This window comes from Megalobrama amblycephala, linkage group LG4 (assembly GCF_018812025.1).
Source record: "Megalobrama amblycephala isolate DHTTF-2021 linkage group LG4, ASM1881202v1, whole genome shotgun sequence".
Taxonomy (NCBI): Eukaryota; Metazoa; Chordata; class Actinopteri; order Cypriniformes; family Xenocyprididae; genus Megalobrama; species Megalobrama amblycephala.
The window spans coordinates 1,254,697-1,398,875 of NC_063047.1; the positions used below are offsets into that span (position 1 = coordinate 1,254,697).

Sequence of the window (144,179 nt, forward strand, 5' to 3'; positions counted from 1 at the left end):
GCAAATTTGGCCCTCAGAAGGTGTGCAGAAGATAAAGCAAGGCAAGGCAAGGCAATTTTATTTGTATAGCACATTTCATACACAATGGTAATTCAAAGCGCTTTACATAAAGAAGAAGAATAAAAATAGAACATAAGGAATAGAAATAACAGTAGAAACAGAATTTTGCTATCTGGATGGAAGAGCAAGGAAGTCTTAAGGAGTTTTTGTTGTTGTTGTTGTTGTTGTTGTTGTTGTTGTTGTTGTTGTTGTCCATCAGAGTGGATCTAAATGGATCTTCCTCACACGACAGGACAACTGTCTAGCTCTACCTGTTAATGCACTTTAAACTGATAAACAAAATTTCAATCTCCCCTTTTGCCAAGACACCTCAAACTGCGCCACACAGCCCTAATCCCCCTTCCGGAGATATCTTATCTATGCAACGCAGTTCAAATTTCCCCTTTGGAAATTTCCCCCTTGAAAATGTCCCCCTTTGGAAAGTGTCCTGACTGTAATCCAGAGATATCTTAAAGGGCACCTATTATGCCCCTTTTTACAAGATGTAATATTGGTCTTGGGTGTCCCCAGAATGTATTTGTGAAGTTTCAGCACAAAATACCCCACAGTTAATTTATTATAACCATTTGAAAATGTCATTTTTGGGGCCTGTTTTAAAAAGAGCTGTTTTGGTGTATACCACCTTAAATATAAATGAGCTGCATATCCCCGCCCTGCCTTTGGATGAGGGCGTAACTTGCATACCTATGGCAATAAACAGTCGATAGAAGCAGAATGGCTGAGAGTGAGAGACCCGCTGTTTTGTATGGCATTCAGCCGTACATGTTTGAACCGGAATCAGACCCAGATGATGAAGAGACTCCGGCAGAAGAAACACAATTGAGAATGGAGCAGGACGTCTCTGAATGGTTATTTGATACATTTATGTACTTATAGAGTTTTAATCGCGTCCCCTTTGCAATTATGGATGTGCAACACACACACACACACACTGTGATAACGTTCGCGCAATTTTTTGAAACTACAAACACAAATACTGTGATAACGTTTGCTAAGTACAAACGAAATTATATTTATGCGAGGGAACGGTTGCGTCATGTTGACATTACTTGTCGTACAGGTGCTTATGTGGCAAATGTGAGAACATGGCTACAGAACCAGAAAATATATGCTGCAGGGAGATAGAACAGGTATTAATTTATTTACATTTGTAATTGTTGCAAAAAATAATACGTGACATAAAACTGTCAGACGCTATTTGTTGTATCAAAGGTTACAAGACGGATGAAACAACTTCAAGTCACTCCATCATGTATGGTAGACCATCCCGGAAAACATACACAGTTTTTAATACAATATCTTTAAAAAATATATATATACGTGTGGATACACACTATACAAACAAGGTTTAAATTATATACACAGACATTCTACGACGACAACAACAACTTTAGACACATTTGTTATTGAACTGGCTGACATCGACTGAAATGACTATTTGCTCAAAAAACATTAAATACACTTACTTCTTCTGGAGGTGACGTTGGATCGCGAACAGTAGGCAACGATCCACACTTGAGGATTAACTTTGAAGCAAGACCTGCTTTGAATTGACCCTCGTTCTCAAAACAGTCAGTCAAAAAATGATTCGCGCAAACATAAACGTATTTTGGAATTTTGAGTGGCGCCTTTCCTTCGTAAATAAAATCCATCCACTGCGTTTTCAGTGGCTCTGATGTCGGAAGTAAGTGAAAACTACTATGTTCATTATTACATCCCACAACAGAACACTTATGTTTCTTAGGAGACATTACCGGCTGTCGTTGAAACAATGGAGGATGGTTGACCGATCACCGAGGGCGGGGTCTATGCCAAACCAGATTGTCAATCAAACCACGTGGGTGGGGCTTAGTGCAATTCTACGTCACAGTGAGAGCAATCTTAGAACAGGGCGTTCTGAGACAGTGCTTATGAATTATTGAGATTGTAAAAAAACCACTGGGTGGATTTTTCTCATTCTAGGGTGGTTTTGCTCACACACTGCCAACACACATTTATGGTCAAACACCATGTAAAAGTGAATTTTGCATAATAGGTGCCCTTTAACCATGCACCACAGCTCAAATTTTCCCATGGTTTGTCCCCTTATCCAAATTTACCAAATTTTAACCTAATCACAAATGCTTTCTTCCTAATTCTCTCAGCTCTTTCAACCAGACAGCAATATTTAAAATGCAATATTTAAATGCAAGTCAGAAATAACAAGATGATACATAAAAGATATAAAATACATTAAAATTGAAATAATTATTATGAATAAAATGAATTAAATAAAAACAGGGAAAGGAATTAAAAGAATAAAAAGATAATACGTATAAAATAAAGTGCAAACAGTTCGGACATAGCACAGTGCTCAATCAGCAAATGCATAGGTAAAAAGATGTGTTTTGAGTCTGGATTGGAATGTGGCTACTGTTGGAGCACACCTGATCTCTTCTGGAAGCTGGTTGCAGCTGCGGCTGGCGTAACAGCTAAAAGCAGACTCTCCTTGCTTTGAGTGAACCCTTGGTATTTCTAAAGTGGACTTGATCCTGATGATCTGAGTGATCTGTTAGGTTTATATTCTATGAGCATATCTGCAATGTATTGAGGTCCTAGGCCATTGAGTGATTTATAAACAAGTAACAGTACTTTAAAATAAATTCTAAATGCAACTGGAAGCCAGTGCAAGGACCTGAGGACTGGTGTGATGTGTTCATGTTTTCTGGTTCTGCTCAGAATCCTGGCAGCAGCGTTCTGTACGAGCTGCAGCTGTCTTATGGTCTTTTTGGGAAGACCAGTGAGGAGTCCATTACAGTAATCCACCCTGCTGGTGATAAAAGCATGAACAAGTTTCTCTAAGTCTTGACTGGAGACAAAGCATCTAATTCTTGCAATATTTCTGAGATGATAATACGCTGATTTAGTTACTGTCTTTACATGGCTACTGAAACTCAGGTCTGACTCCAAAATCACACCAAGATTCCTGACTTGATTTTTAGTTGTTTGATCCCTAGAGTGAAGGCACATGTTCACTTTGAGAACTTCATCTTTGTTTCCAAACGCAATGACTTCAGTTTTGTCTTTGTTTAACTGAAGGAAGTTTAGGCACATCCAATTTTTAATTTCATCAATGCATTGGCACAGGGAGTCAATGGGGCTGTAGTCGTTAGGTGATAGGGCTAGGTAAATCTGGGTGTCATCAGCATAGCTGTGATATGCAATTTGTTTTTTTCTCATTATTTGGCTCAGGGGCAGCATATATAGGTTGAACAGGAGGGGTGCAAGTATTGAAACTTGAGGGACTAGATAACAAAGACTTTGTGCAAAGGGGGGTTTTGCATTGACAAAATGAATAAGTAACAGGCAAGATGTGCTGGTAAAAATCCCAGAGAAACTCAGAGCAAGAAATGTGAAGGATTTGGATTTGGGCCAAGACTTACTTCCCGTAGAGAGAGTGCTAGGTGTACAATGGTGTATACAATCGTATGACTTCAAGTTCAAAATCATGTTGCAGCAGAGGCCTTTAACCAGAAGGGGGATCCTTGCTACTGTGAGTTCTGTTTATGATCCCTTAGGAATTCTGTCTCCAGTGACCTTGTGTGCAAAAAAAATCTAACAAGATTTGTGTAGGAAGAAACTTGGCTGGGACAATATGATTCCTGCTTCAAATGTTCAGGAGTGGATCAACTGGTTGGATGGATTACGTGAGTTGGAAAGCTTTAAGAATGGTAGATGCTTTAAACCTGTGTGCTTCAGAGAGGTCAAAACAGCACAGTTGCACCACTTTTCTGATGCAAGCAAAGATGGTTATGGAGTAGTTACTTATCTGCTTTTGCATGATATTAACTCACAAGTGCATGTTGCTTTTGTAAAGCAAGAGTAGCCCCTTTAAAGCCAGAGTCTATCCCTCGAATGGAACTTAATGCTGCAACATTAGCCAGTCAAATGGATTCGTTGTTGAGAACAGAACTGTGTATGTGCCTCCAAGACTGTCTTCTGGACGGACAATACTTCTGTACTGAACTATATCAGAAACTAAGTTTCTAGGTATCAAACTTTTGTGGCTAACAGAGTTTCCGAAAATCTCAAGGTGTCTCAATCATTACAATGAAGGTATGTGGAGCACTGCAGCAAATCCAGCAGATATAGCTTCCGGAGGTTTGAGAGTGGAATCATTTCTGGAGAAGAGAAGTTGGGTGTTCGGACCACAGTTTCTTCTTTTGCCTGAAAAGGAATGGCCTGTTGATCCTATGGACCTGGGAGAATGTTCACCAGAGGATCCAGAGGTGAAAAGAAGTGTCACTGTCAATATTGTACAATCAGAGAAGGATGTTATGTCGAGCGCACATTTTGGCCACCTGAGCAAAAACATTCTTAATATCAGACCTGTACAATGAATGTAAACACGGAAGAAGAAAAAAAAAAAAAGGTTTTATCATGCAACTGTAACTTTTAACTTTAATGTGCCATTTTATTTTATTTGACCCTTGATGTAACTTAGTGATTTAATAAATCATATTTTTGAAAACAAGCAGTTCAGTCACTAAATTAAGCACATTTTAGGTTACTTGAGATTTTTTCACATTGCTGCGTTAACTGTACCAGTCTTTACCAAGAAATTCTATTAAAAAATAATTAAAAAAAACTCAAGCAGGACAGTTATTCTTTATAATAATATGAGCAGTTACACTGATGGTTTAGGACAACCATAATGTGTTTTTGTACAGTAAATTATTAGCAACGGACAGTGTTGAACCATCAAAATTACATGTTTATTGGTTATGAATTTCCCAGATTTTCTATACCAGGAGGTTTCAAGATTTTTAGTGGCAAGGAGCCATAAACAATCCCCTTGAGATCAATTTTTTTATTAGGCTTACATATAATATAATATAATATAATATAATATAATATAATATAATATAATATAATCCTGAAGAATTTAAACTGATATACAGTATTTTATCAGTTTAAATGCTTCAATTTGTTTTAATATATTATAATATGAAAACAAACTGAAGCATTTAAACAGATCTGACAGCTAAATATTAAAAGAAAAGTGAACATGTTAACTCTTTTATAGTTATCTAAATATCCCTGAAACCCACACCACCACACACACAAATCTATTTAAACTGAGGTATATCACTGATGTATTTGGAGTTTGCAAGCTACACCTGTGGTGGGTGTAGTTGTAAATGTCTCAGAGTTTTGTAAGCATTCTGTGCCCATCATCTGTTATTTCCACCACTTTTGATTAAAACATGACGTTTTATTTCACATTTCTTTTACTTTTGCGTTGCCTCTTGTATTGAGCCATTTAGTCTGCAAACATGACGACAGTATTCTTACCGCGACTGAATTGGCTGCTCAGGCCCGCGCCCACTCACACGCGCTCACATCTTTCTCTTTCTAAGAAACCTGTAAACCGCATTCACCGGTTCTAACTCTATAGCGACAATAACTCTATAGCGGTTGACCAGAGCACTGCAATTATTTCTCATTTAAACTAAAATCAAATGGATTTCTATGATTTCCCACAATGATTTCATGTCTGATATCCTCTGCACGACAATTATTTAGAGGGAACATTGGTTATGACACACTTTATCCAATACTTCTCCTCTTGGAGCCGGTTAAAGAGGTCAGTAGCTTGGATTTCAGATTTAAGCAGTTACACTTAAATCTAAGTCAGAAGAGGCAATCCTTGAAAATGGCTTTAACACAATCTGGAATGGATGAAAACCAACAAAGACAACAACTGAAAGATGAAATGGAGAAGACAAAAGTTCAGTGTGATAAAAGGGAACTTTCTGTGGAGGAGCTGAAAAAAGCTGAATTGGATATTATTCATCACTGCCAAAGCGGAGATACCCATATGAATTCTACCCTGAAGAGGCAAAACATCCCACTATACTTGCTAAAGACTTTCACATCTACATATCGTTCTTAAACATATATATGAAGAAGTAGGTCATGGTGGCTGAAACTATATGCTATCAAGTTTGCATCAAAAGTATTGGATACCTGGTGCTAGCATTCCATAAGGAAGATATTATCCAAGTGTGTGATCTGCAAACGTTTCCAGGCAGCATCAGGGCATCAACAGATGGCAGACCTACCCCTAGAAGAGTTTCTCCAGATAAACCTCCCTTTACCTATGTTGGAGTACTGTTTGGACCCTTCGAAATTAAGAGCAGTTTTTAAAATCTATATGACGTTCGTTTCACGAAGATCGTGAAGAGATACGAGTTATCTTTACATGTTTAGCCATTCGTGCTATTTATATAGAAGAGGTACCATCACTGGAAACAGATTCCTTTATAAATGCATTGCGACGATTCATTGCAAGATACGGACAAGTCGTAGAAATACGATCTGATAATGGTAAAAATTTTCTTGAAGCAGAATGTGAGTTGAGACAAGCTATTGAAGACTGGAACCAATCTCAGATTAATAGCATGCTTCTACAGAAAGGAATGGATTTTTAATCCTTCAAGTGGTTCACAACATGGAGACACATGGGAAAGATTGATAAGGTCTGTAAGAAAGGTTCTCAGTGCCACTTGAGAACACAAACCCTTGATGAAGATTGTCTTTATAAGTTCTATGAAGCAGAAGCAATCATTAATGGACGTCCCATTACTAAGGAATCTACTGATCCCAGCGATTTGGAAGCACGGACACCTAATTTTTTTGCTTTTAAAAACTGCACCATCATTACCACCAGGAATCTTTTAAAAAAGAGGATATATATGCTCGTTGATGATAGAAACAAGTGCAGTATATATCGGATCGATGGACAAAGGAGTATCTACCTCAACTGCAAGAGCGACAGAAGTGGTCCACTGCAACCCACAATTTCATTCCAGGAGACATTGTGCTTTTGGTGGATAATTCAGCACCCTGTTATTCATGGATGATGGGGAAAGTGATCCAAACCTTTCCAGACAGAAAAGGTTTTGTTCGTCAGGTGTGACTAAAGACTAAGATCAATTTTTTGAAAAGACCAATCACGAAAATCTGCCTTCTTATTTGACACTTCCCTTGGAAAAGTTTTTTTTTTTTTTTTTTTTTTTTTTAACTGGTCAATATAGACATTGACTTTACACATTGATATGACTGAGTTGAAATCACTCATTGACACTAACGTATTAAGGACTTTAAATGGACACACACACATTGATTGGTATATGAAAAAAAGGAAAAAAAATTTTTTTTTGAGTGAGTCAAATGTCTATGTCACCTATGTGTATTTATTGAATGTAATTATTATTAAGATTATATAATTAGGGGCTGGAATATAGGAGCCATGTAAACATTCATGTGTGATGTCATGTGACCATGGGTAAGTGACATGTGACATTTGGGAGTGTCACTAATTATGTGAGTGTAACACAGTTCGTAAATACGGGAAGGAGGAGGCGGGAACCGGCGAACATTCAACAAAACTTTAATTCAAAATAAATAAACAAACAAAACGAAAGTAATGCCGGCAGACCCTCGCGGACGTCTGCCGGCCACACAAACATAATAAAACATAAAATAAAGTCCAGGCCTGGTCCTCTCTCGTCCTTCACGGTCGTCGCTCCTCCTTTTATGCTCCGGAGCTCCTCCGTGAGAGACTCAAGGCCGGTGCGCCTCCCAGGTGATGCTCGTTATCACTTGCGTCACCGGCCTCACGCCATTCCTCACGGCTTTCGCCCTCCTGGTCGCCACATACCCCCATCGCCCCTTGCAGGCCGGGGGGTACTCCCGAGACTGTGCTCTTTCCCCCCCGGGGCCTGTCTCGGCGGCCGCAGCACCTGGGGGTAAGGACAGACGAGACGAGAGAAAGGAGACGGAAGCAAGGGGAGCGACAGGAGAGAGAGGGGAGAGAGGAAAAAAAAAAATTCTGGGTCAGGTCCCAGACACACTGCCGCTCGGTCCTCAGCCAGCCGGGAGGCTCTTCCTCGCGGTGCCATGTGGTGGCACTGGACGCTCGGTGGACGGCCCGATCCTCGACCGCCTCCTGGCGGCCAGCGATGGCTCCTCCGGCTGAGGGCAGCCGGCAGCGAGTCCCCCATCCCCTGCTCCTCCCCTTCAAGGCAGACGGCGGCGACGACTCCACTCCCTCCAGGACGGCAGCCACCCCACCTCGTCCCAGGAGCACGGCATCCGGGTCTCCGTCCCACCTTTCACACGGCTCCAGCACCACCGCCTCGGGCAACCTCGCACGGTCTTCACTCCCACGCTACCCGAACTCCTCAGCAGCGAGGGCTTTTCGACAGCATGTCCCTCCTTCCTCCCGGGTTTCGGCACCAATGTAACACAGTTTGTAAATACGGGAAGAAGGAGGCGGGAACTGGCGAACATTCAACAAAACTTTAATTCAAAATAAATAAACAAACAAAACGAAAGTAATGCCGGCAGACCCTCGCGGACGTCTGCCGGCCACACAAACATAATAAAACATAAAATAAAGTCCAGGCCTGGTCCTCTCTCGTCCTTCACGGTCGTCGCTCCTCCTTTTATGCTCCCGGAGCTCCTCCGTGAGAGACTCAAGGCCAGTGCGCCTCCCAGGTGATGCTCGTTATTCCACACTCAGCTCCTGCGGCTTTGGTTGACTTTTAGGCCGCTATAGTCTTCGTTGACAGTTAGGAACCTGGGTGTGCTCTTTGATACCAATCTTTCATTTGAAGGCCATGTTTCTAGTATCTGTAAAACCACATTCTTCCATCTTAAAAATATATCTAAACTACAACAATGAAAAATGCAAGAACAGTTCATGCGTTCATGACCGTCAAGGCTAGATTACTGTAACGCTCTACTGGGTGGTTGTTCTGTTACTGCTCGCCTGTTAAACAAACTCCAAGCTAGTCCAAAACGCAGCAGCTAGAGTTCTTACTAGAACTAGGAAGTATGACCATATTAGCCCAGTTCTGTCAACAATGCATTGGCTCCCTGTTAAACGTCATATGGATTTTCATATAGATAAATCTTGCTACTTACTTACAAAGCACTACATGGTTTAGGTCCCCAGTACCTGAGTGAGCTCTTAATGCATTATAGTCCTTCACGTCTATTGCAATCTCAGAATTCAGGCCAGTTGATAATACCTAGAATATCAAAATCAACTGCAGGCGGTAGATCATTTTCCTATTTAGCACCTAAACTTTGGAACAGTCTTCCTATTCCCACTGTTCATTCCTTCCCACAAGAGTTGCAGTTTTGGAGATGCTCTGACCCATTCATCAAACCACCACAATGCCACCACAAGGCCCTTGTCAAACTCACTCAAATCCTTACACTTGCCCATTTTTCCTGCTTTCTAATGCATCAACTTTGAGGACTAAATGTTCACTTGTAGCCTAATATATTCACCAACTAACAGGTGCCGTGATGAAGAGATGATCAGTGTTATTCACTTCACCTGTCAGTGGTCAAAATGTCGAGCCTGATTGGTATATACACTATATTGCCAAAAGTATTGTGAAACCCCTCCAAATCATTGAATTCAGGTGTTCCAATCACTTCCAAGGCCTGTAGGTCAAAATCAAGCACCTAGGCATGCAGACTGCTTCTACAAACATTTGTGAAAGAATGGGTCGCTCTCAGGAGCTCAGTGAATTCAAGCCTGGTGCCGTGATAGGTTGCTACTGTTACATGTCTAATCTGTGTTTCCCTCCTTCATTGTGTTTTTGGTTCAGTCCTGTGACCTAGTTTTCCCCAGTCTGTCTAATTAGTTATCTCATTCACATGTGCCTTTGTAATTATTTCATTACCTCATTAAGTTCCCTTTGTTTGCCTTGTATACCCTGTGTTCTCCCTCAGTGTTTGTCTGTCTTCGTCTATGTATAACGTGTAGAATATGTATTCTGGTATTCACTCCTGAGTTTTGTTATTAAATTCCTGTTTCCTGTTCTATCTCTTTGTTGTGCTTTTTGATACACACCATTCCATGACAGAATAGACGGACCCTTATAACGAGTAACTACGGACTTACCAGTCTGTCCAGCTTCTCTGTTTGGAACTTTCTCTCAAGGCCACACCAGTGTGTTCATCGGCCTGGCGTGCCGTACCTCCTTCTTGGACCTTTCGCTTTGCACATTCTACTTTGCCAGCTTGAATGTGGAAACCAAGGCATGCCTACCCAGTGTGGGACCTCTGGGAAATTTCGCCAAGTATGTGGAGTGGGTGCTGGTGCACAACGATTCATCATTTACCATCGCAGAGGATGACATCACCAGCCCCACTTCAACACCACCAGAGACCAGCCATCCACCACCTACGAATGAACCTATGGAGATGTTGCCCGTGCCCACCGCAGACTGTGGAGACCGGCCTGCCACATTTGACGAGCCTGAACTGAGGAAGAGGTTGAAGGAAGTCATCACCCTGGAGCCCGTACCACAGCAAAATATCTGACCAGGTGCTTGAGTGTTAGTGGAGATTGATGTCTTGGAGGATAGCCCCACCCACACTCCCACCGCTGTGAGTGAGTTGAGCCTGGCCACTGGAGGATATATGGAGGAACTTGGAGACCTTTTTGAGGAGGATTTGATAGACTGGTTTTGATTGGTGATGTCCTATTCTATGCCCCTGAAACTCCAGCACCCCCTGAAGCTCCTGTGTTCCCTGCATCTCCAGCACTTCCTGTGTCTACTGAATTCCCACTCAACCTCCCTTTCCCACCTCCTCATTCAACCAGTTCCTTCAGCCCCTGCCTTCTGCTGCTGTCCTTCAGCCCCTCTGCCTCTTCAACATTCTGTAAGCATCTGCAAAGTGACTTCAGGCCACCAGCTCCTCCTAGCCCAGAGGATCCCGTCTGCCTCCTGCCTCTGGACTCTTGACATCGTCCTGCCTGCACCTTTGGCTCCGCCTGACTCTTACTTCTTACACCGTTCCATGACAGCCACCTGTGCAATAAGTCCATTTGTGAAATTTCCTCACTACTAAACATTCCACGGTCAACTGTTCATGGTATTATAACAAAGTTGAAGCAGTTGGGAACAACTGCAACTCAAGTAAGAATAAAAGTGGTAGTCCACAAAAAAAATTCCAGAGCTGGGTCAATGCATGCTGAGGCGCCCAGTGTGCAGAAGTCTCCAACTTTCTGCAGAGTCAATAGCAAAAGACCTCCAAACTTCATGTGGCCTTCAGATTAACTCAAGAACAGTGCGTAGAGAGCTTCACGGAATGGGTTTCCATGGCCGAGCAGCTGCATCCAAGCCTTACATCACCAGTTGCAATGTAAAGCGTCAGATGCAGTGATGTAAAGCACGCCGCCACTGGACTCTAGAGCAGTGGAGACGTGTTCTCTAGTGTGACGAATCATGCTTCTCTGTCTGGCAATTCGATGGACGAGTCTGGGTTTGGCGGTTGCCAGGAAAACGGTACTTGCCTGACTGCAATGTCCCAAGTGTAAAGTTTGGTGGAGGGGTGATTATGGTGTGGGGTTGTTTTTCAGGGGTTGGGTTTGGCCCCTTAGTTCCAGTGAAGTTATCTCTTAAAGCTTCAAAACATTTGACAATTTCATGCTCCCAACTTTGTGGAAACAGTGGAACAGTGGAAACTTTTAAAGCTACAAATATATTACTTTTAGTTAAAAGTTTAGTAATTAAAAAAAAAAAAAAAAAAGTATCATTTTAAATATTTAAATATAAATATAGATAAAAATGTATTCAATTTCAAGTAAAAAATGTTTTTTTTTTTTTTTTTGTTCTTAATGATTGTAACCCTGATGGACGTCTTGTTGCTCTTCACAGAACTGCCGCCGCAATTGCTTATGGTCTGGACAAGAAGGACGGCAAGAAGAACATCCTGGTGATCGATCTGGGCGGCGGCACCTTCGACGTGTCACTGCTGACCATCGACAACGGCGTGTTCGAGGTAGTGGCCACCAACGGAGACACTCACCTGGGTGGGGAAGATTTCAACCAGCGCATCGTGGAGCACTTCATCGAGCTGTACAAGAAGAAAACTGGGAAGGACGTGCGCAAGAACAACCGTGCCGTGCAGAAGCTGCGCCGTGAGGTGGAGAGGGCTAAGAGTGCCTTGTCCACCCAGCACCTAGCACACATTCGAGATAGAGTCTTTTTTTGAGGGTAAAGACTTCTCTGAAACTCTGACCCGTGCCAAGTTTGAGGACCTCAACATGGTGAGAGCAGACACATCTGTAGCATTAACAGAAACTAAAACTGTTTTTAAAAAAATACATATTCATTAATAGAAATAAAACTGAAATAAGTCTAAGCTTTCTCATCTAATATTTATTTTATTTCATTTAATGTTTCCATTTAAGATTTCAGTACAATAAATATTCAGATTTTAGTTTTTCTAAGAAAATGTTTGTTTGTTTATTTATCCATGTCTTTTTAGATAACTGATATCAATCTCAGAACAAAATAATTTGGTAGGTCTATGGAAACCCTACTTAGAAGTTGTTCCACATTATTAAGCAAGTCACAGTTCTCATGCAATATGGGAGGAAGAAAGATCTTTCTGAAGATGAAAAGCATGAAATGGTGCAATGTTGTGCAAAAGGCATGAAAACAACTAATATTGTGTGAAAACTGAATGGAGATTGTCGAATTATAATAAGATTTGTGAGTGATTTAGAGCACAGCAGAACTCAGTCAGATAAAGGCTTATTAATGAAAGTTCCTGTCAAAAAAAATGATTATATTAAAAGGGCAGCTATAAAAAAAGCCAGTGTTGAGCAGCAAAGCTGCTGGTATCTCTGGAGTCTCAAGAAGCTTTCCATGCAGGCTGGCAGTTGTGCGTAAAGATGCATTTTAGCCACCACTAACCAAACCTCACAAAGAGAAACACTTACAGTGGGTTTAGAAACTCACCTCTCTCACTCACCTACTCACCTCTTACATCTGTGTTTCCTGATGGAAGACCAGACAAAACGGACACAACAACCATGATTTCACCAGGTGAAGATCCCATCAAAGAGCCTTGATGATTTTTTTTTTTTTTATATATTTTTATTTATTTATTTTTAGGCTGAGTTCTCACATATTCGAAGTGTGTGCACAACCTAGTGGATTTTGTTTTCAAGCAAATTCGCATATGCGCTGTTCTTCTTCTGCTCTTTTTCATGTTGTGACTGATTGTATTCATTGTCTAACTGCATGAATCGAACCGCAACGTATGTATCGTATGGTTCAGGATGAATAAATGTATAGTTACATCCCTAATAAATACATAATATTTTATTAACAATTCTAAAATAACTCATGTTTTTTTTGTGTTTCCCCTCGCAGGATTTGTTCAACTCCACCATGAAACAAGTGCAGAAGGTTCTGGAAGATTCTGACCTGAAGAAGTCTGACATTGATGAGATCGTCTTGGTTGGCGGCTCCACTCGAATCCCCAAGATCCAAGCAGCTGGTAAAAAAGTTCTTCAACGGCAAAGAACTTTCTAAAGAAATCAACCCCAAAGAGGCCGTGGCATATGGAGCCGCCGTTCAGGCCGGAGTTCTGTCAAGACAAGAGGACACCGGTGAGTCTGTCTCCACATCAAGAAGCTGCCCTAAACACATCTTTGTACTCTTTCAAACATGAATTGTACAAATGTAGGTACTTTCTAACCTCTTCGCACAAACGCTGGTCAAGTTCGCCGTCCATTGTCGTGTTTTTCTCTTTTTCAAGCGTGTTGTTTTTAAACCGGTCTTTTCACAATCTTCTTCGACGGCTGAACACTGTGCTCAATACTGTGCATATTGCCACCTAGTGGACTGCTTGTGCATGTGCTGTTGCACGTGGACTGTCCGCGCGGTCTTGAAATTTGGGCTGCACGCGAACAGGGTATGCGGCCGGCCGCGAGCCCTCCGCATGATGAAAATTACGTCATGTGGACGGTGCACGAACGCTGACGGCCAAAGTATACCCAGGGCTTTAGGCTTACAGCGATTATGACAACAAAATAATGAGTGGGTTAAAACGATTATTGTGCTGTATTCCATTTTCTCATTTAGTTTTTGCGTTATAAATCCATTGCACCACTTCTCAATTTACAGTAGTGACGATCACCCTCCCTAAATGTTTAATAGCCTTCAGTAGGGTATATAGAAGTGCATGATTTTTTTTTTTTTTTTTAAAGTTCAAAAATTCATTGTTTCCAAAGTTAACGATTAATTGTGTTAAATAATGATCTCTTAAATAGTGATCTCAATACTGACCAAAATCATCTTGATTATGATTTTGCCTTAATCAACCTTTTTTGTGAGATGATTTAATGACTGAATCCTGTTGATCAGAGGACCTGGTGCTTCTGGACGTGTGCCCTTTTACCCTCGGTGTTGAGACCGTTGGAGGAAATATGACCAAGCTTATTTCCAGGAACACCGCTGTGCCCATAAAGACATCCAAGCCCTTCACTACCGCTTCTGACTACCAGTCAACCGTGACCATCAATGTTTATGAAGGTAAGCCAATGATTTTAGCATCAAAACTGACTGTATCTTACGGAATTACACTTGGAAATGGCCATGGTAGCTGACATTGTGGAAAGTCACAAAAATGCATATGTTTTGCCACACCTTAGGCTGTTTCATAAGCTGTCTTTAATCTTTAGAATAGATTCAGTTCTAGTTCTCATGGTCTTTCTGCCTGTTTCCAGGTGAGCATCCCCTAACAAAGGATAACTATCTTCTGGGAACCTTTGACCTGACCGGCATTCATCCTGAACCAAGCGGAGTCCCTCGGATCGAGGTCACCTTTCAGATCGATGCGAACGGCATCCTCCACGTCATGGCAGAGGACAAAGGCACAGGAAACAAGAACAAGATCACCATCACCAACGCCCATAACCGCCTGACACCCAAAGACCTAGAGCGCATGGTGAACGATGCAGAAAAGTTTGCAGAAGACGACAAGAAGCTGAAGGAGTGCATTGACGCCCACAACGAGCTGGAGAACTACGCCTACTCTCTGAAGAACCAGATCAGCGACAAGAAGAAGCTCGCCAGCAAGCTGTCGTCCGAAGATAAAGAAGCCATTGAGAAGGCGGTCGAGGAGAAGATTGAGTGGTTGGAGTCTCATCAGGAAGCAGAACTCGAAGACTTCCAGGCCAAGAAGATGGAGCTGGAGGAGGTCGTGCAGCCCATCGTGAGCAAGCTGTACGGCAGTACAGGCGGCCCGCCACCAGAAGAGGGTGATGAGCAGGGCGAAAAGGATGAGTTGTAGATCGTCCAGTGACTCTGTTCAGTTGCATCGATTCCCTTGCCTCTCTAGAAGTGGCACTGGTGTACATATTGAACATTTTAGTATTAACTGGGTGACCGTGAAGCCATGAATGTCTTCGGGAAAAACTTGTGGGGTGCATTTGTTTTCTTGCATTTGTTTTCTTATTTACACTCTTGTGGATATTTAGTCAGCCTGGTTTGAGGCTTGATGCTGCTATTCTCAGGCAGTTCTGGGAGGGAGTTTGGGGGTTCTAGGTAAATTTCTATGTGACATGCAAAAAGTTATTTATTAAAGAAACGTTTAATACAAAATTACCATGTGAGTGTATGTGTGGGAGTCAAGTCAGCTTTATTTATATAGAACTTTATAGTGCAGTTTGTTTCAAAGCAGCTTTACAGTGATACTGTAACAGGATCATAATTTTGGCTGTACAGCAGCTCTGGAGAAAACAGTGAGGTCATCGTCCAGCTCATTTCAGTTCACATGCAATGGTGTCAATGCAGGCAGATCAATAATATTGTTGAATATTAAGTCTAACCCTTACTAAGCAAGCTAGAGGCAACAGCGGCAAAAAAAAAAAAAAAAACCTTGGCAGAAACCAGACTCAGTCGGGGGGCCAGTTTCCCTCTGGCCAACAAATCGAACAATGCATGATTATGGTTCAAACAGCATTACAGGTCAGAAGTCAGATTGGGATCGGAACAGTCAAATATATTTAATCCAGTTCCACCTGGTTGAAGATCGGATTCATCACAATCATGACTACGGTAAACTTTGTGATAAACAGAGATACTATTATTAGCATAGATACCATTCTTCTCATGATGTAACAAGTACATCAGGCATTATAGGAAGTGTTCTCAGTTGCCGGCTGACCTAATTTATGCAGCCTAACAATCCTTTAATGGATGTGAGAATATGTTATGTGTATGCCAGGTTAAAGAGATGTTTGTTGTCTAGATCAGTTGGTTCCCAACCTTGGGGGGCACGAGAGTTTATATGCTTTGAGGTCAAACATGAATATGAAAAATCTTTTTGTATAGTTTCTAGGACTGCACCAAATGATCGGCCACTTATCCTTTAAAGGATTCTTTACATGGATCTCTCAGCTTGTCGATAAACCAATAAACATAAACCAATCACATTTTTATGACACAAAAGATGCAAGCTTGTTCACACCAGCTGTGAGAGCCACTGCAAAAATGAAAAGTCAGCAGCGGCTGGTGTGTATACAATAATGCAGTGAAAAAGTGTGTACCGGCCAGTTCCGATTTTTGTCCCAGGCTTGAACACAAAATGCATTGCAATAATTTCCCAAAATGTAATTTGTGTGGCCGTTAACATAGGCCAGAGATGGGACACGCTGAAGACTGACGCAAAGAGAAGAGCAGAGAAATACCGATCAGAGCAACCTCACTGTTGCGATGCTCAGAATATTGGAAGACAGTTCTACACAATAAATTCGAGTGGGGGCTTATTTGAATGCATTTCTGAAGGATTGTTTGTTTGTTTATTAAGTTTTTACGCCATGTTAGCATCATGGCTATTTACATGGCAAAAAAGGTCAATATCATCCATAAAATTTACATTATATAAAGCATTTCAACTTAACATAAGATAGAAAATCTAAAATACATTCAGGTGGTACATTTTCAAATATTCCATGCAAACATGTTTCTGAATAAAAGGGTTTTCTAGCAGCATCATAAAAATTACAATTCAACAGAATATGCTTAATAGTCAAAGGAACTTTACATGAAAGACATAAAGGAGGAACTTCTCCAATTAATAAAAACCCATGGGTAAGTCTTGAGTGCCCCAGTCTACACCTAGTGAAGACAACTTGATCATGTCTTGATTTGAAATTATAAAAGGTACTTCTTTTTATACTAGGGTTTATTTCATACAGCTTATTATTTTTATTTTCATCCCATTCTTTCTGCCACTTAATAGTTATATATAAATTAATTACTGGTTTAAAATCAGAAGGTGGTATCTGACAGTCAGATATTTCCAGGTCAAGCGCAGCCGTGTCCGCTCTCTCATTACCAGTAAGTCCAATGTGACTTGGAACCCAGCAAAAAATAATATTACATTTATTCTTCTTTAAAAGATCGAATTTGATTAAGATTTCAACAATTACGGGATGATCCATCTTTAGAGATTCAAGTGCTTGAAGACATGATCTTGAGTCAGAGGCAATTAAAAAGTCCCGTTCTTGACCCTTCTTGATCACCTATTACTGCTGCTGCTGATACACTGTTATTGGTCTTTGATCCATCCGTGAATGCAGTTTTATATATCAATCAATCAATCATTTATTTATAAAGCACTTTAAAAACCGCAAAGTATACCAAACTGCTGTACAAGAAACATTTAAATACATACACATCAAATGCCTGTGAGTACAAATAGGTCTTAAGACGTGATTTAAACATCTGCAGTGAGGTTGAAGAACGCACAGAGAAAGGAAAATCATTCCATAGCCTAGGAGCCACAACTGAGAAAGCGCGATCACCTCTACACTTAAGACGTGTACGTGGTACCGTTAGCATAATCTGCGAGTTAGATCTTAGCGATCTTGAGGAAGATTGCATTTTCAATAAATCCTTGATGTACTCTGGGGCCATGCCATTTAAGGCTTTAAAAACGAATAACAAAATTTTAAAAACAATCCCTTGTTTAACTGGTAGCCAGTGTAGAGAGGCCAAAATTGGAGTTATATGGTCTCTCTTTCTTGTATTTGTTAGCAGTCTGGCCGCTGCATTTTGGACCAATTGTAACCTTGACAGGGACGACTGACAAACCCCTGTATATAACACATTACAATAATCCAAGCGTGAAGTTATAAAAATATGTATAACTTTTTCAAGATCATTCTTTGATAACACTGACTTTAATTTTGCAATCCTCCTCAATTGGAAAAAACAATTTTTTACTACTGTGTTTATCTGACAATCAAATTTAAGGTCAGAGTCAAAGATTATGCCCAAATTAGTGGCCTGATTTTTAACACATGATGAAAACTGTCTCAGACTTGTTGTTGAAGTAAACACTGTGCTTTTTTTTCCCAAATAGAACGATTTCAGTCTTTTTATCATTTAACATTAAAAAATTTGAATTCATCTAACATTTCACCTCCTCAAGGCAATTAAACAAGTTATCTTGAGCAGCATTATTTCCTGTTTTGAAAGGCAGGTATAACTGCGTATCATCTGCATAACTATGATACGAAATGCCAAATTTGTTAAAAATGGAACCCAGAGGAATCATATATAAAGAAAACGTAAAGCCACCCCACTTACCCCAACACACCGCTCAAGACGCTAGTAAAATATTATGATCCAGCGTGTCAAAGGCCGCGCTCAAGTCTAACAAAACAAGACTTCCATTGTCAACTTCCAATAAAATATCATTTAATACCCTAATAAGGGCAGATTCAGTATTATGATGAGTTCTAAATCCCGACTGAAACTTATCCATTATATTAATCTCTGCTAAAAAAGAAGAAAGCTGACAAAATACAACCTTTTCTAGAATTTTTGCAATAAAAGGAAGTTTAGAAATCGGACGAAAATTTTCAAGTATAAACGGGTCTAGGCCAGGTTTCTTTAACAAGGGCTCCACTACCGCATGTTTCAAACTCGATGGCACGCAACCCTCGGCTAGACTTTTATTTACAATTAATAAAATGTATGGACCAATAATATTGAAAGCTTCTTTTAGGAGGTTTGTTGGGATCACATCATTTATAGATGAAGTGACTTTTAACATACCTATGATCTCAGTGATTTCCCACAATGACATCATCTTGAAATCTCTAAAGGAACCTAAGGATGCAGCAACAACTTCAGACTCTAACGTCATTGGTGCAATTGCAGAGCGAATAGCTTTGAATTTTACAGTAAAATGGGGGGGGGTTTCTTATATTTATGGAGGGGGACTTCATGGACAAAAGGGTGGGGACCACTGGTCTAGATTTAAACTGATAGAGTGTATCTGCTTCCTGAACAATGCTAGAAAGACTGTTCCAAAGTTTAGGTGCTAAATAGGAAGATGATCTACCGCCTGTGGTTGATTTTGATGTTTTAAGTTTTATCAACTGTCCAGAATTCTGAGATCGCAATACACATGTAGGACTATAATACATTAAAGGGTTAGTTTACCCAAAAATGAGATTTCTCTCATTAAGTACTCATCCTAATGTCATCCCAAATCCATAAGACCTTCATTTATCTTCAGAACACAAATTAAGATATTTTTGATGAAATCAGAGGGTTTCTTAACCACTAGTACAAAGTACTATACATAGTATACCTTCTCTTTTCAACAGGTCAGGTCAGCCCCAAAATCTTTTCCAACTGTCTATGAACCCTATAATATTCTGCGGATACTACTTGGAGAGTAAGCCATTGACTGATGATGTTAATCTGCCAAGTACCTCATCACTCTGGCAAACAAAGAGGAGTCCAGAGCAAATTACAGTGTCTGACATCGTACTTGCAAGTTCACACACCTCTTTTAATGTTAACTTTTAAATTTGCTTTGATGTCAGGCGCTCTGGCTCCCGGCAAACGTGAATATGGTGGCTGGTGTCTCTATTTTAATGTTCTGTGTAATAGAATCACCAATAACTAGGGCACATTTAACAGGCTTCTCAGTGGGTGCGTCACTTCTCTGCCAGCCTGAATATTTCCCTGCATTTATGACATGTAAATCCCTCATCGACAATTTTTTATTTTTTTATTATACCTTTATTTAACCAGGGAAGAAAATCACATTGAGATAGATATCTCATTTACAAGTGAGCCCTGGCCAAGGTAGCAGCACACAATAAACAAAATAAAAACAAAAATAAAATTAAATACATAAAACAATAATCACAACACACACATTTCCAACAATAAAACAAGATTAAGAACAAGTGCAGACAGTTTGGACTGTTCGATTAAGATATAGCTTAAACTCATTAATTGAAATAAATATACTAAGTTTCAATGATCTTTGAATCTCATTCCAAGCAGTTGATGCACTATGAATAAAAGCAGTTTTTCCAAACTCTGTCTTCATTAAGGGAACATTTAAAAGAATATATCTACTTAAACGCATATTATGCCCTTGACTCTTGACAGACAATAAACTATTCATATACAGAGGAAGCTGGCCAACTATGGCCTTGTACACAAATATAAGCCAGTGCTTGTACCTTCTTAAATGAAGTGAAGGCCAACCCACCATTTCATACAATGCACAGTGATGAGTATAATGATTTGTACGAGTTATGAATCTTAAAGCAGAGCGATAAACAGAGTCCAATGATTGTAAAAGAGCCTTAGTGGAATTTCTGTAAAAAACATCTCCATAATCTAGGACAGGTAAGAAGGTAGCTTCCACCAGCTTTCTCTTAGCTGACTGTGAAAAACAAGCACTATTCCGAAAATAAAACCCCAGCTGTAACCTTAACTTAGACAACAAATGTTTAATATGTAACTTAAATGATAAGTCCAACACAAAGCCTAGGTATCTATAAGAGGAGATTAATTCTATAGAATTACCCTGCAGAGTGTAAAGAGATGGTAGAGAGGATTCACACATGCGTTTCCTAGAGAAAACCATATATTTTGTTTTCTTATCATTCAGAACTAGTTTTAAAGAGATGAGGTTACGCTGAAGTATTACAAATGCTTCCTGTAACTTTAAGATACAGCTATCAATGCAGGATGCAAAACAGTAAATTATAGTGTCATCGGCTTATAAATGAATACTTGCATCTGATAAATTATCACCAAGATTGTTTATATATAATGTAAATAACAGGGGACCCAAAATGGACCCCTGTGGCACACCAGATTCAATACTGAGCTTATCAGAAAGAAACCCCTTAATTTGCACCCTTTGACACCTGTTCTTTAAGAAATTCCTAATCCAGCCTAATGCAGTTTCAGAAAGACCAATACTATGTAAACGCGATAAAAGAATATCATGATTGACAGTGTCAAAAGTAATGTCATTTAAACTTTAATTGTGGCAGTTACCGTACTATGATTCTTTCTGAAACCGGACTGATACCTGAACAAGATGCTGTTTCTAGACAAAAATTCCTTTAGCTGTTCACTGACAATAGATTCTAAAATTTTAACTATCACTGATAACTTTGAAATCGGTGTATAATTATTTAAATTGGTTGGATCTCCACCTTTCAGCAGGGGTACAACCAAGGCAGATTTCCAGACATCAGGAACAACATTCTGTTCTAATGATAAATTGAAAATATATGCTAATGGGCCAGCAATAATCTAGGCAGCTAATTTCAAAAATTTGGCTCAACTTCATCAGACCCGGCAGACTTCTTAATGTCCAGATTTTTTAAAGCCTTTAAAACTTCACTTCGTGAAATAGGAGAAAATCTAAAAGTAGAACTATCTTCTCTCAAAAGAGGAGATAGATTTTGTACATCACTCATAGGAATTTCATTAAAAATTGAACCTGAAGAAATAAAATGCTTATTAAAAACATTTACCATGTCCGTCCTATTAGTAATAAGGCTATCTTTTACCAAAATTTGATCAGGAAAATAATTATATGACGTGGAGGGAGAAAGTGATTTAACGGTTTTCCAAAATTTAATAGGATTATTTAGATTTTGTGAGGTTTCATTTAGATAACATTCAGATTTTGATCTACGTATAAGAGCTGTACATTTATTTCTCAATTTTCTAAATGCTACCCAATCTCTATCTATATCCGATTTCCTCGCTATGGCCAAAGCCAAATTTCTTTCATGAAGGAGTTCAGATAATTCATTTGAGAACCATGGATTATCACGACCTTTTACTCTGAATGTCCTAACAGGTGCATGTCTATTCACAATCTTCAAGAAAAAAAATGTGTGAAATTACTGCCATGCAGTGGACACATCAGGTATTAAAAACTATTTATCCCAATCAGATGAAAACAAATCATGCAGAAACCCTTGTATATCAAACAGTTTAAAGCTCCTTTTTGTAATAAACCTAGGTTTTACTTTAGGAATTTTACAATCCCTTATAACAGCAACAGTACAGTGATCACTCACATCATCAGGAAAAAACCCTGTATAGGTGTATTTATGGGGTTTATTTGTCAATATAACATCTAATAAAGTGGACTTGCTTGGGTTCTTATGATTTGGTCGTGTAGGTGATTCAATAAGTTGAGTAAATCACAATATGCTTTAAACTGCTCTGAATTTGATGTTTACCAATTCCAATTCAAATCACCCAATAATACAAGATCTTTAGAAAGCAGGTCGGTTAAAACAGCTGACAATGAGGTGAGAGCATCACTGATAGCTGCTGGTGGTCTATAACAACCAACTATACATAAATGACAATCCTTTCCATATTCCAGATCAATAGCCAAGAACTCAAACTGTTTAGGGAGAGAAACTGACTTAAGAACAGTAACATGATAATTTGATTTAATATACATTGCAACCCCACCCCCTTTACTTTTACAATCAGTACGAAACACTTTATACCCCTCTAATGCAATATCGTGGCTTGAGATTGATTTTTTAAGCCACGTCTCAGAAATAACCAAAATATCTGCTTTGGTCGTCTTGGCCCATATTTGTAATTGATCTAATTTAAGTGTACAATGCCAAGGCCTGATCTATTTGAAAAATCCAATGGAGTTGAAACAATTCCAACTTGGACCAGGATTTGGATTAATACCGGCCAGTAAAAGTAACAACATTATCAGATATCACTGCCTTAGATTTTTTAGTGAAGAATTACATTGTTCTTTACGAGAGTATGATGAAAAGATCTTAGGAATAAAAGTAAAGGTAAGTGAATTCTTTGTCCTTGTGTCCATTGGCACAGAATTACTAGCAGCCCGAAATATGAAAATATTATACGTACATTTTGTTGGTCGTGCATAAAAATTACGGCACAAAAAAGTAGCATCTTCATAATACCAGCGTTGAAGTGAAAATCGTGCAGACAAGCTCCAAAACAAGCTAGCTCAAACAGCTCCACAACCCCAACAAAGAGCAGACAGCCGAGGCGATATTGCAAGAAACACAGGCCCCGTCCACGGTCAAACAGCAGCCGGAGAGCTCAGGCAGGGCAAGAAAACACCACCAACCTCAACTTATATCCTCGCCGCCGCGATGATCTATGAGCTCCAGTTAGTTCAATATCCGTGAGTTCTCCAAGAAACAGCCGGGAGCTCTTCAAGGTTCAAGGCAACCGTGCCTAGTGTGAGTACACCCTAACAGTGAACATCTAAACATGAAGATGACATGACTCACCGTGTTTATTGATGGATTTCATGATGGAGGTAATCATGGCCACTCGACATGAAACATAAATAATTTTAATAGCACAGCCATTCAAAACGCGAGGGTCTACCATGTGATCTCATTTTGGGGCAGGAATTAATGTAAACGCAGGTATCGGATACCAGTTGCGTTTAAAGTAAATGTAAACACACTGGCCAAAAAAAAAATCGGATATGGTCAAAAGATCGGATCTGTGCATTAAGACTTGCAGTGTAAATGCAGCCTATATCAGATATATGGTGATGAGTAAGTTATATTTAGCAATATAAGCAAGGAATGATAGTAAATAGAGATTTAAAACAAAGTTATACAGAGTAACAGATGTAAACCACTCTGCAGCGAGGCAGACAGGAGCAATCGATCAGACCAGAGTGTGTGTGAGAGTGTGAGCAATTTAATCTATCCAAATGTCAAAAACTAAGAATACAGAAGAGATAGACAAAGCAGAACAAAGCAATCATATACAAAGCAGAACTAGATAAACACTGTCTTTTATTGACTTGCAGATGTGCAACAATACAGTCATTTACAAAATCATTTCACCAGAACACCACAAAAACACTTCAGTGCTGTGGTTTAGTATGAAGCATAAATGTCAGCCATAGGTAGAGTAAGACCTGGTTGTTTATACATGCAGAGAGTTCAATCAGTCTGTTATTTGGAGTCCGTACTGCTGAATATCTTGCAGTGCAGATAGGCGAGTTTCTCGGCATGGGAGCGTCGCAGCAAGGGAAACCATTCCCAGTGCGGCAGCTCTACGACTCTGTATCCGGCCAGCGTGAGTTGCCTCCGCTTTAGTGCATGGAAACCAAGAAGCTGCTGAGTCCTGTAGCAATACTGATTCCTATTAGTCACTTGAACAGCAAGTCTCTGAATAGATGGTTTGGAATCATCCAAGCGAGATGAGCGCTTCCCAGATTTGGTCAACGCCATCAGAAGATTGTCCGTCAAATCGACACCAACACTGAAAATGCTTTCTCTCACATGAACCGGTTCAACTTTGTGAAACGCTGGCTTTTGGACAAACTTGTTGGACGGCTTCTGGGAATTAGTTAGTTGAGCTAATAGGTCATCAGTTATGGATACTCCAGAGAGTGTTTGTTCCCAGTTTTGAGAGGGGAGATTTTGGAGACAAGCTCCGGAGGACACAGGAACAGGTCGGTCGTTTTGGTCTAAGTGCACTTCTAGGTCAATAGAGCGCAAATGCGGAAGTATCATGTGTTTGCGTACAAACATCTCTCCACCTAGAAGTTTCCGCAACACAGCTTCAGCCTCAATCACCTCAGGCTTCTGACAGATATCTGATTGAGCGAAATCCCAGAGTTGCTTAGTCACCTCTTCCCTCATTGCGTGACTAAGTCGTGGGACCGTCGACTCGGGTAACTCCAGGCCAACAGTTCCATCTAAGGTGAATAAGTCTTTCTTCAATTCGAGCTCCTGGGAATTACACGCCTTGTTGACGAACTCTGCACTTAAAGCCAAACTGAGCAAGTCTTGGGGAAACAGACCAGCAAAAGCAAGACCGAGCAGACCTGTCAGCAGATGCTCAGGGAATCGCTGAAACTCAAGTTGACGTTCTCGTAACATCTCAATGAGACAGGGATAAAGTTTGGGACATTGGTTGGGAAGAACTCTTAAATTTCCAAAGGCCCAAACCATCTTTGCAGCATCTTTACTCCTGCACCGACTGACCACATTGGGAAGTTGTTTGGCTACAGCCAGGAGAATGTGCTCATCCCGGTAGTGCAGAGCGGAGCAAGCCAAGACGACGTGCATGAGGCCTTGAACCTCCATCCGCGGAGCCCGTCGAGGCACCTCCGATCCCATGGCCTCCAACCACGGAAGATGGTCTAGATAGCTAAATCGCATAAGCTTCATCACATTGGCGATCCCGAAATCACTCATATCCTTGACTACAGCAAGCGACCTGTCCACAAGCCGGCGCGTTGCTCTTTCGGACAGGGTGATCTGTGATTTGAAGAGGCCTAAGCAAATGGCGCCCAGTTCTTCAGGCTTCAACTGCTCTAAATGACGCATAAGTAACGACTCAACGGGTTGAACGAGGGTATCCGGACATCTCCTTCCTTCTCCAATGATGTACAAGAGCTGAACCAGCTCTGGAAGACCCAGCTGGTTGAAGTTTCGAATCACGTTGTCAAAGAGTCTCTCGAGGTATCGAGGAACAGATCGACCGAGGCGTCGCCACAAGTCGGCGGTGAGCAGCAACTGGTGAAGCTCCATTTCACTTGCTCTCTGGCAGAACTCAGTTTCAAACAATCCCAGTATGCTATGGGATTGAGGCAATCCCAAATTCACAAAGGTCCTCATCGCGTCTAATAACTGTGGCAGCGTGAAGTTTGGCAGGATCTCAGCGCTGTACCGCAGGAGCGCGTTGAACCGTGCGTCTCTCTTTACAACCGCGATGTGTTCATGGGGAATCTGGCTGAGTTTGCACAAGAAACTAGTTGCATCTGAAGGTTCCATGTTGCTTTTTAGGACCGTGACTTTTTCAAGGACTAGCAAGGCTTCGTTGAGGTCTAAAGTGGACGAGCGTTGAGAGATGTCATGCGCCATGTTGCGGTATTCAGGTCGACATCTCTGAAAGGCTCGTGGGTCACCACTGACACGTGGCTTTTTGGTGGCTCTTTTGACTGATTCAGCTCTGTTTATCAGCATATTCTTGGTGCTGGAGAGCCGTCGCGAGGAGCTAATATGGAATGGGTTGCACTGGTGGAAAGTTGTGTTTAAGGGCACACTATAGGACAATCCTTTAGTTTCTAAGTGGCCAGTGGTAGAGGATTGTGCCGTCGGTGTCTGGTAGTAAGCCGTGGGCTTGTACACCAGTGTGATTTCCGTTTCTTCTTCTTCTTTCTTTTTCTCTCCATTTTCTAATTTTGATGACAAATGTTGGGCTCTAAAGATGGAGACGCACTTTACGTGGGCATAAAGACGACGCTTTGCCACATGATGTAACAGCACCGTTGCAGACATCAACAGCAGACACTGGAAAAGATCGTAAAAAAGAGATTTATGTTTTAAATTTGAAGTTTTGAAAGTTATATAAAAGTTTGAAATTCAAGGTAAGAATGACTGTGTTAAATCATTAAGGTCGGCATGAAATGGAAATGGATCATTCCCTATTTTCTACCTGATGTGATGTTAAGTCACCATGAAATCAAAACTGACGATTCTTATTTTTTATATGGAATATTGTAGTGTTTATTATAAATGATTTATTGGTGCACATCATTGTTTTAAATTCATGTGGCTTGTAATCTTGAATCAGAAAATAAAACAAAAATAGCATAACCAGAAATAAACAGAAATAGCAAACCACAATCATCCGATCAATTCCCCATGGACAAAATAAAGCTCCGCCCTACATTTATTCTTGTTCCAGAAGCGGATGTGTCACAATAGGGAAGAAAAGTCAACTAGAGCATCTTTCATTTCATGTCAACTTTAAAGTAATAATAAAGAAAAGTGTCCAAAAGTGAAAAGTTAACATCTTTACCCGTTATTCTAATACTATTACAATTTTAAAAGCATATACTGTATTTGTTCATCTTTGTTAATGATAGTTAATAAAAATACAGCTGTTCATACTGTTCATGTTAGGTTACAGTGCATTAAATAATGTTAACAAATACAACTTTGGATTTTAATAATGTGTTGAAATTAACAAAATTATTGAATGCTGTAGAAATGCATTCATTATTAGTTAACGTAGTTAACTAATGTTAACTATTGAACCTTATTTGTAATGTTAGCGAATTTGTTTAGATTAGCAGTCTGATAAACTCATTTTACAAGTATAATAAACAAAAATGACTGAGATGAGTATTTACATTTTTTTCTCCTTATTTTTTATTGGTTGTTTAATATTTTTTTCTTATGAAAACACTGCACTGGAAGTACCTATTTTAAACTGACAAAGTCTTGATTTGTCTATATATATATATATATATATATATATAGAGAGAGAGAGAGAGAGAGAGAGAGAGAGAGAGAGAGAGATGGTTTAATCAAACTTGTATGGTCATTAAAAACTTTTGGCTGCAGATTATGAAGGCGTATTAATTAAAAAAAAAATAATGAGCACGGATACATAATTTATAATAAACACTGCAATATTCCATTAAAAATAAGAATCAGTCGTTGTTCATTTTGTGGCGATTTTACATTTGGGTCTGTGAATACTTTTACAAGACTTAAAATATAAGGAAAAAATGCTATTTTTTGTCACTTTTGAGATTAGCATTTACTATCAATAGCATTCACGATCATTTAAAGGAAAAGATCAAAATTTCCATTTTGGAACAAAGCTTTATCCATTAATATTAGTTATAATGTAACGTTAGTGTAAAAACTGAAGTATAAACAGAGCAAAAAACCGTGACAAACAAATTTATTTCGTTTCGTCAAACAAGAATTGATCCCCAGTTGTTACAACTAAAATTCACATGAAATTTCGCGAAAATAAAGGCTTTTTGTGATTGCTGTTTTTAAAAACGCAAATCAAATGTGAGATAACTAAAGATTTATATGTCCGTGTGGCGAAACGTCTTTACTCAATCATAAATTACTGCACGTCCTTGACAGCAGCGAAACTCATTCAGTCACATTCATCTGTTAAATAACACACTGAACACAACACATACTGAGCGCAAATGACTGTAAAAATGATAAACGTACCTTCAGTCTTCAAGTAGAGTAGTTATCTCATGAGAATACATCGCAGAAACACTCACTTTTGTGCTCAATTCACATTCACAGCATGTGTTTGTGTGGTAAAGGCAGATGTCATGCACGGTACGGAGGCTCGTAGGAGACAAAAATGAAACGCAAAATCGCATAATAAAAGTATGTCCGAATACACAGTACTCATAAAGAGTAGGCAAAAGTGTTTGGATAATAAGCAGTATTTAAGAAACATTCTTATTATATATATATATATATATATATATATATATATATATATATATATATATATATATATATATATATATATATATATATATATATATAAAATCTGTAATTATATAAATGTACATATATATAAACTTTTGTTATGTGTTTAATCGATTTGACAGCACTTATAAATAAATAATATATATATATATATATATATATATATATATATATATATATTACACACTGCCCTTCAAAAGTTTGGAAACACCCCTGGCAAAAATCCTTATTTTTTGGTGCAAATACATTACAGTAACTTGACATTATCATTGAAGACCAGCCATAATAAGTTTCATTTTGATTACATAATAATGGCAATATATACATGTCAAAGTCAGACATGCCCCTTTGGCAGCTGTGATGCTCGTTACTGGTTTAAACTTGGCCCAGGTTTGTAAAAGATTTTTGGGTCAGCACACCTTAATAGCGTCAACAATTGATTGCTGGATATTTTGATGAATCGAAATTTAAGTTTTTTAAACTGTTTATGTAATAAAATATGTTTTCGTAGTTTGTGTTGTCCCTTATCAGTGCAAAATTATCACAAATTAAAAAGGATTCATGCCAATATTGTCCAAAACCCCACTTTTCTAGGGCGTTTCCAAACTTTTCAAGGGCAGTGTATATACATACATATATACATGTACATATATGTGTGTGTGTGTGTATACATTTATTGATTTATGGCAGAAACCATTGTAAATATTTAGTCAAAAAGAAGAAAAGAAGTCTCGAAGAGACACTGTTATCTTTTTCTTATTCACATCTTTATTATTTAAATTAATATTTGCTAAGATATGCTTTTCCGAGCAAATTCTGGAGGAAAAAAGGAAAAAAAAAAGAAAAAAAGAAAGAAAGAAATGAAATGTTTACAAAAAAACTTCGCACTCATACATCTCAAGAACTGATAGAGAAAGGGAAAAGACATCGGACTCTTGAATGTATGACTGTACTGTAATATAGTCGATCAAAGGTTTTAAGATTCATATATGTATATTATATTCCTATATTAATAGTTTGAAAAATAAAAGCTGACATGTCAGTCTCATTACTTCACAAAAGTATTCACACGCATTAGCTCGGTATATTTGGATAGAATAGTTCTGTACACATAAGGAACAGTGATATTTACATGCAGTCGACTGTCTTTGTCTCTACCAAGAACACAGCAGGACACAACAGAAGCACATAGCAGCAAATGTGGCCAAAGACAGCAGAGGTGTGGCGTCCATCTAAAGCTTTGTCCGGTACGTTTCTCCTAACACCTAGTGTCATAAAGCTGCGTGGATCTGGGATGATTATCTCAAACATGGCGTCACTTTACTAGTGATGATAGAAAAAAAGAGGCACGAGCATTGGGAAAAGCACTGGGAGAGACACTTCACTTCCGTCTTTCTATTGCATTTCTATAGCGATACGTTGAGGGAAATATATAACTTTAGGAAATTGTTTGTGCTTGTTTCTGCTCCGATTCGCTTCATTCCAGCACACACACACCAGATGAGTTTCATAGAGGGAATTTGGCGTGTTACTGCTGCGATATGATGTCAAAAATGTGGATATATTTAATAAATATCTGAGAACCAGCATGGCGTAAGTCAACGGTTTGGTTCAATGGGATCACTGTGACATTTACAGTTTTTTTTTAAATCGTTAGGACACATTTCTCAATAATGCTTAGGTCACTTTTTCAAAACTCTGAGTCTATGTGGGCTAAACTTGATCATTTATCATTGCTTTGGCACAAAATACATTCAATACCAGCTTCTTTCAAATTACATAAATTCTTTTCTTAAAGGATTAAATCACTTTCAAATAAATTTTCCTGATCATTTACTCACCCCCATGTCATCCAAGGTGTTCATGTCTTTCTTTCTTCAGTCGAAAAGAAATGAAGGTTTTTGATGAAAACATTCCAGGATTTTTCTCCATATAGTGGACTTCAATGGGCTCCAAACGGTCAAAGGTCAAAATTACAGTTTCAGTGCAGCTTCAAAGGGCTTTAAACGATACCAGACGAGGAATAAGAGTCTTATCTAGAGAAACCATCACTCATTTTCGAAAAAAAATACAACTGTATATGCTTTATAAACACAAATTATCGCCTTGCACATGCTTCCGCTTTCCGTACTCTTCAAAAAGCTTACGCTGTATGTCCTACGCCTTTCCTATTCTGCTTACGGAACGAACGCAGTGCCAGTTTCGTTTTTTCCGTAAGTAGAATAGGGAAGGCGTAGGACATACAGCGTAAGCTTTTTGAAGAATACGAAAGTGCGGTTTTGGCGGAAGCACTTGGAAGTCGATCATTTGTTTATATATAAAGCATATACATTTACATTTTCTTCGAAAATGACCGATCATTTCACTAGATAAAACCCTTATTCCTCGTCTGGTATCATTTAAAGCCCTTTGAAGCTGCACTGAAACTGACATTTGGACCTTCAACCGTTTGGAGTCCATTGAAGTCCACTATATGGAGAATAATCCTGGAATGTTTTCATCAAAAACCTTCATTTCTTTTCGACTGAAGAAAGAAAGACATGAACATCTTGGATGACATGGGGGTGAGTAAATTATCAGGAAAATTTAATTTTAAAGTGAACTAATCCTTTAAACAAAACCACCACCAAAACCCTACCTACAGGCCCAATCTGCACGTTTACATACTAAAAACGTAAGTTCAAAATTGAACGTAATACAAAATTGAATAAGACAGCAAAATGTGCTATATTTCTACAATAATACCATATTAAATAAATTCCGAATCTAAAAAACATCTAGCTGAACATCTACAGGCAGGGCATAAGATTAACACTCGCCAAGTGCCAATGCGAGTATATTAAACAGTGTCAATCACCAGTTGGCTCAGGGTTGCCAGGTTTTCACAACCAAACCCACCCAATTGCTACTCAAAACTAGCCTAATCACATTTTAGGGGAGTTCCTTTGGCATTCAGGGGGGTAAAATCAAATTTTTGGGTAAAATTTGCATTCCAGGGGCTAAATATCACCTTATTTGGGGTCGCTTCAACCTGTGGACATGAAAAACAACCCGTGGCAACTGTGTTAAAGTAGCCCAATTCCATGGGAAAACTGCAGACTTGGCAACACTGAGTTGGCCAGTAGCATTTTTATGAATTATAAGGGCTTTTTCACACAGGACGCATCTTTGCGTCTAAAATCGCGCTAGTAGGGGGTGCTCAGAAATGATTTTTAAAAAAAAGCTAGGGTCTCGAGACGCGCTTTTGAGACGTGATGCAATAACGGTAATAACGAACAAATAAAACAGTTGCCACGCTAACTTGCGACTGTAAAGAGAAGCTCGCAACGCTTGTCCCGCCTCCGAGTTCTTTTGATTGGTCCACTGTTTTGGAACTGACATTGATGAGCGGCGCTGCATGTAAAAGTTGAAATTCTTTTAACTTGACACAACATCTTTAAAACGCGGTGCTCATATGTGAGGCGCTGCAAAAGAAGCGAGCATAACAGTCATACACGTCCGTCTAGCGCGTTTACATAGAAAAACAATGGAAAAGTAGCGCATTGGAATAGAAAAACGCATTCTGTGTGAACGGCCCCTAACAATGCAATGTTGCGAGAACATGAACGTGAACGACGCTCTGGGCCAGCACCGCATCATCACGAAAGATTAAGCCTTGCCATTTTAAATATTAAAGTGCAAGAAGACGCGAAAGGGAACTCAATTTGTTACTCACATGCTGTGTGGGAAGTTTGTGCATAAGCTGAAGCACACACCCAGAACGCTGCGTCTCAGACAGCGTGCGAATACTGAATTAAGTTCTTTTTCACGTCGTCCTGCGCACGAACGGACAAATTCACACATAAACAATGTCTGTCTCGGCAAGTGTCCTAGTAAACAGTCAGTTACGGCTTAAGTGAACATAAACAGTAGAGAAAGACAATATGTGTAACAGTATATTGGATCCGTGCATTAGTCTTAAAGTGACAGCAGCCTAATATTTCTGCTGTCTGTGTTTTTAATGTTAATCAAACAAAGGATGAAGAAAAAATCAGTGACTGAATGACTTTTGTAACTTTAATAAGGATTAATCTGTTTAATTTATACAGTGAAGACTATCCAGTGTTATTTGATTACTTTATTCAATGTCTCTGACTAACTAACTACTGTTACTTGTCTTTAATAATGTTTTAAATTTATATTCGTTAGACTAGGTATGGCAAAAACGTTTTATGCCCTGCGTGCAGGTGTTCAGGCCTGTTCACACCAAGGACGATAACTATATAGTTCTAAAAATCCTTTTAAATATTAAAGAATAGCAAAGTCCACACCACAACTATAATAATAATGAGAAACGATATCGTTGGAATCACGATTTCTTCCAGCTGATGAACGATAAAAACATTCACAGCCAATCAGAATCCATCCATTTAAAGATGACAAAACTGAGACAAAACAGAATGATATCGTTCGCTGGTGTGATGCTAATATATATCGTTATAGTTATCGTTCTTGATGTGAACAGGCATTAAGTCTTTCAGTTTCATTAATGTTTATACAAAAGAGGAATAATTTTGTACTGTAATGTAAACATGGACCATGTCACATAAACTGCAGTGAATTCTAAACAGAAAAGTGTCAAAAAGAAAATGTACAAAAGAAAAAGTGTGTTCAGGTTATTATTTTATGAGTGACAAAGTGTGTTGGGTGAAACCTTTGCTAGTGTTATTTTGAGACGTGTATGAAGTGTTTTGGTAGTTTTAGTGCATTGTGGATGTGAAATGAACTGCTGTGCCGAGCTGAAAGCTGGTTAGGAGAACTGTGTGAAGAGTTTTGAAAACATAACCAAACTAAGTACTGATAAATGTGTCCTAGTGATTGTAAAAAGACTTTGTGACAAAAGGTGTTCTGTAAAATGCTACCACTACAAAAGCAAAACAACTTTCTCCCTCGTTAGAGCCTGTCGTCCATTAGTTATCTGGCCATGTTGGGAAAAGCATACAAACATACGACTTGTGCAATTTGTATACAAGAGAGCGCACTGCACTTTTGACTTGACTATCTATTTCTAGTGTGATAACAGAAGTAACTTCTCTTTCTTGATTTGGCGCCATTTTGGCACAAAATTGCTTTAAAGGTACACTATGTAAGTGGTTAAAAAACAAAACTGCATGCACTTTTTGCAGAAGAACATTGTTTTGGTTGTGCTTCATTTTATTACGTTTTATTATTTTGCCAGCAGACTCTCCTCTGTTCCTCTAGGAATATCGGGTCTCCTTTAGGACCCCGAGTGATCCCATGGGTTACCAATTAAATGCTTGTCAAATTTTTGATCACATTTCCAGTTCGTTCATCACACTGTAAATGCAAAGTCAAGTCAAGCACTTTGCATTGTGGGAAACAACACTGTGCAGTGTGCTCTGTTGCACAGAATACATTCTGCAGAAATAGTATGCGTAGTATGCTCTATCCAAGCTTCGCTCCTCAACTACCACACGACCGACACTTCAGTCTTGACAACCCATTCAAATATTCCACATGATTTCTGTGCACTGTGCACTTACTTCAAAACATTTAAATGATCACTTCAATCTACTGCATATTACATTTTTAAAGTCAAATATTCTAAATGATACTTTCAGCAAGTATACATTGACACATATTATATATGCTCTTTTTGGAAGAATGTAAAGTCAAATATAATCTGTTTTGATTGACCCACAGTTTTTGGCTCAGCCGCTGTCCGTCTGTCTAGCAGCTTCATAAACCAAACCTCATTCAGTAGCTGTTGCTCACAACACCCGAGTCCTCAGTTCAAAGCAGGACGGTCTGAGACCGAAGCGTCAAGTGCACTAACATATTGACTTGTTTTTTAATCTCAATCTCTCGTTCTATTTTACTCTACATTGCTCAAAACATAGAAAAGGGCAAAAACAACATTCAGGTGATACAGTACGTTCTGAGTTGAAATGAATACACGTCCTCCGCCACTGCTTTGGGCAATAGAGCAGGAGGGTTGAGCTCTCCTCTGTCCCGCACTCCAAACATACTGCATACAAGTACGCCATCGCGAATGCAAACAAGCTCGTCGCTTTCTGAAATGTGCCAAAATGCAATTCAAAACACATTGTTCAATGCATTGTGAGCATGTTAGCTATTTATATCTAGCTACACTACCATTCAAAAGTTTGGGGTCGGTACAATTTTTTAAAGACATTTTATTCTTTTATAAGGCTTTTTTTCAGCAAGGACGCATTAAATTGGTCAAAAGTGACCGTGGAGACATTTATAATGTTCTTGTTTCTAATAAATGCTGTTCTTTTGCAACTCTGCAACAAAGTATCATGGTTTCTACAAAAATAAACTTTAAAATATGTTTTCAACACAGCTAATAATCATAAATGTTTCTTGAGCAGCAAATCAGCATATTAGAATGATTTCTGAAAGATCATATGACACTGAAGGTGCTGAAAAATCAACTTTGATCACAAGAATAAATTACTTTTTAACATTTTACAAAAGAGAACAGTTATTTAAAATTAATGTCCTCCCCCATCATCAGTGGACACGCCCCCTACTGCTGATTGGCTCACTCTCTCCTCGCTCACTCTCTCCTCCCCATCATGAGTGGACACGCCCCCTACTGCTGATTGACTCACTCTCTCACCTCCCCCATCATGAGTGGACACGCCCCCTACTGCTGATTGGCTCACTCTCTCCTCACCCATCATGAGTGGACATGCCCCCTGCTGCTGATTGACTCACTCTCTCACCTCCCTCATCATGAGTGGACACGCCCCCTACTGCTGATTGGCTACTCTCTCCTGCCCATCATGAGTGACGCCCCCTGCTGCTGATTGGCTCACTCTCTCACCTCCCTCATCATGAGTGGACACGCCCCCTACTGCTGATTGACTCACTCTCTCACCTCCCTCATCATGAGTGGACACGCCCCCTACTGCTGATTGACTCACTCTCTCACCTCCCTCATCATGAGTGGACACGCCCCCTACTGCTGATTGGCTCACTCTCTCCTCGCCCATCATGAGTGGACACGCCCCCTGCTGCTGATTGACTCACTCTCTCACCTCCCTCATCATGACGCCCCCTGCTGTGGACTCACTCTCTCATACGCCCCCTACTGCTGATTGGCTCACTCTCTCCTCTCATGAGTGGACACGCCCCATACTCTGATTGACTCACTCTCTCACCTCCCCATCATGAGTGGACACCCCCTGCTGCTGATTGACTCACTCTCTCACCTCCCCCATGAGTGGACACGCCCCATACTGCTGATTGACTCACTCTCTCACCTCCCCCATCATGAGTGGACACACCCCCTGCTGCTGATTGACTCACTCTCTCACCTCCCTCATCATGAGTGGATACGCCCCCTACTGCTGATTGGCTCACTCTCTCCTCACCCATCATGAGTGGACACGCCCCATACTGCTGATTGACTCACTCTCTCACCTCCCCCATCATGAGTGGACACGCCCCCTACTGCTGATTGACTCCCTCTCTCACCTCCCCCATTATGAGTGGACACGCCCCCTACTGCTGATTGGCTCACTCTCTCCTCGCCCATCATGAGTGGACACGCCCCCTGCTGCTAATTGGCTTACTCTCTCCTCCCCAAAAATGAGTGGACACGCCCCCTACTGATTATTGGCTCACTCTCTCTCCTCCTCCATCATGAGTGGACACGCCCCCATATTGCTGATTGGCTCACTCTCTCTCCTCCCTCATCATGAGTGAATAAATTTACATTTTAACATATTTTACAAAAGAGAACAGCTATTTTACATTGTAATAATATTCCACAATTTTTACTGTATTTTTAATCAAATAAATGCAGCCTTGGTGAGATAAGAGACAATGCAAAATCTTACCAACCCCAAATTTTTTGAACGCTAGCATATCTGACTCATTAGTTATGCACATCTTTGTACTTGTGTAGAGTATGTTTCTGGCCTTCCAGTCCAATAAACAAACGGCATAAACACTCTCGAGACTGGCCCTAGGATTTGGTCCTAAAACGTGACGGTGTGTTGCATCTAAGCACCATGCGAGATCTCGTCTCGTAACTCTTGTTTTGATTGTTTGAATGCCGCAGAGCACAGAAGATGCTGATAACAAGGATATTCTTCGATATAAGATGGTGATTTATTAATAGCCTGAACCCTCACGCCAGTAAAAAGAGAGTCTGAATTGTTTACGCCTGTTCCCCCTTAAACCCCTGAGTGCTAAGTTTCCTCTCGGCTACTGACTTGCGGCCAGCTCATCTGCACTAACCAGCCCTCGACCAGCTGATAAGGCTCATAACTACCTGCCCTCAACCCAAACACCCGCCCTAGACAAGCAGGGCATCCTTGGACAGTCCTCGGAAGCGGTTTAGTTTTTGGATTGTACTGAATGCTATTGTAATCGGGGCTTTACGGGTTTTAGTCAGATCTCGGTCGACTCGATCCTCTCCAGCCGGGTCGGAACCGGCCACGGCGGGGCGAGTTGGTGCAGCTCCGGCAGCTTCTTCTCCTCCACCGGCGGGGTCGGAGAGGTGAGCGATATGGACACGGAAACGGGCGCTTCCGGCAAGGCCAGAGCCGGCGTGGACATCTGGGCTCCCATCTTGTCCACACGCTCCTCCAGCGCCTGGTTCTTCTGCAGCATCTCCACGTAGCTGAGCTGCAGCTGCGCCTGGTACTTCAGCACACGCTCTTTTTCGTCCTGCCAGGTTTGGCGCTCCTGGGCGAAAGTGAGCGCTTGTCGCTCACGCTGCTGCCGCTCCAGACGCAGCTCGCCCTGCAGACGTTCCAACTGCCGCCGCAGGTCACCCGACTCCTGCCACTGGACCTTGGAGTCGTCGCTCTGCAGCGTGAGCAGGCGATCGGGCGCCGGGAGGGCCGGGAGGGACGTGGGCGTCTCCGGAGGGGACAGAAGATGCTCTCGGCTCCGGGACGCCACCAGTTGCCCCATATCAGACAGGCTGGGCTCGCTGGCACGACTGGAGCTGCTGCTGAGTTCACTGAGGGCCTTTTTCAGACGTGTGACCTCCGTCTCAAATGCGCTTAGCTTGTCCCGCAGCACTGTGACCTGTAGAAAAGGTCAAATATACAGACAACATATCAAGTAGGGCTGCATGATTTGGAGAAAATATCTATTTGTGATGTTTCTGATAAAAATAGCAATTCTGAGAATTTGAAATCAACCCAAACGCACCCCTCCCTTGATTGCTCCGCCCTCAAATGCACGAACACGCAAAGCAAGAGTAAAATGAACGACAAGGAAGAACAAAAAATGAACATACAGTACACAAGAGTATAGACAACCGACTTCAACCTCTGCGTCTGTCTCTCCGGCACTGGAAAGCTTTTCTAATATTAATGCAGGTCCTAAAGCTCTGGCCTGATCATAACCCTTCTGATTTTCCTCTGAGCTCTTCTCTTTTGTAATGTCTCTCGGCCATCTCTCTTTCTACAGTCTTTCTTCAAATCTCCCTCTTGCTCACTCTCTCTCCTTCCTTATCACGAATGGACACACCCCCTACTGCTGATTGGCTCACTGTCTCTCCTCCCCTATCACGAATGGACACACCCCCTACTGCTGACTGTCTCTCTCTCTCTCTCCTCCCCAATCATGAGTGGACACACTCTCTACTGCTGATTGGTCACTCTCTCTCCTCCCCTATCACGAATGGACACACCCCCTACTGCTGATTGGCTCACTCCCCCCCCAATGAGTGGACACACCCCCTACTGATGATTAGCTCACTCTCTCCTCCCCCATCACAAATGGACACACCCCTACTGATGATTAGCTCACTCTCTCTCCTCCCCCATCATGAGTGGACACACCCCCCTGCTGCTGATTGGCTCACTCCCCCCCCATGAGTGGACACACCCCCTACTGATGATTGGCTCACTCTCACCTCCCCATTCACGAATGGACACACCCCCTACTGCTGACTGTCTGTCTCTCTCTCTCCTCCCCATCATGAGTGGACACGCCCCCCCTGCTGCTGATTGGCTCACCCCCATGCCCCCCCAATGAGTGGACACACCCCCTACTGATGATTGGCTCACTCTCTCCTCCCCCATCACAAATGGACACACCCCCTACTGCTGATTGGCTCACTCTCTCCCCCAATAAATTGACACACCCCCTACTGCTGATTGGCTCACTCTCTCTCCTCCCCCATCATGAGAGGACACGCCCCATACTGCTGATTGGCTCACTCTAATTTTTTTAATATATTTTTTATTTTATTTTATTACTATTTTATAAATCAAAATTTTACACAAAATAAGAAATGTTACTATAGTAATATTTCACTGCAAAATAAAAAATCAAATATTTAAGAAAAATAATAATATAATAATATTCATAATAATTTGATTAACTGTAAAATTGCAATACTAATATTTAGTGTTAATAAAATTATTATATAATTTGTCTTAATTTTTAATTTTACAGTAAAATATTACAATAGTAATAGTTTCTATTTTGTTTCATTATTATTTAGTAATAATAATTATAGACATATTGACATATATTCACACAATTTTTGTCAGAATTTATAAATTCTTTTATCAACAAAAAAAAAAAAATTCCCCCCAAATCATGCAGCCCTACTAAAAACTGTAAAAACTGAGAAAACAGATTTATTATTTACTCATTTTCCCATCCTGACATTATTTAATTGTCTTTTCATGATCATGCTATAAAGAAGATCTGAATGATGTCACTTCCTGTGTCTCAATTTTATGGAACATTCCATTTAAAAAAATTAAAAAATTAATCAGCAACATTCAAGATGTGGTGCGCAGCTAAATATAATGATTTTGATCATTAAAAAAAGTAATAATTTTTGTCATACAATGAATTCAATCCAGCATTTAAATGTGTTAAATTTATGACATTGTATCGTGTTAATTGTCAGATACAGTCGAGAAGGTCATTCATTTTAAAGAATCATTCAATACTGAATCAGACTGAACTAGTCACAATGTTGCATCTGTTGCCTTTGCTGTCCAGTCTTTTTCTCACATCACATTCAGACTGCAGACTCGCATAAAACCATATCCTTCTCTATTCTCAAACCACATCTCAACCACTGACAGAGAAACACGGAGCCGCCGCGTCTGTACCTCTGCCAGCATGGTCTGCAGTTCGGCCTCGCAGCGCTCCAGCTCCAGGGTCTTGGTGCAGAAGGACTCTTTGAGGCTGATCTCGGCCTCCTCTCTCTCTCTCAGCTGACCGTTGAGATCTTTCAGCTGGCCTCGCAGTGCCACCATCTCTCCGGCGCGCTGCGTCACCTCGCCCTGACTCTCCCGCAGCTGCTGCTTCAGCAGAGAGATCTCGCCCGCCTTCTGACACACCTGCAGACAGACAAGTATATACTTCTGTGCTGTGTGAGCCGGGGCCGTTTCTGGGGGTTAGCGGCTAAAGACGCCCTGACCTGTGCTCTCCTGTTATTTACATCAAATGACTCAAAATAATTGTTTTTGCAAGCAAGCTAATGAAATTATACTCTAAACAAGAAACTAAAACTGCCAGTAGGTGGCGGTAAACATCTAAATGAGTAAGTCATCGAGTCATTGGTTTGAATATTTTACCTGACAATGACAAGAGACTGACTGACTGACTGACCTCCCACTTGGTCTCCTCCAGTCTGGGCAGGATATCGGCCTGCTCCTTCCTGAAGTCCAAGCACTTCTTCTCCAGCTCTTCTCTCTGGGCGAGCAGCAGCGTCATCTCGTCCTGCAGCCGGCGTTTGTCCTGCTGCAGGCGGCTGATCTGGGCCTGCAGGGCCTGCTGGGAGCGCTGGGCCCGTCGGGTCACCTGCTGCAGCCGCCCGGCATAGTTCTGCCTTAGATCCTCCATTTCGCGCTCCCACACGCGCTGCTTCTCCTCGAACACCTGCACGATGGCGGCCTCGCTCTGGTCCAGGTTACGTCGCATGTGAATCACCTGTGAGGAGGGCGGGACGGCCGAAACACACCAAAACACAGTCTTCACACGTGATTTCAGGCATTGCTGCATTCTCAAGTGTCGTGTCAGATATTGCAATTCATAATAATAACCATAAAAATAGCTGTTTTATTAATAATCAAACAATATTTCCCTGCTAAACAAAAGGACATTTCCAGGTGAAAATGTTCCATTCATGATTAGTAGGGGTGTGACGAGACCAGTATCTCACGAGACGAGACGAGACTCGAGATTGAGTTCACGAGACGAGACAAGATGGCGAAATACATGACTAGAAAAAATATTCTGCAGGTGTATTTGAAATGTTTTAACTAATCATTTTGTAATGAATGTCATTTCAGTTCTACTTTCTGAGACTGAATTATCATATGCAGTAAAAGACAACAATACTCAAGCACTGTAAAAGGTTTTGCCACTAACTCAACTGACTGACTTCTCTTCTATATGATTTCAGTCTCTTCAGACCTTACTGTACATGATTTATGAGCTTCTACAACCTTTGACCTCCTAACTGAACTCCTCTCCACAAACTGATCACAGAAATAAAAACAGTATAAATAAAAATGGTAACACTTTACAATAAGGTCTCATTTATTAACATTAATGTATTAACCAACATCAACTAACAACAAGCAATATATTTGCTACAGTATTTATTAATCTTTGTTTGTTAGTTGATAAAAATAGTCATTCATTGTTAGTTCATGATAGTTCACAGTGCATTAACTAATGTTAACAAATGAAACCTTATTGTTTGTACTAGTAAATAATAAGAGAAAACTGTTATTCATTTTTATGGTAACACTTTACAATAAGTGCAACCATAATCGCACTCTCTCAATATTCAAAGATCTAATAAGACCAAATTTTTCTTTGATACAGAGCTAGGAGATGGTTACAACTACACTGCCCAGCCTAAAATAGGTTTCATATTGAGAGATATCTGCATTCATCGGGGAGCCGCTTTCAAATGCGGGGTATTGAAATCACGTTTGAATGCGCGCGCGCGTTTACTTTCACTTTCAACGGTCGCGCGTACTCTGTAAATATGGTTATCCAACTGAATTAAATGTTTTTTTTATTTTATTTAAATACAAAGCAAAACGACAGTGGAGGCATAATGTAAACGTAGCGGTGGCATATTCTTTCCTAATCATCCTAACACTCTGTCATGGCAACATCACGAGACAACTTTTCGCCTCGACGAGAAATCTCGTCACAGTTTAGTCTCGCGAGATCTCGTGCCACGAGATCTCGTCACACCCCTAATGATTAGTGAAACTTACTTTGACTTACTTTTACACTTTTTGTTTTGGAGCAGGTCTGGTATGAACGCAATTCAAAAGTCATATGCAATGAAGAGATAAAACATATTCATATTCTTTTTTTTAATGAATAATATTAAATAAAAAAAACAATGGGGTATGCAAAATAATATAAAATAAATAATCAAATGGTGTATACAAATTCAATAAATAATAAATACATAAATAAATAAAAATATCCAATGGAGTATACAAATTAAATAAATAAAATAATTAAATAAAATATCCAATGGTGTATGATGCAAAAAAATAAGAAAGTAAATAAATAAGTAAATAAAATTTCCAATGGTGTATCCAAAATTAAAGAAAATAAATAAATAAATAAATAAATAAGTATATAAAATATCCAATGTGTATGTAAAATTAAATACATCAATCAATTTAATTAAATATCCAATGGTGTATGCAAAATTAAAGAAAGGAAATAAAAAAAAAAAATCCAATGGTTTATGCAAATTAAATAAATAAATACATAAATAAATAAAAAAAATCTAATGGAGTATACAAATTAAATAAATTAAATAATTAAATAAAATATACAATGTTGTATGCAAAAAATTAAGAAGAAAAAATAAATAAGTAAATAAAATTTCCAATGGCGTATAAAAAAAAATAAATTACACAAAATATCCAATGGTGTATGCAAAATGATAATAAATAAATAAATGAATAGCGAATGGTGTATACAAATTAAATAAAATAAATAAACAAATAAAATATCCAATGGTGTATGCAAAATTAAAGAAAGAAAATAAGCAAATTAAATATCCACTGGTGTATACAAAAAATTAAAGAAAATAAATAAATAAATGAATAAATAAGTAAATAAAATATCCAATGTGTATGTAAAATTAAATACATAAATCAATTCAATTAAATATCCAATGATGTATGCAAAATTAAAGAAAGAAAATAAATTAAAAAATAGCCGATGGTTTATGCAAATTAAATAAATAAAATATCTAATGGTGTATGCACAATTAAAAATAAATAAATCAATCAATAAAAAAATTAAATTCTAAAGGTGCATGTAAAATTAAAGAAAAGCAAACACTATCTTCCAATTCTAACATTAAAATTTCAAGTTTTGTAATCTTGATTTTTGTCATTGATTATAAACAGTTTCTAGTGGTGACAAAAGCATTTTAAAAACAGCAAGTATATAAATAAGTTTTGGCATACTTTCATTCAAAGCAACTTTAAATAAAGAGTAAATTGAATTTAGCCTCAATGCAAATTGTACCATGGTTCAGAACAACACAACACTGTTGACTAATAATCATATCATGCTAATATATTGACAAAATTCTGTCACCTTACTTACTTCTTGTTCTCTCTCCCACAGACGGTCCTCCAGGTCCTGAATAACATCGTCGGAGGACGGGGACGGTCGCAGGGGCGCGGGAGCGTCGCTCAGGTGACTGAGGCGCTGGTACGAGGACGAACTCTTGCCTGAGGAGGAGCGGCCGCTGTCGGAGGCGCTGAGGCCGTTCTGGTAGCCCGGCTTGTCCAGCTTGTCCAGGGCGACGGTGCCCAGCCGGTTGATGTGGCTGGTGGAGGCACTGAGGGGTCCGAGCGCGGGAGGCGGCCCGTAGCTTGAGCCCGTGTAGGTGGGCAGGCTGGTCAGAGAGTTCCTCCCGGAGTCCGACAGACTGCCCTGCCCGGCCCGGCCCGCGCCTGCGTGTGTCCCTCTGCTGCCGGGACTGTCCTGGTCCCACTGTGGCCCGGACGTGTTCGGACCCCCCTTGTCACCTCCGCTGCCACCGCCGCCGCCACCGCCCGGACCCGCGGCTGTTCCTGAGCTGGTCTGAAGCGGACACACCAGGTTCTGCATGGAGTGAAAGCTCTTGGGCACCACGGGTTTGAAGGCTGACGGACGCACCAGAGAGTCGTTGGTCTAGAGAGACAAACCACAGAAACGCAACATGTAATACACAATTAACATTTTAGTATTATTTATATTATGTTTACACTGCCAAAAATGATTCTTCCTCAGTATTTTTGTCTCGTTGTCCAGCACAAATATCTCAATTTTCTTAAAGGAGACCTATAATGCCCCTGTCATATCAGTCTCTGGTGTCTCCAGAATGTGTCTGTGAAGTTTCAGCTCAAAATCCCCCACAGATCATTTATTATAGCTTGTCAAATTTGCCCCTATTTGGGTGTGAGCAAAAACACGCCGCTTTTGTGTGTGTCCCTTTAAATGCAAATGAGCTCCGCTTTCCAGAAGAGGACGGAGCTTTAACAGCTCAACAACAACAAAGCTGGAGAATCTCACGCAGCCAAAATGACGAAAGTGTTCAGCCTTACATTGTTCAAACCGGAGTCGACACTGATGGAGAGACTCAGGAAGAAGTTACAACTTTTAGACGTTTCTGAATGGTTAGTGGATAAATTGATGTAGTTGCTGTGGAGTTGATTCAACTCATCCACTAGCATGTGCCGTCATGTTCATCTTTTGTGTTGAATTGAGCCTCGTTTGTGAAGCAGTCCGGCGTAAAATGACGGCATGACAACAACACTCTACTACAACAACTCTTCCTCTTCTCTAAAGCAGCCCAACATGACCCCGCCCCCTTTGTTGAGTGTTCTCGGGGGCGGGGTTTATGTAAATTTTGTGGTTTGTGATGTCACCAACCCGGAAAGAACTTCGTTGTAGTCCCTACCAGCCTTAAAAAGTGATTTCTGTAAAAGAAAATATCTCCCTCTGCATTGAACTTTGAGTGTCGTAACTTTGCAGATGTTGTTTATGCTCAAACAGCAACAATACACACTAACTAAAGTTAAAAAAGTCAAATCACAATCAACCACCCCTTTAAAGGAAACAACATTATAGAAACTTTAAAAGTAAGAAGCGTGCGTGTACCTGTGCATGCTCGAGTTTTCCAGAGACGGGCAGGATGTTGGGCGGGTTGTGATTATCGGGTTTGGCTTTGCTCTTGTCCTTGTGCTGCGGCGGAGCTTGATGGCTGCCGTTCTTGTCGTTATTCAGCACGATGTTGTTCCCGCACAAGTCCAGACTCTCTCCGCGCCGGTGTCCCTCCCTCCGCGCCCCGTTGGCGAACACCGCGTTGGTCACCAGCCTCTCGCCGTTGACCGTCTGCTGCCGGTTGCTGTTGTGCGGCGCGGCGTGATTGCGAGCGTAATCCCTCTCGTCGGCCGAGACGCCCTTGGTCTTGGTGCTCGGGCCGGGGATGCGGTCGGCGCTGAAGCTGCGGTCGTCCAGGCGGCGGCGGGCTGTGGCAGGAGGCGGTGCGGCCGCCAGGGGGCCGTTAGGGGTGGTGCGGGTGCCCACGCTGCGCATCGTGATGGGCCGCTGACTGGAGGCCCCGCTCCCTACGCTGCCCATGCCAGGAGCCTCGAGCGCTTCACTCCGCCGCCCACAGCGCCAGCACACAGGGGCATGAAGGGGAAGTGAGCCGGGTCACACACACACACACTGCAACACAACAGACCAGCAGACATTACCATTTACATGCGCGGACCCCCCAATGTGAGGGCTGGTAAGATTTTTGAAAGAAGTCTCTTCTGCTCACCAAAGCGACATTGGAAATTATTTTGTTTACATTATTATGTTCACTTTATTACTGTAATATTTTAAATGTATTATTATTTATTTAATTTTCTTAAAATCAATTTATGTGTTATTTATTTTACTCAAATTATTTATTCATTCATTTAGTTTTATCTTATGTTTATCTTGTATTTATTTGAAAGACTTTAGACTTTTCCACAGTTTGAAAATCCCTGAACTGAAGGACGCAATATAAGTGGCTTCATTCACAATATTACTTTTTTTAAAAGTGTAATATACTACATTTCAATTGCAATATAATAATTGAAATATTTAGTGCAAAATGTTGCACATCTTGTATGAATTAGCACATTGCTAACATGTTTTAACATGTTAACATGATTTAACACATTGCTAGCATGTTTATAGCATGAATTAGCATATTGTTTGCATGTTTTAGCATGTTGTTAACATTTTTCTAACATGATTAAACACATTGCTTCTATGTTTCTAACATTAATTTGCACATTGCTAGCATGTATTAGCACGTTGCTAGCATTATTTAACATGAGATATATAGGTAGATAGATTGATTGATAAGATTTTTTAAGATGTTTACGTTTTAACACATTGCTAGCATTTTTCTAACATGAATTAACACATTGCTAGCATGATTTGCCATGATAGATAGATAGATAAGATTTTTTAATGTTTAAGATAAGATTTTTTTTATGTTTTAACCCACTGTTAACATTGCTAGCATGTTTCTAACATGAATTAGCATATCGTTAGCATGTTTTAACATATTGTTAGCATTTTTCTAACATGAATTACCACATTACTAGCATTTTTCTAGTATGAATTAGCATATTGCTACCATGTTGTAACATGTTGATAACATGATTTAACACATTGGTAACGTGCTTTAGCATGTTTCTAACATGAATTAACACATTGCTAGCATTTATTAGCACGTTGCTAGCATTATTTAACATGTTTGCTAGCATGAATTAACACACTGCTAGCATGTTTTAACATGTCTGCTAACATTTTTCTAACATGAATTAACACATTTCTAGCATGTTTGTAACATGCATTAGCATATTGTTAGCATGTTTGCTAGCATGATTTACCATGATAGATAGATAGATAGATAGATAGATAGATAGATAGATAGATAGATAGATAGATAGATAGGATTTTTAAGATGTTAATGTTTTAACCCACTGTTAGCATTATTTAACACATTGCTAGCATGCTTCTAACATAAATTAGCACATTGCTATCATGTTTTAACATGTTGTTAACATTATTTAGCATTTTGCTAGCATGTTACTAGCATTCCTTAGCATATTGTTAGCATGTTTCAGCATGCTGCTAGCATGATTTACCATGATAGATAGATAGATAGATAGATAGATAGATAGATAGATAGATAACATGATTTAACACACTTCTAACATGTTTTAACATGTTGCTAGCATTTTTCTAACATGTTTTAGCACATTGCTTGTATGTTTCTAACATGAATTAACATATTGCTATCATGTTGTAGCATGTTGCTAACATAATTTAACACATTGATAACATGCTTTAGCAAGTTGCTAGCATTATTTAACATGTTTGCTAGCATGTTTATAGCATGAATTACCACATTGCTAGCATGTTTCTAGTATGCATTAGCATATTGCTAACATGTTTCTAGTAAACATTAGCATATTGTTAGCATGTTTTAAGCATGTTGCTAGCATAATTTACCATGATAGATAGATAGATAGATAGATAGATAGATAGATAGATAGATAGATAGATAAGATTTTTAACATGTTAATGGTTTAACCCACTGTTAGCATGATTTAGCACATTGCTAGCATGTTTTATCATTTTGTTTTAGCTGAAAGCTCTAGGAGGAGATGCATTTAGAAACTGTAGTCTCAGAAGAAGAAAAAGAGTAGTAGTTCTCACAGTTCAAGCCAAAGGAAATATAGGTGTAAATAAAGGACATACGTGCGTCCCTTGAGAATTAAATTCATTCTTCCTCCTCATGTTTAACGTTTATCAGACCTCTCAAAAACACGACTGCAAGTTCTCATGCCAAGAAATGAAAGAAAAAGCCTTTAAAGAAGAGCTTCTCCAGGTGAGTCTCGTGAAGCGCATGTAAACATCAACACGGATCTGTTTTAGTGAAACTGCACTCTGATTAAGATGATATCTGGGGTTAAACATTAATCCATCTGACCTGATTCTAATGTGTGATTGTGTTTCTTAATCCAGCAAACCTAGAAGCGTTTACTTTCATCCAAAAACCATAATTTACTCGCCCTCAAGTTGTTCCAATCCTGTATGAATTATTTCGATATTTTGAAGAATGTCGGGAACCAAACCCTGACTTTGACATAGTATTTTATTTTCCATACTATGGAAGTCAATGGGGTCCATCAAGTGTTTGTGCTACAAACATATCTTCTTTTGTGTTCAGCAGAAGAAAGAAACTCATACAGGTTTGGAACAACTTGAGGGAGACTAAATGACAGAATATTCATTTTTTCGATCCCTTTAATGTGATACATCTGTTCTTTAAATGACAGATAATAAAGTAAATGTAAATGTAAAGAAAAAATCACAGTAAAATTTTCAATTCTGGTCTTGGAAACTTTCATTTGTGAAAATAAATTGCATACGTATCCATTTTGGGTTTTTTCTGCAATTTGTGTGATATTTATGTCAATCAAACTGAACGTGCATCATGCTTGATTTGCTCTTAGTCTTGGAGCGTGAAGAGTCTAGAGCTATAAAATTGAATTTGAAACAACTCAGATCATTTGATGAGAAATGTTTGATATCCCTAACGTTTGATACCATCATTTTACTTCTTTGCAAGAGTAAAATTATGGAAGCCTTTTTCCGCCACTAAATAAAAAAGTAACTGCGACTTTTGTCACTCAAAATTCTTACTTTATATCACTCAATTCTGACTTTCTCACACAAGTCTGACTTTATAACTCGCAATTCTGACTTTATCTCGCAATTCTGACTTTATCACGTAAGTCTGACTTTATAACTCGTAATTCTGACTTTATCTCGCAATTCTGACTTTTTCACGCAAGTCTGACTTTATAACTCGCAATTCTGACTATCACACAAGTCTGACTTTATAACTCACAATTCTGACTTTATAACTCGCAATTCTGACTTTTTCACGCAAGTCTGACGTTATAACTCACAATTCTGACTTTATCACGCAAGTCTGACTTTATATCTCACAATTCTGACTTTATATCACGCAATTCTGACTTTATAACTCGCAATTCTGACTTTATATGATACAATTCTGACTTTATATCTCGCAATTCTGACTTTATCACACAATTCTGACTTTATAACTCGCAATTCTGACTTTATATCACGCAATTCTGACTTTATAACTCGCAATTCTGACTTTATATCACGCAATTCTGACTTTATGTCACGCAATTCTGACTTTATATCTCGCAATTCTGGCTTTATATCTCGCAATTCTGACTTTATATCACACAATTCTGACTTTATATCTCGCAATTCTGACTTTATATCTCGCAATTCTGGCTTTATATCTCGCAATTCTGACTTTATATGACACAATTCTGACTTTATATCTCGCAATTCTGGCTTTATATCTCGCAATTCTGGCTTTATATCTCGCAATTCTGACTTTATATGATACAATTCTGACTTTATATCTCGCAATTCTGACTTTATCACACAATTCTGACTTTATAACTCGCAATTCTGACTTTATATCACGCAATTCTGACTTTATATAACTCGCAATTCTGACTTATATATGACACAATTCTGACTTTATATCTCGCAATTCTGACTTTATATATCTCGCAATTCTGACTTTATATCACGCAATTCTGACTTTATATCACGCAATTCTGACTTTATAACTCACAATTCTGACTTTATAACTCGCAATTCTGACTTTTTCACGCAAGTCTGACGTTATAACTCACAATTCTGACTTTTTCACGCAAGTCTGACGTTATAACTCACAATTCTGACTTTATATCACGCAATTCTGACTTTATATCTCACAATTCTGACTTTATATCACGCAATTCTGACTTTATAACTCGCAATTCTGACTTTATATGATACAATTCTGACTTTATATCTCGCAATTCTGACTTTATCACACAATTCTGACTTTATATCACGCAATTCTGACTTTATAACTTGCAATTCTGACTTTATATCACACAATTCTGACTTTATATCACACGCAATTCTGACTTTATATCTCGCAATTCTGCTTTATATCTCGCTTTATAATCTCGCAATTCTGACTTTATATCTCGCAATTCTGACTTTATAACTCGTAATTCTGACTTTATATCACACAATTCTGACTTTATATCTCGACTTTATATCACACAATTCTGACTTTATAACTCGCAATTCTGACTTTATATCACACAATTCTGACTTTATATCACACAATTCTGACTTTATATGACTCGCAATTCTGACTTTATAACTCGCAATTCTGACTTTATCACACAATTCTGACTTTATATCACACAATTCTGACTTTATATCTCGCAATTCTGACTTTATAACTCGCAATTCTGACTTTATATCTCGCAATTCTGACTTTATATCTCGCAATTCTGGCTTTATATCACACAATTCTGACTTTATACTCGTAATTCTGACTTTATATCTCGCAATTCTGACTTTATAACTCGCAATTCTGACTTTATATCACACAATTCTGACTTTATATCACACAATTCTGACTTTATATCACACAATTCTGACTTTATATCTCGCAATTCTGACTTTATATCTCGCAATTCTGACTTTATCACACAATTCTGACTTTATATCACACAATTCTGACTTTATATCTCGCAATTCTGACTTTATAACTCGCAATTCTGATTTTATATCTCGCAATTTTGACTTTATATCTCGCAATTCTGGCTTTATATCACACAATTCTGACTTTATCACACAATTCTGACTTTATATCTCGCAATTCTGACTTTATAACTCGCAATTCTGACTTTATATCACGCAATTCTGACTTTATATCACGCAATTCTGACTTTATAACTCGTAATTGTGACTTTATATCACGCAATTCTGACTTTATATCACGCAATTCTGGCTTTATATCTCGCAATTTTGACTTTATATCTCGCAATTCTGACTTTATAACTCGCAATTCTGACTTTATATCTCGCAATTCTGACTTTATCACGCAAGTCTGACTTTATAACTCACAATTCTGACTTTTTCACGCAAGTCTGACGTTATAACTCGCAATTCTGACTTTATATCTCACAATTCTGACTTTATATCACGCAATTCTGACTTTATAATCTCGCAATTCTGACTTTATGTCTCGCAATTCTGACTTTATAACTAGTAATTCTGACTTTATATCATGCAATTCTGACTTTATATCACACAATTCTGACTTTATATCTCGCAATTCTGACTTTATATGACACAATTCTGACTTTATATCACGCAATTCCGACTTTATAACTCGCAATTCTGAGAAAAAAAAGTCAGAACTGTGAGATAAAAAGTAGCAATTACCTTTTTTTATTTCATGGCAGAAACAAGCTTCCATATAAAATAGTGTCGCAGGCAATAAACAGTGTAAGAATACAGCAACATTCAACATTAAAAATAACTGCCCAGTTACTCTCATGCACATGACAGTACAGTAATGGAATCATATATGGATATTATACCATAGTAGGCTATTCACACAACCCTACAAAAGGCACTTGGAAGAATACCATAGTTGCATGTCCAACATTATTGTTTTTGTAAAGGCACACAATGTGCACATGCTGTACTATTTCATAAACTATCATAGCAATCGCATGGAGTCCTCCGTCAGCTGTAGCAGTGCAGTAGCATCACTGGTCCAGCAGAGCTTCCATTACTGGATCAGATCAGCACTGGCACGTGCCTCTACTACCCGCTCCGCCACAGTCACTCACTCACTGGCATTACATCATCGCTCACATGCTTCATACACATCTGAGTGCACTTAAATACTGTCATAATCATCCTGATACACTGTTCAATAATCACCGCATAAGCGCATCACTGCTTACTAAACACATAGGATGGGACAAATGCGTAAATGCGATGCGTAAATGTAAACATGCATCAGACACCGCAAAGAAAACACACACAAGATTGACAGTAAAAACAGGAGATGGAGGCCTGTACACAAACAGCCCTCGTGCTCAATAAAATACGCATCTTCACCTTTCGAAGCGGCTCGTGCAACCGGACATGATCTATTGACAAGCATCAGTGAACGGGCCTAGTGAAGCTACTAACCAGTTACCAACAGATGCACGGACGCATTCAGTAGTCTGCGCTTATCATAACATCATAAATCGCTGTATGCCTCCATTTAACGATGGATGCAGTGGCGCTACAGCAGCAGCATCAGCAGCAGCACAATGGAGATCCCGCGTTCACCTGACTAAACAGCATCGCTTTCCCTCTCTCACATTACATAATGCTCATGCAAAAATGATGCATCACTGCATCCGCATCCCTCCATAACAACAGCAGCATCCAGCGCGTGTCACTCCAGCGTCTCTCCATCACTCACACATACTCACTGTCTCACCGCGGATCCGTCCGTCCGTCTGTCCGTCCGTTCGGATGCTGCTCTGCCGTTGCGAACGCGATGCGATGCGATGCGCTGCCGCTGACGCCCGCGACGGAGATGAAGTGCGCGCGCGCAGAAAGGGAGCGAGCGAGCGAGCGAGCGGCGCGCATCAGCTGAGAGACACACCCACCTGCGCCCCGCCCCTTTTGGACGCGGGAAGACACGCCCCCTTCTTGCATATCATCAACCGATTTGTAACATCATAATATAACATCAAACTGGAGGGAGCGAGAGGGAACTTAATAAATAAATATTATTAGATTATAAATAAATTAGATTACTTAAAATAAATATTAAATATCAATTATTTTATCCCTTAAAACTCATCTTTGATCACCAAAATGGCATAGTTTAAGTTTTTTCCTGTGAAAAGAAAATTCTTCATGCCTTAAAATAGCTTGAATGTAAATCTTAAAGGGTTAGTTCACCCAAAAATGAAAATAATGTCATTAATTACTCACCCTCATGCCGTTTCACACCCGTAAGACCTTCGTTCATCTTCAGAACACAAATTAAGATATTTTTGATGAAATCCGATGGCTCATTGAGGCCTGAGCAGTGACATTTCCTCTCTCAAGATCCATTAATGTACTAAAAACATATTTAAATCAGTTCATGTGAGTACAGTGGTTCAATATTAATATTATAAAGCCACGAGAATATTTTTGGTGCGTCAAAAAAACAAAATAACGACTTATTTAGTGATGGACAATTTCAAAACACTGCTTCAGGAAGCTTCGGAGCGTTATGAATCTTTTGTGTCGAATCATGATTCGGATCGCGTGTCAAACTGCTGAAATCACGTGACTTTAGCGCTCCGAACCGCTGATTCGACACGCTGATTCATAACGCTCCGAAGCTTCCTGAAGCAGTGTTTTGAAATCGTCCATCACTAAATAAGTCGTTATTTTGTTTTTTTGACGCACCAAAAATATTCTCGTGGCTTTATAATATTAATATTGAACCACTGTACTCACATGAACTGATTTAAATATGTTTTTAGTACATTAATGGATCTTGAGAGAGGAATGTCATTGCTCAGGCCTCACTGAGCCATCGGATTTCATCAAAAATATCTTAATTTGTGTTCTGAAGATGAACGAAGGTCTTACGGGTGTGGAACGGTATGAGTAATTAATGACATTATTTTAATTTTTTTGTGAACTAACCCTTTAACCCTTGCCTCATTTAGTATACGTGGATCTATGAATATGCTAATTAGCTCCGCCTTCTAAGTATAAGCGCCAATCGCTGATTGATAAAGTCATTGCGTCACCGCAGCTGCTGTTAGAAGCTCCGGATCCCATAGAAACCTGAGACTCGTGCTTAGGACTGCACATGCACATTGGCTGGTCTAGCCTGAAAAATAATCTTTTTTAACGCTATTTGAGCATAAGAAACAACATTTACGGGACAGTGCGTGTCAGATTTTGTTGCCGATTTCAAATATGTCATTTAATTGTGAGTTCGTCAAGCAGTTTTTGAGTTTTCAGGATTCATTTAAATAGACAGGACTTGGTCTTGGACGCCCGAATAGCTGCCCGGAGGCGTTGCAAAATAGACTTCTAAATCTTAATGCCAAAACAGTTGAAATTGGCATTAAAATGTTTACCATATGTTAACGTTAGTAAATGCACTGTGAACGAACATCAATTGTATCTTAAATAACATTAAAAAAGATAAACAGAAAATATATTGCTCACGTTAGCTAATGTTAACAACTGCAGCGCTTTTCATTACTAAGATAAAGGAAATAAAGTGAGATGGTTGCATTGTTCCAAGATTTCCATTTATTCTATTTTTCAGGCATAAATAACATAATCAGAATGAATATTCCACTAACGGACATGATATATGCATGCAATGCTTTAAAAACAAACCCATAAAACATTTGAGATGAAGATTGCACATACATCAGCTCGTAATACATACAGTCCTGTCAGTGCAAATATTGGTCCACAGGCTAACAATTTTCCTTCAATTCCACATCATTTCTCCTTATACTGTTCAGCTCAGCTTTAGTGTTAATCATGGTTTAACATGCACAACTCACACAGAAATACTAGACAACACAAAACTAATCATGTCACATTATAATAAACCCCTCTGTGTTCTCTCTCTCCATTCACAAATTCATCTGTGACATCAACAACTTCTCAAGGTTACTATGGCGATGGTCTCCATCCAACTGGAGCACAAGCTGGTGTCATGTGACGGCGGGTGGCGATGCAGCGCTGACGGAGAGCGAGTCTAATTAGAGCGAGAACTGAGAAATTAAGGCACAGACTTCCCATGATTCCACTGTTACCACTCATTCAGGTTCATTTAGTGAGATGCAGATCAACTTTGGACAAGAAATCATGAAGATATGACCTTTTCTTTTGTATTACATATGATTAAATGCAATGGCTTCACCAGATGTGAACAAAAATGGACACGGTGTGTGTTTATACTTTTTAAAATCACAGTGTTTGTGTTATTATACGGATAAGGACAAAATGAAAGTGAGATTCATTCAAAATGCACATTAATTAAATTTACTCACTTCCATTATATTATTATATTGTGCATTATATTGTGAACTTATATAATCTTTTCTACCATACTTAAGTAATTATTAGCTTATAATCTTCCCCTCAATGAGAAGAATGAAACGTTTGTAGAACATGAGGGAAAGTAAATGAATTTTCATTTTGGGTTGAACGATTCCTTCAAAAGGAAAGACATCATAATTCCAGTAAAATAATAGAATATCAAAACGACAAATGGAGAAAAATTGTACAATATTATTCTGTTTAAAAGAGGGAAATACAAATACAGTATGAGGAAAATCCCATCAAGATCAATGTTAGCTAGAAAACGTGAAGCTTATATATGTTGATGTTTCATAGAGGAGCTGGTGATTTAAAGGGACAGTTCACCCAAAAATAAAAATCCTATCATTCACTCGTCTTAAGGTTGTTCCAAACTTGTATGAGTTTCTTTCTTCTGTTGAACACAGAAGACGATATTTTGAAGAATGTCGGTAACTAAACAGTTGTTGGTCCCCATTGACTTCCATAGTACTTGTTTTTCATACTATGGAAGTCAATGGGGACCAACAACTTTTTGGCTACCAACATTCTTCAAAATATCTTCCTTTATGTTCAACAGAACAAAGAAGTTCATAAAGGTTCAGAACAACCTGAGAGTGCCCATACGCAAATGTAATATGTACATATACTAATTTTACAATGGGTGTTTCATATACGGTATAAACCGCATGTTTCCATATATCTGTTCTGTATATACAAATGAGACATATATTGTTCACACATACGGTCTTGTCATACAGTATCATAGAAATTTAAATATAAGTCATTTTAATATATGTATATATAATAATTCTACTATAGGACTTTCTGTATCAGTGCGTAAATGATTGGATAATTTTCATTTTTTTGGTGTAAGTATCCCTTTAACAGCTCTAAAATATCTTTTTAGAAATGTCACATTACAAAATAAAAGTTCTTCCAGGAAGCTGAAGGCACACTGAGGATCAATTGCTAGTTTATCTACAGAAATCATGCCACTGATCGTCAAAAGATGAAAAACAGCCCTGAATATCTTAGTTTTCACGCTTGACTCGTTTTTACAAGATCCAAACCGTTCACATTGTATGTGGATTAAAAGTGGACTCCGATCTGAATGCTGATCGGGTCTCAGTTGTTTAGAACCTGGTTAACTAGTTTTATATTAATTAATCTTATTTATGCATAAGTTGAATATTAAATATGATTATAAAGGATAAAGGCCACTGAGATGATCTGAGTTCATTTGGAGCGTTCACATTTAATTGTGAACCGCGTTCAAACCCCTGAAACAAGCCGAGTGTGACTTTAGTGGTTTCTGTATTTGGTTCGAAAGTAGAAAACACCTGCACGGAAAAGAGTTTTACTGCATGAAAGATCTCAAGCTGCGTTCTTCAAGTCATGTCAGAATCATCATACTTACAGAAAAACTACATTTCCCATAATTCTGGCAGCATTAATGACACTCATCCTTCATTATACTGCATTCATGTTACAAAATGCCTCCCGTGTTTGTAAGTAAGTGCAAAAGAGAGAGAAATATGTAGTTCAGTCATGAAACTCTAGCAAACACATCATTACCACATGGCACAAGCTGATTGGCCTCTGCTGATCCTGCATCCTTGCTTGCTCAACAGTTTGGTTCAGTGTTTGCTGTAATCTAGTTCCTCTGAACCCCTCCACCTCCCCAGCTCCACCTGCTTAGATCTGCTACAGGACTGATGCATGTAAATTTATGCAGCAGAGACCAAAATCATATATTATGAACATAACTTCTGAACTCACACGTAGGATCTTTCCGGCAGGACTTGAAGGCAGCAGCATATTAGTGGTAATAATAGTAGTTGTGCTCTTCTCTTTGGTTCCTGCAGCGAACTGAATTTGAACGGAAGTAGCAAACAGGATACAGAATTGTAAATTTAATTTAATATTGTTCAGGTGGAATAAACTTCCTGCACTGTACTGTATTCTCTTGTTTATTTTTAAACCGTGCAAAAATAAAAATCAAATCATAAAAGTAAAATTAAAATCGAATGAAATTCAAATAAATTCATTAAGACATTTCATTTTTCACTATGAATTACCCATAAACGTGTTTACGTCACACAAAATTTAGGTTATTTTTAAGAAAAGAAACATTAGATGACTTCATTTTTAAAATGAATAAATATGTATTTAATTCATATAAAACTTAAAAAGTCACATAAAAATGTCTGAATGGCATTCACTGCTAATGTAAATCTTATTAAGTTTAACCAAATTATATTTGATTTTATGGATTATTATGGTATACGAAATTTCATAATACAGCCAAACATTTTTTTGGTGCCATATAACAAAAGTTTGCTAATTGCTTTAACAATATTAGAGAAAAATGCCAATTTAATTCAGAAAAATGTGCTCTGCGTAGAAGCAAACAAATATAATTTAGTCCAAATGAATTATGTTTTATTGAAAAATGTGTTTCAGGCTTATTATAGTAAAGTGAAACTTTAAAAGGAAAAGTAAAAGAATTTTTTTTGCTTAAAATAAATTGAATTTATTTTAACAATATAAAATAAAATATTAAAAAACTTATTTTATTTCAGCAACAGTTTTCGTTTTCATTTAGCTAAATTTGATGTACTGAAAAAAAAAAAATTGTAAAAAAACCTGACAATGGAATGAAATGAAATAAAATAAAAACAAAATATACAAATAAAAACAAATTAAAAATATGAATAATAACTATAATACTATCTCAAATATTTACTTTTGTGACCGTTTTGGAATTCTTTGAACTGTGACTCAGTAAATAAATACTTCCTGTCATTCCAATTCTACATCCTGTGTGACCAATTCAATTCAAATTCACACTCATGAACTGAATTTCCTAAATTCTGAATTTTGTCCGGTCTCCATGTGCTCCACTTGTTTCCTGTCATAAGAAATAAAGTGCATAAATGAAGTGAACCTCTGTCGTCTTTACTCCTCCCTCTCAGCTCCACCAATCAAAGGCTCCGTATCACTGTCCTCTCCATCCACGCTCAGGTAGTCACGTGACCTAACGGTTTCCGGTCGACCCTTGAGGGCGAAACCGCACGCCGTGAAAGAGAAGATCAGGCCCAACATCTCGATGAAAAAGCTTTCTCCTGGGAACAGGCAAAGTACCGGGCTGCTTTCAGCGCGCTGTTTCCCTCGCTGCAGGTTGTGTTCGATCACACACATACAGGCTGCACACACTCCCACCACCGCCACACAGCTGACCGCTGCGAAAAATGAGAGAAAACATACTTTAGTAATATATATATATATATATATAATATATAATATTATATAAACAAAAACTGTTCTTACAAAGGATAACTACTTATTAAAGACACTTCTGGCAAATGGTTTTCCAACAAGAAACCAATGGCTAGGGATTGTAAATGAAATATACTTTCATATACTTTCTGGTAGGGACTACAACGAGATCACTAACCCTAAAATTTACATAAAACCATTTTGGCTGCGTGAGATTCTCCAGCTTTGTTGTTGTTGAGCTGTTAAAGCTCCGCCCTCTTCTGGAAAGCGGAGCTCATTTGCATTTAAAGGGACACACACAAAAACGGCGTGTTTTTGCTCACACCCAAATTTGACAAGCTATAATAAATGATCTGTGGGGGATTTTGAGCTGAAACTTTACAGACACATTCTGGACTGATATTACATCTTGTGAAAGGGGCATTATAGGTGACCCATGACCTTTTGTTTTAAATTAATAAAAAGTAATTGCAGAGACTAATATCACACTATCATACTATTTATGAACAGAAGACATGAATGTCCTACAGCATTTGTCATAATGTGCAATATCATATATCCAAATTACCAGAAGTAAAGACATTTTTACACACAAAATGTGTGCAACTGAACACTGAATATGATGATGTGTGAAACAATGATATCATTGGTTTAATGCAGGGATTCCCAAAAGGAAAATCTAATTAAATCATAAAAGTGTAAAAGTGTAAAAACAGTCAATATAAATATTTGATTAGTTATGTAAACACTGACTTCAGAGAACCGTGAACATGCAAATGTGTTATTAAATTATTGAAATTAACCTAAAATCTCACGGCTGACAAAAAAGTTTGGGAATCCCTAATTTAAAGGATTAGTTCACTTCAGAATTAAATTTTCCTGATAATTTACTCTCCTCCATGTCATCCAAGATGTCTTTCTTTCTTCAGTGGAAAAGAAATGAAGGAAATCATTCCAGGATTTTTCTCCATATAGTGGACTTCACTGGGGTTCAACGGGTTGAAGGTCCAAATGTCAGTTTCAGTGCAGCTTCAAAGAGCTCTACATGATCCCAGACGAGGAATAAGAGTCTGATCTAGAGAAACCATCGGACATTTACTGAAAAAATAAACATTATATACTTTTTAACCACAAATGCTCGTCTTGCACTGCTCTGTGATGCTCCACGCATGACGTAATCATGTTGGAAAGGTGGAAGTACGGCGGTAGAGCTCATTTGCGTTGTTTTACCTTTTTTTGTAAAGACCGTTTGACTTAGTCTTTACACGTTGCTTTGTAGACACTGGATTTGTACTTCCTCCTACGTCACATGACCTTTCCAACATGATTACGTCATGCGTGGAGCATCACAGGGCAGTGCAAGACGAGCATTTGTGGTTAAAAAGTATATAATGTTTATTTTTTCAGTAAATGTCCGATGGTTTCTCTAGATCAGACTCTTATTCCTCGTCTGGGATCATGTAGAGCTCTTTGAAGCTGCACTGAAACTGACATTTGGACCTTCAACCCGTTGAACCCCACTGAAGTCCACTATATGTAGAAAAATCCTGGAATGTTTTCCTCTATTTCTTTTCCACTGAAGAAAGAAAGACATGAACATCTTGGATGACATGGAGGAGAGTAAATTATCAGGAAATTTTAATTCTGAACTGAAGGCAGAAGGCATGTTGTAGAAGCAAAATAGACCAAAATTAAGCAGCGTTTGTAAAAACAGCGGTTTAATTTAACGCACCTGTCGAGACGTGCAGTGATGTCACCAGCTTCGAGTGAGTGGCAGCTGCTCCCAGGAAATCCAGCAGGAAAGAGGAGCTGGACAACAGGACAGCGCTGTAGCAGAGAGCGACCAGCGAGTACAGCAGCCACATTCCCCATCCGTGCAAACCGCCCAGCGGACCTACACACCGTCCAGAACCAAACATTTATTCACAATATTCCTCATTTAAATAATTAATGCGCAGAATAAAGGGGCGGGGCCTGGACTGAGTTAGTTAGTAGTGTGTTGAAACTGGCGGTTATGGTAAGGGGCGGGACGTTTCCCAAACACCAATCACAACACACTGCTCCAGCCGACCAATCAGAGCACATTGTGCTTTTCAGAAGGAGGGGCTTCATAGAGACAGGAACTAAACAGAGCGTTACTGACAGACTGGGAAGAGAGGAGCTGCAACAATGAGGAGAATAATCAACATTCAATCTAGAAGAGCCCAAAAACAACAAGAAAGGGCCTTTTTAAAATAATGCATGAATCAAACCCGTGTCCGTGCGGTTCTGATAGGCGTGCATGGTGAAGGCCACCCCGTAGATGAGTTTGTTGTTCGGATCAGAACAGTTTTGGACCTGGATCCAGTTGGGGTCGGCGATAGACGTGCACAGCGACACCAGAGTGAAGCACTGGCACACGGCCGCAGGGGTCAACACCAGGGTCATGCTTATCTGAGGAACACGTGCAATTACAAGATGGGATTTAAAAGCAACACATGATGTGTAGAAGCAATTCAAAGCAAAATCTCACCTTTATACACAGACTTCAGATGTTTTAGCACACTTTGAGCTTTTATGGTTCCTCATAAACAGTAACTTTGGAGAAAGAACAAACATCAGCAATATTTACTGTGACACAAAAACACACCGGGGCTAGTTGTCACACTTTTTACTCCGGTGAATATTTTTTATAGTCATTTTCTACAACTTAAAGTGTCTCTGTATATATATTATACCCACTCTTTTGGCCAACAGAAAATGTAATTAATAAATTGTACACAATCACAACACCACGTGACAAGCTGCCCTGAGGTACAGATCACGTGACAACTAGCCCCGGTCTCCACTGTTACTCAAATATCTCCTTCAAAATGATATTAAACATCACAAACCATTCGGGAATAACAAAACTAAAACAAAGACGATCTTTAAATAATAATCCTGAGAGACTGAATGAAACGATGTTTCTCACCTTGACGGCAGAAGAGTCGCTCGTGACATTATAACCGCTATAATTTGAAACACATTCGCGTCGATCTCATCCTGGAGCAGAATAAAGATGAACAAACTGTCTACATTATAAACGCTGATCGTGTTATTTTAATATCCAGCACATAAAGGCTCATCGCGGCGGTTTAAACACGAAACGAATCAACATGAAAGTCTGTGAAGAACACTGCGCATGCGCGGCTCAGTTCTGCTCACGCAGCGCCCTCTAGAGGCTCGACGCACACATGCCACACATTACATGAACATGATCGACATCTGTGACTCAAAATTATTTTGACTTTATTTATTATTTTTTATGTTTATCCTAATGTACCCGCTGGCTGTATTTTTAAATATTTAAAACCAATAAAAAAAAGAGTAAATAGAAAAGCTGCGCTTCAGGGAAATCTGGAAATTAGTGTCACAAGACAAACAACCAGCAAACAATTATAATTCCTGCCAGGAATGAAGCAGTCCTCTCATATACATGCTTTCTACTTCTCATACGATTACACTGGATAGAATCAAAAGAATGGAGGAAAATACAGCTAGTTTATAGAAAAATAAACAATAAAACCTTTTATATGCCTGTTTAAATTGTCATTATAATAAAACCAAATGTAGTTTTTGTTTGTCAGGACAGCTCCTGACCAATCCATGACTTTTCATATCATTTAATAGATGTTTTAATGAAATATTGTAGACTTGAGCCTTTCTAGAAAAATATACTATGAAAAACAAAACCCCAGTGATCAGATTTAAAATTCCCTCATGTTTTCAGTTTTTCACGATTGTGAGAACCTTGTTTGAAATGTGTGTTTAATGAAATAAAATCTCCTGAAAATGATTCTTCTGTATTACACGTCACTCCAGGCATTTCATTTAAAGGCACTGTAAATGATGCCTGTGTGCAGGGGCGTAAATTTCATCGGACAGTAGGGGGGGACAATAAACAAAAAATTTCTCAAGAGCAATTTTTGAAGGGGACACAAATAATACAGCCAAAATTTTACTTATAAAGGATATATGCAGGGGTTAAATTGGGCCGGGGCCGTCCGGGGCTGAGCCCCGGCACATAGGCTTATCAGGGCTCGACATTAACGCTTCATTTTTTGAAGGGGCAAGAGAAAGAGAGCTTTACTTGTCCTGATTAAAACATCAATAACAAAAATAGTTAGGGAATCACCAAAACGCAAGCATGATTCTATTACATTTAGTGTAAGTGGTGATTGATAATGGATAATATAAATATTTAATAATAAATATTTTATTAATGAATGATTCAGCGTTTTGAACGAATCGGTTGAGTCAAAGATTCAGTAATAGCCTATTCCAAAACACCTGCCTCATTCTTGAATGAATCAGCCGTTTGAACAAATCGTTTGAATGAATGACTAGGACAGTCTCTTGCCACCACCTACTGCCGGTTCAGTTTCATGTTTAAATTTTCCCAACATTTCTTATTTGTATATTCAAAAATATTTAAAGAATATCATAACATTATTTAATGCAGTTGTAATTTTTCAGTGTAAATTATTTAATTTGATTCATAACAGTCCTGCTTTATTTTTCTTATTGAATTTGATCAAATGTAAAAATTAAAAAATTAAATAAAAGATGAAGCATGTAATAAGATTAGGGGAAAAAATGCCCTTGGGGTAAATATCACAAATATGCAGATATAAATATGCAAAAGCTGACGGAACACTGTTGAGAATATAGCTTCAGAATAAATTATATTTACACCAAAAAAAATCCAATTTTTTCCAGACAACTTTTTTGGTCAGACAAGTGACCAATTTACTTGTCCAAAGGACAATACCCTGTATTTTGTATTGATATGCTCTCCTTTAGACCTACAGAAAGACTTTGTTATCAGATGTAGCTTTGCACACTGCCAGCATCTAGAATGATTTTTCTGCACTTTAGTGTTCATAGCAGAGGGCTCTGTCGACTTATTTTTAGTTTGTCAATTGCCATTATGCTCAATGTTTCTCTTTGGTTCAATAAAAAAACTGACTAAATTGACCAAAATATTCAAAATCATTTATTTATTGGAATATTTTTGAAGTTGTTTACAACCAAGTCACCAAAATACGATGAATACACTTTGAGCAAAACCCAACACACAACAGTAAATCTACTAGCCTTATTACAGTTCACATATTCTTATCACACTGTTAATTGTTGTTGGTGTGGGTGACATAGTATCCAACAAGCTATTGTAAACAAGCTACCAAACCTGTACCAAACACGCTAGGTAACATTATAATCGCTAAAATAGCGGACTCACGGAAAAAAAAATCATGTTATCATCTTGCTTTTTTTGTTATGACTAATTACTCAGCGTCGTCAGCATTAAAGCAAAAATAACCACTTCATCCGATGTTTTTGAATAAAATGACCTTAACAGCCTACTTACTAGAGCTCCTCTCAACTACTGTCTGTCTTCTTTCCCGCCGGCGCCGCCCGATTTCTACACGCACGAGTGTGACGTGCGCGGTGGACCAAACCACTGTGAGGCAAGGGAGGGGGTGACTCAAAATGTTTCTAAACTTAAAACGCCTGTTTGCGTTTGTATTGCTTTACTTCTTACACAATTATTTTAAGGATATATCATTTATGTACAATACTTAGAGTGGTTTTTAATTATATTTTTTGGGGGGACAGCACTCAGATAGGGGGGGTCATGTCCCCCCCGCGATTTACGCCCCTGCCTGTGTGGTGAAATAAGGGAAATCGGGTCAGGAAATATCACTGCAGTTCTGAGTCCTGTACGATGGGTCTATATGGAAGCTTCTTACTGCCACGGAATAAAAAAGTGACTTTATTTCTCGCAATTCTGAGTTTAGCAATTCAGAATTGAACAAGATATAACCTCAGAATTTAGAGGTAAAGTCAAGAAATTGACAAATTCGGAATTCTGAAAAAAAAAGGTCAGAATTGTGAGATAAAGTCTTGGAATTCTGAGAAATAAAAGAGGCATGGTCAACGAGCATTATTCACGCAATTGGATAGTCCTTCAACCAATCAGATCAACGATCCGGGTGACGTACTTTGCAGTGTGACGCGAAAACTCCAGACAGGTTTAGTTTGTATTGGTTTGTAGCATTGATCAGCGGTTTGCAGAAGCAGCAATGGCATCGAGCGATTTTTGCGGGTTGTGCAAGAAAACCATGAAAGTGAGTGGTATTTACACCCAGTCGAGCGATTTGTTTGCTAAACTAAAGAAGTCATTCAGCATCATCGAGAGGTTAAAAGGAATTGGATTGACGGTCGTGCTTGCCGTCGCTTCTCTATCGTCGTCGTGTTATACCCGCCAATAGCGAGCAAGGTGGATGAGCCAGTCTGTGATTGGTTCCCGCAAAAGTGTAACAGAAACAGTAGAAATGAATGTACGGGTTTCCAGACTGAGTTGCCAGGCGAAATCAAATCGCCGGCAGATCAGGCTGGGTTTACCCAGTCTAATATAATCATGGAATTCTGAAAAAAAATAAAAAATTGTGATATATAAACTTGGAATTCTGAGAAAAAGGTCTGAATTATGAGAAATAAACTTGTAAGTCTGGTAACTAAAGTCAGAAATGTGAGATATAAATTTGGAATTCTGGGGAAAAAGTCATAAATATGAGATATAATCATGGAATTCTGAGAAAAAAAGTCAGAAATGCAAGCAATAAATTCAGAATTCAGAGAAAAAGGTCCGAATTGCAAGATATAATCTCAGAATACTCAGGGAAAAAGTCAGAAGTGCGAAATATAAACTTGGAATTCTGGGGAGAAAAGTCAGAAATGCAAGATATAATCTCAGAATTCTGAGAAAAAGAAAAAAAATGTGATATATAAACTGAATTCTGAGAAAAAGGTCCAAATTGTGAGATATAAACTTGGAATTCTGGGAAATAAAGTCAGAAATGTGAGATATAAATTTGGAATTCTGTGGGGAAAAGTCAGAAATGTGAGATAATTGTGGAATTCTGGGAAATAAAGTCAGAAATGCAAGCTATAAACTCAATTCAGAAAAAAATGTCAGAATTGCAAGATATAATCTCAGAATTCTCAGGGAAAAAGTCAGAAATGCGAAATATAAACTTGGAATTCTGGGGAGAAAAGTAAGAAATGCAAGATATAATCTCAGAATTCTGAGAAAAAAGTCTGAAATGTGATATTTAATCTTGGAATTCTGAGAAAAAGAAAAAAATGTGAGATATAAACTTGGAATTCTGGGGAGAAAAGTCAGAAATGCAAGATATAATCTCAGAATTCTGAGAAAAAAGTCTGAAATGTGATATATAATCTTGGAATTCTGAGAGAAAGAAAAAAATGTGATACATAAACTTGGAATTCTGAGAAAAAGGTCCAAATTGTGAGATATAAACTTGGAATTCTGTGGGGAAAAGTCAGAAATGTGAGATAATTGTGGAATTCTGGGAAATAAAGTCAGAAATGCAAGCTATAAACTCAATTCAGAAAAAAATGTCAGAATTGCAAGATATAATCTCAGAATTCTCAGGGAAAAAGTCAGAAATGCGAAATATAAACTTGGAATTCTGGGGAGAAAAGTCAGAAATGCAAGATATAATCTCAGAATTCTGAGAAAAAAGTCTGAAATGTGATATTTAATCTTGGAATTCTGAGAAAAAGAAAAAAATGTGATATATAAACTCGGAATTCTGAGAAAAAGGTCCAAATTGTGAGATATAAACTTGGAATTCTGTGGGGAAAAGTCAGAAATGTGAGATAATTGTGGAATTCTGGGAAATAAAGTCAGAAATGCAAGCTATAAACTCAATTCAGAAAAAAATGTCAGAATTGCAAGATATAATCTCAGAATTCTCAGGGAAAAAGTCAGAAATGCGAAATATAAACTTGGAATTCTGGGGAGAAAAGTCAGAATTGTGATATTTAATCATGGAATTCTGAGAAAAAGAAAAAAATGTGAGATATAAACTTGGAATTCTGGGGAGAAAAGTCAGAAATGCAAGATATAATCTCAGAATTCAGAAAAAAATGTCAGAATTGCAAGATATAATCTCGGAATTCTCACGGAAAAAATGTCTTAATTGCAAAATATAAACTCAGAATTTTGAGGAAAAAGTCTGAAGGGCTATATAATCTTGGAATTATGAGAAATAAAGTCAGAATTGTTGCAGTTTCCTTTTTTTATTGTTTTTTATTTCATGGCGGAAGCTGCCATAAATTACATGATGCGTCCCACTTTATTTACAAGTCCTCGTCATGAGAAGAAAAACACTTCAGGTTGAAGTTCATGTGCTGCTCTGGATCTCGGGCGTGAGGTTTATGAGGGTGTTACTGGCTTGAGCGAGTTCAGAGATGGACACTCTTCCTCTCTGCTTGATGAACTGAGCCACAGCGTTCAGCTCCTCCGGCGTGATGAAGATAAACTTCCCTCGGTCATCGATCACTCCTAGAGAAACACACGACAGTATTCTGACAAGAGTTCATGTTCAATCAGACCTCTGTCTCTTCTCTGATGACGAGGGCGGGGCAACCTGTCACTCACATGAGATCCACCAATAGCAAACCACAACCATCCAATCAATTCCCCACAGACAAAATCAAGCCCCGCCCTACATTTGTTCTTGTTTGCGAAGCGTTTCACTCGGATATACGACACAATAGAGAAGAAAAGACTGGTGTTGGAGGTTGAGGAATTGCTGTAATGGTGTAAAGTGTGTGTTTTGCATCAGAATGAAGTCACACACCTGTGAGGGAACCGTCCGCGATCAGATCCTGCAGTCTGGCAATAGCATCCTGACATGAAGAAACACATTTTATAAATCATCTCAAAGAGCTCAAATGTGTTCAGACGTCAACACTGTCGAGGTCTGTGATGGACACTGACCTGAGTGCGCATGCCAAAGTGGGACGCCAAGTCCTCCAGCAAAACCACTTTGGATTTCTGAGTAGGAGACAGAAGTGCCATAAATGACAATACAAAAAACTGACACATTAAAAACAAGTCACAAGGAAAAACCTGTTACATGAAGAAGATGTTCATCAGATCAACACCTTTGAATTGATTCATTTAATTTAATCTGTTTTATAATTTGCTGTTTTTATGCATCACGTTACAAATAAAAAGGGGCAATTATAATAAAATATATCTTTCATGGTACCTTGATGTACTGGATGAACTCCTGCAGCAGGTTGCGAGACTGAAAAACACAAAATAACCTTAAAATCCACTGGATTTTCACATTCAGACAATTGTTTTGCATTACAAGATTTATGAAATGTTATGTTTAAATATGCAAATGAGACATTATGTCATTAAATATGCAGTAATTTGCATATATTTCCCAAAGAAAAATGAGTTAGATTCATAATTCTTTGATTTTGTTGACATTTTAGAGTTAAAATCTTTGAATTTGTCTTTTTTATCACTGCATACATCAGAAACACTGTCAACAGACATGAAAAAATACATGTTTTTAGGAGTAAAATGTTGTATAAATCAGGTCAATGATATATGAACAGACCTTCAGAATACAGATATGAACAAAACTGTAAATTTTGGTGTGTGTAAAACTGCTGAAGTGGAGATTTATGACTTTACAGATGTGGACTGAGATTGACAGACGCAAATAAAGTGCAATAAAATAATCACTTAAATGTGTGTTTTTCCATGTTATGGAAGCAAAATAGCCTGAGCAGTGCATGGAAAAACAATGGAAAAAAACATGATCCTTGATCTTTTGACATATTAGAGGTCATTCTACCATTAAAACATCCTGCAAGTCCGCCTCATTATAAACAAAGCATTTATTTAATTAAGCTCCAAAAATGGCTCATTTGGATATTGCAGGATTTGTGATGTCACACAGGCAAACACATTTGCATATTCCCGCCTCCAGAGCAAGAAATCGACCAATAGTTATACATCATAACTATTAAAACGAATAAATTCAGACAGAATGAGGGTTGAAAATAATCATTTTTCCACATATATATTAGATTTTTTGCACAAAAAACCTCAAGGAACATATTAAAATAATAAAAAGATTAAAATGAACTTCACAGCAAACGTAACAACTTCCTCTGCAGGTGTGCAGTGTTACACTGTCGTTCCCATCACAAAATAACTTTAATGTAGTTGAGTTGTTTTGAGACGCACCTCTTGTTCGTCGACCTCGTCTGCCTCTCCCTGATCCTCGATCACGAACGACTCCTTCAGCCGCTGATACTCCTCCTCCTCTCTCCTCTCCTGCTCCTCCTTGGCACGCCGTAACTCCTCCTCCTGCGGAAGAGACGAGTTTAGAAACGTTTACTGTTATTGAAGCAGGAAAGTTGACCATGATTCTGTTTCTCAGGAGTTTAACACTGAAGCAATTGTGACCGATATGGATTTTTTTGATTTCCTAATGCCATAATCTTGGAGATTAGGGTGGCGATGGCTGAAATAAACTCATTTTAAGTTTAATTTAAAGACAGTAAATGACACATGCATAACAACTAACAGCACTGATTACTAAAATAATAAGCAATCAACACATTACTAACATTAACTAGCAATGAGAATTACATTTGTTACAATATTATTAATCTTTGCTAATGTTAGTTAAAAAAATACATCAGTTCATGTTCACTCAGGTCCATTAAAATATTAATATTAACTGATGCAACTTTTGATTTTAATTATGTTTTAGTAAATGTTAAAACTGACATTAACTAAAATTAATAAATGCTTAAGAAATATTTTTCATTGTTAGTTCATATTAACTAATGTAGTTAATAAATGGAACCTTAGTGAAATTTTACTAAATAATTTGAACTTGATAGTAATAAATAAATTACAGTAATAAATAAATTAAATTTATTTTTATTAAATTATTATTGTAAATAAATTTACTTATTTTAATTTCATATTTTTATTTATTTGTTAATTTTTACACAATTTCTCTCTAAACTTTTCCACATTTGAAAACATGGAAATGCTTCACTTACTTATTTATTTTAATCTTTTTATTATTTATTTATTTTAATATTTTTTGATATGAAAAAAAAAACATTTTTGTACATTTTTACGCCATTTTTCACTAAACTTTTCCACATTTGAAAACATGGAAATGCTTTATTTACTCATTCATTATAATTTTTTTTTTTTTTTTATATATTTTTTATTTATTTGTAAATGTTTACCAAAGTTTTCTCTAAACTTTTCCACATTTGAAAACATGGAAATGCTTTATTTACTTATTTATTTTAATCTTTTTTTTAATTTATTCTAATCTTTTTTTATTTAGAATAACTTCCCCTCCATCTCTTCTCTGATGACGAGGGCGGGGCAACCTGTCACTCACATGAGATTCACCAATAGCAAACCACCACCATCCAATCAATTTCCCACAAAGAAAATCAAGCCCCGCCCTACATTTGTTCTTGTTTGAGAAGCGGATATATGTCACAACAGCGAAGAAAAGCTAACTCCCGTTTCATAATGAATGCAGTATATGGACAAAGTATTATATAGCTTGATTTCAATTATTAAACAAAGAGATTAAATTAATGAAGACAGAGAATTTGTTCAGACGCTTGATTCTCAGCGCTGTCAAAATAAAAGTCCTACTTCCAACACTTCTTAGCCAAACAGAAAGTGTTATTAGTAAAAATGACCTGTTTTTGCTCTTGCAGTCTCTCCTTCTCCTCCTCTTTCTGTCTCTCTTGATCTCTGAGCTCCTGCATCTTCTTCCTCTCCTCTCGCTCTTCCAGCTCGGCCTAAAACACACACACACACACACACACACACACACACACACACATTAATAACCATACGTCTGGTGCGGGTGAAATGTGAGATGTATCAGCGGCGTTCGTAACCTCTCTCTGAGCTTTCCGTGCTTGTTTCTCTTCCAGCTTCTTCTGTTTCTTTGCTCCGACTTTCCCGGCGGCTTGAGGTCGTTCTTCAGACGGCTGCCGGTCTTCCTGATCCTCATCGGCTTCCACAGGACTGTCCTCTGGAGAGAACGAGACAGTGTGAGTTCAGTGAATAATCTGAAGGAAAAACTCTACTTCCACCTGTTGATTAATCGTCACACATTCAGGTAATTGTTTTGTATTAGAGGATTTATGAAAGGTTTTGTTTAAATATGCAGATGGGTGCAATTAAATATGCACTAGTTTGCATAAATGTCACTGGACATTGGATAAAGCCAGGAATAAAATTATTGTTTGATTCTTGTTGACATATTAAAGTTAAAGGTTTTTACTGAGGAAATTTTGGATTTCATCACTTCATAAATCAAGAAAAGTCACCATAAAATAAATTTTCACAATAATAATAATTATTCTTTATTCTTGTGAGATATACACAATTATTCTTAATTTCTTTATTATTTATTAATTTCAATCAAATTATTTATGTAATTATTTCAATATAATTTTATGTATTTATTTTAATCCAATGTATTGACTTATTTTTAATCTTTTGTATTATTTATTTTAATATAATGTATTTACTTATTTAATATTTTTAATATTTATTTAAATATATATTTATTTACTTAATTATTTTTATATTTTTGACAAATTAATTTTAATCCTTTTTATGATATATATATATATATCTCTTCAGTTAGTTATAATTAGTATCTATTAAGTTGCATTAAGTTTTTTTCTCCTCAATATAGTGCTGTTCTGTTAGAAGTATTATTATTTTATTATATTTAGTATTATTCTTTATTATTTATGTTTTAATAAAATTATTATTGTACATATGTGTTTATTTTAATATAATTTATTTACTTATTTATTTAATCTCATTATTGTTTATTTATTTATTTTAATATATTTTTTATATATTTTTAATATAACCTATTTATTTATTTATTTTAATCTTTTTAAAAATATATATTTTAAAATAATTTATTTACTTATTTTAATTTCATTATTTCTTTTTTATTTATTTATTTTAATATATATTTTTTACATTTTTATTTTAAAATAACCTATTTATTTATTTATTTTAATCTTTTTAAAAATATATTTTAAAATAATTTATTTACTTATTTATTTTAATTCTGTATTATTTATTTTAATATAATTTATCTACTTATTTTAATCTTTTTTATTATTTATTTTAATATAATCTATTTACTTATTTATTTTAATCTCTTTTATTGTTTATTTAAATATTTATTTTAATATAATGCATCAAGTTTTTTCTCCTCAATATAGTGCTGTTCTGTTAGAAGTATTATTCTTTTATTATTATATTTAGTATTATTCTTTATTATTTGTTTTAATCAAATTATTGTACATATTTATTTACTTATTTTAATCTTTTTAATATTTATTTTGATATTATTTATTTACTTTATTAAATTTTTTTTAAATATTTTCTAATATTTATTTTAATATAATTTATTTACTTATTTTAATCTTTTTGCAAATGAAATAAACTTATTTTAATCAGATGCAAATGAAATAAATGCTTAAATGTGTATTTTGGATGTTGTCTTTCCACTCGTCTAAAGGAAGGAGTGTCATGGAAGCAAAATTTCCCAGTGTATGAAAAAACAATGTTGTCTCGCCTCAATAAATGAACCAGGAACGACCCTAAAATGAACTTTGCAACACATGTGACACCTTCCTTTGCAGGTTCACTGTTTCAAACACGCTCACTCCCATCATGCTGTCTTCTAAATGTGGTGAATGAGTACCGTTGTCAGATGCCCGCTGTGCCCGCTGGGCGCTCACTCGGCTGTGGAGGTTTCTACGGCGACGGGGCATTCCTGCCGGACGCTCCTCTGCCGCCAGCGGACGTGCTGCGACTCGAGCCGCCACATTCTGACGGTCTTCATGGTCAGCTGCTAGAATAAAAGCACAAGAGCTGATCAGTGATTGGCTCTGACCCACAGTTTATTCAGACCAGGAGGAGATTACAGGAGATTTTAGACGACACAGACCCCTGAGGACCCCCACAGCTATATATTTATGTGTATAACGACACAAATTTGGTATACTACACTAAATTTAAAATATTACTTGGAAAATATATTTAGTTATAATTAATTTCTATTAAGTTGCATTAGATATTTTTCTCCTCACTATAGTGCTGTACTGTTAGATGTATTATTCTTTATTATTTATTTATTTTAATCTAATTATTTATGCAGTTATCAATATAATTTTAGTATGTATGTATTTATTTTAAAATAATTTATTTACTTTTTTAAATTCTTCTTTTTGATTATTTGTTTTAATATAGATAATTCATTTACTTATTTATTTTAATCTTTTTATTATTGATTTTTTATTTTATTTTAATAATTTATTTACTTATTTTAATACAATTTATTTACTTATATTAAAATAAATAATTAAAAATATTAAATAAGATATTTAATTATTTATTTTAATCTTTTTAAATCTTTTTATTTTAATATAATTTATTTACTTATTTGTTTTAATTATGTATTATTTATTTTAATATAATTTATTTACTTTTTTATTATTTGTTTTAATATAATCTATTTATTTATTTATTTTAATATAATTCATTTACTTTTTTATTGTTTATTTTAATCTTTTTTATTGTTTATTTAAATATTTATTTTAATATAATTTAGTTACTTACTTTAATCTTTCTTATTACTTGTTTTAATATAATCTATTTACTTGTTTTAATCTCCTTGTTGTTTATTTAAATATTTATTTTAATATAATTTATTTATTTGCTTATTTTAATATTTTTATTATTTATTTATTTGTACATTTCTAGGAGGTTCATGGAACTTTAAAAAGAAAATTTAACTGCTGAGGAGAATGTTAAAAAAGTAACATTTCTCTAAAAGTTAAAAAAAAAAAAAAAAAAACTTAATTTTCCAAATAATATTTTAATAATTAGCTTTGACTCCAGGACAGGAACATTTTGCAGTTTTATTGTCATGCTTTTCTCACACAGTATCAATCAAGTCTTTAAACATGAAAATGTGTTTCTTCAAAAATGAAAACCACTAATTTAGGCAATAATTAATTTTATCTTAAGTACTTTATCAGGTTTGATCCACAATAATAACATTTACAGTTATTAATCATCTCTGTCGCGTAACTGACTAATTTTATACCCATATTTTCATTCACCTTCCTCAGTCCGTCCGCGAACCTTCACAGCAAACACGATCAGAACCAGCAGAATAGTCGCAGCCACAATATACAGAACCAAATCCATTTCAACTGTTAATAAATAAATATAATTAACACTGCTAACTACTTCAAAACAGCTCTGCAGCTTCAGGAAGTTGACGTTGCTGTCTTAATCGCGCGTCACTTCCGGGAACAGCGCGACCCCTACAGGTGTGGCGGAACTTAAGAATAATGTAATAAACATAAATCGCACAAATTATAAACTTGTATTTATCGTACTAATTATATAATATGAATATATAATTAAATGAACCCATTAATCCATTCTCAAGTCTTAATGTCTTGTCTTAATTAATTTAACATATATATACACACACTACAAATTATTTATATAAAAATTCCTGTTTATTAACGTAATATGTAAATAATAATATACAATTTTTTGTTTGAATGTTGAATGTACATTTAAAAATGTACTATTTTATGGTTTTATTGAACACCATGTTAAAACATGGCTTTAAAATGTGCCCGTTTATTTTTCAATTTAAAAATGATTTATTAAACTACACTAAAATAATAATAATAATAATAAAGCTGCAAGCAGCATTTACCGGGGTTCAAGCATTTAAGGCCTTTAAGCATATAAAAAGGTATTATATTTTATTCACCAAGCATGTAAACACTTAGATCATAGATGGAAAAGACCATTTACAGCCAGTACAATAAGGAAAAACAATGTTTTTTAAATGTTTTTTGACAGTTATAGCGCCACCTATTGCCTGATCTCCAAGACTTTTTTCGGGTGTCCTCAGAGTGTGTCCATACATATGTGTGTTACTTTTGGTGAAAATATCTCATTTAACTTTGAAGTTATAGATACGTTTATATATATGTATATATGAGATTATAAAAAATGCCCCATCAAAGACTTTGATTGGATTTTTTTGCCACTTTCTATCAAAATTTTGACATTTGGGCTTTAACATATAGCAAACCAACTTAAGTTTCGTGTTTCCTACGGTGGTTTCGTCTCGAATTGGACTAACGGTTTTGAAGATATTCGCAAAAGCTTTTTTAAGCGCTAAATCACAACGTTGCACAAACTATAAGCCTGGCAAGTCTAGTATCGTTGGACTCGACTAGCGTGACTCCCGTGAAAATCAGTCTACCACACCCAAAGATGTGCTCAGTAAATTTCGTTTCGTTAAAGTTCTGAGTTTTCGTTTAGGATTTAAAGGCTTTTGAGTATATTTTGCCACGCCCATTTTAGTTATAGCGACCCAATGGGTAAAGTTCAACTTTTTTTTTGTTAATTATGAGAATCCAAAGAATTATCCAGCACTGGTTTTGTTCAGATCAGGCGAAAAACCTCGGACGAGTTCGCAAAAGTAGGTTTTTTACGTATTCGCGATATTTAATGAACGATTTGATTGACAGCATTGGTTCTTGAGGCAAAGTTGTTCAGCATGAGGAGATCTATCAAATGATATGCATATTGTGTGGATCTGTAAAACACCACGATTACAGAGCCGTAAAACTCGTTAACGCCAACTAGTGGCCGATTTCTTTTAAAATTCTTACAGACCTCTAGGACATGAGTTGATCATGCCCACTGAGTTTCGTTCCGATCGGCCTCTGTTAACCTTGTCTAATAGGTGCTCAAAATTCATTGGCCGATGGCGGCCATGTTTTTCGAGATACGTCAATGTCCTCATAGACTATCATGCCCCCTTGGACCAAGACACTGCATGCCAAATTTCAAGTCGATCAGACTAACGGTTGCGTACTTGCGGCTGTTTTTGAGTTTTTTTCATGTTATAGCGCCACCAAGCGTCCAACCGTCACAATTTTTTTTTTTACTGTAACCAAAGACTGAGCCCCTACACATGTGTACCAAGTTTGGTGCAAATATCATTTCGTTCCCGAGTTATAGCCATTTTAGTAAAAGTGGCTCATTGTACGCTCAATCCCACATCATACGGTTTGGCGCCCCTTAGCGACCGTAAATCGAAATTTCAACTGTTTTTTTTTGATAATCATTATATCTCCAGAGAACATTTCTGCACTGGTTTGGTTCCGATCAGTCAAAAAAAATAGAATTAGTTCGCAAAAGTAGGTTTTGGACAAAATTCAAAATGGCGGAAAATGTTCTCAGGCGGAAATAAAATTGGAGATATACGTTTTGTCTATCTTGAGCCAAGAATTACAATGATATTGAGTCTACGACAAACGGTCTATGAGCGATTTTGAACTTTTGATTGCTGTAGCGCCAACTATTGGCCGATTGGGGTCATACACTGTCAGCCGATCATCTGGCCAAGTTTCAAGTCTCTAGGCATTACGGTTTGGTCTGCATGATTCGTTTTACAGCGAAAGAAAAATAATAAAAATCCTTACAATTACAAGAGTTTCAGCACTACATGCTAACAAGAAATATATGACAGTGACGTAAAAAAACAAACCTAAAAAATCCGAACCGACAAAAAAAGGTGAATAATATTTATTAATACTCTATAAATTCTTCTAAAAATGTATTAAAATTAATATTTAAAAAAAAACTGATATTACAATAGAAATGTGTATTGTTTACGCACCGACATCTATTGTAACTGTAATTTAATAGCTCAAAATGAAGATTATTCTATCAGTAAAACAAAATAATAACATCAGAACAAAAAAAAAAATCTAATTTGATTTTTTTTATTTATTAACACAGTAGCTGACAAACCTGTACTTGTTGAATGTGACTGGTTAATTAGTAAATTAACAATATAAAATGGTCAACAATAACAAATTAATTCAACAATAGTAAAACAACAGCATGACATCATTTCCTCCATTCATGTGGAGAACTCCTTCAGAGCCCAAGATTTAGTGGCGATTTCTTGTCGTAGTCTAGAATATTCCTCTGCAAGAGCCTCGAAATCCTTGCCGTAGATCTCAAAGGACGCCAGTTTGGACTCGACCGCCTGTTTGTCCATCTCTGAGGTCTTCAGCTCGGCGTTGAGCTTCTCCCTGAAAACAATAACAGATGTATGTTACCAAAATGAATCCTATCTAATGTAATCGCTCATACCGTCAATTAGGCATGTGACGGTATCAAATTTTCATGCTGCGATAATTGCTGAAGCTTTTCGGCATACATCATACGGTATTATCACGATATTGTTGTCATAGTATAACAGATTTAAGAACTCTTTCTTATAACAAAAAGAACTCTGAATGTTTAAATACAATAATACAATACACAAAAATATATAAAGTAACATTTTCAAACAGATTAAAGAATTATAAAGAACAACAGGAAACACTTTACAATAAAGTCTCATTATTTAATGCATTAACTAAGATTGAGCAACAGCTACATTTGTTACAGAAAGTATTATTTTTTGTTAATGTTAGTTAAGAAATACAACTGATCATTTCAGGTCCATTAAATAAGTTCTTTTGATTTTAGTAATGTTATTAAACATTAACTAAGAAATTAACATTAACTAAGAATAATTAATGCTTTATAAGTATTTTTCATTGTCAGTTTGGTAATAATGAATTAACATGTTAACTAATGAAGCCGTATGTCTCAGTTTTACTGAACAATAACAAATAATCACATTTCTAATCATTAGGGCATGTTGTAGTCCAGATTAAAATATAAAAATGTTTAAGTTTGAAAATAAATAGCCTATTAAGTCTTTAAGTATTCAGTATTTGGTGCTGAGATGAACAACATGAATGTCTGTTTGAAGCATTTTAAAAACTTCACTAGCGCAGTTGCTTTGTTTGCGGGGTTTCCGGGGTAACCGCTGCATTTCTGCTGTTCCATCAGCGCCCTCTGCTGTCAGAGAGTGAACGTGCACTTTCATTCAGCACGTCTCCTTCACTCGTTCTGCCATATGCTTCTCATGCACATCTGAGCGCGTGTCCCTTTGACGCAGAATACAGCGGTGTTGTGCATTTTATACGGTTGATGGGGAAAGTATTCTTAATGCATTATAAAAATTTTAATAATTGGTAATAAATTATTATTTACGGTATTTTGAAGTGTCTACGATAATTTCAGCATTACTGAATATCGGCACAAGTCTACCGTCAGTAAAACAGCTACAGGTTCAGACCGTACTCACGTTATTTTCTTATGAGCCGCTATCTTGTCTCTTGTGTAGGTGTCCAGTTGAACTTCAAGCATCTCGGCTCTGCAGGAACAAACTCGTTGTTATGAACATGTAAATTACATTTAAGAGCACAAGCCAAAGTCACAATGATCGCACCTTATCTTCTGCAAACCGATCTCACATTTGGCCTCAAAGTACTCGATCTTCTTCCTGTCTAGATCTTTCTGAGCCTTCAGCCGGAGATCCAGGACGAGACACTGAAGGATGTTCACACACTTCAGCAGCTCCTGTCAAAGCAAACTCTTTTAATGTAATTATGATAATCTAACGAGGACAGATGATCATCTAAAGAAAGTTTCTCTGGACTCACAGACAGGTACGCGTGAGTTTGTCTCTGCAGTAACGTGGCGTTCTCTCTGTTTCTCTCAGAGAGGCTCTTTGCTTTCTTCTGTTCACCGTCCAGCAGTTCAGGAAGTTTAGAAAGCTTCACACTCCTGAGACCCTCGCTTTCATTCTCTAAAAAGAAGAAGTAATATATTTTCCTCTTAAAGGGGACCTATAATGCACATTATTTCTCAAGATGTAATATCAGTCTCTGGTGTCTCCAGAATGTGTCTGTGAAGTTTCAGCTCAAAATACCCCACAGATCATTTATTATAGCTTGTCAAATTTGGGTGTGAGCAAAAACACGCCGTTTTTGTGTGTGTCCCTTTAAATGCAAATGAGCTCCACTTTCCAGAAGAGGGCGGAGCTTTAACAGCTCAACAACAACAAAGCTGGAGAATCTCACGCAGCCAAAATGAGGATTGTCAGTAACGGTGTTCAGCCTTACATTGAGTCGACACTGATGGAGAGACTCAGGAAGAAGTTACAACTTTTAGAATGAAACTGGACGTTTCTGAATGTTAGTGGGTTAGAAATTAAATTTATGGGGATTAAAAAAAAAAAAAAAAAAAAAAAAGGAGTAGGTGGATTTTTACCATTATAGGTGGTTGTTTACACAGACTGTGGACACACATCTAAAAGTGAATTTTGCATAATAGGTCCCTTTAAATAAACAGCGTACTAACAAAATATCTCGTCATTAAAAAAAACAATAGGTTGTTTTCACGACGTCATTGCTGGAGCGTGAAATGCGGCTGGAGGGCAGGAGGTGAATTTTCTAGACATCACAAACTCAAAATTCGCATGTTTTGCATCATTTATGGTTGCTTAAATCGATCAAACCAAAAAACCACAAGGAGCTTTTATCGTTTACGCAACTTTCATTGTTTTTTTATGCAACTTTTTAAAAAGTTGTCACCTTTTATAGCGTTTTGCGTCTGCTAATACTGAAATTAAAGGGTTAGTTCACCCAAAAATGAAAATTCTGTCATTTATTACTCACCCTCATGTCGTTCCACACCCGTAAGACCTTCGTTCATCTTCAGAACACAAATTAAGATATTTTTGATGAAATCCGATGGCTCATTGAGGCCTGAGCAATGACATTTCCTCTCTCAAGATCCATTAATGTACTAAAAACACATTTAAATCAGTTCATGTGAGTACAGTGGTTCAATATTAATATTATAAAGCCACGAGAATATTTTTGGTGCACCAAAAAAACAAAACGGCTTATAAAGTGATGGCTGATTTCAAAACACTGCTTCAGGAAGCTTCAGAGCATTATGAATCTTTTGTGTCGAATCAGCAGTTCGGAGCGCCAAAGTCACGTGATTTCAGCAGTTTGACACGCGATCCGAATCATGATTCGATACACTGATTCATTTGTGCTCCGAAGCTTCCTGAAGCAGTGTTTTGAAATACTCACATGAACTGATTTAAATATGTTTTTAGTACATTAATGGATCTTGAGAGAGGAAACGTTATTGCTGGCTATGCAGGCCTCACGGAGCCATCGGATTTCATCAAAAATATCTTCATTTGTGTTCTGAAGATGAACGAAGGTGAATGAGGGTGAATAATTAATGACAGAATTTTCATTTTTGGGAGAATCGGAGGGTCACATTCAGCCGACACACTGTATTTTTTGTATTTATTTCAACAAATGACAACCAAAATCAAACCCATAGAAGCTCGTGAACAGGTTTGAAGTGGCTGTGTGCAGGTTATACTCATTCACAAGCCGAGTGAGAGTCATACTTGCAAATGTAATGTTGATAATTATTACACCAAAACAAAATACAAAACTTTCAAAAACACTCAGCAATGTGATTATTTTATTGAGTGGGTTTAATCAGTGACATTATTAGATTTGCTATACAGCGCCTTCCCGTCAACCTGCTTCCCTTAGTGTTTTATTCGTAGAAAAGGTGAAAATTGTACATTTTTTTCCCCTGAACGATGACATGAGCTCCTATCGCAATTCTCGATTCAGCACGAATGACCTACAATGGCGATATTCTTCACAATCACGACAGAAAATCAAAACACTGCCCTTAACGTCCAACATATGTTGTGATTTTCTGTTTATACCTTTCTAATCCAGCACAGTACGGAGTTTTCTCCATCTCTTCCATTCTAATTTTCACTTCTTGCCCTCCACCTGAACTTTGTGCGTCACCAGAACCATGTGATTTAAATGCAGTTCATCATTCAACTATAAAGATGAGTTTACCCCACTCAGGCTGATAGTATGTGAGGATATTGGCGGCCTTCCTCTTCAGATGTTGCAGGAGTTCTGATGGTAACCTCTGCTTCATTTGCATGATGTCCTGAAGGTAGAAATATGAAATAAAAGCTTTAAAAGGTACATTATGTAACTAGATAAGTACACCATGAATAATAAAACGGCATCTTTGTGTCGCTTTTACAGCATTTCAGTTCCTTAAGTTTTCTCCATCTCCTAATGCTGAGCTCATGTTGATTCATGTTTTATTACGAGCTCGGTCTCGTTCTCTTTTCTCCAGCAGACTCTCCTCTGTTTGGCGTTTGTTTAAAACGGCTGATTCCTGGAGATTTAGCGGCTCCATGTCAACCTTTCTCACTCATTGTGACTCCCACAAAGCAGCCAGAGAAACTTTTTTCTCTATTTACAGATATGACGAGACACACACGGACAAGTGACGTACGCAATATCCCCCCAGAAACATCTAAAATATAAACACTCATAATAGGCTTACCATAGTGAATCAGGGTAAAACATGTTTTGGAAGAAGGATTGATGATGCATTGACTCACAATTTAAATTTTGACAATATTGAACAAAACAAAGTTACATAGTGCACCTTTAAATATACTTTACCGCATCAGCGATGCATTAAAGGATTAGTTCACTTTCAAATAAAAATTTCCTGATAATTTATTCACCCCCATGTCATCCAAGATGTTCATGTCTTTCTTTCTTCAGTCAAAAAGAAATTAAATAAAAGTTTTGATGTAAAAAATTAAGGTTTTGGAGGAAAAAAACGAACGCGTTCATTCCGTAAGCAGAATAGGGAAGGCGTAGGACATAAAGCGTAAGCTTTTTGAAGAATACGGAAAGCGTAAGCACATGCAAGGCGATCATTTGTGTTTATAAAGCATATACATTTACATTTTTTTTTTAAAATGACCAATCGTTTCACTCGATAAGACCTTTATTCCTTGTCTGGTATCGTTTAAAGCCCTTTGAAGCTGTAATTTTGACCTTCAACCGTTTGAAGGCCATTGAAGTCCACTATAAGGAGAATAATCCTGGAATGTTTTTATCAAAAACCTTAATTTCTTTTCCACTGAAGAAAGAAAGACATGAACATCTTGGACAACATGGGGGTGAGTAAATTATCAGGAAAATTTTATTTGAAAGTGAACTAATCCTTTAATAGTGAATATGTGTTCGCCAATCTGAAGTGTTACCATGATAACAAATGAAACCTTATTGTAAAGTGTCACCTGTTCCTGATGATTTGCTGAATCAGAGCTGGCCGTTTCTATCAATGCACAAACACTGACGAGGAACGATGGCGTACCTGTTCAGGAGGCATCTGTCTCTTGACTCTGTCTGCTGTCAGTCCCAGAACGCCACTGTGATGTTCACTGATGTCAGAGCTGATGTCCATCTGTCTCACACACTGACCCACCGCCAAACACTGCTCCAGTGTGCTGAAGAACTGCATGAGCCCAAACATCATTAAACTGAATCATATGATGCTTTTTAATCCTTTTGTGTGTAATGTGTCTGTTTGTGCATTTATAGAAGACAAAAAAGAAATGAAGTACATTTAATGCTAAATTGCATGATTTTCTTTATTGTTTTAGATGTCAGGTGATGATGATGATACAAGTATTACCTTTAGTCTTCTGTGCTGCTACTCATGATTGCATTGAAATAAGAGTTTATATTGATTCAGAAACACAAAAGCAGTTGATGTCGGTACCTTGTCCTCCGCTGTCCGAGCGCTGGAGACTTTACTGAAGCGATTCTCCTGGACGATCTCTCGCAGAAGCCGATGAACGCTCTCCACACGCAGCCAAGACAGTCTCTGAGAGTGCAGCTCACGCTCGGCCTGAGGACACACACACAGCTTCATCACACACATCCTTCCTCCAGGTGGAATCGACAGACTTTTTATGCACCGTGAGGAAAAATGTATCTGCAGAATAGCATATTTTATATTTATTTTACTTTATACAGTTATTTTATCCACAGTTCCTTCTTCCAGATAGAACCAACACACTTTTCCTGCACGAACAGAGGGGATATGCAGAATAGCATATTTTATATTTATATTTATCTGTAGCTCCTTCTTCCAGATGGAATCTAAATGCTTTAATAAAGTTTTTTCTGCATTAATTATGGAAAAAAAAATCTGCAAAGAAGCATCTTTTATATTTTATTAATACTGTACATAGTATTTTTTGCTTCTTTTACTTTTATATAACCATTTTATCCACAGTTAATTCTTCTAGAAGGAATCTACACTTTTTCTGCACTGATTGAGGGGAAAATCTGCAGAATAGAATCTTTTATATTTCAGTTTTAATTTTACTTTTATATAGTTATTTTATTCACAGTTCCTTCTTCCAGGTGGAATCGACAAATTTTTTCTGCACTAATAGACGGGAAAAATCTCAGAAATGCATCTTTTACATTTTATTTATTTATGTGACCCTGGACCACAAAACCAGTCATAAGGGTTGAGGGTTGAGATTTATACATTACATGAAAGCTGAATAAATAATCTTTCCATTAATGTATGGTTTGTTAGGATAGGACAATATTTGGTCGAGATACAACTATTTGAAAATCTGGAATCTGAGGGTGCAAAAAAATTTAAATATTGAGAAAATCACCTTTAAAGTTCTCCAAATGAAGTGCTTAGCAATGCATATCCACTCACAAAAATACATTTTTGATATATTTATGGTAGAAAAATTTACAAAATATCTTTGTGGAACGAGATCTTTACTAAATATCCTAATAAATTTTGGCTTAAAAGAAAAATTGATAATTTTGACCCATACAATGTATTGTTGGCTATTGCTACAAATATATACATATACAAATATATGGTTTTGTGGTTCAGAGTCACATGTATATTTATTATCTCATTTACTTTTATAAATATTTTATCTGCACTTCCTTTTTCCAGACGGAATCTAAATACTTTAATAAAGTGATTAGACACACTTTTTCTGCACTGATTATGGGGGAAAATCTGCAGAATAGCATCTTTTATATTTTAGTTTTTATTTAACTTTTATATAAATATTTAATCTGCAGTTCATCTTCCAGATGGGATCTTGGAAAAAAGAATTGCAGAATTAAATATGGCAAAATGTGTTAGACTACGCTCAGTTGGTAACATTATCAAATTATACAATATTTATTAAATATACAAAGGGGTGTTATATTAATTGAGTAACTAAATTTGTAGCTAAACCTAAAAAAAAGAAACATGCACTTTCTCTTATGAATATCATTTTCAAAACCAGTTGATAGACATCCTACATTTACGTTTATGGCCGATGCTTTTATCCAAAGCAAGTTATACTGCATTCAACAAAAATTTGTCTTTAAGTTCATGCATTCCATGGGAATCGAACCCATGACCTTGGTGTTGCTGGCATCACGTTCTACTGTTTGAGCTATACGGATGCATCATTCTCTGTCAGTTACTTTACAGGCCCATCCATGAGAGAAAACATTTGCCAATAAAGCTTATTGAAGCACATCATAAACATCCCAGTTTCTGGGGTCTGACCTTCTCCAGGTCCCTCCTCAGGTGCTGTGTGAGTCCGGTTCGGTCCACATGCTGGGACAGAGTCGCCAGAAGCTTGCAGAACTGAGGGTTCTGGATCAGATCCTCCTCTGTCATCTGACACAAAGGGAATGCTGATAACACTAAAGGAACGGATGGTGAGATGGTTAGTTAATTACTCACCCTCATGTCGTTCCACACCCATAAGACCTTCGTTCATCTTCAGAACACAAATTAAGATGTTTTAGTTGAAATCTGATGGCTCAGTGAGACCTGAGCAATGACATTTCCTCTCTCAAGATCCATTAATGTACTAAAAACATATTTAAATCAGGTCATGTGAGTACAGTGGTTCAATATTAATATTATAATGCGACGAGAATATTTTTGGAGCGCCAAAAAAAACAAAATAACGACTTATTTAGTGATGGCCGATTTCAAAACACTGCTTCAGGAAGCTTCGGAGCGTTATGAATCAGTGTGTCGAATCAGCGGTTCGGAGCGCCAAAGTCACGTGATTTCAGCAGTTTGGCGGTTTGACACGTGATCCGAATCATGATTCGACACAAAAGATTCATAACGCTCCGAAGCTTCCTGAAGCAGTGTTTTGAAATCGACCATCACTAAATAAGTCGTTATTTTGTTTTTTTGGCGCACCAAAAATATTCCCGTGGCTTTATAATATTAATATTGAACCACTGTACTCACATGAACTGATTTAAATATGTTTTTAGTACATTAATGGATCTTGAGAGAGCAATTGCCTCACGGAGCCATCGGATTTCATCAAAAATATCTTAATTTGTGTTCTGAAAATGAATGAAGGTCTTACCGGGTGTGGAACGACATGAGGGTGAGTAATTAATGACATTATTTTCATTTTTGGGTGAACTAACCCTTTAATATCGATGTTAGAATCATGTAAAAGCGTTCAATTAGGGTAGAAAAAGGAAATTCCTTTAAAAAAATGTCAAGATAAAGATTTAAAGAAGTTCAAACCTTGTTGATGTAAATTGTCTCCTTTGCCCAGAGATGAGACAAACACACGATCTGTCCTCTCAGACATCTATAATAACAATAACACGGCATTACAGGCTATAAATGTTATTAATAAGATACTTACAACTTCATAAGTCTTAAAATTGTCGTCCTTACCTGGATGTTTCTCGTTCAAAACAACAAAAAAATCTCTCTCAGCTTCTGTCACACTATTAGTTTGTTGACATTTTCTCTTCGTTTTTACCGCCAGGACATCCGAGTGATCCACTGCGCATGCGCGACTGTTAGCGTGCTGATTGGTTCACTGCCTATAATGACGTCGTTTGAACTCTTAGGTTAAGCCAATGAGCGTGAGCTCTTATTCTGTAACATGTATTACATATTTAATATTACGAAAGTAAATTATATATTAGGCTAATAATATTACGAAAGAATAAGTAACTTAAATATTGTGAGAAATAATATATAAATAATTAAATAATTATGTGAAATAATATAATCCAGTAGTGTACGTTTTTTCAACTTTTACCAAACCTCTTCAAAAACCAAAACAAAACATATATATATATATATATATATATATATATATATATATATATATATATAATTTTTTTTTTAAAGTTTCTGTGTAAATAAAACATAGTCCTATACCAATAATCAAAATATTAATAACTTTTAAATCATAATTTCTAATTAATTCCTAATTTCCTAATTTATTTTTTTAACGTCATAATTATATTTTGTCATAATTTTGACTTTTCATGATTTACAATAATATTAATATTACGAAAGAATAAGTAACTTAAATATTATGAATATGAAATAATATATAGTCCAGTAAGTGTACGTTTTTTTTCAACTTCTACCAAACGTCTTCAAAAACCAAACCAAAACATTATATATATATATATATATATATATATATATATATATATATATATATATATATATATATATATATATATACTTATCCATAAATATATACACATATAAATATATACACACACACACATATATATATATATATATATATATATATATATACAGTATATATATACACACATTTTTTCTTTAAAGTTTCTGTGTAAATAAAACATAGTCCTATACCAATAATCAAAATATTAATGACTTTTAACTTTTCAGTCATAATTTCTACATTTTAATGTCATAATTATGATCTTTTATATCACAATTTTGACTTTTCATGATTTACAAAAGCATGATTTTTCCTTGTGTGGCAGAAATGAGTTTTCATAGGCAATCAGCTTCTTTGTTTCAACTATTTTATTTACAATAGACAAAAAATACAAACGTATGTACATCTGATTCATCTGAAGTTTATACTCATTTCCTCATCAAAAGCATTGCTGCAGACCCGAAGGGACAGAAAATGATATTTTTATTATCTCGTCTTTGATTTGTTTTAAAGCTATAAATTATTGCTGAACAGAATTGATATCCACAAATTCGCAATAATCATCTCTGAATTGCAGTAAAATCTATTTTATCTTAAAGAGCAGGTAAAAACATCACCAACGTGAATATTAAAATGTATTCTGTACAAAAATTATTTTATTCCTCAGTGTTTCTGTCTTGTTTTCTAGCACAAAAAATGCTTAAATCAAGATAAGCATTTATATTTAGTCTTGCTTTCTGGGGAAAAAATATCAAAAATAAGTGAGTTTGTGCTTAATAAATGGAGTCAGAAAATTTCTGTTCTTGTTTTGAGCACAAAATCACTTATTTGTTAAGTAAAAAAGACTTAATATCTTCAGTCATTTCTCTTCTCCAGTAAATGTATCTTGATTTAAGGATTTTTAGATATTTGTGCTGGAAAACAAGACAGGAAGAACATGATTTTTTTGCAGTGTGGTGAAACGTTTGGACACACTTGACAGAGTTTGCAATCTTAAAACCCTTTTGATCTAAGAAATGCATTTCTTTGCGAAACTGAAATGTAAGAGTGTTTTCATTTGAGGATCAAACTGTGTTATTTCAGAGTTTTCATCACTGCACTGACTCTAACATGTGAAGATCAGTCTGTATAAAGAACGAGTGTCCGAGCGTTTGACTGCGTTTGACTTTAAGGCATTCAGTTCAGTCACTTCATATGTATTTTGTGCCATATTTCCTCTTTGATATCTGTCCCGCATCCCTGTAACCAGTGAACATTCATTCACTAATGCAAATATCAACATCACCTCCATCTTGTGGTTTCACACAGTTACAGCAGATTTTACAATCGATAGATTTAGCAATACTCGGGTCACTTTTTCAACCAACTCTTAGCTGGTTTCAAATTCTTCTTACATGAAAAACCCCTTTAGGGAACTTTATTTACTAGAAATGTAACAAAATGTGGTCTTATTAGGTTTAGACAAGATTAGTCTGTGGGTAGATCGAGTTTTGGCGGTGGAAAACAATTAATGCCAATGAGGGTCAGAATAATACAAGTTCCCTTCTGAATTAAGTTTACTTGGTTTTCTTGTTTTAAGCATGAAATCACCAAATTTTGACCTATTTCTCAGAAAACAAGACTTATTATCTTCAGTCATTTTGATTCTCCAGTAAATGTATCTTGATTTAAGAATGTTTGTGTACTTTTGTTTATAATTTATACACATAAGAAAAGGTACATGTTTCTCAGGTGCTTCAGAACATTTTACAGATTTAATTTTGTTTCAATTCATTTTTAATTTTGATTAAATTAATTAAACTTTATCACTACAAAAAAAAAGTTAAACAACCCTTAAAGGGTTACTTCGCCCAAAAATTCAAATAATGTCATTTATTACTCATGCCGTTCCACACCCGTAAGACCTCCGTTCATCTTCGGAACACAAATTAAGATATTTTTGATGAAAACTGAGGCCTGAACAGTGACATTTGCTCTCTCAAGATCCATTAATGTACTAAAAACATATTTAAATCAGTTCATGTGAGTACAGTGGTTCAATATTAATATTATAAAGCCACGAGAATATTTTTGGTGCGCCAAAAAAGCAAAATAACGACTTATTTAGTGATGGCCGATTTCAAAACACTGCTTCAGGAAGCTTCGGAGCGTTATGAATCAGCGTGTCGAATCAGCGGTTCGGAGCGCCAAAGTCACGTGATTTCAGCAGTTTGGCGGTTTGACACGTGATCCAAATCATGATTCAAGACGAAAGATTGGGTAAAATAACCCTTTAAAAATGAATTAATTTTATTTATTTTATTTTTTTTAACTCAGTTTGAATGAATGATTCAATGACTCACTCATACAGTCTTCACTTTCAATATTGGATAAATCTGTTTTTGAATGAATCTCTTGAATGATTCAAAGACTTCACTTGGTTAATTACTGGATGAATCAGCGTTTTGAACTCTCTCTGGCTCAGGAAGCTTCGGAGCGTTATGAATCAGCGTGTCGAATCAGCGATTCGGAGCGCCAAAGTCACGTGATTTCAGCTGTTTGGCGGTTTGACATGCGATCTGAATCATGATTCGACACAAAAGATTCATAACGCTCCGAAGCTTCCTGAAGCAGTGTTTTGAAATCGGCCATCACTAAATAAGTCGTTATTTTGCTTTTTTGGCGCACCAAAAATATTCTCGTGGCTTTATAATATTAATATTGAACCACTGTACTCACATGAACTGATTTAAATATGTTTTTAGTACATTAATGGATCTTGAGAGAGGAAATGTCATTGCTCAGGCCTCAATGAGCCATCGGATTTCATCAAAAATATCTTAATTTGTGTTCTGAAAATGAATGAAGGTCTTACAGGTGTGGAACGAGTAATAAATGACAGAAATTTCATTTTTGGGTAAATTAACCCTTTAATACACACATTTTTTTTACATATAGCCCTTTAAAATTGATAAATTTTAAATAAAAACTTTTTTCTAGATTTTTGGCGGTGAGAAAACAATGTATTTCATGCTAGCACTGATAAATGTTTTGAATAAGTAACACAAGTGTTGAGTTATCCGTCTTGCCGAACTTGAGCTGTGGAGGTTAAAGTGCATGAACAGTATTTGGACCCTGGTGCAGTGTGTCTCAGAGCACCATGGTTGGGATGTGACGCAGCAGTGCAGGATGGGAAACGGCTGGCATCTGCGCTGGAGGAGACGACGGCTGTCCGGCCTCAGAGTTCGAGCCGTTGGGTCGGTGTCTGGCGCTCTTCTGATGCGCGCGCAGGCCGGCCAGCTGCGAGTACGCGCTCTGGCACACGTGGCACTTGTAGGGCCGTTCGCCCGTGTGGAGACGCACGTGGTTGCGCAGCGTGGACGACTGGCTGAAGCGACGGTTGCAGAAGCGGCAGACGAAGGGTTTGTCCAGGGTGTGGATGCGCATGTGTGAGCGCAGGTTGCTGCGGGAGTTGAAGCCACGGTGACAGATGACGCAGCGCATGCGACTCGCGGTTGATGAAGAGGAAGAGGAGGGCAAGGAGGAAGATGCAGCATCACACACGTGTGCGTCGTCTGTGGAGGAGAATGAAGACCACTTGATGTTAACTTAAATGTCAAGTCAATTTCACAATTAATTACAAAGAAATACATTTTTATACAAACAATATAAAGAAAAACAAGTTAAAAGACTGAATGTTTGAGATATTTTGATGTTAGATAATAGTTCTCTCTGCTGTATATGGCACATAAATATGAAGGTGCTAAAAATAATATCTGGACAAATATTTTACCCAAACATTATGTCTAAATTATGAGTGGATATCAAATTTGGACAGCAGCAGTCCCATGGTGCACCACTAGAGGGCAGACACGTGTTTCACAGATAACATCTGCTCCGCATTCTTTCCTCAAGCTCTTAAACTCGGACTAATTAAGCAATAAAGCTTAAGAAAACATAATGAGTTTATCTCTGTAATTGCTGTGATTTTTATCAGCTTAACATGCACACACACACACACACACACACATACATAACACACTCACACACACACACACACACACATTTTCACTCACACACATTCTCTCTCACACACATTCTCTCTCACACACACACACACACATTCTCACACACACACACACATTCTCTCACACACACACTCACACTTTTTCACACACACATATTCTCTCTCTCACACACACACACATTTTCACTCACACACACACTCTCTCTCACACACACACACACACACACATACACACACACACATTTTCACTCACACACATTCTCTCTCTCACACACACACACACACACACACACATTTTCACTCACACACATTCTCTCTCACACACACATACACACTCTCACACACATATTCTCTCTCTGTCACACACACACACACATTCACACTCATTCACACACACACACACACACACATTTTCACTCACACACATTCTCACTCTCACACACTCTCACACACATATTCTCTCTCTGTCACACACACACACACACACACACACACACACACTCATTTTCTCTCTCACACACACACTCACACATTTTCACTCACACACATTCTCTCTCACACACATTCTCTCTCACACACACACACACACACACACACATTCTCTCACACACACACTCACACTTTTTCACACACACATATTCTCTCTCTCTCACACACACACACATTTTCACTCACACACACACTCTCACACACACACACATTTTCACTCACACACACACTCTCACACACACACACATTTTCACTCACACACACTCTCTCTCACACACACACACACACACACACACATTTTCACTCACACACATTCTCTCTCACACACACATACACACACACACACACACTCATTTTCTCTTTCACACACACACACACACACACACACACACACATTTTCACTCACACACATTCTCTCTCACACACACATACACACTCTCACACACATATTCTCTCTGTCACACACACACACACACACACACTCATTTTCTCTTTCACACACACTCACACACATTCTCACACACACACACACACACACACACACACACACACACACATATTCTCTCTCACACACACACACACACACACACACACACATTTTCACTCACACACACACTCTCACACACACACACATTTTCACTCACACACACTCTCTCACACACACACACACACACACATTTTCACTCACACACATTCTCTCTCACACACACATACACACACACACACACACACACACTCATTTTCTCTTTCACACACACACAAACACATATTCTCTCTCACACACACACACACACACACACACACACACACACACACACACACACACACATTTTCACTCACACACACACTCTCACACACACACACACACACATTTTCACTCACACACACTCACACACTCATTTTCTCTCTCTCTCACACACACACACACACTCACTCACACATATTTTCTCTCTCTCTCTCACACACACACACACACACACACACACACACTCACACACACTCATTTTCACTCAAACACACATTCTCTCTCACACACACACACACACACACACACTCTCTCTCTCACACACACATACCGTTTCTCTTTTTCTGCTGTTCCTCCTCTGCTCCCGGGACTCCAGGAATACCAAGGAAGGTATTGTGGGAATTTCCATACCAAACGAGCAGTTCCTGATCTGGAGGAATCGTCTGAAACACAAACAGAAATGAATGAAATCCTGTCCTTCCAGTTCATTCACAGTTATCTGGATCTTCATTAATGTTCTCAAAACATAAACACAAAAAAAAAAAATGTTATTTAAACATCATTCATGGAACTTTTTTCATTGCGTCTTTGTTATTGATTTTTCAAATTCTAAAACATCCAGATCAAAAGTAATTCTAATGTATTCCCAGATTGTCCAGTGTTTCCTCACCAGTTCAGAAGGTGTTTTACCTCCAGAGTCCTGTAGAAGATGCTGCTGCCGATCTGAACCACCTCCAGGTTTTGCTCCTGCTCGTTTCGGGCACATTTAATGTACGTCATCCAGCTGCGCTGATCCTCCTGACTCGCGTCGATGAAGCAGCGGACGGTGCCGTCCTCGTTGAACACCTGAAACACACACCGTTCCTTTTAAACGTGCGCTTTTTTAGAAATAAAGATTCTTAAGCATCAGTGGAACCACTAAAGGTTCACTCTAATGCCGGGTTAAAAACAACCCAAGTTGGGTTAAAATGGACAACCCAGCGGTTGGGTTAAATGTTTGCTCAACCTGCTGGGCAGTTTTATTAAACTATTGTTTAAAAATGACTGTATTGCTTGCTTAAAATGAACCCAAAATATGTTGGAAATTAACATTTATTAATATGTTTAATAAATGAACATTAGTTTAATGAAAAATAATTAAACAATAAATGTTGATTATTATTGTTGCCTCTAGTAATTGTGTGTCTGATTTTTCATTTCCAACCTATTTTGGGTTCATTTTAAGTCAGACGTATATTTTTAAACAATAGTTGAGTTAAATAAAACATTTAACCCAATCACTGGGTTTGTCCATTTTCAACCCAACTTGGGTTATTTTTAGCTCAGCATTTTTTTAGAGTGTTCTTTATAGTGGAAAAAGGTTCTTTAAATTATTAAAATGTTCTTCACACTAAAAAAAAAAATGTTTCTTTTAAGAATCGATCACTGAAAGATTTGAGGAACCAAAAATGCTTCTTCTATCGCTGCAAAAAAACCTTTTTGAAACCTTTATTTTAAGAGTGCATGGAACAAAAAAGCTTCTTTATAGTGGAAAAAGGTTCTTTAGATTATTAAAATGTTCTTCACACTCTTAAAAATAAAGGTTCCAAAAGGTTTTTTCACAGCGATGCCAAAGAAGAAGCACAAAATGAAGAACTATTTTTTTCTTGGTGTGAAGAACATTTTTAAAGAACCTTTTGTGAAATGGAAAGTTTCCATGGATGTTAAAGATTCTTCATGGAAACATTGATGTCAAATATTTAAGAACATTTGTAAGAAAGAATATGTAAAAATATGTAAGAAAGAAATGTTTCTGTTCAGAACTGATCACTGGAAGGTTCTTTGGGGAACCAAAAATGGTTCACTGTGGAAAAAAAACAACCTTTCTGGAACCTTTATTTTTAAAATGCATGGAAAAGTGGAAAAAGGTTCTTTAGTTTAATAAAATGTTCTAAGAATAAAATGTTTCTTTTCAGAACTGATCGCTGAAAGGTTGAGCGAAAACCCCCTTTTGGAAGCTTTATCTTTACGAGTGTGTTCAAATCAATCCCATGATGCTAAAAAAAATCATGCAGAATAAAATGAGGTTTCTTTGGTTTGACACACACACACACACACACACACACACACACACACACCTCCCACATGAGGTTATTGTTCTTCCTCAGGTCCACGTGCTCAGGGGACACGAGCCTCCCGGTGAACGGGCCCATCTCAGTGCCGGCTTTGATCCAGGTCTTGGAGAAAATCCCCAGACCTTCTCCCGGGACTGAACTCTGGGCGATGATGACCTCGCTGGGCAGAACCAGACTAGACAGCTTCTGAACCTCTGCAGGACATCAACACCATGAATATGAATGGGCTTTTTTGTTTCAAGTATTCTCATGTGAGATATTCTAACATAATATTGCTTGTTATGGTATACAGCAGTCTATAATATAATCAGAGCAGCCTATATGGCACTTTACTGCTGTCAAAAATATAAATGACATTTTTAAATTGATTAAAACTTTACATTAATATGCTTTTGCATTCTGGCTGTTGTGATCTATTCTACATTGGGCTAAAAACAACCCAAGTTGGGTTAAAATGGACAAACACAGCAACTGGGTTGTTTTGACCCAGTGGTTGGGTTAAATGTTTGCCCAAACTGCTGAGTAGTTTTATTTAACTCAACTTGTTTAAAAATGACTGCCTTAAAATGAACCCAAAATATGATGGAAATTGACATTTATTAATATGTTTAATGAATAATAATTAAACAATAAACATTTATTAAATTGCATATTAATAAATGTTCACCTTTTGATTATTATTGTTGCCTCTAGTAATTATCTGTCTGATTTTTAATTTCCAACATATTTTGGGTTCATTTTAAGACATTTTTAAACAATAGTTGAGTTAAACATTTAACCCAGTCGCTCAGTTATTTTTAACCCAGCATTTTTTAGAGTGTAGCATGTTAATATTGCTTTTTATTATACACAGTTTAATATAATATAATCGCCAGGCACTTTATATGGCACTTTACTTTACTTTGGCGATTGTTATTTGATCTAGTTTAATATCGCTTTTTATGCTGGTGTTCATTTCAAAATGTTTAACAATTTCAACAAACGAATGAGCTTTAATAAAAACCGCTTGTATTGTTCAGGCCTATTCTTTTAGCTGTCAAACAAACGTGTGATTTTTATAGTTTATCTAGTGCTCAAAAACGAGCTCATCTTTGTAATGACACTTCGAAACGAATGAATGAAACGAATCCCCTTTATTATTATTTTGGTCACGAAATATGACCTCTATTTAACCGGATTAAATGCGTTAAATGTTGGGGAGGGAAACTGTAAAAGCGCATTGAAAGTCGCCTCAAAGAGCCAAAGAAAGACACTCGCATTTAATGTCAAAATCAAAGAATCGCCTATTTGTTGCGCACAAAACGCCAACAGAAGCGGCTGAGGAGAAGGTGAAGAACCGCATTCGTTCTGCTCGCACTGACACTCATTATTCTCCACTGACTCATTCCACATTCATTATCCTTTCACCACGTTTGTAGCAATAAATGTGAGTGAATGAAGCGATGGCTTGTTTAAAAACACGCAGGAATTTCGCAAACAAAAAGATGGAAAGGCGATTAGCTGCTTGACATGCCGTGAATGAGGACAGAAAGAGCCGTTCACGGTGTGTTAATGGAGAGAAGCGGAGATGCCAGGAGAGGAAAAGAGCCTGTCCAGAGATCCATGAATGCGGGATAAAGCTCCGAGAATGGGAATCTTTTCTTTGGCTTTCTCAGGTCAAGCACAAAGTTAACCAAATGAATTTAAAGCCGCTTCATTCAGTCGTCGGCGGTTACACGCCGAACGCGCGGGTCCAAAAGCACCTTTTCACCGCGTTAAACGGCTTCAATGGAGCAAAAGAAAAGAGACAAAATGCTGGAGAACAGCATCCCTGAGAAGAAATTCCCAGAGAGTTTATTCCCACTGACAGCTCTCGCAGATCATGACACTTTTCCTAGAGTTTCATTGGCGTTTAGACGCATCGCAAAGTTCGGGCGAATTTCGTCAGTTTTCTGAAAACGGAGTCGCGATTGGAATTAAGCAATTATTTTTCAGAATTATATAAGACTATCAACAACAACAACAACGAAAAAATAACTCCCCAACGAAATTAAACACACGACGGCGAAAAAAACAAAACATCGGGACTTTTTTTTTGGATAATTTACGAAGCGATTTTCTCAAGTTCGGGCGATTTTCGTCTGTTTTCTGAATACGGAGTCGCGAATTAAACAATTATTTTTCAGAATTTTATAAGACTATCAACAACAACGAAAAAATAATTCTCCAATGAAATTAAACACACGATGACGAAAAAAAAGATACTTTTTTTGTTGTTGATAATTTACAAAGCGATTTTCTCTGCCAACGAGTTTATTTTTCATTCATTCTTGATTATATCACATATTACGACAACAGAACCAGCGATTTAATATTTAAAATCTCGCTTCAGTTCAAACAATTAAATAAAATCTTAAAAACACATCTTAAATGAAAGATTTTCACCGCAAGAAAATCCAAACTAAAAGTTCGCTTGTACAGATCGTCCACAACAACACGTGCAACGTTATGGAAAGGTTATTTTATGGTGATAAAAATAAAACATAAACATAATTAGTCTATTAGAGAACGTTCTGTAATAATAATAATAATAAAAAAAACCTCATTGCAACGTTCTGGTAAGGTTAGTTTTTGGTTACAAAACGTTCCTAGAACGTTATTCTTATTTTGTTTTTATATGTTATAAAATATGGGAACGTTTCATCAGAGAACATCAGCATTAATCATTTTACCTCGCTTTAAAAAACATAAATAGCGACATTGCGTATATTTAACAAATAACAGTTGGCTCGCAGAAAGTGAAGTACCTCCAGTGAAGGACTGCGCCAGAACTTCGGCGGTGAAGGCGGTTCTCGGGCTCTGCTGCTGCTCCTCGTACGGATTCTCTCCCAGCACGTTTCTCCATCTGCCGTACAGAAAACTGTGCAGAATATCGGAGGTGATGATCTCACACAGCTGAGACCTGAACCGGGACTTCAGCGCGAGCGCCTCCGCGGGCAGAACCGAACCCATGTGTGCGGCGGAGCGGGTGATGATGCGGGGATGGGAAGAAACTGCTGCGGTCCCTCTGGATCGGGGCCACTTATAGGAGTCCGTGGCTCCGAGCCTCTAATTAGTTATTAATGACCCCCCAACCCACCTACACACACACACACACAAAACCTCTTTATGCAGGAGCCCCGCCACCCCTTAAAGACACACACCCAATGAGAAACTCCGAGTCTTTGTAAAGAGAGAGAGTGAGACAGATATGGAGAGAGAGAGAGAGAGACAGACTGAGAGATAATCTCACATAAGTGGCTCAACACCTGTATAGAGGCTATTAACACATCACAGGCTACAATTATTCTCACACATTTAACCAGCTGTTATTAACCTCAATACACACACAGTCTCTCATGACATGCAATTATTTTGATTTCACTCACTTTCTCTTGTTGCGGTTTTTTTTTTGTCTAAATATGTAATTATTTACGACACAAGTAATTTAAGTTTAAAGTGGGTGACGAGTAAAATGAGTAAAACAAATTAACATACATTGTGCATATGTAGCCTATTTTATGACACCATAAAGTGTCAAAGTATATATAATACCACCAAAAATGTCAAAGAATAATATATTATAGATGATTTAAGAATATATAGGCCTATGATAATATATGAAAAACATATATTTTTTATGACACTATATATACATACATTATATATATATATAGGCATTTAACATGCTCCATTATAGGAGTCATCTTGATTAAATTAATTATTTTGTTTTAAACCAGGCAATAAATTACAACAGCTTTAAGGTTCAAGAAACTGACTTTAAAAAAGAAACTCCCTGGGAAAGTGACAACTAACCCCGGTCTATTCATTCAAACACAGTTTATTCCCGGTATTATTATCTCACATAGTGAATTTGTGACAAACATTAGTGAGTATTTTTCTCTCTGACACTCTATTCTTTCTGAATCTCAGCAGATTAACATCGATCTCTGCTCATATCCAGCGTTCAGTTCAGGCTTTGTGAGCTTTTTCTTCTCCGGACGGATGGATGGATGGAGTGTTTGAAATGAGCATTTTCCCACTTTCTTCCAGCAGGGAGAACATCTTTATTCCATTCTCATCCCGCAGGTTCCCTTTTTATTTGATGCAAATCAATCTGTCAAGGTGTTTTGAGGAGGATCTGACATCCGTTACACTGGAGATCACTGTCATCATGTGATGTTCGAGGAGGAACATTCAGTCGTTTATTCGGGTTTGAGGTGAAGGTTTTTTATTTTATACACTCTTAGATGAAAAGGGTCTTTCAGGCACTTCATATATGGAAGCTTTTAGGGGTTTCCTCCATTTTATGAATTTAGTTTTGTTTAATTAATTTAATTTTAATTAAATTTTATGAACAGCTCATAAACAAACTTTACTACTAGAAAAATATGCAAACAACCCATTAAACATGAAAGTATTATGCAATAATTTAAGACATTTCTCCTTATATAGAACCTTTAGAATTGAGTCAAGAACCCTAGAGTTATATAATTCCCCAATCACAGTCTTTAATTAATGGCCAATTAATGCAGACAAGGAAACTGAATAGAATTGTAATATATTTCAAATGCTTATAAAGCCAAACCAAAACAAACATTATATATATATACTCACAATATCAACACACTGATTCTGTCCATCATGATCCGTGTCACACACAAAAGACTTATTATAAAACAAAATAATGAAAAACAAAGAGGTGAATTCGTGAAGAGATTCAATGTGAGATAAACATCAAAACCATGAATATGTCATCAGACGTACATATTTATATTCACTAACTTTAACAAGCCTTTCAGAACTCAATACATTAACGCACATTCAATCTATTTAACTGATCTGCTAAGAATATAAAGTGTTGCGATGTGAAATGTGAATGATCAATAATGTTCATGCAACACATTAATAATTAAAGCCGTAATGTTCACAGACTCCTGAACATGATTGTCTTCAATAATAATCCACCATCAGCAGATCAAATATCTCTTAAATTACACTCAAAATGAATTCACTACCCTTCCTTAATTTAAGAATGTATTTACACAATTTATTTAAATCAAATTAAATTAGTTTAGTTGGGTCAACACAATTTAGTTGGATTAAGTCAATTTATGATGTTACATTTATTGCATTTGCCAAACAAACTTTTAGTTTTAACACAAATATATTAAGCAAACTTCAGTTTTAAATAGGTTGATTCAACACAATAAAATTAATAAAATGTTCAAAATTAAGTTTTTTTTTAGCTTGTTTTAATTAAACTGAACAAAAGGCAGGAATCATTGTGTTGAGTGTACGTTTGCTCTTTATGCATTAATCCAGGGAATTATCATTAACTAAACTATTAAAAACACTTCTGTTCATTTAAATGAAGCTGAAAAATATATATATATTAGTTGAAAAACTAGAAGAAAATGATGTTCCCTTGGAAATAAACTGAAATGAGTTTAAGTTGAAGCACTAAAATTATTAAATGGAAAAAAACTACAACAAACTAAAACTGAATTAAAAATAAATTAAAGGCACACTATGCAAGTCGTTAAAAAAACAAAACTGCATGCATTTGTTTGTTGAATATGGAGTAATAAAAACACCATCATCTCCATGTCGTTTTTACAACATTTCAAATCCCTCAGTTCTCTCCATCTCAGAAAAACCGAGCTCATGTTGATTCTTGTTTTATTACGAGCTCTGTCACATTCTCTTTTCACCAGCAGATTCTCCTCTGTTCACCTGTTTTTTGTTGTGACATGTGAGCGTCTTACATTTGCTTATGATCTGCGATTTCTCTCTCGAGAAACCACGCTAATGTATTTTTTTTCTGATTTGAATTCGATGCTGGCGAACGATCTCAGCTTCAGCGTCATCACTACGATCCCGGTGTTGTGCCGAATTTCAACTCCCTGCTAAATTATTACTCCCTGCCTCATAGAAGTCGCTGACTGATTTCTGAATCCTAACCCTTCCCACAACTAATCCTAAACCTACCAGTACTAGGGGGGAAATAATTTGGTGGGAGTCAGAATTCGGCACAACACCGGCAACGTTACTAGGTCCCCATCCCGGAATCCTGCTGCCTTCACGTGCTCTCGGAATTATAGTAAATACGAGTTTCCTAGGCAAAAAATTGCACATGAACGCCCTCTCATGTCGAAACTTGAATGCGATGAGCTCGTAATCACGACTTCAGAAGTGGGAATTATCAAATTTCCTATAGCACAGGAAGGCAGAATTAATCCCGGAATCAATCTCGGGATGTGTTTGCGTTCACACAGAAGGCACTCTGGCAATGTATGCAATTTTCTGGGATCACTCTCTCTCTCTCTCACACACACACACACACACACACACACACACACACACACACACACACACACACACACAGTCCAGTGTTTTATCAGCCTGAGGGCAGAAGAGAAGGAAACTCATCTGTGCTTAAAAATCCATTATGCACAATGAATCCTCCCACAAACCACCTCTCACTAAACACACACACACACCACTGCGCTTTCAATTAAAGGAAAAACCACACCGGATACATTACACTAGACGGCAGGACATAGTTTAAGATCATCCTTAAGCATTTTAAGAGCAAATCTAGAGATCTTCTGTCTGAATAAACACTGATGTCTACAAACAAACACAATCGGACACTTTGGGATCAACAAACCTATTTACTCAAGATATACAACAACTAGGGTTATTATAGTTTAATTAAACTAAAATCTAATTTTTAGTTTTTTTGTTAAATTGTAACTAGTAATAGTAAAAAACAAACAAAAAACTATTATAAATATAAATTATTTTTAAAATATTAAAAAACCTTAAAATTATTTTATTACAGTTAGGAACATTTATAATTTTAATTTATATTGATGTACTTAATGTACTAAATTAATTAAAACTAAAAAAACAATTAAAATGATACAGACATTTTTTAATGACAAAAACAAATGTTAAAATTAAAGTGATTTTTAAATTCAGAATATTAATAAAAACTATAATAGTATCTTGATGATACTAAAACAACACTGAACAGATGTTTGTTTGGTGTTCATCTGCACTTCAACATTAGTTATCATTAGCTAAGCTTAAAGGATTAGTTCACTTTCAAATTAAATTTTCCTAATAATTTACTCACCTCCATGTCATCCAAGATGTTCATGTCTTTCTTTCTTCAGTCGAAAAGAAATTAAGAAAAACTTTCCAGGATTTTTCTCCATATAGTGGACTTCACTGGGGTTCAACGGGTTGAAGGTCCAAATGTCAGTTTCAGTGCAGCTTCAAAGAGCTCTACATGATCCCAGACGAGGAATAAGAGTCTTATCTAGAGAAACCATCGCTCATTTTATAAAAAAAAAATTCAATATTTTATAAGTTTTAACCATAAATGCTCATCTTGAACTATCTCTCTTCTTCTTCTCTATTAGAATTCCAGCAGTTTAGATGCTGCTAAGTGTATTACTGCCCTCCACAGGTCAAAGTTTGAACTAAATTGTCATATACAATATGCTAGTGCAAGTATATAACAATTAGTTCAAACTTTGACCTGTGGAGGGCAGTAATACACTTAGCAGTGTCTACACTGCTGGAATTCAAATAGAGAAGAAGAAGAAGAAGAGAGCTAGTTCAAGATGAGCATTTATGGTTAAAACGTATGAAATATTAAATTTTTTATGAGCGATGGTTTCTCTTGATAAGACCCTTATTCCTCGTCTGGGATCATGTAGAGCTCTTTGAAGCAGCACTGAAACTGACATTTTGACCTTTAACCGTCTGGAGTCCAGTGAAGTCCACTATATGGAGAAAAATACAGGAATGTTTTCATCAAAAACCTTCATTTCTTTTCGACTGAAGAAAGAAAGACATGAACATCTTGGATGACATGGGGGTGAGTAAATTATCAGGAAAATTTTAATTTGAAAGTGAACTAATCCTTTAATAAATACTACAGAAGTTTGTTCATTGTTAGTTCAAGTTGATTTACCAATACATTTTTAAATAACAAAAGCTGTATGTGTTATCAGTAAATGTACTAACATGAATAAACAATGAACAACTGCATTTTTATTAAATAACATTGACAAAGATCAATAAAAGCTGTAAGAAATATTGCCATCTTGTTAGCTAATGCATTAGCCTAACCTTTTTTTGATCCAAATTAACAAAATTTAAATCATGCATCATCAATTCTTCTCCCAAAACGTGTTTTTGTTTGACCCCGATTCACTATGGTAAGCCTGTTTATATTTTATACTTGTCGGGGTGGTTTTCGCGGGAAATGTTCGCGCTCGCCCGTGCGTGTCTCGTCATATCCGTAAATAGAAACGTTGCTCAGGCTGACACGTGTCTGGTGTGGGAGTGACACATGTTAGTTGTCAAAGCGAGCAAGAAATGTTGACAGAGTCGCTAAATCTCCGTGGAATCACTCGTTTTAAACAAACGCCGAAAAGATGAGAGTCTGATGGCGTGAAATGTTGTAAAAGGGACGTTATTACGACTCATGGCGTACTGAATTACTATCTAGTAGATGTTTTATGAGCAGAAGGATAACTTTATTCACCTGCACAGTCACGCAAAGCCAAAGGACCATAAAAACAAAGCATGCAGTTCTGCCTTTCAACCGCTAGAGGGCCAAAGGTTATATAGTGTACATTTAACTAATGTTAACTAATGATACCTCACTGTGAAGTGTTACTGAATGAGCAAATATGAAATAATCTGACAGAAGTTCAAATGACTGCTACACTTGTTTTAGGCGTCATAGAAAACACAGATGAACAAAAAGACAAAAACCTGGAAGATGAAGCGAAAGAAAAGGATGATGCCAAGTGAAGAAAAGCACAAAAGAAGACGTCGTCTTTCAATCATTTTAATACATGGTTACCTGTACACATGAGGAAGAAAAGAAACACTAAAATTAAACATTTTTGAAATTATAATATCCCTTTTCATTAAGCAATGAAGTTAATACTAGATCAATTTGTAACTAGTCAATCATACATATATTAGATCACACAGAGTAGAAAGGAAAAACAGAATTAAAAAGTTACTGGATCGGGACTGTACAGGAGTCCACAGTGTGTACTGGGATGGATGAGGGGCTTCAGAGAGACCGCCGGTACCAAATAAGACAAGAACTTTGATCTTCCAATACTTCGAATATAAAAAACTACAATTAATTAATACACAGGTAGGCTCTGAGAGGCTTAGCAGTCTTGAACGCTTTAAACGCTTTAAAGTTTACAGAACACACATAAAACGTCTCATCTGTCAGCAAGATGCAACATCAAATTTCAAATTACACATTCACAATCTTTGACAAATTTCAGTATGAAAACAGAACAGAAAAACAGGGACAGTTTTCCTGCAAAACACAGGACAAAAAAGTCTTTGATTTAATTATATATATTTTTAAATAAAGTATTTAGTCAAGTATCTGAGCATACATACATAGTTTTACAAGAGAGCAAAGGCAAAAAACAACCACCCTTTCCCCGTCAAATCACTGTAATAAAAAATTATCTGTTACATTTGCATACGTCTAAAAAAAACCTCTAAGATCTACAAGTTAAACGTCTGTCAAAATATTAGAGAAATCCATCTTTGTTTCAAAAAAAAGGAAAAAAAAAAAACTGAAATAAGATATTGCACCTTTTTCAACCAGAGTACAATAAAATGACAATGAAAACAGAATACAAAGTACATGAGGAATTACATCATCAGGAACCGACTGCCATTCGCCGTTTTTCGTGTAACAAAAGCATATATTTCTGTAACAAAAACATCACAGTTTTTTATTTATCGCACTGAATTAAAATGCTTTATGTATAAGAAAAAAGAAAGAAAACATTTTGTACACATTCTTAAAACATTGCATGACAAAACTAAACGATAACGTATTCAAGACTGCTAAGCCCACGATCATTTTATTGCAACAGAACTAGAAAAATAAGAGATTATATTGCGCGATCGATGAAATGCCGCAACTCCGGGGTTCATTTTGGCGATATACATCTGAATATATATATATCGTTGAATTAAAAAGGAAGAATAGAAAACAAACCAACTCTGAAACGGTCCAAAAAGGATCCCGGAAATTGCCCATTCGAATAAATGGTGTGTACACAAGGATTTAGTAACAATTTTGATGTCCTGATTTAGAAATAGTTCTCTTTTTAAATCATATAAGTCATTCTACAGCTAGTGTTTCTCACTAAGAAAAAAAGTAAAAGTCTTCAAGGCGTTGCAAATCTAGAAACCTCTGTTACAAAAGGTCTGTTTCCTCCTCGCAGTGATTCAAAAATCTTCAACTAAAGGGTCCGTGGTCGTCCGCTTTAATGATCCTGCGGGACGAAAGGAAAAACACAGCGTCAGTGTAATGTTATGAACACACCGGCGGTCAAACGCTGGGAATCATTCAGATTTTTTCATGTTTTTGAAAGAGTCTCTGTTCACCAAGGCTGCATTTATTTGATCAAAAATACAGTAAAAACAGTGAAATATTACAATTTAAAACGGCTGTTTTCTATGTAAATATATTGTAAAAATATTACCATTTAAAACAGCTGTTTTCTATGTTCTATGTATTGTGAATTTTTACAATTTAAAATAGCTGTTTTTGATGTAAATATAACAGTAAAAATATGTAATATTTGTTTAAAATAGCTGTTTTCTATATGAACATAGTAAATAAAACACAGTAAAAATTTAAAATGGCTGTTTTGTGAATATATTGTACATAAAACCGAAAAAAAAAAACCCCTCAAATATTACCATTTAAAATAGCTGTTTCTATGTAAATATATTGTAAATAAAATACAGTAAAAATTGTGAAATATTACAATCTAAAGCATCTGTTCTCTATGTAAATGTATTGTAAACAAAACAGTAAAAATTATGAAATATTAGAATTTAAAATAGCTGTTTTCTATATAAATATATTGAAATACAGTAAAAATTGTGAAATATTACTATTTATAATAGCTGTTTTTATGTGAATATATTGTAAATAACGGTAATAATTGTGAAATATTCATTTAAAACAGCTGTTTTCTATGTAAATATATTGTATAAAAATAGTTATTGTAAATTTTTACAATTTAGAATAGCTGTTTTTGATGTAAATATATTGTAAAAACAGTAAAAATATGTAATTAGTTTAAAATAGCTGTTTTCTATATGAACATAGTAAATAAAATACAGTAAAAATTTAAAATGTCTGTTCTGTGAATATATTGTACATAAAACCGAAAAAAAAACTCTGAAATATTACCATTTAAAATAGCTGTTTCTATGTAAATATATTGTAAATAAAATACAGTAAAAATTGTGAAATATTACAATTTAAAGCAGCTGTTTTCTATGTAAATGTATTGTAAACAAAACAGTAAAAATTATGACATATTACAATTTAAAATAGCTGTTTTCTATATAAATATATTGAAATACAGTAAAAATTGTGAAACATTACTATTTAAAATAGCTGTGAAATATAAAAATTTAAAACGGCTGTTTTCTTTGTAAATATATAGTAAATAAAATACAGTAATAATTGTGAAATATTGCAATTTAAAATAGCTGTTTTTATGTGAATATATTGTAAATAACAGTAAAAATTGTGAAATATTTTTACAATTTAAAATAGCTGTTTTCTATGTGAATATAATATATTGTAAATAAAATACAGTAAAAATGGTGAAATTTTACAATTTAAAATAGCTGTTTTCTATGTGAATATATTGTAAACAACAGTAAAAATTATGAAATATTACAATTTTATAGCTGTTTCTATGTAAATATATTGTAAAAATGCAGTAAACTGCCATTTTAAATTGTAAAAATAATTCACAGTTTATGTTTGATGAAATAAATGCAGCCTTGGTGAGCAGAAAAAAAATGTCTTTTAATGTTGAAATAATTCCAAACCTTTGATAGGCAGTGCTCAAGCTAAATATTATATAATGAATCTCTATAGTGTGTTTACCGGGAGGCCGGGAGCCTGTGTCTGTCCCTGGCTGTAATACGCCCCCTGCTGTCTGTAATACTCCACCCAGGCGGCGCTGTAGTCTGGAGGAGAACTCTGCTGAGAACCAGGACCGGCTCCCTGAGCTGAACACACACAGACAGAAGGAAGGATGAGAACACGGACATCCAGCTACGTTCGACTAACAGCCGCATGACAGACGGTCTTACTCTGTTTCTTGTAATACTCCTCCCATGCTTTGCTGTAGTCGGAGCCGCTGCTCTGGCCTTGGTTCTGTTGACCTGCACAGAGAACATCAGTTAGTACTAGGGCTGCAGGGATCATCCAAATAAAGCAGAAGTCTCAATACAGCTATTATCAAATGGCAAAGGCTGCGATTTAATTAAACAAATACATGCACTGTGTGTATGAGAATGAAGCGCAGCGCTGTGTTCATTTACACGTGAGCAGCTCATGATCCGCCGGCGTCTCAGAGCGTCTCGATTCATCTGCATCTGCAACTTCATCCGCATCTGCTGTGAGTTTGAGTCGCTTTAACATGCGTTTGAGAACGAAACATACGCCAAACATCTTCACAAACTCATAATGAAAAGCGCTGATCAACAAGAGAGACGCTTTAAGGGCTCCTGAGGTTTCACGGCAAAATAAAAGTTTGGTTTAATATTTGAAAATGACTAAATTAAGCCATAATTATTAGTATTGTGTAATTTTACAGTTGTAATGTAAACTAAAAATTTTTTTTAAATACCTTTTTTTTTTTTTTTTTTTTTACAGAGAAATATTACTGTTGTAATATTTCTCTGTAAATTAAAAAAAAATTTAGTACATGAAAATAATAAAATCAGGTATTTAAGATAAAAATAATTTTTATATTTTGTTTTATTTTGCAATTTTTATTAATAACAATATTAAAGCCATATTGATATAGAAATATTTTTTTCGCCAAATTGCGCAGCATGACGTACCATCCGTATTGATTTTTCACAGGATGTTTTACCCATATTTTGAACAACACGTTGCATTGGTTTTTTTGTGTGCAACAGCACAAGTTCATCTGCTGGCTTTTATCAGGAATAATGACAAACAACAACAGTATTCCAGTCCATTCAAAAGTGGCGGTAAATAATAATGGCAGACCCGGAAAACGGTCAGTCAGGAAAATAAAAACCTCTCAAACGAGTCTCCCCATGATGTTGTTCACACAGTAGTTTCAGAGGTACTTGCCTAGCTTCTTATAATACTGCTCCCACGCTTTGGAATAGTCCATCTGGCCGGTCTGGGATCCATTGTGACCTGAAATGAGCAGAATGAAATGAATCTGACGGGCCTCAGAAGAAACGTTCATGATGAAACGGATGAGGGACGTGAAACTCACTGGGGTCCTGCTGGCTCTGGGGCTGCCATGTCTGATATGTGGTTCCCCAACCTCCAGTCATGAACGTCTGCGGACCACTGGTGCACAAAAACAACATCTCACAGATCACAAACACACACCTGACACAATCCACCTGCTTTAAAACACACTGATGCACACTGCTCAGTTTTGAGACACTCACAACAAGGAAACAAGATCCTGCAGGGACACTCTATTCTGTTTTGATCTTAGAAAGAAAGGCACTCACTTCTGATGAGGGGTCGCTGGTCCTTGGGTGAAAGGACTGAGTCCAAAGCTGCTGTTTCCTCCCATTCCAGACGCCTGCATGAGGAAGAGCAGAATAACCCATCAGACACACTCGACCGATCATCAGTCTACACACTCTGATCTTGGACGCATACTTGAAGAGTTTACTTTCACAAACACCACTTTTGGGGTCAGAAAGGTATTCTTTTAAAGAAATTAATACTGTCATTCAAACAGAAAGCGATCACTCACCCCGATCTTCTCGTCTATCAGCTGTCTGGCCATTTCCATCTGCTGAGGAGATCCGCGGATGGAGAAGATCCGGACGTTGGGGTCGGTGTTTGGAGGAGGATTTCTCTGCAGCTCCACATGAGCGCCGGACTGCTGGTTGATGTTCTTTATGGTCTCTCCACCTGAGCAGAACACAAACACATGAGCACGACCTTCAGAAGTGTTTCTGGCTCAACGTTCCTCACACAGATGCATCATATGCAATCCGTCCTGTTTGAAGCTTGAGTATCTGGGACGATTTTAAGACACCTCATGATTTAACCAGTTTGAACCAGTGGTTGACGGATATATCGGCTGATCTTTAGCATTTTGAGATTTTTGGCATCAGCAGGCAAGTTTTCTGTTTTGCCAATGTGACTTATTTTGACAGCACTGAGAACGGCAGCACCTGAGCATTCTCCATCTGCTTTAGCTTCCTTTCTCTGCAAATATGCATTTATATCATTTAAACAAGTCTTTGAATATCTGAGAACATTTAATTTCCTTGCAAACTTTGGCGAATTCAGATTTTCTGAAATGCGCATTTGTTGACTACATAAAAACGTGTACTCTGTACATAACGGTTATTATTGTTAAACTATTAAAAACATTTGTTAATTACGGAGCTCTGCACGACATGCAGGGGGAAAAAAAGAAGCTAAATCGTGCGAATGATTTACGAATTTGTTCCCTCAATTTACTAAATTAGGCCCACAATTTACTACTTCGTTCCCTCAATTTATAAATCATGCGCATGATTTAGCAAATGGAGGGACCGAAATAGTAAATCATGCGAACGTTTTAGCAAATCGAGGAAAACAAAATAGTAAATCATGCAAACGTTTTAAAACACCGAAATAGTAAATCATGCAAACGTTTTAGCAAATCGAGGGACCGAAATAGTAAATCGTGCGAACGTTTTAGCAAATAGAGGAAACGTAATAGTAAATCATGCGAACGTTTTAGCAAATCGAGGAAACGGAATAGTAAATCATGCGAACGTTTTAGCAAATCGAGGGACCGAAATAGTAAATCATGCGAACGTTTTAGCAAATCGAGGAAACGAAATAGTAAATTATGTGAACGTTTTAGCAAATCAAGGAAACGTAATAGTAAATCGTACGAACGTTTTAGTAAATCGTGCAAACGTTTTAGCAAATCGAGGAAAACAAAATAGTAAATCATGCAAACGTTTTAGCAAATCGACGGACCGAAATAGTAAATCGTGCGAACGTTTTAGCAAATAGAGGAAACGTAATAGTAAATCATGCGAACGTTTCAGCAAATCGAGGAAACGGAATAGTAAATCATGCGAACGTTTTAGCAAATAGAGGAAACGTAATAGTAAATCATGCGAACGTTTTAGCAAATCGAGGGACCGAAATTGTAAATCGTGCGAACGTTTTAGCAAATAGAGGAAACGTAATAGTAAATCATGCGAACGTTTTAGCAAATCGAGGGACCGAAATAGTAAATCGTGCGAACGTTTTAGCAAATCGAGGAAACGAAATAGTAAATTATGTGAACGTTTTAGCAAATCGAGGAAACGAAATAGTAAATTATGTGAACGTTTTAGCAAATCAAGGAAACGTAATAGTAAATCGTACAAACGTTTTAGTAAATCGTGCAAACGTTTTAGCAAATAGAGGAAACGTAATAGTAAATCGTGCGAACGTTTTAGCAAATCGAGGAAAATAAAATAGTAAACTCGTGCAAACGTTTTAGCAAATAGAGGAAACGGAATAGTAAATCATGCGAACGTTTTAGCAAATCGACGGACCGAAATAGTAAATCGTGCGAACGTTTTAGCAAATCGAGGAAACGGAATAGTTAATCGTACGAACGTTTTAGCAAATAGAGGAAACGTAATAGTAAATCGTGCGAACGTTTTAGCAAATCGAGGGAATGAAATAGTAAATCGTGCGAACGTTTTAGCAAATCGAGGAAACGTAATAGTAAATCGTGCGAACGTTTTAGCAAATCGAGGAAACGTAATAGTAAATTGTGCGAACGTTTTAGCAAATAGAGGAAACGTAATAGTAAATCGTGCGAACGTTTTAGCAAATAGAGGAAACGTAATAGTAAATCGTGCGAATGTTTTAGCAAATAGAGGAAAAGTAATAGTAAATCGTGCGAACGTTTTAGCAAATCGAGGGAATGAAATAGTAAATCGTGCGAACGTTTTAGCAAATAGAGGAAACGTAATAGTAAATCGTGCGAATGTTTTAGCAAATAGAGGAAACGTAATAGTAAATCGTGCGAACGTTTTAGCAAATCGAGGGAATGAAATAGTAAATCGTGCTAACGTTTTAGCAAATCGAGGAAACGTAATAGTAAATCGTACGAACGTTTTAGCAAATCGAGGAAACAAAATAGTAAATCATGCGAACGTTTTAGCAAATCGAGGGAATGAAATAGTAAATCTTGCGAACGTTTTAGCAAATCGAGGAAACAAAATAGTAAATCGTGCGAACGTTTTAGCAAATCGAGGAAACGTAATAGTAAATTGTGCGAACGTTTTAGCAAATAGAGGAAACGTAATAGTAAATCGTGCGAACGTTTTAGCAAATAGAGGAAACGTAATAGTAAATCGTGCGAATGTTTTAGCAAATAGAGGAAACGTAATAGTAAATCGTGCGAACGTTTTAGCAAATAGAGGAAACGTAATAGTAAATCGTGCGAATGTTTTAGCAAATAGAGGAAACGTAATAGTAAATCGTGCGAACGTTTTAGCAAATCGAGGGAATGAAATAGTAAATCGTGCTAACGTTTTAGCAAATAGAGGAAACGTAATAGTAAATCGTACGAACGTTTTAGCAAATCGAGGAAACAAAATAGTAAATCATGCGAACGTTTTAGCAAATCGAGGAAACGTAATAGTAAATCGTACGAACGTTTTAGCAAATCGAGGAAACAAAATAGTAAATCATGCGAACGTTTTAGCAAATCGAGGAAACGTAATAGTAAATCGTACGAACGTTTTAGCAAATCGAGGAAACAAAATAGTAAATCTTGTGCACGTTTTAGCAAATCGAGGAAAATAAAAAAATTAATTAAACCTAAACAGCAATATAAAAAAAAAGACTAATAAAATGACAAAAGTACATAAGCAAAATTACTAAAAATGAAACTTAACACTGGTCTGTGTGAATTGGATGCAGATATTTCAATTGATTTTTTTCATGTAAATTTATTAAATTATTTATTACTAATTTTGTAAATATTGTAAAATAAATATAAAATTAATTTTAACTATTGTTAAGCATGTTTTTACTATATCATGCACATCGGCATCGGCCATTTCAGTTGAGCAACGTAAAGCATCTTTAAATCATCTGCTCGAGGGAGAAACGAGGGGTCTCGGGATTGTGTCCGAACACAGGAAAGCCTGGTAAAGGGAAACACAGGTGATGTCTGAACATTTGTTCACTTGTGGGAGACGCATCTAGGCGGCGTGACCCCGGCTGACCCGGGCTGAAACTGCTCATCAAAACCGCTCCTCCTCTCTTTGCCTCTGCGCCAGGGCAGATTGACTGAGACGGGCCATTAAGCTATTGTCAAACAAATTTAACTTCTGCATTAATGAAGCCATTATGAGCTCCGCAGTCAGACAGAGGGACGGATAAAGACCCGAGCGTCGAGTTCATGGACTGAGGAGCTCTAATTCAAGCGTATAGAGGACTGGTTAAAGGCTGCTGGTTAAAACTACTGGTGGTCTTCGACACGCACTGAAAAGTGAGTCTAACAAAGCTGATCGACAATGAGATCTGCGTTTCTCACTGAGGTCAGAGTTAACAGCCCTGTTGGGTATGAGAACCGCAACTGGCAGCAAATGATTTCCTCTCATTTTCATTATTTTGAGGTTTGTTGATAAAATGCATCTAAAGAAATGAGAAAGCACTTCATCTGGAGGTGATTTGATGACAAATGCAGACAGATAAATTACATATACTAATTAAAATTACCTGCATATATAACCAAACCCAAATTCATTGCATTAATAACACAGTGATTCTGACAATCTCTTTAACGTAAATAAAATGAATTAAAAATATTACTACATGCAATAAATATTATCCACAATCCAACATTTCCCGTGCAACGGTGTTATTTTAGTATTATTACGATACTATTACAGTTTGTTGATATTTTCAATTTAGACCACTTTTATATTTTGTTTTAATTTTCAAGTTTTAGTATTTTTTGTGCATTTTTTTGTCATTTTTATAAGTGTCTTTTTAAAAAAAAAAAAAATGTCTATATAATTTATTAAGTTTTAGTTGATTTAGTTTTAGTTATTTTAGTTCTTCAACTTGAAATAAACAAAAATGATAATAGCTGCTTAATCAAAACCGCTGAAATAAAACTTTTTTATATTTTATTTTGGTTAATGAAAATGTTAAGTTTTAGTTAATGATAATTAAATAATAAAAAGTGTGAATGTCAAAACATTAACCGTTTCATTCAATAAAAAGAACGTCACTCATCGGATGAACGGCACAGTTTTAAGACCACCCAGTAGATGTTTTACTCCATTGTAGTCAAATAAAGAGCTTAAGGGTCCCTACAGAGTGAGCACTTATACGGGCCATTGCATAGAAAGTGACGATTCTGAAAAACGTGCATCTGACAGGATGAGTTTTGTTTGAGTGAAGTAATCTAGATTTCCACCAACTCAAAAATATATTCCCCTTGATGTCCGTTAATTATTCAGTACTTTCATTGCAATGCAATTACAAAACAACTTTACAACACAATGTTGTTTCCTATAAATTAACATCCTGCTGTAGCTTCTGTACTTTTACGGCCCCTTTTCCCACCCAGAATGATAACTATAACCAGATGATAACATTCCATTTATTCTCAGTTTTGTTTTCTGTCTCTTTAAATGTTGCTTTTTACAGTTGAGTGGATTCTAATTGGCTGTCAATATTTTTATCGTTCATCAGCTGAAACGATTTTGTTCCTCTGTGCCGCTATCATTATAGTTGTGGTGCGGACTTCTGTATTATAATAGAATTAGTATTAGTTATTTGATATTAGTATTATTTACTCTTGAAACTTGGCATTGTGGTACCCCGAACATTGCTGCGTTTGATACGATCAACTGTTTGCGACATTTAAAGCTGTTAACAGAACAAAACTGGCCAATATTTAAATTTATTAATGTAACAAAACCGACCGATATTTAAATCTCTTAATAGAATAAAACCGGCCAATATTTATATTTGTTAATAGAACAAAACTACCAACATTTAAATCTCTTACAAGAACAAAACAGACCGAAATTTAAATATATTAATAGAACAAAACCAGCTGATACAAAACCGATATTTAAATCTCTTACCAGAACAAAACAGACCAATATTTAACTGATATTTAAATATATTAATAGAACAAAACAGATTGATAATTAAATCTCTTAAAAAAACAAAACAACCGATATTTAAATATATTAATAGAACAAAACCAACCGATATTTAAATATATTAATAGAACAAAACCGGCTGATATCTGAATTTATTAACAGAACAAAACTGAATGACATTTAAATGACATTCCAGACAAGAACAAAACAGACCGAAATTTAAATTTATTAATAAAACAAAACCGACTGATACAAATCCGATATTTAAAACTCTTGCTAGAACAAAACTGACAAATAATTAAATATATTAATAGAACAAAACCAACCGATATTTAAATCTCTTGCTAGAACAAAATCGGCTGATATTTGAATTTATTAATAGAACAAAACAGATCGCTATTTAAATCTCTTAATAGAACAAAACCAACTGATATTTAACCGATATTTAAATATATTAATAGAACAAAACTAACCGATATTTAAATCTCTTACCAGAACAAAACCAACCGATATTTAACCGATATTTAAATATATTAATAGAACAAAACCAACCGATATTTAACCGATATTTAAATATATTAATAGAACAAAACTAACCGATATTTAAATCTCTTACCAGAACAAAACCAACCAATATTTAAATATATTAATAGAACAAAACCAACCGATATTTAACCGATATTTAAATATATTAATAGAACAAAACCAACCGATATTTAACCGATATTTAAATATATTAATAGAACAAAACCAACCGATATTTAACCGATATTTAAATATATTAATAGAACAAAACTAACCGATATTTAAATCTCTTACCAGAACAAAACCAACCAATATTTAAATATATTAATAGAACAAAACCAACCGATATTTAACCGATATTTAAATATATTAATAGAACAAAACCAACCGATATTTAACCGATATTTAAATATATTAATAGAACAAAACCAACCGATATTTAACCGATATTTAAATATATTAATAGAACAAAACTAACCGATATTTAAATCTCTTACCAGAACAAAACCAACCAATATTTAAATATATTAATAGAACAAAACCAACCGATATTTAACCGATATTTAAATATATTAATAGAACAAAACCAACCGATATTTAACCGATATTTAAATATATTAATAGAACAAAACTAACCGATATTTAAATCTCTTACCAGAACAAAACCAACCGATATTTAACCGATATTTAAATATATTAATAGAACAAAACTAACCGATATTTAAATCTCTTACCAGAACAAAACCAACCAATATTTAAATATATTAATAGAACAAAACTAACCGATATTAAAATCTCTTGCTAGAACAAAATTGGCTGATATCTGAATTTATTAATAGAACAAAACTGAATGACATTTAAATCTCTTAATAGAACAAAACCGACTGATATTTAAATATCTTATGCTAGATCTAATGATCTGTACGTGAGAAAATTATTGTCATTTTTACCCTTCCAGTCAAATATTGTGCTGCAAACATCAATAACAGCTTTAACTTGTCAATGCTGGCAAATGACCATGGTATAAGCTGGATAATCCATGGCTATGCCTAGCTGTGCATTAAACGATTTGAATGCACTGGTACTTTGCCTCTACGTTGTGCATTAAAATCGTTTAATGCACAGCTAACCATGACACAAAACCTAAAATGACAAAATTACATATCATATTGCTGTATATCAGCACGTGTCTAGTTCTAACCTTTGCCGATCACAAGGCCACACTTATCAGCTGGTATTGTGTAGGTGACTTCCTGCAAGCCTCCAGGAGTTCCCATGTTCCAATCACCACGTCCTCTGCCACGACCTCTGGGTCCGACCGGACCTCCAAAACCATCACGCTCCTGAACACCAAACAGAGAGATAAAATACAAGCCACACAAAACATCCAGAATTGGTCATGTGGACAAACTAAAAGCTAAAAATAACCCTATACTGACTTAACCAGAATCTAAACCTGTCAAATGAGTTGAGCTGTTTGCATTGATTCGGTCATTTTCCTGTTTATCACTGCACTGAAACAGTCTGGATTGTATAAAGCACTATAGAAATAAAGCGGACTGATCCAGATGTACCTGTGCTGTATGGACCAGATCATTGATGAGGTGAACGGCATGTTGACATCTGTCGGGCTGACCCATCACCTGAGCGATCCGGTCGGGACTGATCCCATCATCTGAAACAGTCACACACATACAGGTTTATGAACAGATCCAAGGATTAGACAAACAAAAGTTTAGTTTAGACAAGTTTAAGGATAATTCATACTGAAAAATGTATTAAACTACAGTACACTAACAACCATTTCATGAACTATTTCAATTGAATTCTCCTTCCTTAAATTCACATTTGAATCACAATTCTTCATTCCATTTGCTACCTCCATTCAAATTCAGTAAGTGAATGAATTAATCAGGCATTCTCAGTTGAACTGCTCAGCTGCATATGAATATTCATGGCATTGTAAACAGGCAGTGTAAACACATGTGAGAGAACAGTATATTAATCCCTGTAAACTTCTTAACGCTTCAATGATCCCTGCTGGGCCTCCACGGGTCTTAAGAGATTTGTGTGATCAAGTGTGTCCCAACATGCCCTAACCTGAGTTCACTAACATCCCATCCCGAAACAGATACAGGTACAGATAAACCACACACAGGAGGACAGACGGAAGCAGCTATACATCAGCGAAGCCTTTACACCTCGGGTGTGCATTGTTTTCTAATAATTCAACTGACCTTTTTTAACCAGGGGAACATGATTTTTACTAGGGGACCCCCCCTGAAATGAAATTTGGCTAGTTCTGGGCTAGTTCTGAGTAGTAATTGGGTGGGTTTTGTTGTGAAAACCTGGCAACCCTGACTGCAAGGACCTTTGAGATAACTGAAATCATTTGGCGAAGTGATACGGAACTGTAATGTGGTGAAAATCTGCCTGGAACTACTTTATCTGTGCATTTCACTGAAAATAATTGCACATCTTAGAATGTTCATCAACCAATCAGATTCAAGCATTCAACAGCCCTGTAGTATAAATATAAATATTAGTTGAATAACCTAAGCGAAAATTAGAAATGAAAAACTGAAATGTTTAAATTGAAGCACTAAAATAGCAATTTTCATATAAATAGCAATCACAAAATGACAAAAGCACATAAAATTACTAAAAATTAAACTAAATATAAAAATAAAAGCTAATTCAAAATATTAATAAAGCTAAAATAACACTGCTGTACATGTGTATCAAAGACAATTCACATCGTACAAGCTAAAATGAAAGTAATGCTAAGTATTACGAATGCCGATATATCGGTCACCATATCGGCCGATACATGTTCATTTTTAATGTTATCGTTATTATTAAAACTAATAAATATATTAAAGCATATATTAAATAATGGCTTATTTCTAGAGATGCACCGATATATCGGTCAATAATCGGTATCGGCTGATCGGCCGATATATCCTGTCAATCAAGTCTTTAAGCAATTGAAATACGAAATATGATTTTAATCAGACCATATTAAGTCTTGATGTTGTTTTTGTGCTCTACTAGATTGAATGTTGATTATTTTCCTCATATTCTCCATTGTTGCAGCTCCTCTTTTCCCAGTCTGTCAGTATCACTCTGTTTAGTTCCTGTCTCTATGAAGCCCCTCCTTCTGGAAAGCACAATGTGCTCTGATTGGTCGGCTGGAACAGTGTGCTGTGATTGGTGCTTGGGAAATGTCCCGCCCTTTACCATAACCACCAGTTTCAACACACTACTAACTAACTCAACCAGGCCACACCCCTTTATTCTGTGTATTAATTATTTAAACGAGGAATATTGTGACGTTCGTTCACGGAAGAAAACTCAAGCCTCCAATGGAGGCGTTTCAGGGAGTTCAGAAACACTCAGCAATTTTTTCATGCTCAAACAGCAACAGAAAGTTAAAGCATATTAGGTCTTTTTTTAAATAACACTGACCTGGCTTAAACTGGATCCTGACGCCCGCATCGTTCTGAATCTTCTTGATCATCTCTCCGTTTCTGCCAATGACGATACCAACTGCAAACCTGGGCACTGCAACCTGCGTGTGCAAACAAATTATGAATTATTTATTGGCTTAAAATGCTCAAAATGACTTCAATCTCGGGAGCCGAACATGCTTACATCGATACTGCTGCCCAGTCTGGAGCCGAAGTCACTGCGGCCGCTCCTGAAATCTCCCTGATCCTTTTCCCTGATGATCTCAACAACCAGCTCTCGCGCTTGCTGTAGCAAACACACACAGGGTCAGAGGTCATTCAACCTGACTGTGGAACTGAGACTGTAAAGACCCCGATATACTCATGCTGAAGCTCCTTTTTGTTCTTCGTTTGAAAGTTTGAAACACATTTGCAGCGAGAAATCCTGATGGTTAGATGAACGTGCTGCACGCTTTCCTCTCAATAACAAAATAAACAACAAAAATGCCAGTAAAAATGTATATTGAAACAAGTGTCCAAAAAATTTAAATATGAGCAGAAAATATCAGAGCACAAAAAAACAAACAAAAAAAAAAACGTATTTTTTAGATCAGTGACCACATTGTTTGGTATTCTGATAAATTCGCATTCGTTTTTCAATTCATATTTTACATGCGTTTTTAAAGTTAATTATTTTTTGATTAGTGACTGCAATACTTTTGAGTGGAAAATTAACCCCATACGTCTGACCTTGATGGCCTGAACAGAAGAAATGAACCAGAGAAGAAGGCGGAGCCTCAGAGCCACACCCACCTATTACATCATCACCACTGACCAATGAGGTGTTAGAAGCTTTGTTTTGGCCTGATTTTGTTTGAAATGAAGTCACACCAGTTCATTCTTCGATTCTGCTTGAAGTATATCAGGGCCGTAATGTTATTAAAGACACAGACCTGAACTTTATAAGGGTCTCCAGTGATTCTCAAGGGTTTGTCTGATCCAGTGGGCATCGGGTCGTCCTGAATCATGATCATCTTCACTCCTGTCCTCTCCTGTGGGTGCACAAATTAAAATTTGAAATATACAATATATGAATACACATATTGGGAAAAATAAAAAGGATTTAAAAAATAAAACATTTCATAGAATCTAAATTAAACAGATTATTTCATTTCATTTTTGATTAACAACATTTAATTTAACCATTAAATCAGAGTAGAGAAAAATTAAATTAATGTAAAAAGATTTTGAAAATTTAGGGAAAAAAAAAAAAAAAAAAATTCATATGGTCCTACTAATAGTTTTAACAACAACAGAGGAAGGAATGAAAAGGAAACTTAAATTGAATAAATAAATAAATACAGTATATGTACTTATTTCAATAAATAAATAAAATAATCTATTTTAATAAATTTAAATATTTTGCTTTTCACGTGCAAAAAATGTATTTTGACGTAATATAACTATAAAAAAATACAAAAAATAAAAAGCACACAGAATATTAATTTAATGCATATTTATTTTTTAATATAAAATTAAGCAATTTTTCTCCTCTACTTCCCCAAAATGGTGTATTTAGCAAGAGCTACACAACCGAAAATAATGGTAAATATTTCAGTAATTGATGCATCACCCTTTTCAGCCATTTTGATTTAATATCATCATCATCATAAACAAATGAATATAAAAACAAGAGGACAGTGATATAGAATTATGGGTAACATCACAACCTGAAATGTTAAAAAAGCTTTTAAAATCCTGCCATTGTAGTGGACATCACGGATCAGAGGGTTAAAAAGTCGAGGGTCACCTGACATTGAAGTACAAAAACAGAAACACACGAATAACCACCAACCTGAAGCTGTTTGATGGTGTCGCCTCCCTTCCCAATGACCAGGCCAACTTTACTGGCAGGGATCAGGATCTCCTGGACAGCGCTGTTCCCGTCCATCTGAGTGTGGAAGCCCGGCCCGTTCCGACACCGGTCCACAATCTGCCCCAACAACCTCTTCGCTTGCCTGACGGACGGAAATGAAGAGGGAGATCATAAACAACGGAAGACAAAATCTGCTGCTTTTGTATTAAAGGGTTAAACTTAGGGCTGGGGTGAAAATATTGATTTCTCGATTTTAGCAACTGCGTACAAATCAGCTTTGAATTGAATCGAACTTGTGAATCGGAATCGAGCGGTGTAATGTGTGTTCAAGGGTGAATTCTTACTCGATACTTTCTGGGGTCCCGGTCAGGGTGCAAGGCCTATCCATCATACCTCCACTGTCTGTGGGGGACACGACAAATAATTACAAGAAACTGAAAACAAATTATAAACAAAGCACAACACAAACTGTGGGCGAACTGGCCTGAGTCACAAATGGTTTCGCTCAGATCGGCAGTTTCTTGTGGCCGTCAGATGTTTATTTTCCATTACAACTTCTGACATGTCTAAAGTGACGTCAAGCCTTGAAAACCTTCAATGTGATGCTAAATACTGCAGGACCTGAATATGCATGAACGCTTTAAAGCTTTAGAGATCATCGTTATTCTTGTCAACTAAAACTAAAAAAAAACTTCTGTTAATTGTAATAAAGCTGAAATAAAGTAAAATGTAAATATTAGTTAAAAAATTTAACTAAATGAAAATTAGAAATGTTGCCTCAGCAATAAACTGAAATAAGATTAAGCTGAAGCACTAAAATAATTAATTGGAAATTAATAAAAAGTAAAACTCAAATAAAAATAAATTAAACCCAAGTAGTAAATTATTTTTATATATACACATGTATGTATACAACGAATAAAATGACAAAAGCACAAAATGAAATGACTAAAAGTGAAACTAAAATTAACATGAAAACCAAAAATATAAAAATAAAATATAAATATTAGTTGAAAAAATTTAACTAAATGAAAATTAGAAATGTTGCATTGGCAATAAACTGAAATGAGTTTAATTTGAAGCACTAAAATTATTAAATGGAAATAAACTTTAACTGAAATAAAAATAAATTAAAAATAAATAGAAAGATTTAAAACATTAAAAATGACAAAAGCGTGTGACAAAATGACAAAAAAAAAAAAAAAATTACTTCAATTAACATGGAAATGAAAAATATAAAAATAAAGCCAATCAAAATATTATTAAAACTATGAAAAAAAAAACTAAACTAAATGAACACTTCTCTGGATTTTTTAAATTTTGCAACAATTTAACAAATATTTAGTAATGTGTGTAAATAATTTCTCAAATGTGTCCTAATGAATAAATATAACCTTATTTTATATTTAAATAACAACAAATAATTGTGTTTTTATGAACTAACATTGACAAATATTATAAAATGTTGTAAAAAAAAAAAAAAAAAAATTGCATGTTAGTTAATACATTAAGTACTGTTATCAAATGAGACCTTATTGTAAAATGTTACCCCAATATTTCTATAATCAATTTTATAATATCAATATGACATGTTAGTGTTTTAACATCAGTCAAAAAAACTATTAAACATCTCTTCTGTCAGTTATCAGATCCTTATTATCATATATAATCTTTATTAAGTTCTTCTTTAAAATCTGTCATGTTGTAAACTCGTCTAACTCTCCTGTTTCTCTGGAGGATGATGATAAAGTGAATCATCATAAGACAAACTTGAAGCTCATGGAAGACACAAAACATTGAATATGAAGAACAGGAATCAGATTAAAACCCACCAGCAGCAATCTGGATCTTACAGTTGGATTCCAGCTGAATTCTTGTGATCTGTTCGCCACCCCGTCCGATTACTGACACACAGTGAAAATAAAGTCACTAACATTCACATACTATTTCTTGCAGAAGGTGACTGACATTTTTCAAAGGTCAAAGCAAATATCTAGAGAACATCTACAAATGACATGCTGAAATTATTTTAAAATCGGTCACAAATAGAACATTTTTAGATCATTCATCCCCAAAAAATTAAATAAAATGGCAAATTTCATTAGAGGATATTTGCTTTTAAATAATAAGACCCATTTGATGATAAAGTCCAAATATTTAACATTATCTATACATTTCATTCAGATCTTCAGTACTTACTGAATCCAACCATCTTATCAGGCACTTTATAGTCTTCTGTTATTATAGCCCTAAACAAACAAACAAACATCATGAGCACATTGTAAATATCAAGCAGAACTACAGCACAATATAAGAGTTTTAATCAGTAAAGGCGCTCACCTTGTACCATGTACCATTGCACCGAGCTGGTTAGCCACTTGGATGAAGCAAAGAGGAAAAAGTACATTAGTATTTATTACTGATAAAAATCATCTCAGTCAAAAGTGACTCCAAACACTAGAACATTTTAGAAAGTAATGCATCAACAACATACATTTGTTTTTGTGTGTGTGTCCCTTTAAATGCAGTTTTAAAACGGCTTTCATGATATCAGAAACTCACATTGTCACTAGTAGCAGTTCAAATGTTGATATCAAGAACAGATATTTGCGCTAGTAACAAAGTAATTAATATCAAAAATTAGATTTTTACTAGTAAGAATTGCATTTCTGATATGTGAAATTTGAATTTCAACTAGTAATCAATTATCAACAACTGAATTTGAATGGTGACATTTAACTAGTGAAAATACAATTACAGATAAAGAGTTTTTAGTAGTTGAAAATTCATTCTTGACATCAAAAATTGCCATTATTTCTAATAGAAATCTAATTCCTGATCAAGAATTAAAATTTTAACTAGTGAAAATTTAATTGTTGATATCAAGAATTCATATCCTGCGAATGAATTAAAGTTAAAATGGCTTGCCATAGCTGTGATGTGATTGGAACGTTTCACATGCGGACCATCGGAGTTTATCCGCATGTAACTTTAACCACCATGAAGTTTTTTTATGCACATTTTTAGAATTTATGCACATCTTGGTATTTCCATCCAGCGTTTTTTGTGATATCCCAAAATTTGCATTTTTTTTTACTAGTTGAAATTTAATTCTTGACATCAAAAACTGCCATTGTTACCAGTTGAAATCTAATTCCTGATATTAAGAATTATCATTTTAACTAGAGAAAACTGATTTGTTGATAAAGAATTCAAATGCAAATGAATAAAAGTCACAATGGCTTGCCATAGCTGTAATGCAATTGGTTCTCAGTAAATGTGTTTCCATCATAATTTATGCACACAACTTCTTATCGGATAAAAACTTTAACCACCTCAAAGTTTTTTAAGTGCATTTTCATCTTGGCATTTCCATCCAGCGTTTTTTTTGTGATATCCCAAAATGTGCATATGTTTTTTACTGGTTGAAATTGAATTCTTGATACGTGTTTCCATCATAATTTATGCACAACTTCTTATCGGATAAAAACTTTAACCACCTCAAAGTTTTTTAGAGCATTTTCAGAATTTATGCACATCTTGGCATTTCCGTCCAGCGTTTTTTTGTGACATCCCAAACTTTGCATTTTTTTTTTACTAGTTGAAATTTAATTCTTGACATCAAAAATTACCATTGTTACAAGTTGAAATCTAATTCCTGATATTAAGAATTATCATTTTAACTAGAGAAAACTGATTTGTTGATAAAGAATTCAAATGCAAATGAATAAAAGTCACAATGGCTTGCCATAGCTGTAATGCGATTGGTTCGCAGTAAATGTGTTTCCATCTGAGTTTATCCGCATGTCTTCTTATCGGATAAAAACTTTAACCACTATGAAGTTTTTTTTTATGCACATTTTTAGAATTTACGCACATCTTGCCATTTCCATTCAGCATTTTTTTTTTGTGACATCCCAAAATTTGCATATTTTTTTTACTAGTTAAAATTTAATTCTTGACATCAAAAATTACCATTGTTACCAGTGGAAATCTAATTCCTGATATTAATAATTATCATTTTAACTAGAGAAAACTGATTTGTTGATAAAAAATTCAAATGCAAATGAATAAAAGTCACAATGGCTTGCCATAGCTGTCATGCAAAATTATAATTTATGCACACAACTTGTTATCGGATAAAAACTTTAACCACCTCAAAGTTTTTTAAGTGCATTTTCATCTTGGCATTTCCATCCAGGTTTTTTTTTACTAGTTAAAATTTAATTCTTGACATCAAAAATTACCATTGTTACAAGTAGAAATCTAATTCCTGATATTAGGAATTAGCATGTTAACTAGTGAAAATTGAATTGTTAATATAAGAATTCATATGTGAATGAATAAAAGTTAAAATGGCTTGCCATAGCTGTAATGCGATTGGTCCACAGCGAATGTGTTTCCATCGGAGTTTATCCGCATGTCTTCGTATCAGATAAAAACCATTTTAAAGTTTTTTTTTATGCACTTTTTTTTTTATAATTTATGCAACTCTTGGAATTTCCATCCAGCGTTTTTTTATGCGATATCCCAAAATTTGCATACATTTTCACGGATCCATGGGATCGATTTGACAACGCTGTTGTCTGTACGTGAAACTTTTCAAAAAAGCAAGTTTCAGTTTTTAGTACACTGTTGTTGTGTAAACATGCCCCAAATTTTGAAAAAAAAGAATTGTCTTATCAGAATAAAAAAAAAACTGAATGCATAATATTCGCAGATTCATTGTTATATCTGAGATTGTTTTGTCATGTTTTCATGCATTGTGCTGATAAAGGTTTGTTCAATGCAAGGATTAACTGTTATAATGTATTTTAACTTCAATTATTTATAATCATAAAAGGCATAATTACTGCATTAAATATACATTTATAATGCATAACATAAAGGCTTTAAGTAAAGCGTTGCCCAAGTAAGAGTGAAGTAACAGCCAAGAACAGTTTGAACCAGGAAAAAATCATTGCACCAAGAACAAATAAAAAGTTTTGAACAAACATGTATTCAATCGCAGCAGCACTGACTCAACGACTGGTGTTTTTAAAGCCTCAAAAGACCAGTTCAGGCCTCCAGCGCTCACAACACAAATCTGCAGCGGCCCACAGAAACAGGTTTCACTTCCTGAAAGATTTCACACTCTTGCTGCGGGTTTATTTTGAAGTTTGCTACCTCTTTCGCAAGCAGTTCAAGAACAGAAGCACAGATCAATGCCTCGTGTGGAAAAAAAAAACGCAGCCAAAGGTCAAAGCTTCATAAAGTCCTGCATTGATTTCAGCTTCACTGTATGCTCAGTTATTTTACATTTGACCTATCTGGTGTATTACAGTCAGATGACATGATCTGGGTCAAACTGCATTCAGATTTTTTTCCACAAAAACACTCTATTGATTCCAAGTAACGCAAGTAACGTCATTATATAATCATTCAAACACGCCTTCAAGCAGAATTTAGAGCCTTAATTATCCATTTTATAAAAGGATTAATTAAATACGGGAAGGACTTACCTCCTTCATCCAGGGAGCGTTTCTGCCCTCCATAGCCATAGAGCGAGGCATCGACGACTGGAGACGAGTTGTTCAGGTGGGGCATCTGCTCTCCACCCATTTTAGCAATCTGTAAAACATCAACGATCGACTGAAACAAACACATGACTCGACAGGAGCAGGACTGTATCAGACTCTTTTGGAGTTATTGCATCAGTATTTTACATCATCCATTTACAAATCACTGTATTGCCAACTGGAGTATCGCAATGAAATATAAATTCAAAAATAAAATGCAAAACACCACACACACGCGCAATATTTATGCAATATATACACACACATATACAGTCAAACCAAAAATTATTCAGACAATTCTAATATTTTTGATATATTTTTACTAGTGGGTTCAGGACACTAAAGTTCATTTATGTAAGTGAGGATTGCAAAATAAAGTAAACTGTGACATATTATACCCAAAAATACAGTGGACTATCAGTAAAACTGATACAAATATGGAACCAAGAATTATTCAGACACTTTGACCTGACCATGTTTTGCTTAAGTGTTATCTGACATAATTAAGATTATTTTTTTCTGACACAGTTTAACTCTGACATCGTCATATTTTATTACCATTTTTTTTTAAATTATAGTGAATAAACTGAATTAATGAATGAAATGTTCAATGTGTCTGAATACATACATTTTGGTTTGACTGTACATACATACATACACATATATATATACACACATATACACACATATATATATATATATATATATATATATATATATATATATATATATATATATATATATATATATATATTTTTTTTTTTTTTTATTTATAGCATTACAATTTTTGTTGAAATATATTATTGATGCAAACAAACATGATGATTTAAACAGTAGCATGTAATTTTATTTTACATTATATGTGTATATATACACACATATAGACATTTTATCATCATGTTTGTATTGATATTGCATTACAATTTTTTTCTTTAAAATATATATGATTGATTCAAACAAACATGACCATTTAAACAAAAATAAGTCATTTTATCATTCTTGCTTCATAAATATTATTTTACGGTATTTATTTAAAAATCACTGCATTACCAAAAGGAGTAAAGCACTGAAATATAAATGCTATTAAAAAATAAATACATAAAAGTGAAAAAGCTTTATATAATATAATATTTATATATTGCATTATATATATTTTGCTGAAATATATATATTATTGATACAATACAAACATGACGATTTAAATGCATATTTTATCATTCTTGCTTCATATTATTTTACAGTATTTTATTTATTTTGCATTGCATACCTATTATTTTTCTTGCTTAAAAAAAATATATATATAATATATATATATATATATATATATATATATATATATATATATATATATATATATATATATATATATATAAAGCACATACAAAACATGCAATTTTATCATTCTTGCTTCTTAACAAATAAACTGTTGTATAACCAACAGGAATATACCAATACATTACAAATGCAATGCAATTTTTTTGCATTGCATTGCATGTATTTGTCAGGTTATGAATCAAAATTTACAGAGATGTTTGCGTGCTGCTTACATAAACTAGCACACTGCTTGTACTAGAGGTCACATACATTCATCCAACAAATTGCATTGCACGTCATGAACGCTTTACGATAGGTTATGACGCTTCGCTTTCAATTGTACAGCATTTCATTCACTGGAGTCTAGAAAAATAAGCATTTTAACACGTTTTTAAACAGTTTTTGGTTGAAATGCAATTTTTTCTAGATACTTTCAAACATGGATGGCTGAAAATGAGATAAATCTACACAAAGTCACATCTCCATCCTAGTGTCTTTCTGCACACAAGAGTTTCAGACAAGTTACACTGAACTGAAACAAAAAAATTAAGATATATATAAAAAAAGAGAAATTTAATTAGGGAGTTAATACTCGCCCAAACTCCACTGCTTTTGAATAGTGCATGCAAAAAAAGCAATGAAAACTCAAAGCAAGAGGCCATTTTGAGGAGAAAGACTTGAGTGGGGTAGAAAGAGAGAGACACAGGCCGGTCTCCACCTCTTCCCTCCAGCTAAACCCTCTTTCTGGGGAATGCTGGGAAGGAATGCCAGCTATGTGAGTGCCGGGATAAATGAGCGACCCAAGGGAAAGGCTCCAGCGAAAGGCAGGAGTAGGTAAACAGCAGTTGGAGGAATTCAGCCGAACAACTGGACACTTGTTGCCCACTCCACGGGGTCTTTCTGCCATTTATGGGGAAGCCGCTCAGACGATTGTTTACGCTCAAGGAGTGAACTCAATGTAGGTCAATGGAGCCCATTAATTACCCATGATGCAACAAGCACGCTGGCGTTCATTCACGCAAACACCTAACAACAGGGCAGATACGTCCATGTCAAAGTCAGAGAAACAATGCATGTGATTATGGGTGGAGAAACGAGACCGTTGACTTTTACATGCTCGGGGATTACGGCTAATCAACACGACCTGGTTTGATAGTTTCAATTTGTGACTAAATTAAATTTGATGAAAACATGACAGCCGTCATTGCATGAGTGGACCTGATTATGCAACATTTTCACAAGCACGTCATCACAAATCAAACACGAACACACACCCGTATCTATCATGCAAACTACAGATAAAGTGGATTGCGACGCGCTGATAAACCAGGTCTTGAACGTAAACCAGCAGAGACGGCGTGTTTTCCACACAGGCTGTAAAATGGGCCTGTGATTCTGGACGTGAGCCCAGGTCTATTTTTTTCCCCAGCAGAGTTGATAAAAGCTAAACGCACAGGGCGTCCGGTCCGCTCTGAACACGAGGGGCGGAAACACACCCGAGGAAAACTTACGACAGGCCACAGGTGTCCACTGTGTGTACAAGGCCGTGTGCGCCACGGACGGACGGAGACGCGTTACGAAATGGAGGACATGGAGCAAACACTGCTCTTACATGATCGACTATTTGATGGTTGAACGTGAAAGCAAAACAAAACATCACAAAGCTGCAGAACAATTATGAGAAAAAGAAAAATGTAAAACATTATATTATTATTAGACAGAAATGAGGCACAAGAGGTTGAAACAGGGTCAAACATTTTTGTTACTTGAAATAAAATATTTAAAAAAAATAAACATTTATATTTGAGCTAGTTGCCAACATTTTACATTTTCATTTAGTTTAACCTGATGAACTAGAAATGAATAAAAACTAGACAAAAAAAAAAAAAAAAACTGCTTAAAGCACAATGTGTGTGTCCCTTTAAATGCAAATGAGCTCCGCTTTCCAGAAGAGGGCGGAGCTTTAACAGCTCAACAACAACAAAGCTGGAGAATCTCACGCAGCCAAAATGAGGATTGTCAGTAACGGTGTTCAGTTCAAACCAAGGTTATAATCGTTAACGAAAACGAACGAAAAAACGAAAACTAGGTGGGAAAAAACATTGTCGTTAACTGAAATAAAATAAAAACGAGGCATTACAAAAAAACGATAACTAACTAAAACTGTAATGTGTGTTTGGCAAAACTAACTAAAATAAAATAAAATTATAGATTAAATGTCCTTAGTTTTCGTCTTTATCAATGTCTCAAATAACGTTTAGCGCGCGCGCACACACACACACACACACACACACACACACACAGAGCCCCTCCCGTCAGTGCACGCCGCGTCTCCATGATAACGAGTGTTCGACTTTGAAAGCAAGTTAGCTAAACGTTGGTATCTCGTGAACACCTTTACACAAACACACATTAAAAAGTGGTATAAAAATATTTTTAATTCTGAATATAACTTTGTCAGCGTGTTAATGTCGACGCGAGAAGCGATTGCTACTGCAGCAAGTTAACTAGACGCAATTTGATGTAAAATGCACTTGGGTTGTCGATGTCAAAACACTATATTTGATTCAAATATTAAATAATGTCATTTGTTTACTCTTACACTGAATATTTGCTGCTTCAATCCAGATGAGTTCTGCATAGTTCACCCAAAATGAAAATTACTGTTAGAAAAAAATCAAGTTTACAGAGTTTTAGTGTCACTGAAGGTAAACTGCGTTGCTCATGGTGGTTAACGTTACCTCCCTTAACGTGCTCTTGCTGAATGGCAAGGATTGCACTATGGACTATTGTACCTTTTGTATGTTTTAATTTTTTTTTTTAACTGTATTTTATTTTTTATAACGAACAAGCTGCGATGTCACATTTCCGCTGCTTTGTTGTGTGTGCGTGAGGCGCAGGCGCGATCAAACAGATGTCTTTGCAGGGGACTTGCCTCATCGTCATGGCAACGGTTCGTAGTCAGGTCAGATTACGTCAGAGTTGGTTGCCGTTTGTTGGATGCTCAGACTACCAAACTAACGCCGATTAAACATGTTCAGTCGGGTGAAAACCGACTCAGACCAACGCCAACAGGGGTATCACACCGATCCAATCAAACTCCAACAGACGAGTTTGTTGCGTTTGTCAGTGCGGTGTGAATTGGCCTTTACACTGAATGTTTGCTGCTTCAATCCAGACGAGACTTCGGTAAAGTTGGTTTTATATTCGCACATTCGGACATCCGTATTCAATAGCCTTGTTAATCACACTACATTGGACATTCAGTGGACATTCACAAGTAAATATGCCATTAAAACAATACTTGCCTATTTTGATCGACTGTGAAAAATGTTGTAAGTTGACAATCGTTGGTTGTCGATATCATGTCGCTGCTTAAAATTCGCAAACATTAATTTATTGCACATTTATTGGAAAGTCTGAATTTATCAGAAGTCCGAATGTGCGAATATAAAACCAACTTTACCTAAGTCCAGACGAGTAGGCTATTGTAAATGTAGTATAGGGTGTGAAAATTGTACAGCTGTGGTATTTGTATAGGGTGTGAATTCTGTATAGAAGATGTGTAGATTTATGCTAGATTTAAAAATGGGTTGAATAGGCTACATGCAGTTCATGTATGTCTTCTTTAGTCTGTTGGCTCTTTAGGTTTTTTACTGGCACACGTCACTTACACATTTTGCACTTACTGCGGAGTGTTGAGACTGTTTACATATTTGTGCCCATATGTACATTTCATGTACTGGTTTTATTTTTGAATTAATATTTTCTAAAATTGTATGATGTTTTTGTTGAGTTATTAAATACATAATACTTTTTCTGACCTTTTTGAATCTTGCCCCTGACAAATAACCCAAATTACAAAAAAAGACTAAAACTAACACTAAAACTAATAAAAACTAAACTAAAACTAAGCATTTTCAAAAAATAAAAACTAAACTAAACTAGAAAACCCACTTTAAAAACTAATTAAAACTAAACTGAATTTGAAAACAAAAAGTCAAAACGAAATAAAAATAAAAACTAATGAAAAATGCAAAACTATAATAACCTTGGTTCAAACCGGAGTCGACACTGATGGAGAGACTCGGGAAGAAGTTACAACTTTTAGACGTTTCTGAATGGATAGTGGATAAATTGATGTAGTTGCTGTGGAGTTGCAGCTTCGGCGTCAGGATGTTCGCTAACAGTATACAGAGTGCTGTTTTCCTGAATATCAGCACGATTGCAAATGTGATAGCCTATTGATTGTATGCAACAGTTCAATAAACAAGAAGTTAATATTAGGTGACTTTAATTTTTTGCCAAAGAAAATAGTTGCAAACAATTCCACAATGGAGCCATTGCACATCTTTCGTAATGAAGCCGCGTTTCTGAACGACTCTGTCTATTGAAAGACTCAACGACTCGCTCATAAAGACTGCGGGCCCTATCATACACCCGGAGCAACGTTGACATGTTTTTTGCTAGTTTCAGACCGATGCAGTTTAAATTGCAAATGCATTTGTGCACCCATGGGCGTGCTGGTCTGAAAACGAGGTGTGTTCAGGTGCATTGTTGGCGTGTTGCTATTTTGAGGCAACTAAAAACAACTGCGCCATTGACCAACTCTAAAGTCAAATGGCGCAATTTTTTTTTTTGTTATTTAAAGAGCGCGTTAGTAATACGTGCCTGTATGCTCTGCTTGTTACACACACAGGGACACGCAGAAGCACGCAAGCATGCCAAATATTAAAAATAAAAGGATTACAATGTAAAAGATTATTATTGGGTACATAAAGATAAAAATGCCTACATGTCATAATAGATAATCATTGCATACATCATCAGAATTATCTATTTGCAGTAATGACGAATGAAATTGGCTAATTATTTGACCAATCGTGGCAATACACATGTATTTAAACTGACTCGTCAGGATGAGGGTGTATATATTCCCGCCACGGCGTGAGCACAACTGGCTTTTAAAGGGAATTTGAGATGAGACTCTGATTGGTTTATTGCATGTTACGACCAAAACACACCCATTACTCAATAAGAGTCTAGGTACAACTCTTTTGGGCCATGTGCCTGGTGTGCCGACCATTTTTACCGCAGTTAAACTAGTAAAAGTGTACCTGCGCCATGTGCTTTAGACCTTAGATTGTTAAAATAGGGCCCAGTGACTTGCATTGTCCCTGAATTAATTAGCTGTTTTGAACAAATCGTTTGACAATGATTGAATGACTCAATGATTTGGCGCCACCTACTGTCAGTTTGGGGCCTTCAACTGTTTCGCTGAAACGGGTCTGAATTGCAAAGACCGCCTCTGATTGGAGCTTTGATTTATGTTCAGTCTCTTGTACGTTGCGAGAACAAGCAATAAGTCGCTGGCTGAAGTTCACTTAACGGCCACCGGTGTCGCTAATAACAATGGTTTCTGAATTCCACATATAGCCTCTTTTAATAAATTATTATTAATAAAAACAACAATCAGAATAAACAGTTCTTCTGACAAGTAACAGTTCACTAGTCTAACGGTGTCAGATTACGACTGCCAAACAATGTGATGACGCCGCATTTAACGAACGCAGTTTAAACGCGGCTCGCCATCAGAACTTGCAAAGATATTACATAAAATAATACACACATTCATCCTCCAGACTGAGCCACATTAACTAGTATTATGTAATCAAATCTTCAGGAGTTTCTATTATAAATATAAAAAAAACCCTGGATATTTGCATCTGTAGGTTTGTAGGTTCTGTAGGTTCATAAATTAAGCAAACTTTCACAAACTGTTCATGAACCATTACTGTTGAGAGCAAAAGAGACACAGGCTGCTCCGTTCTGCCAAACCTGACAGGCCTTAACGGAGTATTGATCTGTCAGGCGCCTCCTTACAAGCACCGGCACTCAGGAGACTTTCCAATGAAGTCATGCAACATGCTGCCATTCAGAGACTACAACTCTACTGAACTGCATTAACAGCTCAAAATATGTTTAGAAAAAAAATGTGACTCACTTTCAACTGTACCTGCATGTTACAAATAAGCAACGGAACATTAATGCAAGTTTACTGCTCACGTCTGGTTTTACATGTTATGCAAACGTGGCGCGGGCACATGTATGCATGAGTGACTCCTCTCAGAGTCTCATATTCACAGCTCAGGCGTCTCTCTGAAATACTGACGCGCGTCACGACAGCTGCTGCTTCACTGTACAGCTCTCCTCGATTCAATTTAACAATGAACTCTACTGCTAAAAGAACTACTACTACTTGTGTAGTGTTTGCAAGTTACTTCCACTTTTACTAAGTAGCAAAGTGCTCATATGAGCAGATATACTACATGTAATACTATATGCAATGGTAAAATGAAGATTATGATCCATAAACGTGCTCATATGAGCAGATATACTATATGCAATGCTATATGTAAAGGTAAAATGAAGATTTTGATTAATAAACATGCTCATGAGCAGATATAGCACATGCAATGCTATATTTAACGGTAAAATAAAGATTATGATTAATAAACGTGCTTATATGAGCAGATATACTACATGCAATGCTATATGTAAAGGTAAAATGATGATTATGATTAATAAATTTGCTCATGTGAGCAGATATACTACATTCAATGCTATATCTAATGGCAAAATGATGATTTATCATCCATAAACGTGCTCATTTGAGCAGATATACTACATGCAACACTATAATTAATTGTAAAATGAAGATTATGATCCATAAATGTGCTCATGTGAGCAGATATACTAAATGCTATACTATATGTAATGGTAAAATGAAGATTATGATCCATAAACGTGCTCATGAGCAGATATACTACATGCAAAACTACATGTAAAGGTAAAATGATGATTTATGATTATTAAAAGTGCCCATTTGAGCAGATATACTACATGCAAAACTATGTAATGGTAAAATTATGATTTATGATCCATAAACGTGCTCATATGAGATATACTATATGCAATGCTATATGTAATGGTAAAATGAAGATTATGATCCATAAATGTGCTCATGTGAGCAGATATACTAAATGCTATACTATATGTAATGGTAAAATGAAGATTATGATCCATAAACGTGCTCATGAGCAGATATACTACATGCAAAACTACATGTAAAGGTAAAATGATGATTTATGATTATTAAAAGTGCCCATTTGAGCAGATATACTACATGCAAAACTATGTAATGGTAAAATTATGATTTATGATCCATAAACGTGCTCATATGAGATATACTATATGCAATGCTATATGTAACCGTAAAATGAAGATTATGATCCATAAATGTGCTCATATGAGCAGATATACTACATGCAATACTATATGTAATGGTAAAATGAAGATTATGATCCATAAACGTGCTCATATGAGCAGATATACTACATGCAATACTATATGTAATGGTAAAATGAAGATTATGATCCATAAACGTGCTCATCTGAGCAGATATACTACATGCAATGCTATATGTAACGGTAAAATGAAGATTATGATCCATAAACGTGCTCATATGAGCAGATATACTACATGCAATACTATATGTAATGGTAAAATGAAGATTATGATCCATAAACGTGCTCATGTGAGCAGATATAGCACATGCAATACTATACTATATGTAATGGTAAAAAAGATTATGATTAATAAATGTGCTCATATGAGCAGATATACTACATGCAATGCTATATGTAAAGGTAAAATGATGATTTATGATTATTAAAAGTGCCCATTTGAGCAGATATACTACATGCAAAACTATATGTAATGGTAAAATGATGATTTATGATCCATAAACGTGCTAATATGAGGAGGTATACTATATGCAATGCTATAAGTAAAGGTAAAATGAAGATTATGATTAACGTGCTAAAGCAGATATACTGCAATGCTATATGTAATGGTAAAATTAAGATTATGATCCATAAACGTGCTCATATGCAGCAGATATACTACATGCAATACTATATGTAAAGGTAAAATGAAGATTATGATCCATAAACGTGCTCATGTGAGCAGATATAGCACATGCAACACTATAATTAATTGTAAAATGAAGATTATGATCCATAAACGTGCTCATCTGAGCAGATATACTACATGCAATGCTATATGTAATGGTAAAAAAAAAGATTATGATTAATAAATGTGCTCATGTGAGCAGATATACTACATGCAATACTATATGTAATGGTAAAAAAAAAGATTATGATTAATAAATGTGCTCATGTGAGCAGATATAGCACATGCAACACTATAATTAATTGTAAAATGAAGATTATGATCCATAAACGTGCTCATCTGAGCAGATATACTACATGCATTATTATATGTAATGGTAAAATGAAGATTATGATCCATAAACGTGCTCATATGAGCAGATATAGCACATGCAAAACTATATGTAATGGTAAAATGATGATTTATGATCCATAAACGTGCTAATATGAGGAGATATACTATATGCAATGCTATAAGTAAAGGTAAAATGAAGATTATGATTAATAAACGTGCTCATTTGAGCAAATATACTACATGCAATACTATATGTAAAGGTAAAATGAAGATTATGATCCATAAACGTGCTCATATGAGCAGATATACTACAAGCAATGCTATATGTAATGGTAAAATGAAGATTATGATCCATAAACGTGCTCATGTGAGCAGATATAGCACATGCATACTATACTATATGTAAAGGTAAAATGAATGTTTATGATTATTAAAAGTGCCCATTTGAGCAGATATACTACATGCAAAACTATATGTAATGGTAAAAAAGATTATGATTAATAAATGTGCTCATATGAGCAGATATACTACATGCAATGCTATATGTAATGGTAAAATGAAGATTATGATCCATAAACGTGCTCATGTGAGCAGATATAGCACATGCAATACTATACTATATGTAAAGGTAAAATGATGATTTATGATTATTAAAAGTGCCCATTTGAGCAGATATACTACATGCAAAACTATATGTAATGGTAAAATGATGATTTATGATCCATAAACGTGCTAATATGAGCAGATATACTACATGCAATACTATATGTAATGGTAAAATGAAGATTATGATCCATAAACGTGCTCATATGAGCAGATATACTACATGCAATACTATATGTAATGGTAAAATGAAGATTATGATCCATAAACGTGCTCATATGAGCAGATATACTACAAGCAATGCTATATGTAATGGTAAAATGAAGATTATGATCCATAAACGTGCTCATATGAGCAGATATACTACATGCAATACTATATGTAATGGTAAAATGAAGATTATGATCCATAAACGTGCTCATATGAGCAGATATACTACATGCAATACTATATGTAATGGTAAAATGAAGATTATGATCCATAAACGTGCTCATATGAGCAGATATACTACATGCAATACTATATGTAATGGTAAAATGAAGATTATGATCCATAAACGTGCTCATATGAGCAGATATACTACATGCAATACTATATGTAATGGTAAAATGAAGATTATGATCCATAAACGTGCTCATATGAGCAGATATACTACATGCAATACTATATGTAATGGTAAAATGAAGATTATGATCCATAAACGTGCTCATATGAGCAGATATACTACATGCAATACTATATGTAATGGTAAAATGAAGATTATGATCCATAAACGTGCTCATATGAGCAGATATACTACATGCAAAACTATATGTAATGGTAAAATGATGATTTATGATCCATAAACGTGCTCATATGAGCAGATATACTACATGCAATACTATATGTAATGGTAAAATGAAGATTATGATCCATAAACGTGCTCATGTGAGCAGATATAGCACATGCAACACTATACTATATGTAATGGTAAAAAAGATTATGATTAATAAATGTGCTCATATGAGCAGATATAGCACATGCAATGCTATATGTAAAGGTAAAATGATGATTTATGATTATTAAAAGTGCCCATTTGAGCAGATATACTACATGCAATGCTATATTTAATGGTAAAATGATGATTTATGATCCATAAACGTGCTCATCTGAGCAGATATACTACATGCATTATTATATGTAATGGTAAAATGAAGATTATGATCCATAAACGTGCTCATCTGAGCAGATATACTACATGCATTATTATATGTAATGGTAAAATGAAGATTATGATCCATAAACGTGCTCATATGAGCAGATATACTATATGCAATGCTATAAGTAAAGGTAAAATGAAGATTATGATTAATAAACGTGCTCATTTGAGCAAATATACTACATGCAATACTATATGTAAAGGTAAAATGAAGATTATGATCCATAAACGTGCTCATATGAGCAGATATACTACATGCAATGCTATATGTAATGGTAAAATGAAGATTATGATCCATAAACGTGCTCATATGAGCAGATATACTACATGCAATGCTATATGTAATGGTAAAATGAAGATTATGATCCATAAACGTGCTCATGTGAGCAGATATAGCACATGCAATACTATACTATATGTAATGGTAAAAAAAAGATTACGATTAATAAATGTGCTCATATGAGCAGATATAGCACATGCAATGCTATATGTAAAGGTAAAATGATGATTTATGATTATTAAAAGTGCCCATTTGAGCAGATATAGCACATGCAATGCTATATTTAATGGTAAAATGATGATTTATGATCCAAAACGTGCTCATATGAGCAGATATACTACATGCAATACTATATGTAATGGTAAAAAAAAGATTATGATTAATAAATGTGCTCATGTGAGCAGATATAGCACATGCAACACTATAATTAATTGTAAAATGAAGATTATGATCCATAAACGTGCTCATCTGAGCAGATATACTACATGCAATGCTATATGTAATGGTAAAATGAAGATTATGATTAATAAATGTGCTCATATGAGCAGATATACTACATGCAATGCTATATGTAATGGTAAAATGAAGATTATGATTAATAAATGTGCTCATCTGAGCAGATATACTACATGCAATGCTATATATAAATGCAAATCGAGCCCTTTCAATAATTATAGTCTTCATTTTACCATTTCATATAGTTTTACATGTAGTATTTCTGCTGATATGATGATTATAATTATTAAAAGTGCCCATATGAGCAGATGCAATACAACATGCAATGCTATATGTAAAGGTAAAACGAAGCTTGTGAGTGCAAAAGTGCTCAGGAGTGAGCAGAAGCACAAGGCCACGCTGCTCTGAACAGAGTGAAACACACACAGTGACAGTTGAAGTTTTTCTTTAGTCCTAAAACTGCTCCGAGCACATGATCATCGCTGTGGATTCACTACACGAGTGTGTATGCGCGCTCAGCACAAGTGTCAACGTGCACAACAAACTTCACAATGCGCACTTTCCGTCCGTTTGCGCGAGCGTTTGCGCAACGCGTGGAGTTTGTCGCGCATCTGTGCGCGTGAGCTCAAGTAAGTTTAAGAACGTGTGCATGACAACAACAGGTTGCAGCAGTTTGTTTCTGGTGTTTCTGTAGTTTCTGCTCGAGCAGACAGCGCTAAAGTTGTTGTCAGCGTCGGCCGCGCTGTGTTGTGCGATTCGCGCGCGTGTAAATTGTGTTTTATGGTTGTTGAGTTGTGGCCTTAATCTGTGAGAGAGAGTGTGTGTGTGCTGGAGTTTTAAAGCTCCTCCAGCAGTAGCAGCTAACAGGCTACACACACACACTCTCGCCAAACACGCACTCATTAAACACTCACGGACACACACGGGCGTGCGCTCGTCTTCACACACATGTTCGCGCGTGTACCTGTCGCGCGCGGTGGAACGGGTCCGTGAATCCGTCCGCCTTCATCCCGGCCTGAGCCACCGAGGCCTGTCCCTGCACCAGCTCCGCCATCATCATCATCACACACACTCACACACACGGACACACACAAGCGCATAAACACACACACAGCGTACACTACCGACCCCGGAACAGGAAACAAGTCGAAGGAACCACGCGAGACGTGGGAGAGAGGCGAGACTCTGCGAGATTTCACACACGTGGTTCTTACTGAGGTTCACTGCACTTTACTGTGCAACATATTTAATAAAGAGTTTTTACATTTTTATTTTTATTTTTTTTTTAAATAAACTGATCTTACTTGACAATTTATTCATTAGCAAGTATTTTATTTAATGTATATCTCATTTCATTTCAATTAATTTATCAATCTACTGTTTTTATTCATTTTTTTATTGTTTTTAAATCTCTTTTATGTATTATGTAACATTTTGTGACTGCTATTATTAATAGTAAAGCCCTTTGAATTATTGTAGCCTATGAAATGTGCTTTTTAACACACACACACACACACACACACACACACACACACAAATTTAACTTGAACTTTAAATTATATATATTATATCTATCATAAATTTTATATACATATTTAACTTGTATTTTAAATATATATATATATATATATATATATATATAATTTAAAGTATAAGTTAAATATATATTTATAATATTTATAATATTTATGATATATAATATATATAATAGAATTTAAAGTACAAGTTATATATATATATATAATATTTATGATATATATATATATATATCATAAATATTATATATATTTAACTTGTACTTTATATATATATATATATATATATATATATATATATATATATATATATACTATATACTTTAAATTATATATATATATCATAAATATTATATATTTAACTTATACTTTAAATTATATATATATAAAATTTATAATATTTATGATATATCATAAATATTATATATTTAATTTGTACTTTCAATTATATTTATATATATATATATATATATATATCATAAATATTATATATTTAACTTATACTTTAAATTATATATATCATAAATATATATATATATAACTTGTACTTTATATTTATATATATTATATATCATAAATATATATATTTAACTTATACTTTAAATTATATATATATATATATCATAAATATTATATATTTAACATACTTTAAATTATATATATCATAAAATATATATATATATATATATATATATATATATATATATATATAACTTGTACTTTATATTTATATATATATTATATATCATAAATATATATATTTAACTTATACTTTAAATTATATATATATATATATATATATATATATATATATATATCATAAATATTATATATTTAACTTATACTTTAAATTATATATATCATAAATATTTTATATATATATATATATATATATATATATAACTTGTACTTTATATTATATATATATATATATATATATATATATATATATATAATATATCATAATTATATATATATATTTAACTTATACTTTAAATTATATATGTTATATATATATATCATAAATATTATATATATATTTAACTTGTACTTTAAATTATATATATATGTATATATAGTGCTGTCAAATTGAATAATTACATCAAACATAAAAGTTTGTAAATATATATATATATACATGCATATATAGTATATATATATATATATATATATATATATACACACACACACACACACACACACACACACACACACATATATAGATAAATGATAGATAGATTTATTTGTCCAGACATCACATATATTCAGTCAATTTCATTTTTAGGAATTATTGTCATATTAGTACTAATATATTTAACTAAATATGAATTACTGTGATCTAATACAAGGTATAAACAAAACAAAAAAAAATTAAAAATGACAAAGGCATATTCCACCGCATCATGAAATCTTTATGCTACTGGGTGAATTAATATTAATTGATCAAATAATAGATGAACCGATGAAAAACTATGAGGAAAGTTGTCATATATTCTTCATTGGTTCCAGCGCACATTTGCTTTGATTCAACACTGAAATAAACGAATCCTGTCAGTGTTTCAGAGTGGATGTCAGTCAGTGGGTTATGATGAACATGTGGAAACATCTCCGCACATCTGGCAGGAACTGTGGGCGAGTCACAAGTTCAATACGTTAAAATTGCCATCGATTTTAGACCTGCTTATGCAAAGTGGTTTTGTCGGCTGAATGAATGACAGGCGTAATGTTTGTGCCATGAGTGTGAAGAATCTTAAGATCATCACGAATGAATCGTTCTTATAGTTTTTACACTGACAAACACTAAATGTGCAACACCTTGTGCATGTTTAATCATGAAAACATTCATACAAAACCTTCATTTCTAACACTTTATACAATACAGATTTTCTCAAAGCAGCTTCACAGTGATCAACAATTCTGCAGTAAAGAAGCTCTAAAAAATAGCGTTGTGGTCATCAAAATTATGGTCATCCGATGTTTTTCATCCACTCTGTCAATTTGGATAACTTAGAGATTTCATCTGGTCATGATGAAATATATAACTGAGTATCATCGGCATAGCAGTGGAAACAAATTCCATGTTTTCTTATAATATTACCAAGTGGCAACATATTGAAAACAAGAGGGCCTAACACAGAGCCTTGTGGCACTCCATAATTTACTGATGTTATCTGAGATTTTTCCCCGTTTAAATAGACAAAATGACAATTTAATACCTGGCCCTGAATACCAGAGTAAATTTATAGTCAATCTAGGAGTATTTTATGATCTATACTGTCGAACGCAGCACTGAGATCAAGTAACACTAGTATTTAGATACAGCCGTAAATGTTCATTTTTTACAATTTTTTGTCACTTGTTTTATATGGAAGCTAATTTCTGCCAATGAATAAAAACTAAAAGAAGGATAATTGGGCCTTTTTATCTCACAATTTTGACTTTTTTCTCACAATTGTGAGTTTACATCTCGCAAATTCTCAGAATTGTGATGAATAAACTTGTAACTGCAAATTATAAGGTCAGAATTGTGTGATGTAAACTCGTAGTTGTGAGAAAAGTGTCAAAATTGTGAGATAAAAAGTCACAATTGCTAGTTATAAAGTCCAATACTATATATATATAAATATACCTGATTCCAAAAAAAGTTGGGACACTGTACAAATTGTGAATAAAAAAGGAATGCAATAATTTACAAATCTCATAAACTTATATTTTATTCACAATAGAATATAGATAACATATCAAATGTTGAAAGTGAGACATTTTGAAATGTCATGCCAAATATTGGCTCATTTTGGATTTCATGAGAGCTACACATTCCAAAAAAGTTGGGACAGGTAGCAATAAGAGGCCGGAAAAGTTAAATGTACATATAAGGAACAGCTGGAGGACCAATTTGCAACTTATTAGGTCAATTGGCAACATGATTGGGTATAAAAAGAGCCTCTCAGAGTGGCAGTGTCTCTCAGAAGTCAAGATGGGCAGAGGATCACCAATTCCCCCAATGCTGCGGTGAAAAATAGTGGAGCAATATCAGAAAGGAGTTTCTCAGAGAAAAATTGCAAAGAGTTTGAAGTTATCATTCTCTACAGTGCATAATATCATCCAAAGATTCAAATAATCTGGAGCAATCTCTGTGCGTAAGGGTCAAGGCCGGAAAACCATACTGGATACTGATCTTCGGGCCCTTAGACGGCACTGCATCGCATACAGGAATGCTACTGTAATGGAAATCACAACATGGGCTCAGGAATACTTCCAGAAAACATTGTCGGTGAACACAATCCACCGTGCCATTCGCCGTTGCCGGCTAAAACTCTATAGGTCAAAAAAGAAGCCATATCTACACATGATCCAGAAGCGCAGGCGTTTTCTCTGGGCCAAGGCTCATTTAAACTGTTCTGTGGTCAGACAATTCAAAATTTGAAGTTCGTTTTGGAAAACTGGGACGCCATGTCATCCGGATTAAAGAGGACAAGGACAACCCAAGTTGTTATCAGCGCTCAGTTCAGAAGCCTGCATCTCTGATGGTATGGGGTTGCATGAGTGCATGTGGCATGGGCAGCTTACACATCTGGAAAGGCACCATCAATGCTGAAAGGTATATCCAAGCTCTAGAACAACATATGCTCCCATTCAGACGTCGTCTCTTTCAGGGAAGACCTTTCATTTTCCAACATGACAATGCCAGACCACATACTGCATCAATTACAACATCATGGCTGTGTAGAAGAAGGATCCAGGTACAGAAATGCCTGGAGTCCAGATCTTTCACCCATAGAAAACATTTGGCGCATCATAAAGAGGAAGATGCAGCAAAGAAGACCTAAGACAGTCGAGCAACTAGAAGCCTGTATTAGACAAGAATGGGACAACATTCCTATTCCTAAACTTGAGCAGCTTGTCTCCTCAGTCCCCAGACGTTTGCAGACTGTTATAAAAAGAAGAGGGGATGCCACACAGTGGTAAACATGGCCTTGTCCCAACTTTTTTGAGATGTGTTGATGCCATGAAATTTAAAATCAACTTATTTTTCCCTTAAAATGATACATTTTCTCAGTTTAAACATTTGATATGTCATCTATGTTGTATTCTGAATAAAATATTGAAATTTGAAACTTCCACATCATTGCATTCTGTTTTTATTCACAATTTGTACAGTGCCCCAACTTTTTTGGAATCGGGTTTATATATGTCTGTGTGTGTATATGTATATATACACAGACATGTATATATATAAATATTATACAGATACATATATTATGTAAATAAAATCTTTTATGTTAGGTGCGATTAACATTAAAAAATTACAGTGATTTTAACGGTAAAAGACTTAAAATACTATGGTGAAAAAAGAAAAACAGTTAATTGGTTTACAGAAAGTTTTCATACCATAAACAGTGAACAACTGTAATAGATCTAACGGTACATTTAATGTAATTTTACTATTAAATTTACAGTTTTTGGAAGTGAAAATTTGTAAACTGACATTCTCACAATTCATGACACTTCACATTTGATGCATTTTCTTTGAAATAACTCTGTTTCTTCTTAGTTTTTTCTAATCAGTGATGTACATTAGGGTTTTATGTTACATTTAATGTTAAATTAATTTTTATTGCATTTTTAAAATGTCATGTGTGTTACCATGATGTGTTTGTGTGAATGACTCTGTGCACCTTCTATATATTTGTATTGTCTTTTTTACTGTAAATTTAACAGATTTACGGTAAAGTTCTGGAAACCACAGCTGCTGTTTTTTTACCGTAAATTTTACAGGGATTTTTTTTTTACAGTGTATATACATATATATAATATAGGCTATAACAGCCATTTTTGCAATTCACCCGCAAGTCATTTCCAGCTACACATGTACAATAAAAGACTGTAAAATCATTTTCCTAGACATGCTGACTGCTTCAAGAATAAACAGGCCCGTTGAGATATTGCTTTACATCCACCTGTTGACCCGAGGCGTTCCATCACTGTTGTTACGTTCCTGACCCGACAAATGAAACTGAGATTTTCCACAGGACGTGATCTCATGCTCAGATGCTGCACAGACACTGATGAATTAAAGAGCGAATGGCAGCTTTGACATTATCTGCAGGTGTGAGCGCTTGTGCTCAAGGGCTAAAAGTGCATCAGTAATTGTGGGTCTTCTGCAAGCAGTTATGACACAAAGGGCTGCTCAAATATCCACGTCTGCATTTCTGCATACATAATCATTGTCATAATCCACAGCCGTGAGATCTGGAGAGAGCGCACATGTCCGCACGTTTGATTCTGGCCAGCTGTCCAATCACTGAAGCAGAATTATCAGAATTATCATGGCATGTCCTTGATTTCCTGAACAGAATGCCTCAAGTTCACCAATGACACGTGCAAACAACGATTCTCATGTGAAACGTATTGATAACTCTGAAAAAACAAATCCACAACAACCGCAGGAAATCTACCATAGTTTCCACCAAACAATAAAACTGGAAAATTGTTTCACCACTGCTGTCCTGCAAAGAAGAACATAAACATAATGGAACTAAACTAAATGATAAACTTTTTATTATTTATTAATGATTTTATAGCCTTGCCAGTTACTATAGTAATGATGTATTTTGGTGAAAACTGTGGTTACTGTAATTTTTTGCAAGCATAAATTCTACAAAAGTTTGGAATATTTAGGATTTTTAAAAAGTCTCTTCTGTTCATCAAGGCTGCATTTATTTGATCAAAAATACAGTAAAAATGTGAAATATTACAGTTTAAAGTAATTGTTGTCTATTTGAATGTATTTAAGGGTTCAAGCGCTTAGATTTGTTAAAATCACCATCTACAACGTCACCAAGGCTCGCCCCGATCGGTCTGACGGGGGCGCTACAGCGGTCAAAAGTATGAAATGGCACATAACTCCTAAACTGTTAGGCGTTTTCAGGTATTTTGGGTTTTTTGTAAAAACTACTTTTGTGAACTAGTCCTAGGTTTTTGGCCCGATTGGAACCAAACTTCTCTGGAGTCTGATTGTAAATAATTATCAAAAAAAAGTTGAAATTTTAATTCATGGCCTCTAAGGGCCGCCAAAACTTTCGAAGTGGGCGGAGCCGCTTTTACTAAAATGGCTATAACTCGTGAAAGAAATTAGATATTTTTACCAAATTTGGCACACCTGTGTAAGAGCTTATTCTGTGGTCGCATGAAAAAGGATGCAGCGACTGGCCACTTGGTGGTGCTATAACAGGAAAAAAAACATGAAAATGGTTATAACTACTTCACCGTTAGTCTGATCGACTTGAAAATTGGCATGCAGTGTCTTTTTCCAAGGTGCCATGATTGTTTATGAGGACACTGATGTATCTCAAAACAGAAATCAGCCAATCAGCCTGATTTCTTTTAACAGAAATCAGCCACCAGGGGCGCCTTTGTGGTTTTCATGTGCGTAAAAGATTGTGTATTGCGTGATTTTTTTGCACAAGCCCACGACAATCGTACCACATGGTAAAACTCCTCATTCTGAGCAACTTTGCCTCTAGGACTGCTGCTGTCCAATGAAACGTTTGTTAAATGTTGGAGATTATTTAAAAACCAACTTTGGCGAACTAGTCCTAGGTTTTTGATAGCTGATAAAAAGCTTTAAAAATCATATGTTTCTTATGGTAAATTGCCTGTATTTGCTGTTAATGATCTTTTCCTTCTATGATTGAATTGGTTACAGGCTTGCTAATTAAAACATAATACCTTTTTACGCATGTGCTTAAAGGCCTTAAAGCGCTTGAACACCGATAAATGCTGCTCGCAGCTATATTTTAAAATTCTTCTGATGCAAAGCTGAATTTATAGCATCATTACTCCAAAATCAAATCAGTGATTCGGATCATGTGTCAAAATGCCAAATCACGTGACTTCGAATCACTGATTTGAAACAAAAGATTCGAAGCAGTGTTTTGAAATTGGCCATCGCTAGATATTGATTAAAAGTTATTTTGGCCCAAAAAAAGTTTTGTCGTCCCTTTATAATATTAATATTAAAACAACGGTACTCACATGAACTGATTTAAATATGTTTTTAGTACATTAATGGATCTTGAGAGAGGAAATATCATTGCTGGCTATGGAGGCCTCAGTGAGCCATCGCATTTCAACAAAAATATCTTAATTTGTGTTCTGAAGATGAACGAAGGTCTTACGGGTGTGGAACGACATGAGGGAGAGTAATTAATGACAGAAATTTCATTTTTGAGTGAACCCTTTAAAGGCCTTAAAGAGCTTGAACCCCAATATTTGATGCTCGCAGCTA

At 36.1% G+C, this 144,179-nt stretch overlaps 7 protein-coding genes and 1 pseudogene across 12 annotated transcripts; 1 reads left to right on the forward strand and 7 right to left on the reverse strand.

Moving 5' to 3' along the window:
* LOC125266232 overlaps positions 1-15,532 on the forward strand; it is a 125,307-nt pseudogene extending 109,775 nt beyond the window's left edge.
* An 8,488-nt stretch (positions 15,533-24,020) lies between these two features.
* Positions 24,021-28,378, reverse strand: LOC125266236 (FAST kinase domain-containing protein 5, mitochondrial). The gene is made up of 2 exons (XM_048186713.1): positions 28,241-28,378; positions 24,021-26,548 (listed from the first exon to the last, which is right to left on the reverse strand). The coding sequence occupies exon 2, from the start codon at positions 26,534-26,536 to the stop codon at positions 24,200-24,202; it is 2,337 nt and encodes a 778-aa protein (XP_048042670.1). The 5' UTR covers positions 26,537-26,548; positions 28,241-28,378; the 3' UTR covers positions 24,021-24,199.
* A 7,893-nt stretch (positions 28,379-36,271) lies between these two features.
* On the reverse strand, positions 36,272-57,683 carry LOC125266237 (leucine zipper putative tumor suppressor 3). Of its 4 annotated transcripts, none has more exons than XM_048186717.1 (6): positions 57,546-57,683; positions 44,678-45,250; positions 43,127-43,708; positions 40,145-40,465; positions 39,643-39,873; positions 36,272-37,588 (listed from the first exon to the last, which is right to left on the reverse strand). In XM_048186717.1, exons 2-6 carry the CDS (start codon positions 45,158-45,160, stop codon positions 36,944-36,946), a joined length of 2,262 nt encoding a protein of 753 aa, XP_048042674.1. In that variant the 5' UTR covers positions 45,161-45,250; positions 57,546-57,683; the 3' UTR covers positions 36,272-36,943. The 4 variants fall into 4 exon arrangements, with proteins under 4 accessions (XP_048042674.1, XP_048042673.1, XP_048042671.1 ...); XM_048186716.1 differs by lacking the exon at positions 57,546-57,683 and adding an exon at positions 51,973-52,142; XM_048186714.1 differs by lacking the exon at positions 57,546-57,683 and adding an exon at positions 47,333-48,171.
* Positions 53,790-61,083, reverse strand: LOC125266238. The gene is made up of 5 exons (XM_048186719.1): positions 60,831-61,083; positions 60,390-60,454; positions 60,130-60,310; positions 59,610-59,771; positions 53,790-57,840 (listed from the first exon to the last, which is right to left on the reverse strand). Exons 3-5 carry the CDS (start codon positions 60,302-60,304, stop codon positions 57,557-57,559), a joined length of 621 nt encoding a protein of 206 aa, XP_048042676.1. The 5' UTR covers positions 60,305-60,310; positions 60,390-60,454; positions 60,831-61,083; the 3' UTR covers positions 53,790-57,556.
* Positions 61,084-65,991: 4,908 nt separating this feature from the next.
* ddrgk1 (DDRGK domain containing 1) lies at positions 65,992-73,150 on the reverse strand. Of its 2 annotated transcripts, none has more exons than XM_048186721.1 (9): positions 72,953-73,150; positions 71,530-71,676; positions 69,689-69,825; positions 69,485-69,586; positions 67,986-68,108; positions 66,988-67,026; positions 66,714-66,770; positions 66,574-66,622; positions 65,992-66,275 (listed from the first exon to the last, which is right to left on the reverse strand). In XM_048186721.1, the coding sequence occupies exons 1-9, from the start codon at positions 73,038-73,040 to the stop codon at positions 66,115-66,117; spliced, it is 903 nt and encodes a 300-aa protein (XP_048042678.1). In that variant the 5' UTR covers positions 73,041-73,150; the 3' UTR covers positions 65,992-66,114. The 2 variants fall into 2 exon arrangements, with proteins under 2 accessions (XP_048042678.1, XP_048042677.1); XM_048186720.1 differs by having other exon boundaries at positions 71,530-71,679; positions 72,953-73,149.
* A 2,489-nt stretch (positions 73,151-75,639) lies between these two features.
* haus4 (HAUS augmin-like complex, subunit 4) lies at positions 75,640-84,565 on the reverse strand. Its single transcript, XM_048186722.1, has 10 exons — positions 84,408-84,565; positions 84,252-84,318; positions 83,256-83,395; positions 81,429-81,557; positions 81,021-81,161; positions 79,688-79,784; positions 77,438-77,583; positions 77,224-77,354; positions 77,080-77,148; positions 75,640-75,970 (listed from the first exon to the last, which is right to left on the reverse strand). Exons 2-10 carry the CDS (start codon positions 84,316-84,318, stop codon positions 75,796-75,798), a joined length of 1,095 nt encoding a protein of 364 aa, XP_048042679.1. The 5' UTR covers positions 84,408-84,565; the 3' UTR covers positions 75,640-75,795.
* Positions 84,566-88,033: 3,468 nt separating this feature from the next.
* LOC125266048 (PR domain zinc finger protein 12-like) lies at positions 88,034-95,756 on the reverse strand. The gene is made up of 5 exons (XM_048186532.1): positions 95,308-95,756; positions 92,525-92,715; positions 91,098-91,253; positions 90,739-90,850; positions 88,034-88,721 (listed from the first exon to the last, which is right to left on the reverse strand). The coding sequence occupies exons 1-5, from the start codon at positions 95,510-95,512 to the stop codon at positions 88,297-88,299; spliced, it is 1,089 nt and encodes a 362-aa protein (XP_048042489.1). The 5' UTR covers positions 95,513-95,756; the 3' UTR covers positions 88,034-88,296.
* A 5,642-nt stretch (positions 95,757-101,398) lies between these two features.
* fubp3 (far upstream element (FUSE) binding protein 3) lies at positions 101,399-136,493 on the reverse strand. 2 transcript variants are annotated; one of them, XM_048186723.1, is made up of 20 exons: positions 136,318-136,493; positions 123,139-123,247; positions 119,978-120,014; positions 119,837-119,886; positions 119,470-119,541; positions 117,982-118,039; positions 117,617-117,779; positions 116,715-116,813; positions 115,967-116,068; positions 115,781-115,883; positions 113,887-113,987; positions 113,514-113,655; positions 106,402-106,562; positions 106,151-106,224; positions 105,904-105,980; positions 105,753-105,821; positions 104,969-105,040; positions 104,738-104,809; positions 104,529-104,653; positions 101,399-102,888 (listed from the first exon to the last, which is right to left on the reverse strand). In XM_048186723.1, the coding sequence occupies exons 1-20, from the start codon at positions 136,414-136,416 to the stop codon at positions 102,880-102,882; spliced, it is 1,794 nt and encodes a 597-aa protein (XP_048042680.1). In that variant the 5' UTR covers positions 136,417-136,493; the 3' UTR covers positions 101,399-102,879. The 2 variants fall into 2 exon arrangements, with proteins under 2 accessions (XP_048042680.1, XP_048042681.1); XM_048186724.1 differs by lacking the exon at positions 104,969-105,040.
* Between the last annotated feature and the right edge of the window lie 7,686 nt (positions 136,494-144,179).

Bases quoted from the DNA above. Each gene is read 5' to 3' on its own strand.
- fubp3 (XM_048186723.1), bottom strand. From the start codon at position 136,416: ATGATGATGATGGCGGAGCTGGTGCAGGGACAGGCCTCGGTGGCTCAG. The intron at 119,887-119,977 runs GTGAGCGCCTTT...TTGTTTGTTTAG, and splicing joins GCAATGGTACATGGTACAAG to GGCTATAATAACAGAAGACT. The intron at 105,822-105,903 runs GTGAGTTTCACG...TGCTCATTTCAG, and splicing joins CCAGAGCCAGCAGGACCCCA to GTCACAATGGATCCCAGACC.
- haus4 (XM_048186722.1), bottom strand. From the start codon at position 84,318: ATGTCTGAGAGGACAGATCGTGTGTTTGTCTCATCTCTGGGCAAAGGA. The intron at 81,162-81,428 runs GTACCGACATCA...GGGCTCATGCAG, and splicing joins CTCGGACAGCGGAGGACAAG to TTCTTCAGCACACTGGAGCA. The intron at 79,785-81,020 runs GTACGCCATCGT...TTCTACCTTCAG, and splicing joins GACAGATGCCTCCTGAACAG to GACATCATGCAAATGAAGCA.
- LOC125266238 (XM_048186719.1), bottom strand. From the start codon at position 60,304: ATGACCCTGGTGTTGACCCCTGCGGCCGTGTGCCAGTGCTTCACTCTG. The intron at 59,772-60,129 runs GTTTGATTCATG...GACGGTGTGTAG, and splicing joins TCAGAACCGCACGGACACGG to GTCCGCTGGGCGGTTTGCAC. The intron at 57,841-59,609 runs GTGCGTTAAATT...CATTTTTCGCAG, and splicing joins ATCACTGCACGTCTCGACAG to CGGTCAGCTGTGTGGCGGTG.
- LOC125266237 (XM_048186717.1), bottom strand. From the start codon at position 45,160: ATGGGCAGCGTAGGGAGCGGGGCCTCCAGTCAGCGGCCCATCACGATG. The intron at 43,709-44,677 runs GTACACGCACGC...TTGTCTCTCTAG, and splicing joins GAAAACTCGAGCATGCACAG to ACCAACGACTCTCTGGTGCG. The intron at 39,874-40,144 runs GTCAGTCAGTCA...GTCTGTCTGCAG, and splicing joins TGGAGGAGACCAAGTGGGAG to GTGTGTCAGAAGGCGGGCGA.
- ddrgk1 (XM_048186720.1), bottom strand. From the start codon at position 73,040: ATGGATTTGGTTCTGTATATTGTGGCTGCGACTATTCTGCTGGTTCTG. The intron at 69,826-71,529 runs GTACTCATTCAC...CGTTCTCTCCAG, and splicing joins ACAGCGGGCATCTGACAACG to AGGACAGTCCTGTGGAAGCC. The intron at 69,587-69,688 runs GTTACGAACGCC...TGTGTGTTTTAG, and splicing joins CACGGAAAGCTCAGAGAGAG to GCCGAGCTGGAAGAGCGAGA.
- LOC125266236 (XM_048186713.1), bottom strand. From the start codon at position 26,536: ATGTCTGCAACGGTGCTGTTACATCATGTGGCAAAGCGTCGTCTTTAT.
- LOC125266048 (XM_048186532.1), bottom strand. From the start codon at position 95,512: ATGGGTTCGGTTCTGCCCGCGGAGGCGCTCGCGCTGAAGTCCCGGTTC. The intron at 92,716-95,307 runs GTACTTCACTTT...GATGTCCTGCAG, and splicing joins GGCGCAGTCCTTCACTGGAG to AGGTTCAGAAGCTGTCTAGT. The intron at 91,254-92,524 runs GTGTGTGTGTGT...TGTGTGTTTCAG, and splicing joins ACAATAACCTCATGTGGGAG to GTGTTCAACGAGGACGGCAC.